Raw genomic sequence first — 144,179 nt, 5'->3', positions numbered from 1 at the left:
AGCCCTCCTCCCCCTCCTCTTCAGTCCAGTCCCTGACATCCTGGGACTTGTAGCTCACCCCTCACAAAGTTACAGTTCCCAGCACTCTAAGCAAACTACCTACCTTAGGATTCTTTGAGGGGGGGGCGGGACTTTGCCAGCCATTCCAGAACCTGGCCCTTTGCTACATCTCATGACTGTATCAGAACCCAACTGCTGTTTGCTGAGCTGCCATTTTGGAATTTAGCTCGGCTCTGCTTATTGGATCCTGGATGTGAACTTCATCGGTATTTCAGTCCCAGCTGTACCCCATATCTGGGCCAGACCCTTTCCTTATAAAGACTGCTGCCTAAAAAATGTATCAGTTGTGGACTTCCTGAAAACTGTCTTTTTCAAGATGCTCCATGTGGCACCGTTGATCGCTATCAGGGTATACGGTTCATCACAACCTCACTAAGTCTCTGAACAAGCTGATATCTGGCTTTTCATCTGCCGCCTCAAAAAATTGCTCCATATTGAAAATATTATAGGATTTGCAGGGCAACCCTGTGCAGGTTGACTGTTTGGTAAGTCCTATTGGAATTTCATGGAGCTTACTCCTATGAAAGTGTGCAGAGGGCTGCAGCCTTTATGGTACTTTAACAACCACCAAAATATTATTTTAGCTTTGAAGCTCAGTCTGCAAGAAAGATCATTGAATGCAACTGTCTGACTCTGGGGCATGCATCCTGATTTATTTATTTCGGGGCACAAAGTTTGCGTGGAGGTTAGATGACACCAGCTACTTATTGAGCATTCATTCTGATTAGTTTGTGGAGAGGTTTTACAACCTTTCCCATCCTCTCCAGTGCATTTTCTGATTAATCCCTTCTTGCAAAACGTCCAATTTAGCTGGTGGTGTCAGCACTGCAATCACACCTTCTGTGCTGCAAGGTTGTGAGATGTGCCCACCGCGGTTGATATAAAACCAAACCTCAGCTAAAGTGATCTGACCTGCATGGATAAGATTTAAAATACCCCAGTGAAGTTGAATCAGCCAAACCTTTCATTCTAATAGAGTTCTCTTTTCCCCCCCTAGGAAAGTGGTGAACATTTCAATCTCCTGCAATTATCTGTTTCTTTTCCTTATTTGGGCGCCTTGGTTAAGCTAGAAGGGGGAATCATCCATGCGGTGATTGTTTTAATCCAGTTTGAAGTCGTTTTTGGAAGGCAACCCCAGCCTACCTTCCTCTCCGTGCCCACATTATTACATTCCCCTCTTTTTACTCTTCCTTTCTCCCTTGCATCCTTTGAAATCCCAGGACAATTACGCAAGCCACTTTGGTGCTTCATCCTGCTGTCTTTTGATTCCCTTGTCTTCACTCAGTTCCTATGGGAAAATCACAGCGTGTCAGTGTGCAACCACCACTGTTAGAAACTGCGATATGAAAGCTAGAAGCTGAATGGCACCTTCAACCTAGGTTATGGGCGCAACAATGGAATGTCTAGGCATGCTTTTGTATAACAAGAATACAAAGCTGAAAATGAATGAACTGCAGCTAAAATACTAGGTTCATTTTTCACATGGTCTCCTTCCCCTGCCCACCCCCCTAATAATCTTAAGAGGGTCTCTTCTCCAGTCTTCAGAGAGTAGCTGGAAGTGGGGAGGCAGAAAAAGCTCCTCCTTTCCTTCCACTCTGCAGTTTTAAGCTGAAATCTTAGGCACAGTACTGCGCCCAGAGCTCAGAAACTGCTGGCGCTCATGAAATTTCCTGTTGCAAAATGCGTCTAGAACAATGGATTGGAACGATACAGCTTTGTTGTTGTTGTTTAGTCGTTTAGTCGTGTCCGACTCTTTGTGACCCCCTGGACCAGAGCACGCCAGGCACTTCTGTCTTCCACTGCCTCCAACAGTTTGGTCAAACTCATGCTGGTAGCTTCGAGAACACTGTCCAACCATCTCGTCCTCTGTCGTCCCCTTCTCCTTGTGCCCTCCATCTTTCCCAACATCAGGGTCTTTTTCAGAGAGTCTTTTCTTCTCATGAGGTGGCCAAAGTATTGGAGCCTCAGCTTCAGCATCTGTCCTTCCAGTGAGCACTCAGGGCTGATTTCCTTAAGAATGGATAGGTTTGATCTTCTTGCATTCCATGGGACTCTCAAGAGTCTCCTCCAGCACCATAATTCAAAAGCATCAATTCTTCGGCGATCAGCCTTCTTTATGGTCCAGCTCTCTCTTTATGATACAACTTTGTTGTTGTTGTTTAGTTGTTTAGTCGTGTCCGACTATTCATGACCCCATGGACCAGAGCCCGCCAGGCACTTCTGTCTTCCACTGCCTCCCGCAGTTTAGTCAAACTCAGGCTGGTAGCTTCAAGAACACTATCCAACCATCTCGGCCTCTGTCACCCCCTTCTCCTTGTGCCCTCCATCTTTCCCAACATCAAGGTCTTTTCCAAGGAGTCTTCTCTTCTCATGAGGTGGCCAAAGTATTGGAGTCTCAGCTTCAGGATCTGTCCTTCCAGTGAGCACTCAGAGCTGATTTCCTTAAGAATGGATAGGTTGGTCTAAACCTGTCTCCTTTTTGAAGAATTGTTCTTTCAAATTTCTGACATGTGGACACAGCACACTATTCATCTGCAAGAGCAGAAGCACTGTATTCCTGCATCATAAGGCCTGTAAATAACTTGGGAGATCAGCTAGCTCTGATGTTACTACCATCCACCCCCAAAGCAGGTTGTTGCAGTCACTGAATGACCTCACCGGGGATCTTCTTTCATCTTAATGCATCTTTAAGTACATGCGTCCTTATTTGCAGACCAACAAAAAAAGATACAAAGATGCATGAAGCAAAGATGCTCAGAGCTGCAAGGTAAAACACAGACACGGCCAAATAATACACACCAAGTATGTGTGCACACGCACCCATGTAGACTTGTTTAAACAATCCTTTAGCTAGAGAATAACCCCTTGACTCGGAACTGTTTTTCCACATTTAGACGGAGTCCTCTGAGCTGAAAGCAACTCAATAACCCCTGACCCAACCAGGAGTTCTTGAGTCTCCTCTACATCATCCTGGGATAATGAGCAGCAAAAAGAAAAACAATGGCAGTGTGGCTATCGCAGGTCAGAGCTTGCAGTCTGACAAAGCAACATGTAATGATCTGTAAAAGACCAGGAACATGACACATAGGATCCATGCAAAAAACCAATGCGGTTGCCATCACCCATGTGATTGCTTAATTTGCACATGCTCCCGGTAGCATTGCACTATGGAGGAACAGTTTCCAGGCTGCTGCGTGCTGCAATAATAATTTAATAATAATAATAATTTATTATTTATACCCCACCCATCTGGCTGGGTTTCCCCAGCCACTCTGGGCGGCTCCCAACTGAATATTAAAAACATGATAAAACATCAAACATAAAAAATTTCCCTAAACAGGGTTGCCTTCAGATGTCTTCTAAAAGTCAGACATCTGATGGGAGGGCGTTCCACAGGGCGGGCGCCACTTCCGAGAAAGCCCTCTGCCAGGTTCCCTGTAACCTCACTTCTCACAGGGAGGGCTGAATGATGGGGGTGGAGGCGCTCCTTCAGGTATACTGGGCCGAGGGCGTTTAGGGCTTTAAGGTCAGCACCAACACTTTGAAGTGTGCTCGGAAACATACTGGGAGCCAATGTAGGTCTCTCAGTAGCGGTGTTATGTGGTCTCGACGGCCACTCCCAGTCACCAGTCTAGATGCCACATTCTGGATTAGTTGCAGTTTCCTGGTCACCTTCAAAGGTTGCCCCATGTAGAAAGCATTGCAGTAGTCCAAGTGGGAGATAACTAGAGCAGTTATCTGTTGGCAGGTAGGGTCTCAGCCTGTGTACCAGATGGAGCTGGTAGACAGCTGTTCTGGACAGAGAATTGACCTGCACCTCCCTAGACAGCTGTGAGTCCAAAATCACTCCCAGGTTGCACATCTGTTAGCCACCATCCATCCTCCAACAGCCTCCAGACACTCACACAGGACATTCACTACTGTAACCGGAGGCCAGATGCGACTAAGTCATTGCGCTAGCAGAAGCCAGTGCAACAAATTCCTACTAGTGCAGGGGGCCTTTCCCTCTCCCTCCTCCCCCACGCCCTCCCCATATCTGCTCAAGAGGGGTGGCAGGGCCCTCGGTATAGTGCATGAGAGGAGGGGATCTTGTTCCGTTTGGCAAGCAGAAACACTTGTGACCATCTCTGATAGATGGTCACGGAGAGATGGACTGCTGAATGATGCGGGTGGCGCTGTGGTCTAAACCACTGAGCCTCTTGGGCGTGCCGATCAGAAGGTTGGCGGTTCAAATCCCCACAGCAGAGTGAGCTCCTATTGCTCTGTCCCAGCTCCTGCCAACCTAGCAGTTCAAAAGCATGCCAGTGCAAGTAGATAAATAGGCACTGCTGCAGCGGGAAGGTAAACAGCGTTTCTGTGCGCTCTGGTTTCCATCATGGTGCCCCGTTGCACCAGAAGCGGTTTAGTCATGCTGGCCACATGACCCAGAAAAGCTGTCTGTGGACAAATGGCGGCTCCCTCGGTCTGAAAGCGAGATGAGCGCCGCAACCCCATAGTCGCCTTTTTAGATCCTGTTTGTTTGTAGCGTGATGAGAGGGCTGTGATGTCTTGTTCTATTTTGCTAATTTTTGAGGAGGTTTGTTTTTGAAGGAATGCTTTCTCTTTTATGCAAGCTCCTCTGGTGACCGCTTTCATTGTGTCCCATAGGAGGGGGGTTGTTATATTGTCTACATCGTTTTCCTTGAAGTAGTTTTGGAGAGTTTTTGTGAGACTCTCTCTAATTTGTTTGCTTGCAGTTAGGATGGGACTGAAGGACCATGATGGGGTGGTTTGTGTTCCTTCTCCTATTTTAACAGTGACTTCTACTGGGGCGTGATCTGTGATTTTAATGTTACCTATGGTGGCGATCACACAGGGTTCCTGGACGTTTGGCGGTCTATTGACCCTGTGCCACCACTGTGATTGCTTTCTTCGCTGCCACCAACCCGTTTCTCACGGGTACACACGGAGTCCAGTCAGTTGTTAACATTAACAAATAATCAAGTTTATTTTATAGGGATGAACAAGCTTATGGTTTCAGTTAATTTTTCTTGTCAGTTTCTTAATCTTAGTTCCTTAACTGTCCTATTCGTTCCTAACAACTTCAAACTGATTATCCCAACTAAACTATCTGACTCCACCTAACAATTCCTCTCACTCTCTCACCACACAACTCGACCAACCCACAAACTATTCCTCCCTCTTCCTTCTCCAACTCCCCACTCTCAACTGACTTCCAAACAACACCAACTCTCACTCTAACTCCTCCCCTTGGTTCCCACTGGTCAATCACTTCACGCTCACTTAACCCTTTCCTTATGACCCACCTAGGAGGCAAACGCCACACCTATGTTCGGTGATTCCACTGAGGGGATCAGACCCTGTGTGAGCAGAATGCTGTCCAGTCAGGACACTGTACCATGGCGTCTGGATTGGAATGTATGGCTGGTGTCTCCCGGGTTTTGCTCACCCCAAATGTCATAGAGACCCCTGTTTTTTAGCATTTTTTGTAACTTGTAGGAGTCCCTAGTTGTTGGGGGTTTCCTTCGGAGGAAGGTTGCCCATGGCCTATAGTCGCCTTTGACTGGACTTAACCGTCCAGGGGTCCTTTACCTTTTACCTTACCACTACATTATGGTGACCGCACACAACACAAACCCATGCTCACATTTGCACATGGCAGCACACTCTTTCCTGCATGCGTGCTTTGCCCTGCTCGCCCCTGCAGCCGTGTTTCTCAGGAGGCTGAGTGGTTTAAGCACAACCAGGGAGGCGGATTGCGGGGCCAAACTTTGAGCCAGGGAGATGCTGCCTAGTGAATTATGCATGAGGCCAGAAAGCTTTTATCTCTGCGGACAAAGACCTGTAGCCAGCCAGCTGGGCTTTCTGCCGTACCTGTAGCTTCCTCCCGCTTGCACTTTATCTCCATTCCCAGCTTGTAATTCAGCCCAAATATCAGAGAAGGCCGGGAGATTAATTTTCTCGGTTTGCAAGGCAAAGAGGTAGAGTTGATGTGTGTGTATGCAGGCACTACGCTCACTCTGGACTCCCAACCGCTTAATCTGCAGATGAGGCCTGCAGAATGTGTTGGGGATATATATATATATACATATATACATATACATATACATATACATATACATATATATATATATATATATATATATATATATATATATCCGAGTCAATGAGGGGGGAAATCAAAGACAATTTCTTGGTTCGGGAGGCGGCTATTATGATGTGTGTATATGTGTAACTGCACATGAATAAATGCACAGAGCGTAACGAAACTGACATGTGAATTAGTGCATGTATGCACATAGATATAATGCATATGCATTTTTGGTTATTAATGAAATTGCAATGGCTTTCTGCTTACTCTTTTTCTCTCTGGGTAATTGGGCAGCCAAGTGCACTGGGTGCCTGCTCATGCCAATTTCATATTAGAACTGCCCAACCCACTGTTAGGATTACCAGCTTTTAATTAGTCTCTGCTTCTGCGCATTTCATGGTAGCTTGTTATGCAGATATTGGCAGGTAAATCAGGGGCGAATGAAGGCGTTGTGACACCCAGAGCGGGGCGTCGCTACATAGGGTGCATGTGCCGTACGTAGTGACGCCGCACATGTGCTGTACATAGTGTTTTGCCACTGCTGGCGCTCCAGTGCCATACGGACAGTGCTGGGACCCTCTGCTCGCAGCTGCAGCCACAAATGGAGGATCCTCTGTTTGCGGCTGTAGCGGCAACGGAGGGATCCCACCGTCATCCGTACGGTGCTTGAGCGGCACTGGTGGCAAACTGCAACAGCGTGCGACGCTGCACATGCGCTGTACATAGTGGTTTGCCACCGTTGCCGGGATCCTCAGCTTGTGGTTGCAGTCATGAACGGAGGACCCTCCACATGCGGTTGCGGCGGCGCAATGGCTGCTTGCGCTGCCGCGAGCCCCAGCGGGGTGCCTTCTTGTCACCCCCCCAAGACATGGCACCCACGGCGACCTGCCCCCCCCCGTTGTGATGCCTCTGAGGTAAACTCCATTCTAGTACAGTCATACCTCGTGTTACGTTTGCTTCATGTTACATTCTTTCAGGTTACGTCCCGCGGTGACCCGGAAGTACCAGAAAGGGTTACTTCCGGGTTTCGCTGCTCGCGCATGCGCAGAAGTGCTAAATTGCGCTTTGCGCAGAAGACCAAATCACACCGCACACCTGTGCAGATACAGCGCTTCAGGTTGCGCTCTTTTCACGTTGCAAACGGGCCTCCGGAACAGATCCCGTTCGCAACCAGAGGTACCACTGTACGTGCAACACCTGCTGATTTCTGCAGATTAAACAGTTGAGGGATAGGGACCATAGAATGGAGAGTGGTTGAATGGGCGCCTGTCATATATGCTTTAGCTGAGATTCTTGCATTGCAGAGGGTTGAAATAGATGAGCCTCAGTGGACTCCTTCCAAATCTTCGATTCTATGATTCCATGTTTCTAAGGCACAGGAACAAACCAGGCAGTTTTATTCTCTGCCAGTTGGCAACCTTATTTAAAACCTTTGCCTTTTGCAGTAACCCTTGTCAATTCGTGGTCATATCCTCCTTTCTGAGGCCCTGGCAATTCCACATGTAAACATCTGCAATAACCACACTCAGCTGCCGTAAACATACAGGTTACAGACGCTTCAGGTTACAGACTCCACTAACCCAGAAATAGTACCTTGGGTTAGGAACTTTGCTTCAGGACGAGAACAGAAATCGTGCGGCGGTGACGTGGCAGCAGCAGGAGGCCCCATTAGCTAAAGTGGTGCTTCAGGTTAAGAACAGTTCCAGGTTAAGAACGGACCTCCAGAACGAATTAAGTTCTTAACCCGAGGTACCACTGCACATCTATACTCAGAGATCAGCGGTTGCACTAGCGAGATATGGAAGAGCCTAAGCTAATGTGGTCAATTGGCAGCAGCACCTATCCATGCTGCCTTTCGTGGAGACTTCACACTGGTGTGTGTGCGCGCGCATGCACACACCACAGGCTGTCCTTGTTCATTAGCACTGATATAACTGTGTATCAGGCTCATACCTTTCCCAGCTGAGCCCGATCTGTTTCAGAAACATTTGCAACATCGAAAGCTCCAAGTCATAATTAGTAATTTATGCAGCTTCTAATCAATGTGGAATGTGAATTTCTAATCCTTCTGGCTTTGTGTCAAGAGAAGGCAGGCTTCTTTTGGAGCCCAGCTTCCCAGGAACGGCGGTGCAGGCTTCAGCGGCGGGACAGTGCGCATGGCTGCAGGCACTAGGAATCCGTTGGGGGTGTGCGAGTGGAGCCAGGCATGTGCCAAGCTGCAGGCTGGCACACAGACATGCAGAAGGGGCATGTGGCTGGGGATTTGAATGCCAGATATGCCAGCTGAGGAGATTCAAGCATTCAGGAGACCTACATGCACGAGACCTGGTTCCTCCAGAGCTCTTAAGCGCTTTGGGGTTGTTGTTGTTTTAAACCCATGGCAGGAAGTTGGAATTGTGTACGGTTGTCCACATGGCACCATCTCTTGCAAGCACAATGCAGTATAATGTTGGAGACTCAAATGTATGGACTCATAGCATCCACTGCCTCCCAGGGCCTATCAAAGAACTTTGAGGCAGAATAGTCAAATGAGACCTACTCTGCCCACCAAGGTTTGGTGTATATCTGGTTTTCCCTGTGTCTGGCAGCGGGTGTGCAAATCCAACATTGCTGATGTCACAGCAAAGCATAACTGTTGCAGTCATTCATGTTTTGCTGCCTCGGCGAACCAAATTATTTACGAAGCGTGACAACGACAACAACACTCTGCCATGGAAGGCTTAGGGCCAAATGAGTTGTGGCATTTATCACAAAGCTGCACACACACTGCACATTTAAAGTGTGTCCCACTCTGCAGGAATTCTGGGAATTGTGGTGTGTTAAGACTGCTGGGATATGCAGATGACACAACATTGATGGCAGAAAGTGAGGAGGAATTAAAGAATCTCTTAATGAGGGTGAAAGAGGAGAGCGCAATATATGGTTTGAAGCTCAACATCAAAAAAACGAAGATCATGGCCACTGGTCCCATCACCTCCTGGCAAATAGTAAAGGTAAAGGTACCCTTGCCCGTACTGGCCAGTCTTGGCAGACTCTAGGGTTGTGCGCCCATCTCACTTAAGAGGCCGGGGGCCAGCGCTGTCCGGAGACACTTCCAGGTCACGTGGCCAGCGTGACAAAGCTGCATCTGGCGAGCCAGCGCAGCACACGGAAACGCCATTTACCTTCCTGCTGGTAAGCGGTCCCTATTTATCTACTTGCACCCGCGGGGTGCTTTCGAACTGCTAGGTTGGCAGGCGCTGGGACGGAGCAACGGGAGCGCACCCCGCCGCGGGGATTCGAACTGCCGACCTTTCGATCGGCAAGCCCTAGGCGCTGAGGCTTTTACCCACAGCGCCACCCGCGTCCCACACTCCTGGCAAATTGAAGGGGAAGAAATGGAGGCAGTGAGAGATTTTACTTTCTTGGGCTCCATGATCACTGCAGATGGTGAGAGCAGCCACGAAATTAAAAGACAACTACTTCTTGGGAGAAAAGCAATGACAAACCTAGACAGCATCTTAAAAAGCAGAGACATCACCTTGCCAACAAAGGTCCGTACAGTTAAAGCTATGGTTTTCCCAGTAGTGATGTATGGAAGTGAGAGCTGGACCATAAAGAAGGCTGATCGCTGAAGAATTGATGCTTTTGAATTATGGCGCTGGAGGAGACTCTTGAGAGTCCCATGGACTGCAAGAAGATCAAACCTCTCCATTCTTAAGGAAATCAGCCCTGAGTGCTCACTAGAAGGACAGAAGCTGAGGCTCCAATACTTTGGCCACCTCATGAGAAGAGAAGACTCCCTGGAAAAGACCCTGATGTTGGGAAAGATGGAGGGCACAAGGAGAAGGGGACGACAGAGGACGAGGTGGTTGGACAGTGTTCTCGAAGCTACCAGCATGAGTTTGACCAAACTGCAGGAGGCAGTGGAAGACAGGAGTGCCTGGCGTGCTCTGGTCCATGGGGGTCACAAAGAGTCGGACACGACTAAACGACTAAACAACAACAAAAGACCGCTGGGACTTTAAGCTAAACTACAGGTCCTGGGAATCTTGGCTGTGTTGCAGGAGATTATACGATGTTGTTAAACGTGCTTTGAGTGGGCTTTCAATGTATGGTGTTTACGGAGCCATTGTTTGGTCTTGCGTGGTTCTTTTTTCTTTCCCAAACAGGCGTTGCAGGCGGAGCGTGTAAACCGGATAGGGACCACAGCATGGAGCTTTAATCCATTGTTTCACTCCCACCTGCTTTGTGGTCCCGATCCGAGTCCACGCTTGCACTTCTCCTCTCTTCAATGGGAAGAAACCTTGACCAACAATCAGTTCTTCCCATCCGCTTAATTGTCTCTTGTGCAAACCTTATCACAGGACGTCATAACGACAAGTTCCCTTTTTTTGAAAAGTTTTACTGAAATTTTTCACAACACAATAAAAATGACAAACTAATCTACAAAGAATAGTAATGAGAGAGATATTAGGAGAAAAGAGAGGAGACAGAAAAATAAAAAATCCTCTCTCACCGCTATATTTTAATTTTTATCCCATACAGAAAAAAGTGACCCTTCCCAGAATTCCTCATTTCTCATAGCATCTCACCCTGTGAGATCCCCTCTTCCCCAGCTCTCACACAGGGTCCTAACCTTCACTTTCAACTGCTTGCAGTTCTTACCCAAATTTCTATTCCATACCCTCCAACATTTCTCCAATGAAGATAGGGACACCGTATCCAATAATAATTTTACTATTTATATTCCACCCATCCAATAGGGTTGCCCCAACCGCTCTGGGCGGCTTCCAACATATATAAAAGCATAATAAAGGTAAAGGGACCCCTGACCATTAGGTCCAGTCATGGCCAACTCTGGGGTTGTGGTGCTCATCTCGCTTTATTGGCCGAGGCAGCCAGCGTACAGCTTCCAGGCCATGTGACCAGCATGACTAAGCAGCTGCTGGCGAACCAGAGCAGCGCACGGAAACGCCGTTTACCTTCCCGCCAGAGAGGTGCCTATTTATCTACTTGTACTTTGATGTGCTTTTGAACTGCTAGGTTGGCAGGAGAAGGGACCGAGCAACGGGAGCTCACCCCATCATGGGGATTAGAACCGCCGACCTTCTGATCGGCAAGTCCTAGGCTCTGTGGTTTAACCCACAGCGCCACCCGCGTCCCCTAAAAGCATAATAAAACATAATAAAAAAAACCTTCCCTATACAGGGCTGCCTTCAAACGGCTCGGGGGTTGGATAACTCCACACCCTCCAACATTTCTCTGATGAAAATAGGGACGTCCTAAGGAAAAGTGGGACATTCCAGGATCAAATCAGAAACTGGTACAGCTTCTGCAAATCCCAGACTGTCCCTGGAAAATAGGGACACTTGGAAGGTCAGCTATTCTCAATTGGAAGAAACCTTGACCACAATCAATTCTGCCCCTGCTTAAGCCTCTCGCCCAAACCAAGGCTCTGTCACAGGACGTCATAACAACATGTTGTCCAGGTTGCCAAAAGACCCAGAACAGCTAGCCCTGAATCGGACCAACGCACACAAACTGTTGCATTAATCTACCCTGTTAAAGAAGGGGTTACTTGGAATGTAGGTCTGGTTTGCAATTTTCCTCTGAGGATAAGATTGTTTTGTGCAATGAAACCCCACCCCAAGTTTCCTCTTGCCTTCTGATGAGCTCTTCCATTCCCCGCCCCCACCAGGCTCAGACTTGCCATGCCTACATAATGGCAGCAGAATCTAAACACCCTCTCTGTACAGGTATATAAATCAGCGCAGCAAGACAACTGGGAACCAACCCTCAGGGTACCTCTGATAAGCCCAATTGCTAAAACTTCCCACAGATGAGAAGGAGCCTTTGATCTCTCTGAAGTTACCTCATCCCTTACGCAGGCTGTTTGTCAGGAGGCAAAGGAAAAGATAATGGAATGGATGCAAACGGACAAAGAGCGCAGGAGACACAGCATCCCCTGAATAAAGAAACACTCTGCAATTTACCTGTGGCCGGACCTGGCTGTTGCTGCTGCTGTGACCTGATTAAACCTAACACAACACAGATGGGCACAGGGTCATAGCCCCATTGGGGTCAACGGGTTCTTCCCTAGGACAGGGAATGGGGACCCTGGGACCCTTCAGATGCCCCTGGATTACAGATCTCATAATGCCTGACCATTAGCCCTGCAGTCTGGGGGTGATGGGAGTTGAGAGCAAAGCAGCAGGGTCCCAACTTTTGCTCTATGGGAGCCTCTATGGGCCAAAACGCAGCCAGGTGCAAATCAACTTCACTGGGGAGGTGGAAAGGTAAAGGACCCCTGGACAGTTAAGTCCAGTCAGAGGCGACTATGGGGTTGCGGCGCTCATCACCGCTTTCAGGCAGAGGGTGCCGGCATCATGTGGCCAGCAGGACTAAACTGGTTCTGGTGCAACGGGACACCATGATGGAAACCTAAAAAGGTAAAGGTAAAGGGACCCCTGACCATTAGGTCCAGTCGTAGCCAACTCTGGTGTTGCGGTGCTCATCTCGCTTCATTGGCTGAGGGAGCCGACGTACAGCTTCTGGGTCATGTGGTTAGTATGACTAAGCCACTTCTGGTGAACCAGAGCAGCACACGGAAACGCCATTTACCTTCCCGCCAGAGCAGTACCTATTTATCTACTTGCACTTTGAGGTGCTTTTGAACTGCTAGGTTGGCAGGGACCGGGCAACGGGAGCTCACCCCGTCACAGGGATTCGAACCACCGACCTTCTGATCAGCAAGTCCTGGGCTCTGTGGTTTAACCCACAGTGCCACCCACGTCCCTATGGAAACCTAAGCGCATGAAAATGTCGTTTACCTTCCCACTGCAGCGGTGCCTATTTATCTACTTGCACTGGCGTGCTGTCAAAATGCTAGGTTGGAAGAAGCTGGGATAGAGCAACAGGAGCTCACCCCTTCACAGGGATTCGAACCGCCGACCTTCTGATTGGCAAGTCCAAGAGGCTCAGTGGTTTAGACCACAGCGCCACCCGCGTCCCACTTATGAGGCTCAAAGGGCCAGAGCCCCAAGTTCATATATCCAATTGTGAGGGGGGAAATTGAGAGGTTACACAGAGAGAAAGTAGCTGGCCCCGGGTCAGTCAGTGAGCTTCATAACAGGTGGGATTTTGAACCCGAAACCCTAGACCAGGCACAGGGAACCTTTAGCTCACCTGATGTGGCTGGACTACAACTCCCATCAGCCATGGCTATTGACCATGCTGGCCAGGGCTGATTGGAGATGTAGTTCAGTAATATCTGGAAGCCCAAAGGTTCCTAACCCTGGTTTATTCCAGCAACTCACCAAGGTCTTGTCTTTCCCAGTCCTGTCAGCTGCAACCTGTTTAACTGGAGATGTTGAATGAACTTTTGGATACAAACAATGTGCTCTATCACTAATCTATGGCTCCTCCTAGCCGGAGGTAAAATTTGGTCAATGGGCCACCCAAGGCTTGCCACTGAAGATCTGGCCCAAATTTGAACTTTTGCAACCTGGTTGGTAAAAGGGACGCGGGTGGCGCTGTGGGTTAAACCACAGAGCCTAGGACTTGCCGATCAGAAGGTCGGCAGTTCAAATCCCCGTGACGGGGTGAGCTCCCATTGCTCGGTCCCTGCTCCTGCCAACCTAGCAGTTCGAAAGCACGTCAAAGTGCAAGTAGATAAATAGGAACCACTCCGGTGGGAAGGTAAACGGCCAGTGTGGTGTAGTGGTTAAGAGCAGTAGACTCGTAATCTGGGGAACCGGGTTCACGTCTCCGCTCCTCCACATGCAGCTGCTGGGTGACCTTGGGCCAGTCACACTTCTTTGAAGTCTCTCAGCCCCACTCACCTCACAGAGTGTTTGTTGTGGCGGAGGAAGGGAAAGGAGAATGTTAGCCGCTTTGAGACTCCTTAAAGGGAGTGAAAGGCAGGATATCAAATCCAAACTCTTCTTCTCTTCTTCTGCTCTGGTTTGTCATGCTGGCCACATGACCTGGAAGCTGTACACCGGCTCCCTCGGCCAATAAAGCGAGATGAGCACCGCAATCCCAGAGTGGACCGCGACTGGACCTAATGGTCAGGGGTCCCTTTACCTTTAACCTGGTTGGCTCCAGTGAAGCCTATGGCCTTATCAATGAGTGTAAGAAAGCCAGCCCCCGACTATAGTAATTTCCATTTCTAATTTATTTCTGGCCCCCACTGAATTGCCCGTACCACACAATTTACCATGTGGAGGTGGGAGGGTGTCAGAAGAAGCATCTAGGAAGAACTAATTAGCAAATATAAATGGGTGATGTAAGGTGGAGCAAATCAAGCATTATGGGGATGTTGGACTAATGAGGAGGAGGAGGGTTTTCTCTGACAGATAATATTTAATGCTGTAAAGGAAAACATAATCCTCAGCCACCCAGGTGGTGATTCATTTAAAAAAAAAAACAGAGAGAGAGAGAGACTAAAAATAAGTTTGATACAACAGCAGCTCATCTGTTCTCCAGTTGGCTAGAGCACGTGATCAAAAAACAGATAGTGTCAGTGTCTGTTACAATCTGAATTGCACATGGGATACCATTGATTTAGCTCGCATGATTGAGAACCAAGTTCAGTGTGAATAATGTACAAATGATGCAGACAAGTAGTCGGGGGATTGGCATGTTGGATTCTGTGGCTTGAAAACAAGAATCTCTGAAGATGGAAGATGTCGTTGCCAATCACAAGCTATCTGCTTTTCCCTTGCACCGAAAGCACAGAATGTGCTCAGTTTCTAGTGTTGAGCCAAAGCTAAGAGGGACGCGGGTGGCGCTGTGGGTTAACCACAGAGCCTAGGACTTGCCGATCAGAAGGTCGGCGGTGCGAATCCCCGTGACGGGGTGAGCTCCCGTTGCTCGGTCCTTGCTCCTGCCAACCTAGCAGTTCGAAAGCACGTCAAAAGTGCAAGTAGATAAATAGGTACCTCTCTGGCGGGAAGGTAAACGGCGTTTCCGTGCGCTGCTCTGGTTCGCCAGAAGCGGCTTAGTCATGCTGACCACATGACCCAGAAGCTGTACGCTGGCTCCCTCGGCCAATAAAGCGAGATGAGCACCGCAACCCCAGAGTAGGTCACAACTAGACCTAATGGTCAGGGGTCCCTTTACCTTTAATGGGAAGACTAGCTCAGTGGCAAAGCATCCCTGCCATCTCCAGGTAAGGCTGAATCTGAAAACGTTGGGCCTGCCTTTTTAGAAGACCTATCCCCATGCTTGACAGATATTACCTCTTTCCGCTTTTGTCAAGGAGGTCTGCACAGACAAGTCCACCACCTCTCGTGGGAGTCTGTTCCTTGGTTGAACAGCTCTTGCTGCCAGAAAGCTCTTCCTGATGTTTTGTTGGAATCTCCTTTCTTGTAATTCGAATCCACTGGTTTGAGGCCTACCCTCTGGTGCAGGAGAAAGGAAGCCTGTTCCATCTTCCAGCCCTTTAGATATTTGAAGACAGGTATCATATCTCCTCTTAGGGTGTATCTACACACAGGAAAATCCCCACTATAAATAAGTCAGAAATTAGATCATTAGAACAAATGGAGGGGAAAAACCCCTATGTAAAATCGCCTAGAAAAGTTTTCTGCTCTGCAGCGCCATCTGGTGTCACACTGTTATAACGCATATAAAACGTTTTTTCTTTACTAATGTAGCTGAGTCCCCAGTCTCCTTTTCTCCAGGCTAACATACCCAACTCCCTCAACCGTTCCTCATAAGGCTTGGTTTCCAGAGGATGTCCTTGCATATGTATAGTATTCTACGTTTGGCTCGTTTGGTTTCCAGTGGGCTTCAGAAGTAGGCTTGCCAGCTCTTCCAATTTGGCAGAGAGATACTAGCTGTTAAGGCTAATGACCTTCCCTTCTGCTTTCACTGTTGTTTCCTAAGCAATGTTATTGCCAATTAAGCTAAATTGCCCCCAAGGTTGAGCTAGGCTTACTAGATCAAAGCAAAAAAAAAAGAGACAAAAAACACCCAGTCCAGTTTGCTAACAAGCACTTCAGCTAGTTCTCATTTTAAGATTCCTAAAAACCAATTTTTTAGGGGAAGAGTCGTGACTCAGCAACAGAGCAAATGCTTTGCATGCAGAAGATCCCGGGTATAATCCTGCATTTCCAGTCAGAAGAAACAGGCTATGTGAATATACTGTACAGGTGCTGGATCATTGCAGCCCGTCAAAGTAGACAATACTATTCAAATTTGGCCACTTTCCTGACCTGGGATGTTTCCACACCATGGGCGTAGCCAAGGAGGGGGGGCAGGGAGGGGCAACCCCCCCAAAATCATCATCATCAACAACAAAAAACATAGCTAACTGAGGTTCTGGCCCCCCAACAAAAGGCCTGCCCCCCCCCGACAAAAATCCTGGCTACACCCATGTTCCAGGTGTACCAACTCTAGGAGGGAGAGGGGTCATCAGCCCCTTCAACACTCCTTAGCAGGGGGATCAGCCCCCTAAATATTGAGGGGGCAGAGGAGGCCGAACACCAAGCCAAGAGCAGCTCAACATCGATGGCACGCTCCTTCTGGGCACGCGAGAGGAGGAGCCACAGCCATTGATGCTGGCCAGTGCTGGGCAAGGCCTCCTCCCGAGACACGCCTCCTCCCAATGACACATGTGTGTGATGTCATAGGTGTGTGACACACATTGCACATGTGACTTCACTCGGATGCTGTGCATCTGGACCTCCACCCATCTTTGGTCCAAGGCAGGGCCTCTGTACGTTTCTGTTTCCCATATCTTTGAGCTCTTAGCTGACACTCTCAAGCTCTTCAGGTTTAGCAAAGCTTCTTTAGGAATCTGCTTTATACTGGGTCAGCTCACTAGTCCATCTTGATCTGACTGCCATTGGCTCTCCAGGTTTCCAGACCAACGACATTCCTAGCCTTACCTGGAGATGTCGGGGATTGGACTAGGAACCTTCTGCATGCAAGGGAGTGGGTGGCGCTGTGGTCTAAACCATGGAGCCTCTTGGGCCTGCCAATCAGAAGGTCGGCGGTTCAAATCCCCGTAACAGAGTGAGCTCCCGTTGCTGTGTCCCAGCTCCTGCCAACCTAGGAGTTCGGAAGCACGCCAGTGCAATTAGATAAATAGGTACTGCTGTGGCGGGAAAGTAAACAGTGTTTCCGTCACGGGTTCTGTTGCGTCAGAAGCAGTTTAGTTCCGCTGGCCACATGACCTAGAAAGCGGTCTGTAGACAAACGCCAGCTCCCTCAGCCTAAAAGCAAGAAATAATAATAATAATAATAATAATAATAATAATAATAATAATTTATTATTTGTACCCTGCCCATCTGGCTGGGTCTCCCCAGCCACTCTGGGCGGCTTCCAAGAAAGATTAAAAATACATTAAAATGTCACACATTAAAAACTTCCCTGAACAGTGCTGCCTTCAGATGTCTTCTAAATGTCAGGTAGTTGTTTATCTCTTTGACATCTGATGGGAGGATGTTCCACAGGACGGGTGCCACTACCGAGAAGGCCCTCTGCCTGGTTCCCTGTAGCTTTGCTTCTTGCAGTGAGGGAACCGCCAGAAGGTCCTCAGCGCTGGACCTCAGCTTCCGGGCAGAACGATGGGGGTGGAGACGCTCCTTCAGGTATACTGGGTGGAGGCCGTTTAGGGCTTTAAAGGTCAACACCAACACTTTGAATTGTGCCTGGAAACGTACTGGGAGCCAGTGTAGGTCTTTCAAGAACGGTGTTATGTGGTCTTGGTGGCTGCTCCCAGTCACCAGTCTAGCTGCAACCCCATAGTCACCTTTGACTGGACTTAACCGTCCAGGGGCCCTTTATCTTTACTTTTACCTTGCAAGCAAGGCAGCTGTTCTACTGCTAAGCTATGGCCCTTTCTTAACGAGCTGCTCCTATTAAGACTTAATAAAGTTGCAAGCACCAAGAGAACTAGCTCTAGTTTTTATGTTTATTGTTCTAGCCCAGGGCCATGACAAACCCTCAGCAACAGTATCAACAAAACAATGGATGTTGGCATCCAAAACAATATAGAACATCCATACAAGCTAACACCCATTATGTGAAAGAAAATACCAGAGGCACCAGCAAGCTTAAATCTGGCTTGGTTTCAAATTAAACCTCCAAATTTATAGTGATGTTACTTAACTTCTTTTTCCTGACCTTCTTCCCACCTCTTTCTTTCTTTCTTTCTTTCTTTCTTTCTTTCTTTCTTTCTTTCTTTTTTGCAGCCAGTGTATAGAGGGCCCCTCCATGCGTTCCAAAGCTATCATTGTCATTCAGAAGAAACCGAGCCATTTATGCCTGCTTGCTTGTGTGAACAAGGGTTTCAGAAAGTGATGTCTGGGGTCTTTATCTGAGGGGCAGGCTAACAGATAATGAGTGATGTTTTCCATCTGGAACTGCTCATATTGCTCCTCTACCTTATCAAAGAGTGAACCTAGGAATTACAGCGCAGAACAATACAGTGGTACCTCAGGTTAAGTACTTAATTTGTTCCGGAGGTCTGTTCTTAACCTGAAACTGTTCTTAACCTGAAGCACCACTTTGGTTAATGGGGCCTCCCGCTGCTGCCGCGCCACCGGAGCACGATTTCTGTTCTCATCCTGAAGCAAAGTTCTTAACCCGAGGTACTATTTCTGGGTTAGAGGAGTCTGTAACCTGAAGCATATGTAACCTGAAGCGTATGTAACCTGAGGTACCACTGTATTTTGGGCCACAGTTCAGTGCTGAAACATGGAGCATCTTACTTTCCAATTTTAGGAAAATATGTTCATTTATCTACAAAAATGCATGGAATAAACATGCAAATAATAAAAATTTCTGCCCTGATTTTACTGGCTTTGTAGTCATTATAGATGTGGTGGGGAAAGGGTTTGGGAACTGTGCGATTGGAAAGGGGTGCCAAATCTTCTGAAGATTTTCATGGGTTGGCATATCTATAGACTTTGGTTGATCGTCCCACCGAAAAACCTGCCTGCCCACCAAACTTGCAGTCCTGACATCCGTTGTTTTTTTTAACCTAGGTGCCGTTGCCCAACACCAAGACCAACGTGTCACCCCCAATATCGTATGGACCGGTGATGGCCTGTTGCCATGGCAATTGCTGTCAAGAACCTGAACTGGCCAGAAGGCTAACCGCTCTGTTTGAAGCATCATTCAGAGGCCCAGTGGATTCAGTTCTTGCGCTAAGTGAGACGGGCTCTGGGAAAGCATTATCGAGAGAGGGAGGCGAGAAGCTCCCAGCCCTTTGGGGACTGGAAACAAGCAGGCTCTGCAGCTTTACTCCCGCTTTGTTTTTTTGATCTTGCAAGTAACATTTCAGCCTCTCGATGTTCAGCTCGCTGGAGCCGGCACGGGGCTGTGGGGCCCCCAGGAGGGCCGCGAATCAAATATTCCTTCTCTACTCTGGCAGCGATATTGCCAATGACAGCAAATGCATTGCTCTAATCTTTTCCCATTTTACTCATCTGCTACAGGATCTGACCTCCCTTAACAGCTTTGAAGGCTGTGCCAAGCAGAGGCGGCAGTAGGGCTGGCTGAGAACAGAGGCCCAGGAACAGCTGCCACCGCATGGAGGAGACGAAGGATTCCCTCAGCAACAGCCTCACACACCCCAGCCCTATGGCTCTAGGTTTTCTGCTCAGTCAACGAGTTAAATTTGTGCTCATTGAAATGGCTGAACTCAGAGATAGCCGTTTGGCCACTGGTGAGCTCCATCTCGCCGCAATATTTTTTTCCTTTTTTGTCTACTCCATAAAAGTCTGGAGTTTTGCGGGATGTCTGACTCCGTATCGTGGCAGCCATGTCTTCCTTTTATTAGGAGCCTCCTTCCCCAAACCTAGCCTCTAGAGACTCTGTAAGGAAAAGGTAAAGAGACCCCTGACCATTAGGTCCAGTTGCGGACGACTCTGGGGTTGCGGCGCTCATCTCGCTTTATTGGCCGAGGGAGCTGGCGTACAGCTTCTGGGTCATGTGGCCAACATGACTAAGCCGCTTCTGACGAACCAGAGCAGCGCACGGAAACGCCGTTTACCTTCCTGCCAGAGAGGTACCTATTTATCTACTTGCACTTTGATGTGCTTTCAAACTGCTAGGTTGGCAGGAGCAGGGACTGAGCAATGGGAGCTCACCCCGTTGCAGGGATTTGAACCGCCGACCTTCTGATCAGCAAGCCCTAGGCTCTGTGGTTTAACCCATAGCGCCACTCTGTACTAGATGCTAAAAGAGGAGATGATTCCCCTTGGATGAAGGTATAGTCTTCTTCTGCAGGAAGTGCTGGCAACCCCACACTATGCCACTGCGGGCAGTCACTGAAGACCAGTTCCCCCCAAAGTGGGCGATACTGCCCCCTGGGGAGCTCTGGAACGATCCAGGGGGCGGTAATAGCCTTGAATGCAATTGGGGGGCACTGAATAAAAATAAGGGGATGGTGGGAACATAAAGAAAGAAGAGAAGAGAGTTTTGAAAAACTGTTCATACATGTTTCATCCTCTGTGTAATGACGCTTACCGCCAGGTTGAGCGCTGTTGTGGGATGGCGACACCTCTACTAGATCCGGCAGTCGTGCTGGAGGTGAGGGTTTTGTTCCGGCCTTGGGTGAACTCTTTTCAGCTTCACCCATCCTGTGGCTGCAGTGCTGGTCCCACCCCTGGGGCAGATCAGACTGATATGGCAGGCTTCACTCTGGTCCACTCCATGGGTTTTTAAGTCTGGGGCCTAGTAGATCTCCAGGGGGGCAATTGAGTCATATTTTTTTCTGAAAAGGGAGCAGTAGGCCAAATAGTTTTGGGAAGCTCTGGTGTAGACTATATGTAGGTAAAGGTAAAGGACCCCTGGACAGCTAAGTCCAGTCAAAGGCAACTATGGGGTTGTGGTGCTCATTTCGCTTTCAGGCTGAGGGAGCCGGCGTTTGCTCACAGACAGCTTTCTGGGTCATGACTAAACCGCTTCTGGCATAATGGGATACCATGATGGAAACCAGAGCGCACAGAAATGCCGTTTACCTTCCTGCTGCAGCGGTACCTATTTATCTACTTGCACTGGCGTGCTTTCGAACGGCTAGGTTGGCAGAAGCTGGCACAGATCAACGGCAGCTCACCCCGTTATGGGGATTTGAACCGCCAACCTTCTGATCAGCAAGCCCAAGAAGCTCAGTGGTTTAGACCACAGCGCCACCCATGTCCCCTGTCTGTATAGTGAAGAAACTATGCATAGCTAGACAAACCAATGACCTTATTCAGTGTAAGGCAGCTTCCTAAATTCCCATGTATGATGAACCGTGCTGCCCAAGTTCCTGCTGCCCCCCCCATTAGATGCCCCCTAAATGTCACCTTGTGGCAGCTTTAGATCATTAGTTCTCAGCCACATATATAACGGGGGGCATCATATAATGGTTATGTGAACCTTCCCTAAGTGGCAGTGGATGTATGTCTCTCCCACACGCAGCCCAGTGACCCCGCCCCCACTGGTTAAGAGCCCATTGAAAGCAGACTGAGCAGATCGACGCAATGTACTGAAGAAGAATTGTGATGTTTTTCCCATATGTCTTCCTTGCAACTCAGTCTATATATACACACACAAACACACACAGAGAGAACAAGTAGACCCTAGAGCTTATAAGAGCACTGTCAAATGCTAAGTAATTATATATGAAAAATAAGTGAATGACAAAACAGAGAGAGATGTAAAACCATGTAGCTAAACGTTTGGGCTTCTGCCTTCTTTGTGTTACTGAGAAAGGCAGAAGCCAAAATGTTTCAACTAAGCATTTTTTAAAAAGAAATTTCTGTTTCGTGATTATATCTATATTCACGCTAGGAAACAGGTCTCTTCAGGGACAGATGGGCAAATGAATGCATATGGAAATATGAGAGGTGGGATACCATATTGAATGGAGCTTTTTGGAAAGGCAGAGCATATTGGAAGTGGTAGCTGTTACCAGTTGCCACTTTCCATGACATCATGCATTCAGGTTTTCTCCCTTCGCGCTCCTGTTCTAATGGGTAATCTCTCTCGCGCAGCCCAGAAAGCAACAGCAGTCTTATGCGCTGATTTCAGAAAGCCTAGATTAATTCATTGAATACAAGCATGTGGCAGCATTCTGGCTGGGGTTGCCAACTGTTTCCTGGCAGGGCTCCCGAGCCTATAACTGCTGCCTAATAAGCACAGATTCAGCAGATGAAGCATGCTGCCTATCGTTTCATCTCTGTACTAGCTTCACCTGCTAAATTTGTGCCTGGCAGGCACCTCTGATGTACAAACACTCTTGCGAGAGAACTTATGAATTGCATGAAGTAAATATTCGACAAAAGCTCCCCACTGAGGAAACTCAGGTCTACCTTTCAGACATGCACAGGGGAAGAAGAGTTTGGATTTGATATCCCGCTTTATACCTGAAGAAGTCTCAAAGCAGCTCACATTCTCCTTTCCCTTCCTCCCCCACAACAAACACTCTGTGAGGTGAGTGAGGCTGAGAGACTTCAGAGAAATGTGACTGGCCCAAGGTCACCCAGCAGCTGCATGTGGAGGAGCGGAGACGTGAACCCGGTTCCCCAGATTACGAGACTACCGCTCTTAACCACTACACCACACTGGCTGTGTGGGAGAGAGAGAGACCTGGAGGTAAGGTGATATCTGAAGACTGAATGAAGAACAATAGTATTCATCCCACTTCCTGCTTAAGTAGGGACGCTTGGAGGGTCTGTGTCTCCTTTGATAAGCCATAGTAGACCAAAAGCAATCGTGAGTAGGTTTTGCTCTAGAATTCTTCAGCATATTTGTCAAAAGAAAGGAGGACGCTGTCTATTCTTTTCTCTTTTTTATTTTTTTTATTCAAAATTATAACAAGACATATTATCCCAAAACACATCATCCTTGTCCCTCCCCCCATTTTTCCTCCCTCCCCCCCACCCGCACAAAACCACCCCACCCCCCGACTTCCCTCAGTTCCAGTCTTTGGTTTCTCTAAGAATGCTGTTTACTGCATGTGACAAAGTTGTATAGATCCTCAAACTATTTAGCTGATTATTATCAATAAAAAGTTTGTGAATGTTTATTCAATACCTGCCAAGGAGTCCAGTTCGCTTTGTTGCGTCTTCAGATACTTTGTAAAGGGTTCCCATTCATCCTTAAAGTCACAGTTATCCTTGTCCCGTAGTTTATATGTCAGTTTTGGCAGTTCTGCATAGTCCATCAATTTTTCTTGCCATGATTCTTTAGTTGGGGTTTCTTCAGTCTTCCATCCTTGTGCTACCAGAACTCTCGCGGCCGTTGTCGCATACATGAAGATGTTTTTCAACTTTTTTTGCAGGTCTTTCCCTACAATCCCCAACAAAAATGCCTCGGGTTTTTTAACAAATGTTAAATGGAACATTTTCTTCATTTCGTTATAAATCATTTCCCAAAATCTTTTAATTACCTTACAATCCCACCACATATGATAAAATGTCTATTTTTTTCTCAGTCCAAAGCAGGCCCTGTCAGGGTTCTGGAGAGTCCCCAGCCACTTGAGCTTTTGAGGCCCCAAATCAGTGGGGGCTGGTGCCCTCTGGAGCCATAGGGATTTCCAGGAGGCCATGGGGCCATTGCCAATGAGATCACAGGGATGTGGCCAAATTCTGGTTTTCTCTCCGTCCTCCTCCCTTGCAAAGATACCTAAGCAAATCATCACAACTTGTAAGGTTGCGGTTAGGCATTGGTTATCAATTTGGTTGGAGGAGGGGTTAGGATTGGCTGGCCTGCCCCTCCAAGGTTGCGGCGGAAAGGGAATTCCATTAAAGGAATCCCGGGGCTTGCCATCTTTTCATCCGAATCCCTGGAAGGGGGCTAGGGCTGGCAAGCCTCGGGGAGCATGCAGGGAGAGGTGAGGGCCTGTGGCTCAGCTCCATTTCTCCCCGATATTGTTTTCCCTTACTGGCTTTCGGTGGTGCCCAGATGTCAGTTCTGTCCCCAGGCGGGGGGACAGATAGTCTTAACCAATGCCTAAACAACCACTCACATTTATGTATTTCAATAAAGTTGTGGCCAAAATTATGCCAAAAACCTTAAACAAAAATTATGTGTGTGTTGTGAGTTATTTGAGGGGTGGCTTGGGGACTTCGACAGGCAAATACTTTGGACCTACTTACAACCCTTCATGCTCTGCCCAATGAGGATTTAAGAGGTGTGGGGAAAATGAGTGGCACACTTGTCATCTTACCATCTTACATTGCATCTGCTGTTTACCAAGCACCGTGCCATAAAGCAAGGATACAGAACCTGTTGCCCTCCAGCTCCCATCAGCTCCAGTCAGCAATGCCAATCTGGACACCACGCAGAGTGGCCATGTTTGGTCCAAGTCTGCTTTCAGTACAAATAAACCGAAGAAGGGAGAGCAGGGACACCTGGTCACAGTCTTCCCCTCGGCGAGAGATGTATTGAATTTCTATTTAAATCACAGCAGTCATTTCTAAATGTGCCTCTTTACATATCCATTTGCACATGCTAATTTTGTGAAAATTGGTGCCGTCTCTTAACTCCTTTCCAGTGATGTACTCCCGTTTTGTTTTGTTGTTGGCCACTCTAGGGCCACTGAATAAATGGACTCCATGAATTATCTTTTCGTCCTGCCTTCTTGCCCATAGGTCAGGACTCAGGGGCAGAGAACACAGGAGCCAAACCCTAGGGGCCGAGGCGTCTTCATCCCCCCTAAATAAAATATTTGAAGGGTTCGGGGGGGGGGGCAAAGTTGAAGGGCATTGCCAGTAAGATGTGTGGGGTATAAATAGTAAAATTATCATTATGCAATGGGACGTCCTATTTTCATCGGAGAAATGTTGGAGGGTATGTTAGTCGGTCAAGGGAGCCGTGGACTCAAAAAGGTTGAAAACCTCTGTTCTAGAGTACCAGACTGGTGAATAACACCTGCGTGTAAGTACAGTGGTACCTCAGATTAAGAACTTAATTCGTTCTGGAGGTCCATTCTTAACCTGAAACTGTTCTTAACCTGAAGCACCACTTTAGATAATGGGGCCTCCTGCTGCCACTGCACCACCGGAGCACGATTTCTGTTCTCATGCTGAAGCAAAGTTCTTAACCCGAGGTATTATTTCTGGGTTAGCAGAGTCTGTAACCTGAAGCATCTGTAAGCTGAAGCGTCTGTAACCCGAGGTACCACTGTAATGGATGTGGCGAATTAGGTACGGCTATGGTTGTAGTTCAACAGTGGCAGCACCATCCTGACTTGGCCCTCCTGACTGTGGAAGAAAGGCTGGATAATTTTTTATAAATGAAATCTTCATCGCGGAATTCAGTTAATAAGCTGCCATTATGCCACATTTCAATAAATTATGGATACAGTTTGTATGTGGCTTAAGAGCTATGTTAATCAGCTAGATAATGATCTCCCATTTATACAGCTCCTTTCGTGAATAAGGAACCCAAAGTGCTTAAGACAGGATATAGATAGGCATCTCTTCACCTGACTCTGAAATCCAAGTCCCTGTGGGATGAGAGGAAGCAGCTATTCTCCAGAGGAAGGATGAAAGCATCGCCTTGCATTGGCAGAAGGGACTCCCAGGCCTGACCAAAACACATTTCCTAAACTGGAACGGGGCCAGGACACGGCTGCCAGCACCCTTGCTCTTTTGCAGAGAGGCTGGGTGGCCGTGAGTGGTTTAGTGACCCTGCAAAATGGGTGTCCTGGTTTGACATTTTTTGCAGTTGAGAAGGCATTGCCTCTGGTGGTGCCAAGTCCTCCTTGTAGGGATGTTGGGGCACTGGAGTGACTTCTGACACGGAATCATCCAAAGCTGGTAAAACAGTGGTCCCTTAGCACTGCTTTAGGACACAGGGAGCCAGCAACGAATGAACTGGAAGAGAGCTTCCTCGTTCCTCCCAAAGGCAGCTTTTTAAAGGCACAGGTTCACACGCAAATGTCTACGGTTTTGTTCAGCAGAGGCCGATCCACCCGGGCAGATTGGGCGCTGCTCCACCAGCCTCCTGCCAGCCCATGCTTGCATAGCTGTCAACTTACAGATTTGAAAATAAGGGACCAGCAGCCTCGAAAATAAGGGATCAGCAGCCAAAATAAGGGATTTTCTGGGTACAGGTATGTTCAACTTCTGAGCCACTCCGAGCCAAAGGCAGAAAGCCCAGCCAGCAGCCAAACGAAGCTCCAAGCCGTGGTTCCCACAGCGCAGCAACCCAGCAAAGGGGATGCAGCAAGGAAAACCACCGTCACCTCTCCGCTGGGAAGCGCTGAGCAAAGGCAAGTCCCCAGGCAACGTGGCCGATTTGATTGGCACAAGGCATGCAAGCTCCACCCCCCAGTCGTTCTTAGACTCCTTATTGGGTGAGCAACGCAGCCAAGCAACACAGTTGGAGCCTCCCTTCTCCCTGGCCTGCAGGGAGGGAGGGAGAAGAGCTGCTTCCTTTGAAACCCGGGAAATTTAAGGGACATCATCAATAAGGGACAGCAGTGGGACACGGCACTGGGATAAGGGAGTTTCCCGCCAAATAAGGGACGGTTGACAGCTATGCATGCTTCTCTGACCTTCCTATTCATTCATTCATTCATTCATTCATTCATTCCACACCTTTTCCTTCAAGGAGCTCAAGGTGGCATACATTTAATCCCCACAACAACCATGTGAGGACGGCTAGGCTGAGAGACAGTGACTGCAGGACACCCAGTGAGCTTCACAGCTTAGCAGGGATTCGAACCCTGCTCCTGGTCTGATGCTCCAACCATTTTTTTAAAAAACACAATAATTTTCCTTTTCTTTTAAAAATAATTTTCTTTTCCCCTTCCAGATGTTGTAACCATTACACCACACTGGCTTCCTCATATCCTGCCCTCCTTAGCCACAGTGTTTATGAAAAATATTATTTATGGGCCTCCCCCCACTTCTGTATTGATACCAACACTTGCTTGCGGCCCCGGGAAGGTTCACTCTGGAAGGGTTCCTACAACAGCAAGGAGATGCGGGTGGCGCTGTGGTCTAAGCCGCTGAGTCTCTTGGCCTTGCCGATCGTAAGGTCAGCAGTTTGAATCCCTGCGGTGGAGTGAGCTCCTGTTGCTCTGTCCTGCCAACCTAGCCATTCGAAAGCATACTAGTGTGAGTAGATAAATAGGTACTGCTGCGGTGGGAAGGTAAAAGGTGTTTTCCTGTGCTCTGGCTTCCATCACGGTGATCTGTTGTGCCAGAAGCAGTTTAGTCCTGCTGGCCACATGACCCGGAAAGCTGTCTCTGGACAAACGCCAGCTCCCTCGGCCTGAAAGCGGAGATGAGCGCCGCAACCCCATACAGTGGTACCTCGGGTTACAGACGCTTCAGGTTACATACGCTTCAGATTACAGACTCCGCTAACCCAGAAATATTACCTCGGGTTAAGAACTTTGCTTCAGGATGAGAACAGAAATCGTGCTCTGGCAGCACGGCAGCAGCAGGAGGCCCCATTAGCTAAAGTGGTGCTTCAGGTTAAGAACAGTTTCAGGTTAAGTACGGACCTCTGGAACGAATTAAGTACTTAACCTGAGGTACCACTGTAGTTGAATTTGACTGGACTAAACCATCTATCCTACAATGGCTTTATGGTGTGGTTCACCCTGGTATCAATACAGAGGAAGGATGGGCTATAATAAACATTTTAAATTAAACACACACACACACACGCACACAAATAAGTCACTTGGGCACACAAATAAGTCGCTGAGGCACACCCACCATTGTGAGGCTTCCCGAGCTCTTATCATTGGTTACGAAGTACCGGTGATGTCACAAAAGCACTTGGCAACTGAGTGAGTCTAAAGGTGGGCCAACAGATTGCAACAATAATAATAATTCAGCATGGCCCAGTTTTCCTCCACCTGCAGGAGCCAAATTGGCAGATGGACCTGGGCGGCCATCCAGCTGTGGGATGCTGTGGAGCATTAATAAGGCAAGTTCCTTTGCTGAGCAGGACTGTGGCTTGAAGGCATCTGATATCACGGACAGAAGCTGGCTACGTCGAGCAATGGAACTAGCAGGTTGGTCGGTGGGCGCTTGTGGGTTCTGCATTTGGAAACCGGCGGATGTCGCAAGGCTGAAGCAGGCTGATGTTTGCGGGTGTAAGCTGGTTGAAATTCACCTTCAGGAGCTGGTTGGCAGAAGTCGGTGGATATTTGTGGGTTGAAGCCAAGGCGCAAATGTGAATGAGTGGAGAGTGAATGACGATGTGGTGGACCTGTAAAAGGGTAAAAGAGTATTGGGAAATAATCCATAATGAACTGAAAAAAATGTTTAAAAGTACTTTCCCCAAAAAACACAACAGAGTCCTTTTCGTTGGGGATAATTCAGACTGAAATTCCCAGGTGTCAAAAAAGGTTATTTATGGCTGCTACTACTGTGGCCCGTGTTTGATGGAAAACAAGCAAGGTCCTAACTAAAGAAGAATGGCAATTTAAGCTGACAGAATATGCGCAGCATGCAGACTTAACATATAGAATACGGTAACAAGAAGAACATAAATTTAGAGAAGATTGGAAAATGTTTATTGAATATATGGGAGGGGATTGTGTACACATGAAAATGTTGGCAGCATTAAGATAAACTCAACAGTGTAAATACCGGTAAGTTTTGAAAGACATAGTAATGGAATACTGAATGGTTTAGCTTTTGTAAAATATGCAGGGATATATGATGTGCAAAATGTACCATGGAAAGAGAAGGGAAGTCATTGATATTTTAAGGTTGTTTTAAATGAGTATTTTAAATTGTGAAACAGAAAATTTAATTAAGATTATATATATAAAGAGAGTGAATGATGATGTTGGTGTTCTTTATGGATGTTGGCTAGTGTATGCTTGTGTGGCGTACCCTTGCGGCAGCTAGGCTGGTCACTGGGAGCAGCCACAGGGACCACATAACACTGGTCCTGAAAGACCTACATTAGCTCTCAGTATGTTTCCGAGCACAATTCAAAGTGTTGGTGCTGACTTTTAAAGCCCTGATGGCCTCGGCCCAGTATACCTGAAGGAGCGTTCAGCTCAGAAACTGAGGTCCACCTCCAAGGGCCTTCTGGCAGTTCCCTCACTGCGAGAATTGAAGTTACAGAGAACGAGGCAGAGGGCCTTCTCGGTAGTGGCACCCACCCTGTGGAACACCCTCCCATCAGATGAGCAACTATATAACTTTTGGAAGGCATCTGAAGGCATCCCTGTATGGGGAAGCTTTTAAATGTGCAATGTTTTATTATGTTTTTATATATGTTGGAAGCCACCCAGTCAGGCTTGGGGAGTCTGTGCTGATGGCTCTCCAGCTGTTGCCGCGGGCTGCCGGCTGCCAGTGATGTCACAAAAGGACGTGGTGGCTGCAAAGAAAAAGGCCCTCCCCTTGTGATGTCACTGAAATCTCCAGATCTGGGATGCTCCTGACTCAGCATCCCTAACTTTTGTTAGTGTCAATGTGGGACTGAAACGTCCCTCTTATGAGGCAAGAGGAAGAGGCAGCAGAAACAGGGTGGCGTTAAGGTAAGGTTACCAGACGTCCCCGTTTCCCAGGGACAGTCCCCAGATTTACAAATCAGTCCCCTGACAAAATCCATCTATTTAGTAGGAAGTTAAAAAGTGTCCCTGGATTCATTGAAAAAAATCTGGTAACCTTAAGGGCAGCAGACTGGGCAGATGTGGCCCAGAAGCACATCTGGGGTTATCTCCTGTGCATGCCCACCTGAAATGAATGAGAAAACAGCCCTTCCATTCCTATTTGTTGGTATTGGCAGAGAATGACCCAGGGATTTGCACCCCATGCTAATTCATGGAACGTGTGTGCATGAATTCGTGTGTGTGTGTGCATGCGTGTGCACACCCCATTGAATTCTCAAGTCATTCCCACACAATACAAATTAAAGTTACTTGCGTGCACAGAATACCTCTAAAGCACCTTTAGGTAAAGGACCCCTGGATGGTTAAGTCCAGTCAAGGGCAGCTATGGGGTTGCAGCGTTCATCTTGCTTTCAGGCCGAGGGACCTGAGGTTTGTCCACAGACAGCTTTCCGGGTCATGTGGCCAGCATAACTAAACCGCTTCTGGCACAACAGATCACCGTGATGGAAGCCAGAGCACAGGAAAACGCCTTTTACCTTCCCGTCACACCTATTTATCTACTTGCACTTTGATGCTAGGTTGGCAGGAGCTGGGACAGAGCAACGGGAGCTCACCCCATCACGGGGATTCGAACCACCAACCTTCCAATCGGCAAGCCCAAGGGGCTCAGTGGTTTAGACCACAGAGCCACCCGCGTCCTGCACATTTAAAGCACCCACCCACAGCCAAGAATCATGGGAACTGCGTTTCTTGGCGGCTCCAGAGGCTGTCAGGCAGGAGACCATAAAGAAGATGACAGACTTGCATGGGAGTATATGTTCTGCTTCTACGGAGCCAAATACTCGCCCTGCTCCACCCAAAAAGAAAAAAGGGCTGAAAAAAAATTGATTTGGAGGAAGAAGAGGAGGACCCAGCAGTGGTAGATGATGAATCACAAGCAGAAAAACAGCTAAAGGAGTACAGTGGTACCTCGGGTTAAGTACTTAATTCGTTCCGGAGGTCTGTTCTTAACCTGAAACTGTTCTTAACCTGAGGTACCACTTTAGCTAATGGGGCCTCCCGCTGCCGCTGCACGATTTCTGTTCTCATCCTGAAGCAAAGTTCTTAACCTGAGGTACTATTTCTGGGTTAGCAGAGTCTGTAACCTAAAGCGTCTGTAACCTGAAGTGTCTGTAACCTGAGGTACCACTGTATAAAGGTAAAGGGACCCCTGACCATTAGGTCCAGTTGTGACTGACTCTGGGGTTGCGGCGCTCATCTCGCTTTATTGGCCGAGGGAGCCGGCGTTCAGCTTCCGAGTCATGTGGCCAGCATGACTAAGCCGCCGTTTACCTTCCCGCGGGAGCGGTACCTATTTATCTACTTGCACTTTGACGTGCTTTCGAACTGCTAGGTTGGCAGGAGCAGGGACCGAGTAATGGGAGCTCACTCCGTTGCGGGGATTCGAACCGCCGACCTTCTGATTGGCAAGTCCTAGGCTCTGTGGTTTAACTCACAGCGCCACCCATGTCCCACTGTATATGACTATGCCAAGAGTGGACATTGATGGATGTCGTGGTAGAAGGCTCACGAGGCTTCCCTTCCAGTGTGAAGGTGCTGTTCCAGGACTGCAAGGGGAGAGCTACAGTTTCCAGGATTCTTGGTGGAGGGGAAGCTTTAAATGTGTTTTGAAGATACGATGTCTCCGCAACATTCATACCACTTGAACGGTCATGGCTTCCCCCAGATAATTCTAGTTTGTTAAGGGTTCTGGGAATTGCAAATCTGCAGAGGCTCTCTCGACACAAATTTCAATTCCTAGGATTCTTGTGGGGGTGGACTGGGGGAGCGGAGCCATGGCTGTTAAAAGTGGCGTAAGCGTGCTTTGGGTATATGGTGCGGATGCGGCCCAAGTCTTAAGCACCGACACAGCCTATTGCAGCAGCAAGGAAGCAACTTGCTCCCATTGCTGCATGAAAATAATTATCTGCACAGTCTGAGTCACCAGCAATTTTCTCTGGAGCACCATCACTGCCCTGGGCTTTAAGATTTTCAATATCTTGTATGGAAGAACTGCTCCCCGATGCATTCTCCTGCATCGTGGCAGCACTTCTTCTTTCGCTGAATGTCTCCCTCTCCCAAACGCAGGCTTTGCCCGACTTACATAAGCTAGATCCTCAGTGGCTGTAAAACTCCAAAATAGCTGGCACAGGGACTGGAAAGGGATTGGGGGAGGACGGGAGGACTAGGGACTCACTATTAAACAGATTATTTGCCCAATAATAGTTTGGTTTCAAATGCAGATAGATCTGTGGACTCGGTTTGATTTTAAAGCCACACATTTTAAATGGCAAGAAGTCCCACTATTGCTTCGTTTGCCAATTCAGAAATAAAAAGCGCAGAACTGTCTGTCAAAAGGCTTGTTTTGAGATCAATGGGGGGGAGGAAACCTCCCATTGTCTTCTTTGCAGAAAGCTTCCCTTCCCTCCTGGCTCAAAATCTCTCCTCTCCACTGTTGATAAATCCTTTTGCTCTTTGAAATGAGACACCAGATTTCACATTTCATGCTCCCCGCCACCCCCCACCCCCCCGGTTTCCCTCGCAGAGTGCGCACACCAGCTTAGCGCCACAGGAGCGATTCCAGATTCCGAGCTCAGAATAAGGCTGTGAGTTCTTTAAACAGCAAAATTCCCTCCTTGGGCAGGATTGTTTAATGCTAGGCTGGTCAAGACCCTAACAAAACACGCTGCGGGGTACAGTCCTGGCAGAGAGACGATGCCCGCACGATCTCTACTCCAGAAACGCTCCGTGATTCATCGCAAAGGCTTACAGCGCCACCTGATGGAGTACAGTGGAATGAGCGAATACTCACAAGAAAAAGACTAGGAAAACTCTAAAGCTCATATGGACTGAATGCAGGATATTTCTTCAAAGCTGACGAGGCTCTCTTGAATCACTATGTACAGCTTTCTTTTAAAATACTGCACTAAGAAAGAGTTGCAGGCCCTCAGTCTTGTTTCTTCATGATTAAACTCCTCAGGCATGTGTAGCTACTTCCTAAAATTTATGATAACTGAACAGACGCATGTTCATAGAATCATAGAATTGTAGTCAGGGCCGTCTTAACCATAGGTGCCAGGGGTGCGGGGCACCCGGGTGCCAGGCTTTCAGGGGTGCCAGGCCGTGAGTCTGGGGCCCAAGAGTTGGAGTCCCAGGAAGAGCCCGTCCATCGGTTGGGGCGCTGCGGCGGTCTATTCTTCGCTCAGTCGCTGATGCCTCGGGCTGTTTTCTTGCACTGGGCTCCTTATATTACCTGTTTTCTTTTCCTGAGCAGATCTTTTCTTTTCCGGGCACATCTTTGCACCCTGGCACTGCATATGCTTAAGACGCCCCTGATTGTAGTGTTAGAGGGGACCACAAGGGTCATCTAGTCCAACCCCTTGCAATGTGGGAATATTTTGCCCAACATGGGGCTTAAACCAAAGACCCTGAGGTTAAGAGTCTTATGCTCTACCCACTGAGCTAAAGGTATCTGCTTGAGCTTCCAACTTATTACTTTGCCCCCTAGTTCACTTCCGGCGTGAAGAGGCAACCCATCTATATTTGGCTTCAATGACAGATGGTCCCCCTCTGCTCAGACCCCACCTTCTCCCTTAAAACAACTCGCCATCGCCAGATAAAGGGAAAGATTTCCCCCTACAAAGCTCCTCCTTTATAAATAACCTTCCCAGGATGTCTGGAAGCTCCCCAAGACAGTGCAAGCTTTTGGGCGTGAGGGTGCTAAAATAAGAGAAACGACACCAAGTTTTTGAAACAAGTTCTAGAGAGTGGAATTTGACATAGTGCTAAGCAGGGTATGAATAATAATAATAATAATAATAATAATAATAATAATAATAATAATAATAATAATAATTATTATTTATTATTTATACCCCGCCCATCTGGCTGAGTTTCCCAGCCACTCTGGGCAGCTCCCAATCAAGTGTTAAAAACAATACAGCGCTAAATATTAAAAACTTCCCTGAACAGGGCCGCCTTCAGATGTCTTTTAAAGATAGGATAGCTACTTATTTCCTTCACATCTGAAGGGAGGGTGTTCCACAGGGTGGGCGCCACTACCGAGAAGGCCCTCTGCCTGGTTCCCTGTAACTTGGCTTCTCACAGTGAGGGAACCGCCAGAAGGCCCTCGGCGCTGGATCTCAGTGTCCGGGCTGAACGATGGGGGTGGAGACGCTCCTTCAGGTATACTGGGCCGAGGCCGTTTAGGGCTTTAAAGGTCAGCAACAACACTTTGAATTGTGCTCGGAAACGTACTGGGAGCCAATGCAGATCTCCATGAATGCATGGAATGAGGGTCCACTCTTGTAGTGAGACGTTCCCCTCCCCCTGTACCCCCTAAACCTGTTTGGGGGCTCCCCCACCATCCAGAGCAGATTTAAGGTTGATGTATTATTGAAGGGACACAGGTGGCACTGTGGTCTAAACCACTGAGCCTCTTGGGCTTGCCAATCGGAAGGTCGGCAGTTCGAATCGCGCGACGGGGTGAGCCCCCGTTACTCGGTCCCTGCTCCTGCCCATCTAGCAGTTCGAAAGCACATCAAAGTGTAAGTAGATAAATAGGTACCGCTCCAGCGGGAAGGTAAACGGCATTGCTGTGCGCTGCTCTGGTTCGCCAGAAGCGGCTTAGTCATGCTGGCCACATGACCCGAAAGCTGTACCCCGGCTCCCTCGGCCAATAAAGCGAGATGAGCGCCGCAACCCCAGAGTCGGCCATGACTGGACCTAACGGTCAGGGGTCCCTTTACCTTTACCTATGATTGAAGGGACACGAGTGGCACTGTCGGTTAAACCACTGAGCCTCTTGGGTGTGCCAATCGGAAGGTCGGCAGTTCGAATCCCCGTGACGGGTGAGCTCCCGTTGCTCGGTCCCTGCGCCTGCCAACCTACCAGTTCAAAAGCACACCAAAAATTGCAAGTAGATAAATAGGTACCGCTCCAGCGGGAAGGTAAACGGCGTTTCTGTGCGCTGCTCTGGTTTCACCAGAAGCGGCTCAGTCATGCTGGCCATGTGACCTGGAAAAACTGTCTGCGGACAAACACTGGCTCCCTCGGCCTGTAAAGTGAGATGAGCACCGCAACCCCAGAGTCATCTGCAACTGGACTTAACTGTCAGGGGTACCTTTACCTTTACCTTATGGTTCAGATCTCAGATTTCTGCCTGACACCACACTTTTTCTATGACATACCTGCAATGTCTTGATGCTGCTGTGTGAAATGTATTGTGGGAAGTCACGGGAACTTTTAAAAATACACATAAGCCTTGTTCTGGGCTTTTTCTTTGTTTTTCGTGGAGGTTGTTGCAACAAGGATAAACAATCAGGCTTCCTAGCTGCTGTTTCGCTTCAGTTTTCTTGGCTGCGGTCTCTTGCTTGCACCTAACTGATCCTTGAACCCGAAGGGCTAGAGTCGCTGGCGAATTTGGGAAACGCTTTAAGTAGTGTACCCCAAGATTTTGTCCTTAACAGCGGAGACATGAGGGGAGGAGATAGGAGAAAGTCCGGTAGCACGAGCAAACTTCATTCCATGTGCGCAACAACTTAATTGACTCTCACTTTCAGTTTACTAAAAAGAGAAAGAATGGAGTTTGAGAACAATATGTGCAAAAAAACCCAACACCCTTTATATTCCATGTGGAACAAAACTGAGAAAACAAAATAAATTAAAATGCATCCACTGTTCCTGGACTACCTCTTGATAGAAATTCTCTTTGTCATTAATACGATTCTACCGTCAGGTTACAGGTTCAAGTCTGTTTGGAGCATTTAATTTTCCCATCCTGAGAGGAGGGATTTGCCCTACAGCACATACCTATGAAATCTTAAATATTTGAGCCTCAGGTTACAGCTAGTTAACCCTATAATCCCCAGTGAACAAACTGGTCAAAATATGTATCCCGAATAATACAAGCAGTCCATTTAAACAAAGCCTGAAAAGATATGTACAGTCGTACCTTGGTTTTTGAACAGCTTAGTTCTCGAATGTTTTGGCTCCCGAATGCCGCAAACCTGGAAGTGAGTGTTCCGGTTTGCAAACGTTCTTTGGAACCCAAATGTACGACGGGGCTTCCACAGCTTCCAATTAAGTACAGGAAGCTCCTGCAGCCAATCAGAAGCCACGCCTTGGTTTTCAAATGTTTTCAGAAGTCGAATGGACTTCCGGAACGGATTCCGTTCAAGAACCAAGATGCGACTGTATTACCATAAAATACATGAGCCATCCAGGACAGTCCAGTCGAATTCCTTCACAAAGTTCCATTCCGAGTCTTTACCCTTCCTTCTTCTTCCCAGCACATCTTGCCCAAGGCTCTTCTTCCTGTCACCTCACACCCAGGTACACTGGCAACCTTCCAAACTCCCCCCCCCCCAATCTCTGTACACACATCAAGGCAAGGGGGGAGGCCAGTTCTCTTGCACTGCCAATGGCTCTCAATGGCCCTGTATTATTTCTTCATGGCCCTAGCCTGGCCAGGTCCTTTTGCATAATTGTTGTTGTTGTTTAGTCGTGTCCGACACTTCGTGACCCCCTGGTCCAGAGCACACCAGGCACTCCTGTCTTCCACTGCCCCCCACAGTTTGGTCAAACTCATGCTAGTAGCTTCAAGAACACTATCCAACCATCTCGTCCTCTGTCGTCCCCTTCTCCTTGTGCCCTCCATCTTTCCCAACATCAGGGTCTTTTCCAGGGAGTCTTCTCTCCTCATGAGGTGGCCAAAGTATTGGAGCCTCAGCTTCACGAACTGTCCTTCCAGTGAGCACTCAGGGCTGATTTCCTTCAGAATGGAGAGGTTTGATCTTCTTGCAGTCCATGGGACTCTCAAGAGTCTCCTCCAGCACCATAATTCAAAAGCACTTCCATACATCACTACTGGGAAAACCATAGCTTTAACTATACGGACCTTTGTTGGCAAGTTGATCTCTCTGCTTTTTAAGATGCTGTCTAGGTTTGTCATTGCTTTTCTCCCAAGAAGCAGGCGTACTGTTTATTAATTTCTAGGGTTGAGGAAGCTTCCTCCCAAATCTATAACACCGTGGTTTTAAAGAAAGGGCGATATTGTGACAACTGGTGTCAAGATGACGCCAGGCCTGTTTGCTTACGTGCTGGCCTTCCTCATCATCATCCGCTCCATGGCAGTCCTTCGAGTCTCCTCTCAGGCTACAGGTTACAGATCAAGCCCCAAGATCCAGCTCTGTGTGTGCCATCGGCCATTGTCTTCCTGCAACTCAGTCTGCCTTTAGTGTTCAGGCCTTCCTGGGTAAAAGGGAGAGCTTTTGGAGGGGAAAAGGCTGTAGCTCAGGGGCAAAGCATCTGCTTTGCATGCAGAATGCCCCAGGTTCTGTCCCCAGCATCTTCCAGTGGGGTTGGGGGAGAACCCTGTCAATAATAATAATAATAATAATTTTTATTTATACCCCGCCTCCCCAGCCAAGGCCAGGCTCAGGGCGGCTAACAAGCAATAATAAAAACAAGTTGAATGAATACAAATTAAAAACAAGATTAAAATACGTCAAAATATTGAAACATTAAAATGCAGCCTCATCACAGGAGGAGAAAGGAAAAAGAAAGAGGAGGAGGGAATCAAACTGGCTCCAAGCCAAAGGCCAGGCGGAACAACTCTGTCTTACAGGCCCTGCGGAAAGAAATCAGATCCTGCAGGGCCCTGGTCTCATGAGGCAGAGCGTTCCACCAGGGGCCAGTGTTGAAAAGGCCCTGGCTCTGGTTGAAGCTAATCTAACTTCCTTAGGGCCCGGGACTACTAGGGTGTTGCTATTTATGGACCTTGAGGCTCTCCATGGGGCATACCGGGAGAGGTGGTCCTGTAGGTACGAGGGTCCTAAGCCGTGAAGAAAGGTCAAAACCAGCACTGAGCAAGACAGGCCGATGGACCTGACTCATTGCTTCCTTGAATGCTTATGAAGCGAGGTTTTGGAGACCATTCAAAATGGCAGGGGTAGATACTTCCTCGACACCCAGTGGCGTAGCGTGGGGGGTGCAGAGGGGGCCGCCGCACCGGGCGCAACATCTGGGGGGGGGTGCTCGCACTCGCAGCTCTCTGCCCCTACCTGGCTCACTCACTCTAGGGGGCACAAATTACTTGCCTTGCCCCGGGTGCTGACAACCCACTGTACGCCACTGTCGACACCCTCCGAGAATGGGCACAGAAGCAGCCGTGGGTGTTGGATGAAGCCAGCAATTGGCCTTTAATGGGGCTGCGGAGATGCAGTCAAACATTTTACGGCTTGCAAAATATGAGCAAGGCACTCCCTCTGGTAATCGCCGGAATCATCAAATTAGCATAAATTCTATTAACAGTTTCCCAGACGAGACTTTCGGAGGCCTGGTCCCCTTGACGCAAACAAAAGGGAAGATAATTGCTTTACAATAAAAGGAATGGCAAAAGGGCCAGTGATCTGAACTTGCTGTTTAATTCTTTCCTTCTTTGAAATCACATTGTGCATGAAAGGACCTTCTGATTCCCTCTGTTCTTGTCGTGTGAAATCAATTGTGCTGCCGCCGGCCATTAGACGGCAAGGCCCCCTTTTTTATTATTATTTTAACAAAGCCTTTGTGGAGCAGTGGGAGGAAATGTGCGTTGAGGGAAACAGAGTAATAGGAACAGAAACAGCCCAGGGAGAACCCTTGATCCCTGCTTACCGCGCTAGAGGACAGGAAGATGTTCTGGGAGGATATATTTTGCAGGATTTCTCCCTTTCCTAGCATGAATCCTAAAAGACCTAGGTTAAACCGTCATTAGCAAATGAATGCCTATTTCCATCCCTGCATGGTTGCAGAGATATGGTTGAAGACGGATTCACAACGTTTTCTGTGGCTCTCGGTGCTGAACAAATTCCCTGTTCTTTTTCGAAGCTGCGAGCAGCTCATCATTCATTGCTATCTTTCTGTGAAGTGACCTTTGATCACTATCGAAAGCTTTTGGTGCCATTTGACAAATGTCTTTTTCTCTCTCCTTTTGTTCCTTTTTTTTTTTTACCTTGTACCCTAACTCTGGTACTTTATGTGGACCAAGAGGGCTTCTTTTAAGTCAAGGTCACGACCCTTTGCATCCCTCAAGTTCTTCCTGAGAGCAGTGGAGGAGAGAGAGGCAGGGATGAAGAAGGACCACTTGTTACAAAGCTGGGGCAAAGACATCATCTCCTGGGGTGCTACTGGCCAGTCTCTCCTTGCCACAGAGTTGTTGATGTTTAGTCGTTTAGTCGTGTCTGACTCTTCGTGACCCCATGCACCAGAGCACGCCAGGCACTCCTGTCTTCCACTGCCTCCCGCAGTTTGGTCAAACTCATGCTGGTAGCTTCGCAAACACTATCCAACCATCTTGTCTTCTGTCGTCCCCTTCTCCTTGTGCCCTCCATCTTTCCCAACATCAGGGTCTTTTCCTGGGAATCTTCTCTTCTCATGAGGTGGCCAAAGTATTGGAGCCTCAGCTTCAGGATCTGTCCTTCCAGTGAATACACAGGGCTGATTTCCTTAAGAATGGAGAGGTTTGATCTTCTTGCAGTCCATGGGACTCTCAAGAGTCTCCTCCAGCACCATAATTCAAAAGCATCAATTCTTCGGCGATCGGCCTTCTTTATGGTCCAGCTCTCACTTCCATACATCACTACTGAGAAAACCATAGCTTTAACTATACGGACCTTTGTTGGCAAGGTGATGTCTCTGCTTTTTAAGATGCTGTCTAGGTTTGTCATTGCTTTTCTCCCAAGAAGCAGGCGTCTCTTAATTTCGTGGCTGCTCTCACCATCTGCAGTGATCATGGAGCCCAAGAAAGTAAAATCTCTCACTGCCTCCATTTCTTCCCCTTCTATTTGCCAGGAGGTGATGGGACCAGTGGCCATGATCTTTGTTTTTTTGATGTTGAGCTTCAAACCATATTTTGCGCTCTCATCTTTCACCCTCATTAAAAGGTTCTTTAATTCCTCCTCAGTGTTGTGTCATCTGCATATCTTCTGTTTTTTATATTTCTTCCGGCAATCTTAATTCCGGCTAGGGATTCATCCAGCCCAGCCTTTTGCATGATGAATTCTGCATGTAAGCTAAGTAAGCAGGGAGACAATATACAGTCTTGTCGTAGACCCACCCAAATCGGCTAAGCAGAGGAAGAGACAGATTACTTTAGTATGGTTGAGAATGCTAAAGGTTAAAATAATAGAATAAGTGTGCATGCACACGAAAGCTTATGCCAATAACAAGCTTAGTTGGTCTCTAAGATGCTACTGGAAAGGTTTTTTTTATTTTGTTTAGAATAATAGAGGGTCATCAAGTCCAGTCCCCTGAAATCCAGGAATCCCAACAAACGGTCTCCCATCCAACCATATTGGACCCTGCTTAGCTTTGCAAATGTGCTAGCAGTTTTATTGCCGTACCACTCGGAGGGACTCCTTTTATTTTGAACAATTCCAGAGGGATCGACCCATAATGTCACAAAATTGTGAGCAATCCACTGGGGGAGGAGGGAATGGACCAAATGTTTCAAAAGTCCATCTTTCATGATTATGGGGGCATGTCACAAACAGCACCTTCACTTCGGAATTTACCTCCATACCACTGCTTTATAGTGCTAAGGGGTCACTTCAAATGCTTTAACATCTCCATCCTGCATCTTCAGGCTCCCCTCATACATCTGCCAGCCTGCTTCTATTTTCCCCTGGTTTCCTTCGCATTGCTGCTACCTATGCACAACAGCAATTTGGAAGCAGAATCATTTCAGAACCACGCTGGTAAAATGCTCTGCTTAGGCAGCTGCCTGGATATTGTTCTGGAATGTTATTATGGTAATAAGTCAAAGTGCTTCTCGGGTGGGGAGAGGGGAGTGAAAAATACCTAAAATGATTGGCATCCATACTCGAAACGGAAATTTCCTTTGAAAAGGAAGGTTCCTGGAGAACCATATTGCATGGACTGGCCGGCTGTCTTTGTCCCAGGCACCCTTCCCATAGGTTCTTTGGGAAATGATCAGTAAGGTAAAGGTAAAGGTAAACCATTAGGTCCAGTTGTGACCAACTCTGGGGTTGCGGCGCTCATCTCGCTTTATTGGCCGAGGGAGCCGGTGTACACCTTCCGGGTCATGTGGCCAGCATGACTAAGCCGCTTCTGGCGAACCAGAGCAGCGCACGGAAACGCTGTTTACCTTCCCGCCGGAGTGGTACCTATTTATCTACTTGCACTTTGACGTGCTTTTGAACTGCTAGGTTGGCAGGAGCAGGGACCGAGCAATGGGAGCTCACCCTGTTGCGGGGATTTGAACCGCCGACCTTCAAGTCCTAGGCTCTGTGGTTTAACCCACAGCGCCACCCGCGTCCCTATGTAGGAATAGAATAGCACATTATCATTGCTTGATCAGGACTAGTTCACTAGCGTGAGCATCATCAGGCAAAAATGCTATATGGGATTTAAAAAATTAATCTGGGAAGGCTTCTAGGCATTCCGCCTAACCCATTAAAAATAGTACCACACTAAATGGTAGGAAAATACAGGGGGGAACTGCCATTTTGATGGGCAAATCCAGCACTTTCCAGCATGGCACAACTAACTGTGAGGCTGAAGAGATGACCTTGTGATTTAAGATTCATGTGCTTTATTTTCTGTAAAGCAAAATTGCACTGAAGTCCAGTGGACATTTCTTCCTCCTCTTTGTCTAAACGCCTCTAATCAAAATGAAATTAACTGGTTCCAAGAGCTGCTGGATCACACAAGAATCCTTTGTTGCGTCTGTACTTTCTCCATCCGGTGACTATGCCATTCAAAAGCCCTTTGCTGTGATCAACAATTGACAAAATACCGTTCTATTTTCTGAGCTAGGGCACTTGAGGGGGGTCAGCTATGAAGAGGCGGAATCTTTGAGAGACAAAGAAAGCTTTATAAAATGGGGAGAAATGTAAGTAGGAGATATGCAACCAATCTACTTGTAAGGACCTTGAGCCAAATATGTAACTGCACATGTTCTCTATTCTTATGGACAGCATCCACCTCTCAAACTGCTGCAAAATTTCTCAGCAAGAAATTACTGAAGGTGAAACCAGGAAACTATTAGTATGCTTCCAGACATGAAGAATTAGCAACAGCCACTCATTGTTGTTTTTGAACTATGGTGCTGGAGGAGACTCTTGAGAGCCCCATGGACTGCAAGAAGATCAAACCTATCCATTCTTAAGGAAATCAGCCCTGAGTGCTCACTGGAAGGACAGATCCTGAAGCTGAGGCTCCAATACTTTGGCCACCTCATGAGAAGAGAAGACTCCCTGGAAAAGACCCTGATGTTGGGAAAGATGGAGGACACAAGGAGAAGGGGACGACAGAGGACGAGATGGTTGGACAGTGTTCTCGAAGCTACCAGCATGAGTTTGACCAAACTGCGGGAGGCAGTGAAAGACAGGAGTGCCTGGCGTGCTCTGGTCCATGGGGTCACGAAGAGTCAGACACAACTAAATGACTAAACAACAACAACTCATTGTTGTAAGCTGGAAGGAGAATAGCAACTCTGCTTCCCAACTTCTGGAATTCAAATGCCATTCTGCAGCCAAGGAGATAGTCCCCTTTTCTTGTCCCATATACTGTTGGAGACAATTTTCACTGGGACCATGGTATGCAAGGATAGCATTAAATATATCCTCCTCCCCCCCCTGCCACCGGGGAAAGACAGAAATTGATTTAAGGCAATGTTATTTGAAATTTATCACGTTAATTCCTACAGTGGCGTGAAGGACCATAGAGAAGGAGATGGTGCAAACCCGAGAGAACAGTTGCACAATGAGTCATCCACACCCAGTAGCGTAGCATGGGTTGGCAGTGCCCGGGACCATGCAGAGGGGTGTGGTGGGAGAGAGGGGCATGGACAGAGTACGCATGCACACTCAAAACAGCATCTGTGCCACCCAGGAGATCGAAGCCACAGAGATAAGAAAAGAAGAGACATTCTGTTGTCTGGAGAGGTCACTTCCTGGTTTACATGGAGAAGCCGTTTTCAGCGGAGCCCAGTGACAGAAACGCACAGCTGTATTGAGGCAGCACCAGGTGTTGAAATTTTGCGCCCCTAACAATTTTGTGCCCGGGGCAACTGTCCCGTGCCACCCCCACCCCCCGCTATGCCACTGTCCACAACAGAGGTGATTGTTCCACTGTGTCAAAAAAGTTAGATTTTCTGAGCTCTGAAAAATGGAAAACAAAAAGCAAACAGGCAGAAGCTGAACAGGGAAAACATGGGAAGAAGATATTTTAATCATGATGTTATGCAGATGCCTTGAAGGAGTGAGCAAACCAGTGTGTGGCTGTTCCTCTGTAAATGCTCTGAGTAGCAGCAGCCCTGAGCCAGTTGGATGCTGACAAAGTAACTATATGAAATCCCTTTTGCACATATTTTGCCCCTTTAGCCAGTCTTTCCCCCCATTCACTTAACATGGAGCATCCAGACAGTGTCACCAGCCCATTGCATTCCAGTGTTCTGTATAACACCCTCTGTGACTTTTCGAACCTAATTGGTGATGGTTTTTTCCTTAATAAAATGCAGCTGCAGCACTGATATGAACAGGGAAAGTGCTATTGAGGTTTTTAAGGGCTGCTGATCATTAAAGACTTTCTGTTTACAGGGACAATCCATGTTATTGCTCGATAAGCACGGGGGGCGGGGGAAGGACTTGTAAGAAATTAATTGACCCTTGAATAGACTCTCTTAGTTGCTCCAATTTCAGTTCCTGTTTCACAGGAGGAGGTTTTATTTACTGGTTTTACTCTCATTTTTTTAAAAATAAAAGTAAAATTGCACTATTTTACTATAAAAACGAAAAAAAGTGAGGAAATCAGTATTTAAAAGCCCCTTCACAATAGGAAGCGATACTGATATTCAGGCCTGTTCAGGGGACAACCAATAGGCTATTAATCACAAATCACCTACCGTACCCACATTTCTCAAGAAGCAATAAAGCTAAGTGAAACTGCAAGTAGGAAATTCTCAGCTATCACTGCTGAGAGCCTTCACTGAACAGGATTTACATGTGAATAAATATTATAAGAGGATCGTGATAACGGGAAAAGGCATTGATGGATAGTGCTGTATAAGTGATGGTCTAAAATCTCTATTTTCATTCTGTTTCCCACTGGTTGAAGAAAAGCAAGGTCTCTGTCGTGGTAAAGAAACAATTGTGTTGGGGCAACTAAATCCTATGCTCGCTTACCTGCGAGGAGGCCCCATTGACCACAGTGGAAATTGCACGTAAATCTGCTCCAATTTCCAGTGGGAAGGAGTTGCGGTGGACCGCGTGGCCACCCATTCCCCACCGGGGGCGGGGGACTTTGTCCCCCGTTGCCTGGGGGATCCTGGCCACATCAGAGCCCAGCCTGCCAATCCGCTGGCCGGGGCCGTTTAAACTGAGGAGCAAGCCAGAGGACTTTCACTTTGGCTCGCTTCCTCAATCACCCGTCCTCCCTCCCTATTTGGCAGGTTAGGCAATGGCCTTGCTATGGACCTCGGTTGGTCGCCTTGGTTGTCCGAGGGGCCTGGTAGGAATTTTTCCACTTGGCAAACTGGCACTGGCCACTTGGTTTTCGCCTACCTCGTAGCAATCGTCACAACTTTGTTAGGGTTGCGGTTAGGCATTGTCACCTGCCCCTCCATGCTTAAGGGTATTCCGTTAAAGGAATCCGGAGGTGTTGATCTAGTCTGAAGCCCGGGTTGGGGACTAGGGCCATGACACAACCCTGGCGGGAACACCAGAGGAAGCTTGAGTTGGTTCGCATCGACAGGGCTCCCCCTACGGTGGCTTACCCTTACCGGACTTCCTGCACAATGGGCAGGAGTCAGATATAGGTAAAGGTAAAGGTACCCCTGCCCGTACGGGCCAGTCTTGCCAGACTCTAGGGTTGTGCGCTCATCTCACTCTATAGGCCGGGAGCCAGCGCTCTCCGCAGACACTTCCGGGTCACGTGGCCAGCGTGACAAAGCTGCATCTGGCGAGCCAGCGCAGCACACGGAACGCCCTTTACCTTCCCGCTGGTAAGCAGTCCCTATTTATCTACTTGCACCTGAAGGTGCTTTCGAACTGCTAGGTTGGCAGGCGCTGGGACCGAACGATGGGAGCGCACCCCGCCGCGGGGATTCGAACCGCCGACCTTTCGATCGGCAAGTCCTAGGCGCTGAGGCTTTAACCCACAGCGCCACCCGTGTCAGATATAGTCAGGTCCAATCATTGCCTAAGCCAGTACCGCTCACATTCTGTAATTTCAATAAAATTGTGGCCAAAATTTGCCCAATAACATCAACCTAATATCCGTGTCCTGGTGTGAGTTATTTCCAACGAGGGGGTGGCTGCAACACGCAAACGACTTGACTTAGTCATTCAAGCGTTGCTCTCCCCTTTATGGTTGGCAATGTCTATCCTTCAATTTGTGCTCCACACTTAATAGATTAAAACACATCCTCATTTTTACGGTTATGTGAGCCTTCTTGGAGTATTTCTTGGAATGTTTGTTTTATTGGCATTGTACTCACTGAGACTGTTCCACGCCTCTGACGGGAACCCCTAAACAGAGGAGGGCGCCCTAGATTTGGGATTTAATAATGGAATGGATGGGGCATTTATTCAAAATTGCGCCCCACCCAAATCAAAGGGTGTGGGGCAGGGAAAAAGGAAACCCCAGGAAGAATCTTTCTTCTGAAGTGCATCTCTTTAATAAATGGTTTCATTTACATTCTAAAGGGTTCCCAGGGAGCCGTTTTATTGAGTGGATAAAATAACAGTATATAGTGATGGAAAATAATGCATCAGATTATCCAGCTGTTTCCTCATTTTCCTTCTCTCTCCCCCCATCCTCTTTCGAAAAGCCCCCCGAGCTTTGAGCTTCTGTGCCTCAGTTGTTGACTTAGTCTGTGTCCCTTTCTAATTAGTTTTCTCCCAATAAAGTTGCTTTTAAGACAAAGACGTAGAATGTGTCCATAAAGAAAAACCTATAAACTAATCAAGCTGTTTCCTTTACAAACTACAAAGAGGTATTTGCATATTTATTTCTGGTTTAAAGTGTTGGCAAGGAGCGCCAATACCGCAGAGGAGGGAAATCATAAACGTTACCTAAATATCCACCCCCGCAATGCCTGTAAAAGCGTGGAGTTTTGGACTAACCAACAGATTGGCTGACTGACCTTTCGCAAGTGGCTTTATCCGTATCTCTCTCCCTGTCGCTCTGACAGCTCCCATCTGCAACATGGCGCTAATCCACTCCGTCCTAATCTAAATGTCTGCCAGTCTGTCTATTCTAATCCTTTTTAACCTGGATTAATCAATCAGTTTTGCTGGGGCTATTTGTTCCACGTGGCATTTTCCTCGTTCTGTCCAAGTAATGATTAGGGACGCTTAGGTTCTTTGCACGTGTTTCGGACAGTCCTCTAAAGCCAAAGAATATAAAGGCATGCCCTTTAGCAGCAGTACAGTGGTACCTCAGGTTACATACGCTTCAGGTTACATACGCTTCAGGTTACAGACTCCGCTAACCCAGAAATAGTGCTTCAGGTTAAGAACTTTGCTTCAGGTTAAGAACTTTGCTTCAGGATAAGAACAGAAATCGTGCTCCGGCGGCGCAGCAGCAGCAGGAGGCCCCATTAGCTAAAATGGTGCTTCAGGTTAAGAACAGTTTCAGGTTAAGAACAGACCTCCGGAACGAATTAAGTACTTAACCCGAGGTACCACTGTACATAAGGTGAAGGGTAAAGGGACCCCTGACCATTAGATCCAGTCGCGGATGACTCTGGGGTTGCGGCGCTCATCTCGCTTTATTGGCCGAGGGAGCCTGCGTACAGCTTCCGGGTCAAGTGGCCAGCAGGACTTAAGCTGCTTTTGGCGAACCAGAGCAGCACGCAGAAACGCCGTTTACCTTCCCGCCGGAGCGGTACCTATTTATCTATTTGCACTTTGACGTGCTTTCGAACTGCTAGGTTGGCAGGAGCAGGGACCGAACAACGGAAGCTCACCCTGTTACAGGGATTCAAACCGCCGTCGGCAAGTCCTAGGCTCTGTGGTTTAACCCTCAGCGCCACCCACGTCCCTCCACTGTACATATATATATATATAATTAAAAATACAGTAAAATGGCTACATACCAATTCAATAAAACAGAACACAAATCACAAAGCAATATGTAGCGTAACAACTGCTATCGTGCATACAGTGGTACCTTGGTTCTCAAACGCCTTGGTACTCAAACACCTTGTTTCCCAAACGCCGAAAATCCGTAAGTAAGTGTTGTGGTTTTCGAACGTTTTTCGGAAGCCAAACGTCTGATTCGGCTGTCGGCTATTGTTTCCGGGGCGCCTGCATCAATCAGAGGCTGTGCCTTGGTTTTTGAACATTTCAGAAGTCAAATGGACTTCTGGAATGGATTAAGTTTGGTGCTTTTGTTTTTGCTATTTATTTGGCATTTTTGTGGCATTTTTGGTTAATTTGTTTTTGTGACTGTGTGGAACCTAGTTCAGCTACTGATTGACTGTGTGACTGTGGAAATGGATAAGAGCCCCCCATACAAACAATGACTATCATCAGTGCAGGTAAGGGGGAAAAATAATTTTAATTTTTATCATCTACAATACAGTACATTGATTATTGCTTTCATTTTATGGATCAATGGGCTTGTTAGATAGTAAAATTCATGTTAAATTGCTTTTTTAGGGGTTGTTTTTAAAAGTCTGGAACGGATTAATCCGTTTAGCATTGCTTTCTTTGGGAAAGCGCACCTGGGTTTTGGAACGGACTTCCGGAACGGATTAAGTTTGAGAACCAAGGTACCACTGTATTTGAAAACCGCACTGCAAAGGCGCTCAGATATTCATTTGAGTTAAACTGCAGTGCTAAACAAAAGAAGCTTCAGAGATCTTTTTTTTTTAAAAAAAAAAGAAGAATGAATGAATGAATAAGTTTATTACGGTCATAGACCAGAGGAAAAAAAAACCAACATAAAGACAACAGTAGTTTACGAGGGAATGATGGTGTCAATTAAAAGTTGTAAAATTATACATAAAAACAATGCACATATGCACACACACCCACACACACGCACATATATACTCATATATGCACTACCATATATGTGTAGACTTAAAAAGAAAGGGGGGGGGCTTGTCCAAGAGTCAGATCTTTTACTTTTTTACAACTAATGCCCTCCGCTTGATCGCGGCCGCAGAAAACTTGGCCACTTTCAGTGTTACTTCTGGGTTTTTATCTCCTAGTAGGATTTTCAGCCGCTGGGATTCAGATCGACCTGGAAATTTCTGGACGATAGGAGAGATAAACAGTGACCTGATATCCCCGTAAAGGTCGCAGTGTAACAACACATGTGAAGCCGTTTCCACCTCCTTCAGACCACATGGGCAAACTCGTTCGGCATAGGGTGTGCCCTCGTATCTGCCCTTTAGTAAGGCAGATGGCAGTACATCAAATCTGGTAAGGGTAAACGCCCGCCTATATTTTACGATTTGTAGATCCAGCAAATATGGGGTTAAATTAAACCCTTTTTCATAATCTTGGATAGCTGGATATTTATCTATCTTGCTCATATGGTCCTGAAGCTCTACATCTCCTATTCGCTGGCTCACCATCATTTTTGCCTTTTCAAAGCCTGCGGCTATAAGTTCTTGTGGGGAAAGCCCCAGGCCCTTCAATTTTTCATAAAGCGACAATCTCCATTTAGACTGGAACGGGTCTAATAAAGTCAATGGAGCCACTCCCACTGGGAAAAATATGAGTTTTAGCCAGAAGTGAATCTTCAGGATCCATATCCTGGCATTAATAGGGAGTTGACCTACCTCCAGCCTAATGGCAGTGTTGGAGACACAGGTAGGTAACCCTAGTAGGGAGCGGTAAAATTTAGTTTGTACAGATTCCAGGGACTTGAGTTTTTGACAATTAAATATCTGGGTGCCATACATCAGTTGTGGAAGTATTTTTGCAACAAAGACCTGGGAGGCGGCAGGAACATATTGACCTCCTTTTCTGTAAAAGAATCTTATGATAGCTCTAAAAGATCTTTGCGCATTGACAATGGAATTCTTAATCTGATGGCACCAAGATCCCTTCTCATCAAAAATTATTCCAAGATATCTAAAAGATGTTACTTGCTCAATAGGTTGGTTATTAATTTTCCATTTATGTCGGAGTTTTCTCTTGGGGAACACCATAATTTTTGATTTAGTATAATTTATTATTAGGTGTTCAGCTTCGCAATACTCTGTAAGAGCTCGTAGAAGTTTTCTTAGACCCACACAAGAGAAGGAAATAAGTGCCGCATCATCTGCGTACAAAAGGACTGGTATTGGTATATTGTTTAGGTTTGGGGAATGAGTACTTGCTTCCTCCATCTTTCCGACTAAGGAGTTTATATAGAAGTTGAATAGAATGGGGGCAAGAACGCAGCCTTGCTTGACACCATGGAAACTTTGGATTTCCTTTGATAGGTTCCCATAACGGTCACATCTAACACGGATCCGAGTATTTTCATGTAGTCTACGGATAAGAAGCAAAAGACGTCTATCGATGTTTGTGGCATTTAATTTTTCCCAAAGTCTATGCCGGGGTATCGAATCGAAAGCTGATTTGAAATCTAAAAAGGCTACATAGAGAGAGCCTCCTTTCTTTGAGGTGTATTTCTCCACTAGATGTTGCAATACCAGTCCTTGGTCTAGAGTTGATCTATGTGCCCTGAAACCAGCCTGGGCTTCCTTTAGGATGTGCTCCTGTTCCAGCCAGTCCGCAAACTTTTCACGTAAGTGAGTTGCATAAAGTTTGCTAATGATGCTTAAGAGACTGATTGGTCTGTAATTGGCTGGATCAAGTTTACAGCCTTTCTTGAATATGGGAACGATGATTGCCAATCCCCAGTCCTCTGGTATTATTGCTGTTTGATCTATGCTGGTGAAAAGGGTGGCAAGGACTGGGGCCCACCAGTCAATATTGGCTTTGAGAAGCTCAGGAGAAATATTATCTGCTCCCGGGGCTTTTCTATGTTTGAGTGCCTGAATAAGCCTCCTAATCTCCGCAACCGACACCGGAGGCCACTCATCACCTGCCGCACACTGTATTAGTGGCTGTGTCAAAGGCAGAGCTGAATATAAAGATTGGAAAAATGCCTCCCAAGTCCCTGCAGGTATAGTAAACTCCACTTCTGAGGAAGTAGATCGCACTCCATTTGCTACCAGTCTCCAGAAGGTGGCCGAATCTCTCTCTCTGGATGCATCTATTAGGCATTTCCATTCTCTTTTCTGTGCCAGGAGTTTTTTGTTTTTGATCAAAATTTTATAGTTTCGTTTATCTTCAAACCAGCCCGTGGGGAGTTGGGGTAAATTGGCAGATCTATAATTCTTGTATTTTTTCAGTAAGTTTAGCTTCATGTCCTGACATTCTTGATCAAACCAGGGTTTGGAGTTTTTATATACTGAAGATTGCCTACTTGGCCTGTTCCTTTTTTCCTTCAGGGAATCTTGAAGGAGTGAAATTAACTCCTGAAATAAATTTATCTTTAGTTCATGGCTAGAGGAAGTTATAAGGTTTTCTCTCTTAGTGAGGAATTCCTTTGAGCATAGCCTGCTTGAAATTTCCTTATGCAGTTCATCTGTCCATCTGATACGCGAATATCTAAGCTCCAGAGCTGTAGGGCTCGAATGCTCGATTTTCTCAGCGCAGGATAAATCCTTTCCCGCAGCTACGAGTGCACTTAATGGCAGATGGTCACTGTCTAAGCGCTCCTCCACTTTGCATTCCAGAACTTTGTTTTGAAGATCATACGACACGATTATATAGTCAATTGTGGAGGCGCCATTGTTAGATATAAATGTGAATTCTCCGACCTTCTCCCCCTCTGTACGGCCATTTAGTATAACCAAGTCCAACTTGTTGACCAAGCGTAGTAGGCATAAGCCGGCATAATTGCAGCCTTTATCCTTTGAGACTCTAGCTGGTATTGGGTGGGTTTCCTCTATAATGGGGACTGTTTCGTGGAAATGGGCATACAAAGCCTCATCAGATTGTCCAGTTCTGGCATTTAGGTCGCCTGCCACCACTACAGAGGCATCAGGAAATTGATTTGATAGTTTGTCAAGATACTGTTCTAACTGAGCCCAAGTGTTTCTTATCAATCTTTTCTCTCTTTGTGGGGGTAGGTATACGTTAATCAGCAGCAAGCTGTGGGTTCTCCACTGTACTTGCACAGCTGTGGCCAGATGGTCTAGTGGGTCTAGTTCTTTAAATATGGCCCTTAGCCTTGTTGAGATTAAGGTAACTAACCCACCTTTAACTCGCCCCCCTCTAGTACTTAAAAGACCTGGGAGGGAGAACGCAGAAAAACCATTTAGCTCCACTTCACTTGTGCTCCAGGTCTCCTGGAGGAACACAATGTCATGTCTCTGGATATATTTAGCAAAGGATTGGTCAGAAGCCCTCTTTTGCCAACCTGCAATATTCCAAGTTAGCAAGGCAAGGTTGCACGTTGTCTTGCCAAACATTGATCTTAGTCAATTTGCCTTTAAAAGATTTTTTGGGCCTATCTTTTTATCCGTTAGTTGGATTTCATTCATTTTGGCAATGTCCATAGATGTATTGTCGCCCAGGTACTCAATGGAATCAATTGAAGGGTGCAGCGTGCTAACATTAGTGATCAATACTCCTTTTTTTGGCGAATCTACCTTGAGGTGTTCTATTTGACTGGTACCAAGTTCATCCTCATCCAGGTATCTCATGCTGGTCCAAGAGCGCGTTGTGGTTGTCAAGCCTTTTTTTGAAACGCGTGAAGTTTGAAGAAATGCATGCTGTTATATTTTAATGAGGTATTTGCACTAGTAATGTCAAGGCTGGACGCTGCCATTAGGCTGGAGGATGCAGGATGCCTGAGGCTACAGCAATAGTGAGGTACCATTCAAGCACAGCCAGCTGTCAATTATTTAATTATTACATTCTCTACCTTGGGTGGGAGACCCCATGTGGATTTTCTGCCTTAGGCACCAACATTTCTTGGTCTGATTGTGAAGTTGTTGTTGTTGTTGATTCTTTTTTTTTAAAGAAAAGGCTGACAGCCAGTTATATTTTCCGCCCTGAGCATGAGAGAAAAGGGGAAGTCAAGGCAGCCCGAGTTGCTAAATATGTACTTATTTCTAAAAGTGGGCTCAACCCATGACTGGGTGTGCGTGTGCTCTGAACTCTCTCTAAAGCAGCAGCAACAACAACTTTTTTACATCTCTCTTCACTCTGTGAGTCCTCAAGATCAAATCCCTTCGCAAAGCGTAGATGCTGTTACGAGTGGTTCTGAACCAACTCAGCACAACGATGCCAGCTCCCAGGGCTGAAATTTCACAACGAGAAAAACTCTGTAGATTTCAAGGGCTTTTAAAATACGTATATTACTCACACAGCAGTCCAATGATAGAGAAATAGTTGCCCACTTTCTGCCCTAGGCAATCGGAAGGCGTATTTAAACTGCACTGGCCATCGTTACTTTGAGTCAGAGATGGATGCATTCGTTTGTTATATATATAAAAAGGTAAAGGGACCCCTGACCATTAGGCCCAGTCATGGCTGACTCTGGGGTTGCGGCGCTCATCTCGCTTTATTGGCCGAGGGAGCCAGCGTACAGCTTTTGGGTCACATGGCCAACATGACTAAGCCGCTTCTGGCGAACTAGAGCAGCGCACGGAAATGCCGTTTACCTTCCCGCCGGAGCGGTACCTATTTATCTACTTGCACTTTGTGCTTTCGAACTGCTAGGTGGGCAGGAGCAGGGACCAAGCAATGGGAGCTCACCCCGTCATGGGGATTCGAACTGCCTTCTGATCAGCAAGTCCTAGGCTCTGTGGTTTAACCCACAGCGCCACCCGCATATATATATATATATATATATATATATATATATATATATATATATATATGTTCCAACAATCATTTAACATAACTTCTTATCTTATACAATATTTTAGACTTCCGTCAACAACCTCTGAAGATTTTCCGTTCTTTATCACTTGTTCTGCATTTCTTAATTTCTCTATCACTTTTAATTGCCCTTAACTAATCATTCTTTTCAAAGTCTTCCTTGCAATATTTCACAAAGGCCTCCTTACAGAACTTCTTGCACTCCTACTAGAATAATCCGGTTTATCACAATTGCTTTTCAAATAGTTCAAATATTTACTCCAGTCCTCTAAGAATCTCTGAGCCCGCAGGTTTCGAATCCTTCCTGTTAGTTTATCTAATTCTGCATAGTCCATTAATTTCATTTGCCATTCTTCTTTCGTCGGTAATCCTTTCTTGCTTCCATTTTTGTGCCGCATTCGTTTGTTTAATTAGGTCATTAGGTCAGCACTGTTGTCCCTAGTTGCTTTCTTTCAAAACTGCGCGATCCAGGGTTCTAACTCATAGGGTAGGGACACAGCCTGTAAGTACAGAGCAGTCTCTCGACATATGGGTGGTTCGGGAGGTACAGGCCCTCTAGGATTGTGTCATCAGGCATGCCTTGATCTCTTCCTTCACAGGATGATGGTGGCATGGAGGACAATACTTGCAGGCAGCTAATAAGAAGCAGAGAAACATAGAATTCTATAGTTGGAAGGGACCCCAAGGTTCATCTAGTCCAACCCCCTGAAATGCAGGAATATGCAGTTGTCCCATATACGGAGATTGAACCTGCGACCTTGGCATTATTAGCACCACACTCAAATCAGCTGAGCTAAAGAAAGGGCTATCCTGGCCAGGGCCAGATTTAGGTTTGATGAGGCCCTAAGCTACTGAAGGGAATGGGGCCCTTTATATGTCCAGCTGTCCTTTGTCAGCAACAAATTGTCCCTGTTTTCTGTGTTGAATATATGCTATATGGTAATTTATGGACTTAATAGGTATCTAAAGCCATATGCACATGCAGAATGTAGGCACCCTATATATAGAAATGAGCAAACCAGTGATATTTTAGGGAGCAGGCTAGCTGGCGGGGCCCATTACTTACATCATAGGAGCCTACACAACACAAAACACTGTTGCTGTATGTAGGTTTTAATTTTATTTGTTTTTTATCTTATATTTTGGAAATGTACACCCAGTTTTTTTCCTTTAAATTTTTAAAATTAATATAAGCTTGTTTAGCTTATACTGTAACTAAATGAGTCATAACACTGGTTGGTCTCTGTGAGAACGGAATGCCAGTCAAATGTACCACTAGCCTCATCCAGCAAGTTCTTCTTAGGTTCTTTCTGTCTTAAGACCCATGTGATTGCCAGTTTTGAGTAATTATATGCAGGCCAGTATTTGTCAGTCTTACGAGATTTCATTTTTATTGGCATTGTAACTTTTCATTAGCTTCCCTGGGAATCTGTAGAAAGGTGGACTTAAAAGTAATAAACTTCCTTAAAAAAATAATTAAAGGTTTGAGCAAGCCCTGGGGCCTCATTTGGCAGTGGGGCTTGTCTGTCTTGTACATTCAGCTTTGTAGACTAATATTAACTTAGTTTAAGATTCCCACTGCACCCCCAGCTAGGTAACTGTGGTTTTGCACAATGTCTTTAGCCTTACATCTTGCACTCACACCTAGACTGTACATTTCAGGCTGCTGCTGATGGAGGATTGACTGCTACATCACATTTCATTGCTTGTTCAAATACATCCTGCTTCATGCTGTGACTTCTCCTCCCAAGCCCTGTATGGTATGGAAATAAGCGTCTTCCTTTATGCTAACTCCTGGATGCAATCTCCATGTGGGTTGTACGTGCTAGAGCACTTCAGCACCCTCCACAATCCACAAACTGTCTCAGTGTTGTTCTGCCAACTCATAATTTAAGTGCCAGCATATATGGAACAACTGATTGGTTCAAAATTGGAAAAGGAGTACGACAAGGCTGTATTTTGTCTCCCTGCTTATTTAACTTATATGCAGAATTCATCATGCGAAAGGCTGGGCTGGATGAATCCCTAGCCGGAATTAAGATTGCCGGAAGAAATATCAAAAACGGAAGATATGCAGATGACACAACACTGAGGAGGAATTAAAGAACCTTTTAATGAGGGTGAAAGAGGAGAGCGCAAAATATGGTTTGAAGCTCAACATCAAAAAAACGAAGATCATGGCCACTGGTCCCATCACCTCCTGGCAAATAGAAGGGGAAGAAATGGAGGCAGTGAGAGATTTTACTTTCTTGGGCTCCATGATCACTGCAGATGGTGACAGCAGTCATGAAATTAAAAGACGCCTGCTTCTTGGGAGAAGGGCAATGACAGGCCTAGACAGCATCTTGAGAAGTAGAGACATCACCTTGCCAACAAAGGTCCGTATAGTTAAAGCTATGGTTTTCCCAGTAGTGATGTATGGAAGTGAGAGCTGGACCATAAAGAAGGCTGATCGCCGAAGAATTGATGCTTTTGAATTATGGTGCTGGAGAAGACTCTTGAGAGTCCCATGGACTGCAAGAAGATCAAACCTCTCCATTCTGAAGGAAATCAGCCCTGAGTGCTCACTGGAAGGACAGATTGTGAAGCTGAGGCTCCAGTACTTTGGCCACCTCATGAGAAGAGAAGACTCCCTGGAAAAGACCCTGATGTTGGGAAAGATGGAGGGCACAAGGAGAAGGGGGCGACAGAGGACGAGATGGTTGGATAGTGTTTTCGAGGTTACCAGCATGAGTTTGACCAAACTGCGGGAGGCAGTGGAGGACAGAGGTGCCTGGCGTTCTCTGGTCCAGGGGGTCACGAAGAGTCGGACACGACTAAACGACTAAACAACAAATATATTTTAGAATTAAGCCCTCAAAGCTCACGGCTCTGTTTCTATTTTCCTGCTATGCTTCTTGTGATATCTGTAAGACACTTGCATATATGAGCTTAGTTAAAAAGTGCGAAACATATCTCAAGGCTCTGGAGAAAAATAGTGGAAAACTGCATAAAGGTGGGGGGTTTTCTCTAGAAAAGGGAGCAAGACACTGTTCTCTGACTATAGTGGTGCAATCCAAATAACATCTTGTTGCAACAGGAAGGTCACATTCATGTGGACAGCAGACACGTGGCTATCCTAAACTTGCAACCCAAGGATTGTGGAGTACGTAGGTAAGGTGGAGCTGGGGAAATCCTTTGTTGCGAAGAATGCCTACCGTATTTTTCGCTCTATAGGATGCACCAGACGATAAGACTGGGGGGGGGGGGGAGGAAACAAGAAAAAAATTCTGAATCCCAGAAGCCAGAACAGCAAGAGGGATCTGGGATATCCTCTTGCTGTTCTGGCTTCTGGGATAGCCGCTGAAGTCTCTCCCGGGCAGCGGGATGAAGGCTCCCCCTGCCCAGAAGAGGCTGCACGCGGGTAAACTGCCCTCTGTACCTTCCCCCATCTCCTGCAACAACCGCACACTCTTTAAAGGGAGCGCGGTTCTTGGGGGCTTTTCTGGGAGGTGGGGGAAGGGACAGAGTCACGCACTCTGTCCCTTCCCCCCACTTCCCACAAGAGCCGCGCGAAGCCTCCGCAGGACAGCGGGGAGCCTTTGTCTCGCTGCCCTACAGAGACTTTGCGGGGGCTATCCAAAAGCCAGAATAGCTCCCTCTAGCTGGCCTAGCTTTGCGCAAAGCCTCCGCAGGGCATGGGGAGCCTTCATCCCTGTGCCCTGCGGAGGCTTCTGGGACAGCCCACGAAGCCTCCGGAGGGCAGCGGGATGAAGACACCCCGCTGCCCTGCGGGGGGTTTGTGTAGCTAAGCCCAAAGCTAGAACAGCGAGCTGGAGCGCTGCGCAGCACTCCCTCTCCCTGTTCTGGCTTAGCCGCACAGCCTACATTCGCTCCATAAGACGCACACACATTTCCCCTTACTTTTTAGGAGGGAAAAAGTGTGTCATACAGAGCAAAAAATACGGTACTTTATCCGCTCAGCACCCCCCCCCCCATCTCCCTACATTGAAAGGATGGTGGAAACTTGTTTTCCATCATTCAGTCTTCATCCTATCTTTTACCCTGGAAGGCCTGACAAAGAGTGTAGCTGGAATATTGATGGCATGCTATCACAATACAATTCCCGCCCCGCCCCCCCACTCTTCAGTGATTGTACTTGGCTAGAAAGATGCAATAGAGAAAAGTGGCCTTGACACCAATCTCCATCAATTGTCATCTCTGACGTCATGACACAGACCTGGAGATGCTCTACAATGAGGGCTACAGGGCAAAAGCACTAGTAGTGAAACTTAAAATAGAACTAGGATCTATTCAATCCTTGCTTTTTTCTATTCGGGAACAAGATGGCTTTCTGGATTTAATGCAAACCCAAAGTGCTTTCTTTTACATTGCTGTTTTGTGACATGCTTATTGGGGTGTTCTCCTTATAGCATCGTGCAAGAAACCAGAGCAACTGCTGAAATAAGCTTTAACGGTCCAATTTCTAGTAGCAGTGATTAGCCTTGAACACAATGGGCAAAATAAATGGTTCCAATGCCCCGCAGCTCCAGGGCCAGAGTTATTTCTAGGTTCTCATTGGCAATTTTCTCATTGGTTTAGCTATTACATGTGCCTGATCATACACAAGTGATAGGTAAGGAAGTAAAATACATATGCAAAGCATGAGTTGCTACTTTGGGGTGGATCAAGAATGCTCGTGTTCCTTTAATGGTAATGCTGCAGAATTTGAATTTATCATTGTTCTGTAGCAAGGGTTGTTTCAGATGGTGGTGCTATCTCACAAATGTGTCATCTGGATCTGGCTTTTCTGTGTATGCAGATTAAATCTAATGTTTTTCATAGCTATACCACTGATTCTCACCCATATCTCAGTCCTTTGTGACATGTTTCGGTGCTGTGTGTTCTAGACCTTCCCCCAGCCTCTACTACCCAATTAGCTACTGGACCCAATTCAAAGTGTTGGTTTTGACCCATAATGCCTTAAAAGGCTCAGGACCGCAATAACTCAAGGACTGGCTCTCCCTGTATAAACCTTCCCCAACTCTGCATTCATCCTCTGAGGCCCTTCTCTGTGTGTCTCCTCCGGAGGGTGGCAGCACGAAAACGGGCCTTTTCTGTAGTGGCTCCCCGTTTGTGGAATGCTCTCCCCAGGGAGGTTCTGCTGGTGCCTTCTTTATGTATTTTTAGGCGCCAAGCAAAACTGTTCCTCTTCAACCAGGCCTTGGGCTTACAGTGGTACCTCGGGTTAAGTACTTAATTCGTTCCGGAGGTCCGTACTTAACCTGAAACTGTTTTTAACCTGAAGCACCACTTTAGCTAATGGGGCTTCCTGCTGCCGCCGCGCCGCTGGAGCACAATTTCTGTTCTCATCTTGAAGCAAAGTTCTTAACCTGAAGCACTATTTCTGGGTTAGCGGAGTCTGTAACCTGAAGTGTATGTAACCTGAAGCGTATGTAACCTGAGGTACCACTGTATTAAGATTCTACGTTTTTTAAATGTGTCTGTGGAAAGGGGGGCATTGTTTTGCTGTTTTGTTTTAATTATTTACAGTACTTGTTTCTAGCTTGTATTTTATTCTTTGAAATGCCCTGATGGTAGTATGTGTGTGTGTGTGTGTGTGTGTGTGTGTGTGTGTGTGTATAAAATAAAAAACCTCTTCCTACTCGGAGCAGATGCATAGGTATTTATACACATTTAACATTTAAAAAATCCTACATATAGTATAATAATAATAATATTTAAGGTCAGCAAATGTTAGCTGTCCTTAGTTATGAAGTTTCACAACAGGTCCAATGGAGACTTATGCTTTGGGGGTGGGGGAGAGGGAGGCAACATCCATTTCCATTTGTTTTTTAATACTAATACAGAGTTCTTTTGCAATACTGATTTATATTTTTAAGATACTGAAATTATCAGAGAACTTGCACAAGACCCATATAAAGTTCCAAAGTATGTACTCTGCATGCGTTGAGGCATTGAATGAATGGCTCCTCTCACCTGAAATTGCACCGTGTGCATACAAATAACACACATGGCAAACTGTTCACCCCCAAAAATAAAACAAAAGTGCTAACAAGTTTCCACTGCAGATGCATAAAGGATTATGTTCACTTAATGGATTTTCCAGGGTAAGAGAAAATCCGGATTTAATGTAAAAAGCAGAGGCTCGCATTTTGATGACGACAGCCTCCTGCAGATGGTGCAAAAACGTGTGCAAGAGCAGCACCAATTCCATAATAAACCTCCATCTGGAAGCACCTTAATTCAGCTCAGAGGCTATGGTACAAAACCCCTGCAGGGTGCTGTTAGTCTATCACAAAATGCTTACCAATGCCATTTGCCTCTGATTCTCCCCTTCCCCTACCAAAACCGCTTGGCCTCTTGCGCTCACTAAGTTTTCCTAAGCAACCGTTATGTCTGGACTTCTACCTACAACTCTGAAAACATATGTAATATAATATTATTGTACTACATATATAATATTATTGTAATAATTCCTATACGAGACAAAGAATGTTTGCATCCCTGACCCTGTCCGTGTAGTACCTTCATAAGAAAAGGCCCAAGGGCTGGGTGCAAATTTCAGGCCCCTCTTTTCTTCTCAGTTGGAGTGTACTGCTTGTCATTGGCAATGTGACCCCATCCATGTGTCACGGGGGGGGGGGCGTGCCCATTATAAATCTTGGGTATATACTCATTCATAGCTGTCAACTGTCCCTTATTTGGCGGGAAACTCCCTTATCCCAGCACCGTGTCCTGCTGCTGTCCCTTATTGATGATGTCCCTTAAATTTCCCAGGTCACCCAGCTCAGGAGGGAAGCAGCGGCTCGGGGTCCTCCGCCGCGAGAGAGGGCGCGCGCTGGCGCCGTCATCCTGGCGCGAGGAGTTCCCCACCCAAGGCGGGGGGAGGGAGCGAGACTCTCGCCCACGCTGCCTGCGAGCCCGGAGTCAGCAGCAATGGTGACAGCTGAGGAGGCGGCCTGAGGGAGGAGGAAGAGGAGGGGATGGGATGGGGAGGGACATAGAAGGGCGGTGCTTCAGCAGCGCAACCGCCTCATGCCGGATTGACAGCATCTGTCAATCCTACCAATGTATGTAACTCTTTACAACAGCAAAATCCCTTATTTTGGCTGCTGATCCCTTATTTTTGAGGCTGCTGGTCCCTTATTTTCAAATCTGTAAGTTGACAGCTATGTACTCATTCCATCTTTGCCCCAGTTATGCTACTACAAAGCCTTTTCCCACTCCTATTGCTTATTAAACACCAATTATTGCCGTTAACATCCCCCTTATTTATTTTTATGCACCTGGTGTTTGTGAGCATATCTGCAATGAATGCCAGACATGTTTAACCGGAATATTTTGGGACTATACATAGGTTTGCGTGGGGTCATGTGTGTAGTAAGGAGGTGCTGCGCGCTGCAGTTTCAACTACGCAAAACATTTCGAAATTTCAATGGATTAAGAAATGAATGAAAGCAGATGGGTAGAACAAAAGGTAAAATTAAAGCAGGCAGTTTTACAGACACTAACATTACTGAGCTCTAGGACTATGATTAGCTCATTACTGTGAGCAGTAGGGAGTGGGAAAAAGCTGTCATAACCACTCTTTTCTTGATAAGGAACTTACATCTTTCTTTCTTTCCTTTCTTTTTAAATCATGGAACTGTGGACTAATAAAAATAATATCTCCTCTCAGTCTGCTTTCTTCCAGGCTAAACATACCCAGCTCCTTCAACTGCTTCTCATAAGGCTTGGTTTCCAGACCCTTGATCATCTTGGTTGCCCTCCTCTGCACACGTTCCAGAAGTACAAAAACTCTTGCAGGTGGGTGGGAATTCAAACACATCCCAATGAGGTGCTGAGTAGCCACAAAATGAGGACTCACTGTTGAGAAGATTGAAACAAAAGGGGTAATGAGAACCATCTCACTATTTGGATAGGCCATTTTTTAAACTCACACTGAGAAGCTCTTCCTCAGTCCTGTTGCTGTGCTGCTGGCTAAGTGTGTTATCCAAATCCCGGCTTGTGAGTTGTCTCTGCCAGACAAACCGTGAGCCCTAAACCCAAGAACAAACCTTGGGTACAACCACGAGCCCAGGTTCGGATGGCATGCTAAGCCCCAACCATGTGTGCTTTGTTTGTATGTGCTATATTTTGCTTTTAAAAAAGAATTATGGGTTGTTTTTGAAAATGAAAATCTATATATGGATAGTTCATTTTCTATTAGTTTGCACTAGAATTCCACATCCCTATAAGTTGCTCAAATTGTTAGGCAATTGGGCATCTTTTATTTTTTTATACCCCACATTGATCAACAAAATTATTATTTTCTTGTGAACCACCCTGAGATCTTTAGAGCAGGCATGTCCAACCCGTCGATTGCGATCTACCAGTCGATTGCGGGGTGTCCCTGGTTGATTAAAAGAAAAGCAAGAAGCAAAAAAAAGCTCAACTACTTTGGGTCTTCCTTCCCAGTGGTGGAGGAACCCATACTGGCACCCAGGGCGGCGCAGACTGTACAGACTGCCGCGCAAGTGGCAGCCTGTATGCATGCATGTATGGACGCCACGTGAGTGGTGCCCATACAGACTGCGGGCACCCTCAGCCACTCTACAGCTGGGGGGAGGCAGGGGCCATCCTGTCACCCCTCACAGAGTGCCACCCGGGGCGGCCCGCCCCCTCCGCCCCCCCTTCCTACGCCACTGTTCCTCCCCAAAACTTTGGTCAATCCAATGGGTAGACCACTGCCAGTTTTTTTTTATAGTGGAAGTAGATTGCAGTCTCTTGGGAGTTGGACATGCCTGCTTTAGAGGAAGGGCAGTATATAAATATAATAATAATAATAATAATAATAATAATAATAATAATAATAAAAAAATGGCTTAGCTCACAGCAGTGCAGCAGGAGTGCCGTGTCCACTGTAAATGTTTGGCTTACCATTACTTGTGAACCGGGTTTATGCAGCTTCAACATTAAACCACCCTGCCCCATTTTGATTAACATCCAGTATGATGAAGAGTTCTGGAGCTTGCTCACTATTTGGGGACATTTTGGCTGGCCCTCTAAAGGTAATGTGGATTTTGAAACACACACACAGAGAGCTTTTTTTTCTTAAAAAACATTTAGGGGTACTCACATTTTCCTACTCATATTGAAATACTGCTCCTCAATGAGGCAGTGATATTCACAAAATGTTTAGGGGTCTGAGTACCCCTGCATCCCCCCCAGAAAAAAGCACTGTGTGTGTGTATATAATATATTGTTAATCCACGCCCCCCCCCGCAGTTATTAAATGCACACGAGTCCAAGCTGGGAAAACCTATTTTTCTTTTAATTTAGGAGTGGGGGGGGGAATAGGTCGTCGTCCCTGCCCTCCTCTAATACAGTATAGAAGAGAAAACTCAGCCTTTTCAGCAATGAGGAATTTAAAAAATGTCCACCAGAAGCAAATATAAAAGCAGTGCTATGCAAACCACAAGAAAGAGATTCCTTGTCGCTTGCCTTTAATGTTAACCTCCTACCCTTTTCCCGCCTCATGGGCTTGATTTGTCCTGCATGAATGGAATAGGAACTACAGAAGGTGGGAATTGGCCTGAGGTGAGACGGCTATCACAAGAACACCGCCTACCTAATTGGGCCGCGTGGGCACTTAATAGAGGTGAGCAGGGCGGGGCCGGGAGGAAAGAAGCCCTTGCCCTTGAGAAAGAAGGCGCCGCGAGCGTCCCGCTCCGGGCTGATAGGCCGAACGTGCGGCGCGTCAGGGAGCGGGCGCGGTGTCGTCACGCTCAGCTTCGCGGTGCCAGTACGGCGCAGCCAATCGGGATCTGGAGAGGCGTCAGGCTGGCGCGATTCAAACTGGGAGGCGGTTGCCAACGGCCGTGCGAAGCCGTTGGGTGAGTGGAGAGCGCCTGTCTCTGCGGGCTGAGGGAACAACGGTTCCGCGACGGCAGAAGGGCATTTCCTCTCACGCCGACGCCGGTAGGTAACGGGGGTGGGTGGGTCGGTGGGGGTCTCTCTGGTCCCAGGCCGTCGGGGCTCTTAGAGGACGCTTGGCGTGGAGCGAACATCTGACAGAAAAGGAGTGAAGTGGTTGGAAAGAGCAGGGCGGGCGTCCTGTAAATAATTGAAATAGCATTATTATTATTATTATTATTATTATTATTATTATCTATTAATAATAATAAAAAATCTGCGTAGTTACGAAGATAACTAGCTATTGTGGGGCGAGAATGTGGAAGTTTCCAAATTTCTCCCTTCAAGTGTACTTGTGTCATATATTTTACTTACTCATTTATTTTATTTATTCTGCCCCCCACTCCATGAAACCTTCCCGCCGCAGAAAGTATTGCCAAAGGCTTGTTTTTGGAATATATATATATATATATATATATATTCACTTCTGAGGAACGGTGATGGGAGGCGAGGCTTGATGAAGGTTTCTAGCTTGGTGATTTCTAAAGCGCCTGAAAGCTTGCGCATCTTGATCTAAATCCCCAAAATTTATTTTATATAGTTATGTTTTTACCTTTCTCTTCTGTACATTTTATTTTATTGGCTGGTGGCTGATGCAAATAACGTTTATTTTGATTCTTGGAAGCACGAACACCCCTGTGTTATCCATCTTGAGTTCCATGATGAAACAAAGGAAAGAAATGTACGAAATAAACATTAATAAGATATTATGGGAGGAATCTGCAGGCGTTGGGAACAGATAGGGAGAAAGGGCAGAATCCATATAGGAAACAGAACACATTCAGTACCTTCAGAGTGTGGCAATGGATGAGCAAAGATCACAGGCAGGTATGTTTTAGGACCTGAAAGCAGAAAGATAGCGTGGGCAGGCCACCCATAGGTTTTTGAATGTCTTATGTAGATTTTTTTTAATTTTGTTGTCCTGTATGGGACAATGACAATAAAGATTATCGTATCAAAGGTATAGATAGACAAGTGAGTATTTGCTGGATACAAGAGTAAACAGGAGGTCTGTGTAAGGAGAGGCATCATGTGAATCTTGAGTAATGGGAGAGGTGGATTTGGTTCCAGAGTGAGAATGGGCATTCAAAGAGGAGATTGTTATAGCCACAGCTGACAGTGGAGGGCCGGATTTTTGCAAAATTGTCTTTGGAGAAATGACCTTGATAGAAAGAATAGCTGAGGGCAGAGAACAAAATTTCTGATGGACCCCAGTGGAGTAGAGGAAAGCTGAGGAAGAACTTCCCTCTGTGAAAAGGTTGAGTGAGCAATAAGGTCAGGACAGAGTTGCAAGAACCAAGAGCATAAAGGTTATCGAGAAAGATCAACTATATAAAATGTAGCAGTGCACTCTAGGACAAAGAGAAGTACTGTAGAATCATTTTTATTTGGCAGCAGAATAATCACTGGCCATTTTGGTGAGGGCAGAAGTCAGATTGTATGTGTTAAAATAAGAGTAGGGAGGCTGAGTCAGCAGGAATAAGTGGTGCGCTTTCAGGAGTTCTGAGGAAAGCACAGAAGAGAAACCAGGCACTGGTTGGGGATGGCAACATGGGTCAAGGGATTCTTTACCACAAGATGTACGAATGGCTGCCAGGTTGGATGACTTTAAAAGACGATTAGATAAATTCATGAAGCATAAGGCTGTCTGTCAGTGGCTACTAGCTGCACTGGCAATGTTCTTCCTCCACTAATAGAGACATTATGGCTTGGAATACCAATTTCTAGCTGGTCCTTTGGCCTGATCCAGCTGAGCTCTCTTTTTTTGTTGTTTCTTTCTTTCCCCCCAGAAAATAGTGGCAGGTTTGAATGCAGTACAGAAGGAGCCAGTGGAGAATTATAAGTTGATTAGATGGTGGAGAGGAGGGATAATGACAAGGCAGTGACAACCAGAAGTTGAAATGGGATAGGATCAAGGCTAGTCAATTTGCCAAATATGGGCTGGAATGCATCTCGTTCCTGCATGATAAGAACTTCTCCTCCCCTTCCTCTTTTTGCTAAAGTCCTTGCCCTGAGGACAGCAGTCCTGCTTGCAATTATTCCTTCAATAATCTGATAACACCTGCTTCTTTACTGCGTCTTAGGAAATTCATTCTTTAAGGCCTTCTCATGCTGCTGTCTGAGCCTCCAGGGTGCAGGAATCGAGGAGCGCGGGTATCATATTGCCTTCTAATAGGTGCCTCTTGTATGATTGTGAAACTTTATGACAGTGTCCACGCTTAGACTTAAGCTTAAGTATGGTTTATAGCTAGTGTTATTAGTTTGTGCACGAGCTCCCTGTTGGTGAAAGCAGATTGAGCAATTTCTCCCCAGTCCAGGAGCAGCAAACTATGAAGTATTGGCTTAACGTTTGCATCCAAACTAGCACTAGTGGCTGTTTTCCCCACACATATCACATTTGGGAACTTAGGTGTGTTCTTTGGTTCCTGATCATGGTCAATTAAGCTGATTTGCTTATGTTGCATCTGAAACTGGCCATTGTAATGTTACTGTTATGTTGCTGTTTATATGCCACCTTTCAGCCAAAAGATACCTACAAAGACAATAATGCAAATACAAACAATAAAATAGTACAAATTCAAAACATTTCAACAGTGTTAAAAAGCAAACACATCCATGTTTCTGCCCAAAAGGCAAATAACATTCCTTACAAACATGTTAAGAGCAGGCAAAAATACTTAAGCAGCATCTTTGCTTTATGGGGGTCCCCGGGTGGGGTGGGGCAAGCCACTGTGTCCCCTGTAGTAATGCCTGCCATACAGCATTTCTTTGCTATATGGGTATCTATATTACTGTCTGGAATAGATCTTATTGATACTCAACTGACAACATTTGGCTACTGGCTAATGAATTAAAATAATTTATAGGCAGTTTCATATTAAAAAAACTGATGTGGTTTACCAACTAAAATTCTGTTATTATTATTAAATTGAACCACTCTTCAGCAGCGGGTCCTAGGGTGGTTTACAACCTAAAATTCAGAATACTCTCCTTCGCAATACTCTACGGTGTTCCCCCTCCCACCTGTCTCCACCCCTACCCCACCAATGGTCTTTCAGGATTCCATGGCCACTGAGCATGCTTAGCTTCCACTGGGTTATCTTAGTGCCCCCCCCCCCCGCCCCCGTTTAGGGGGTGTTAAGAGATTTTCTCCCTTATTTCTGCAGAACTCAGATTGTTGTCTGTTTATGACCAAATTCTAATTTAAACTCATTGGTCTATGTGACCTCACTGAGCTGTAGAATTTCTGAATCTGGGCATTCCTGAAGATGCCTGTGACTTGGAAGAGGTTGAAATGGAGTCAGCCACTCAACATATGGGAATTGCCTATAACTAATCCTGTACAAGACTGAGCAGCTAGCTTTGACCCACGGTGAGAAGAACACCTATGATTTGCTGCTTTTTCTTGTGCCTTATCTGTGACCTTTCTGAAAACATGGCATTTACAAAGCTTTCATGGGTTTGCAGAAGAAAGATGTTCTGTTGAGTAACCTTGGCTAACACATATGTATGGTGCCTGTCAAAAATGCCTTTCCATTCTCATTTCTCTGCAAAAGTTTTTATCCCTGGTTTTTCTAAATTTGCGGTATTTAAAATAGGTTTCTTCCTTCATTGTATTAATAATTTTAAAAAGGAAATAACTCTATAGGCCCACAGTGTTTCCTATGTGGATGAAATAGTGACTATAATTGGATTGAAAATGACAGTACTACTTTGCTGCTATCCAGTATGTATTTACTTAGGAGTTAGACCCATGAGTTGAGCAAATCTTACTTCTGAATAGACAGGTATATGATTGTGTTGTTGGTAATATTTTAACGTAAGTATTTGGGGCAGGGGAAAAGAATTGTTTTGTGCTTCCCCAAGCGCAAGTAGTAGCCTTTTGCAGAATATTCAGACATGGCACTTTCTGCAGTATCTATTTGTATTAAAATATACAAGTAGATACTGGCAAGTTTTGATTGTTAAAGCAGCTTGCATTTACCCCAAGGCAACAGCTATGGTTCCTTGTCAGCAGGGCTTATTGCAAGAATTTTGTTTACATTCCTGCTATTTCCACACCAGTCCTCATCCAAGCTAGTAGCCATCAAATACCACAAATACTCATTTGAGCAAACCTCTTGTAGTCATCAGTGCCCATTTAAATGAATATCTTTAGCTATTGCCTTTACTCTGGGCTTTCATACAACTAATTTCTCACTTGACACAATAATCACATGTTTGTTCCTGTTTGCGTGCTGTAATACTGAAAGCTTCAGCCAGTTGTACAAATGCATTTCTCTCTCTCGTATCCCACCCTCGTCGCCAAAAAAAAAAAAAATGCATTTCTCTCATTGGCCCAGATTTATAGCTGGGAGAGAGAAGGTCATATCTGGATTTTCTTGGTCTGGCGTTTTGAGTAGTTCTTTATCAGCATTACATCCACCATAGTCAGACTTACAATGATATAAGGAGTGCAGGGTTACTTCAGCCTGCAGATTTGGAGAGCCATTAATGGTGGTAATTTTGTCTGGAGTGGCAGAAATGGAAGAGGGAAAGGAATAAGGTGATAAAAAGACAACAGGCAATTTCTTCCATGGAAAAAAATGTGACATGGGCATAGAGATTGCCAGCCTTTTTGGCCCATGATCACATACTCATGCTAGTTGTTTCTTTTTGCCCCTCTCCTGGATCAATCTCCCCTTCTGTCTTGGAAAGACCAAATAAAGGGAGTGAGGCAGAAAGCACCCATCTAAGGGATCTGGGTAAAAGTCAGTTTTCAGCAGAATTAGAATAAATATGCTTGAATTTGCATCATGTGAAGTGTAGTTTGTTAAGGGTGCTCAGAATTGTAGCTCTGAGAGGGGTAAACTAGGAGACAAGTGGCAAGAAGGTCTACTTGCCACTGTGGGGGGGAGGGGTCAGCAACACTTTTTATTTATTATTTTGAAAAGCATGAACTAATACGCAATTCACATGACACATTGTTAACATCGCATTGTTAACAGAAATTGTTAATACATGTTTAATTTGGTGTTTATAATAAAAATATTGGTACCAAACTTCATTTTTCAAAACACTGTACTCCAGAGCTTTCTAAACATTTCATGTTGGTGACACTTTTTAGACATGCAACACTTTGTGACACAGTGATTCAGTTTTACTAGCAAACCGGAGGCTAAACTAACCCCTTTCCAGCCCCTTGGGGAGCATTTGTGCGACACGCCGACACATTAACGTATTGCGACACACAGTTTGGAAAGCTCTGCTCTACTCTTTATTGTTAAACTCCTTAACGTATTGTCCTTCCTTAACATATACTTCAAGGCTTCTAAGCACATACATTTCTGTAATCCTTGAGTGTCAACCAGGTGCAGAAAATGGCACCCAGACCTCTTGAGGTGCTTGCAAATGGAGAATCTTTAGGCACAAAATGCGCCTAGAGCCCTGCTAATTTCGAACCCTGGGATGTGCCCTCTCTGATTCCTGTGACATCCCCCTTTCTTCAATCTACCTGGTCATTCCATGTTCATCCTTCCAGTCTTCCAAATCACACCCCTTTCTCTTCTTCCTTCTTAGTTACTCAGTTTTCTGTTCAGCTACTTAGCTGCTAAGCTGAGTCTCAAAAGCACAAAGAGCTGAAACGAAATGAGAAGGAACGCTGCTTCTCCAACTTGCATCAATTCTATGTATTTTTCGAGGGTTGGGGTGTGGGGAAGATAGCCACCCTTCCACCTCTTGCTGAACTGTGCAGCAAGCAAGGTTGGAATTACTTGGGTTTTGCCCTCAAGGTGACCCCAGAATTAAGTTCTCGAGACACCTTAAAACCCCCATCTAATCCTTGGGCAGATCTTAGAATTTATTTCCTAATGGTGAGGTATATAGAAGGGTAATGTATAGGCATCAACTGTAAGTCTGAGAGTTTTTCTTATTGCATAGCACTAGCTATGTGGTATGTGATTAGAGACTTGGAAGCATTCATCTATAATGGAAAAAAATAATTGTGGCATTTTGTTTGAGTGGGGCAGAGAGGCAACATTCTTTCAAAAACCTGTTCTTCCTGCAGAGATGAAAACAGGGCTGTTTCTACTTTCCTTTTTGTGCTTTCCATAATTTATATTTCAGCTGCTGGCATAAATTGCTAAGATACCAATATTTAGACTCTTGATAAAATAGTTGGCATTCCTGTATGCAGCCTACTAGAGAGGCTAGCCTTTTCTGATGGTTCAAGAGGCTGAAGTGGAATTTGTTACATGTGATTTTGAATAACAGACTTAAACTTTTCCCCATTGTAACAGTTGAAAGGTTCTTGGGCCTGGTTCATATGTGCTAAAATACTCCATGTGGGGTGGCTGCAGCTACATTGAGAAATAAGTGATACATGAACCAGTACAGTCATACCTCGGGTTAAAGTTGCTTCACATTGAACGTTTTCAGGTTGCGCTCCACGGCGACCCAGAAGTAATGGAACGCATTACTTATGGGTTTCGCTGCAGACACTCAAAATGATGTCATGCGCAGAAGCGGCAAATCGCGAGAGGCGCTGACGCGAGTTGCGTTCTGCTCAGAATGCAAACGGGACTCCGGAACGGATCCCGTTCGCATCCAGAGGTACCACTGTACCTGTAGTATTATGTTGTTGCACATCACCCCAGTCTCCACGCAGTAAAAGATTCCAGCTGCTAGTGCTAAATATCCCAAGTTTGTAGCTTGAAGTTTTACTTTTATTAAGTTGAAACAGAAGCTCTTTGGTTAGGTGTGGCCGTTGATTCTGACCATCATGCAGAGAAGTTAACGTAACGTGTTAAGTAGTAGAGTATTCTGAAATTCGCTTGTTTCAACAAACCCTAGTTAAGATTAAGTACAGATTGTCTAGGTTTGGGTGATGCAGCAAGTTGTGGTTAATAAATAATGGAAGCAAAGGCTTTGGCATTTCTTGTGGCTCTGTCAGAGAGAGAGCATGTAAACCCAGAGGGATACTAGGCTCGTTTTTATAACAGTAAACTGCGATGTGACCTTATGTCCAGGGTGGATTTGATTTAAATCAAATCAATTTAAATCAGTAGTCAGTAAGACTTGATTTAAATCCCTTTTTTACAGAAAGGTTCAACCTTGCTGGCATCCTCTTAATATTGACAACCGGAGGAAGGTTTCATTTTTGGAATAATAAATTTTTACAGTTATATCAAAAATTACTGATTTGGTTATACTATTTGAAATACATAGACAGATAATTATGAAATTATTGTGAGGTTTAATAAGTTAACTGTTTATATTTGGACAACTTTTCTGCTATACTTTATTGGAAGGAGAAAAATAACCATTTTCTTAATAAAAATTTAAACAATTTGTTTCACTAAATCAATAACATTATAGCATATGGATCCAAGTTTGTTAACTAATGTGGTTAAACGATTTTTTAAATAAAAAAACACACCATAGACTGAGTTTTAGCACACATAAAAACTTAAAACAAATCCTTATTTCCTGATGAATAGCCTTTGGCTAGAATGCAACTTAAATAGGAAATTATCTTTAGAAAGATTTTTCCTCCAAAAGCATTTTATTTTAAAAATCCGATTTAAATTTTTTAAAAATCTGATTTTTTTGAGATATATATATATATATATATATATATATTCATTGATTTTTATCTGTCCTGATTATGTCTGAACCTAGTGCAGTGACTGACCCAAGTTCAGCTAGTTAGCTTCATAGCTGAGATCTGGATCTCCTCAATTCTAGTCTAACACCCACTGCACTGGCTTATTTATTGAACTCTGGAGCTGTCAGAAATCACAACTTGTTCTGCAGTCTAACAGTCTACAGTATATACAGTGGTATCTCGGTTTACGAACATAATCCGTTCCAGAAGTCTTAAACCGAAACATGCTTTCCCTAATGAGGCCTCCCACCACCCTTCCACCGTTCGGATTCCATTCTTAGACCTGAGTAAAGTTCGCAAACCGGGACACTACTTCCTGTTTTGCGGAGTTCATAAACCAAATCATTCTTAAACCAGACTGTTCGTAAACAGAGTTACCACTGTACTGTAAATTCAATGGTTTTCTTTTAAGCAGTGTTAGAAATTAGCCAGGTGCGTTTTGCTACTGGCATAGGTCCAATTGTGACTACGTGGAGATTTCTGAGTGCCAGGTTGGCGACCACAATTTTAAAACCTCTGTCATAGTTCATAATTACAGTGGTACCTCGAGTTACAGACGCTTCAAGTTACGGACTCCGCTAACCCAGAAATAGTACCTCGGGTTAAGAACTTTGCTTCAGGATGAGAACAGAAATTGTGTGGCGGCAGCGGGAGGCCCCATTAGCTAAAGTGGTACCTCAGGTTAAGAACAGTTTCAGGTTAGGAACAGATCTCCGGAACAAATTAAGTTCTTAACCCGAGGTACCACTGTAATACCATTTCCCCTGTGCGTGTTTCTTCTTCTTGCATACAGGGACAAGTGAGTTGTTGTAAGAGCAAGCTACAGTCAAGCAATGTAGTTGAGATCGTAGAATTGTAGCATTGGATCTGGCCCTCAAGGGTCATCTAATCTGACCCCCTGGCGAATAGATATTTTGTTGAGCCGAATGTAACCTAGATTTAAGGTGTCATCTGGCACCCAGCTTATATATCTGAGTTTTTAACTCTGCTTTTAAGAGTATTGCTTGAAGCATGTGGGGAGTGAAAGTGTGGGGGCAGGGGCATGGCCAGAAATTTCTATAGAAACCTCATTCCATTCAGCCTTTTAGAACATCTAAAATCTTATAAGCTGAACAGCTACTGTAGCATGCTTGCTCAGTCAGGATGCTTTTTGTAATTTGCACTTAAAACATTTTTCTGTGGCCTTCTTGCTGTGAAGGTGGTGTTTTGTCTGCAGCAGATGCCAGCAGTATGGTACAATGCATGTGTTGGCCTCTACTTGGTGATAATTTATTAGCCATAGTTCCCATACACATTTCCAGCAGCTACATGGATTGAAGTAGCAATTTCCGCACTGCTGAACTAGCAATTTCTCCTTTAATCACTGCTATGATGTCACAGGCTCTGCTGCTTGAAAAATGAGCTGACCATGTCATGGATTTTAAAAGCAACTTGAAACAGGAACAGTAGCTTGCAAAAATAATTTTTTAACCCCAAGCCTCTTCAGAGATCTCACCAAAATACACCTTTTATATTTGTTAAACATTGCACTAATTTTAGGCTTCACTTGAAACATTTCTAATCCTCCAGATGGTTTTGACAGAAATATCCTGATTTGTATTCCAGCCCATTGTGAATTTCGAAGCATCCAGTTTAAATTATTAATTTAAGTCAGATTTTCTATTTTCTAATTCATATATTTTTCTGAACAAGCACTTTTGTTAACTAGTTGTTTGGACAGTGCAAACATTGCACTTCAGCTAAGCAGTCATTTAATACTAGCTAGGAATATACTTGGAAAAATATGGATACGCAGCAAAAATGCATTTTGCATATAGACTCAGCTGCTTTCACAATTATCCCATTTCTCTTAGCAGTGAATTTCTGTTTATTTATTTATTTTTTTATAATATTTTTATTAAGCAGTTTTTATAATCACACAAACGATACATAACAACAACAAATACATAAACAAACAATAACAAAAACAAAACAACAAAAAAAACCACAAGTACCATTTCATATCCTAATTTCTTAAACCTTTCTTCCTCGACTTCCTCATGCCTCCCTTTTCTGTATTCCAGATTCTAATCAATTACTCAGCAAATCTTCCCTTATTTTACTTTGAATTTAAACTAATCTTCCTTATTCTCCTTGTCTTAACCGTTGCTAATAGTAACCATTTACTTTCCAGTCCAACATCATTCTAACTTTCATTAATTTTGTAATATTTCTTTAAATAGTCCTTAAACTTTTTCCATTCTTCTTCCGCCGCTTCTCTTCCCTGGTTTCGGATTCTGCTCGTCATTTCTGCCAGGCCCATGTAGTCCATCACCTTCATCTGCCATTCTTCCAGTGTGGGTAGATCCTGTGTCTTCCAGTACTTTGCAATGAGTATTCTAGCTGCTGTTGTAGCGTACATAAAGAAAGTTGTATCCGTCTTTAACACCCCTTGGCCGACAATGCCCAAGAGAAAGGCCTCTGGTTTCTTAGGAAAGGTATATTTAAATACCTTTTTAAGTTCATTATAGATCATTTCCCAGAATGCCTTAATCTTCGGGCACGTCCACCAAAGGTGAAAAAATGTACCTTCCTTTTCTTTACATTTCCAACATTTATTATCAGGCAAATGGTAAATCTTTGCAAGCTTGACTGGGGTTATGTACCACCTATAAATCATTTTCATAATGTTTTCTCTTAAGGCATTACATGCCGTAAATTTCATCCCGGTAGTCCACAACTTTTCCCAGTCAGCAAACAAAATATTATGACCAATGTCCTGAGCCCATTTAATCATAGTTGACTTGACCGTTTCATCTTGTGTATTCCATTTCAGCAGCAAATTATACATTTTTGACAAATTCTTAGTACTGGATTCTAACAATTCAGTCTCCAATTTTGATTTTTCCACCTGGAAGCCAACTTTACTGTCCAATTTAAACACTTCATTTATTTGGTGATAATGCAACCAATCTCTCACCTTCTCTTTTAATTTCTCAAAACTCTGCAATCTCAGTTTGTCCCCTTCCTTTTCTAAAATTTCCCAATATCTTGGCCACTTCGACTCCATATTTAACTTTTTAACTGCCTTAGCTTCCATTGGCGACAACCACCTTGGGGTTTTGTTTTCCAGCAAATCTTTATATCTGACCCAGACATTTAATAGTGCTTTTCTGACAATATGGTTTTTAAAACTTTTATGTGCTTTAACCTTGTCATACCACAAATATGCATGCCACCCAAAAATATTGTTAAAACCTTCCAAGTCCAAAATGTCTGTGTTTTCAAGAAGCAGCCAATCTTTTAGCCAGCAGAAAGCTGCCGCTTCATAGTACAGTTTAAAGTCTGGCAGGGCAAACCCCCCTCTTTCCTTTGAATCCGTTAGTATCTTAAATTTTATTCTGGGCTTCTTGCCCTGCCAGACAAATTTAGATATGTCTTTCTGCCACTTCTTGAAACAGTCCATTTTATCCATTATTTGTAATGCTTGAAACAAAAACAACATTCTTGGCAATACATTCATTTTTATAACTGCGATTCGACCTAACAAGGAAAGCTTCAAGTTTGACCAAATCTCCAAATCTTTTTTCACCTCTGTCCAAGTTTTTTCATAATTGTCTTTAAATAAGTTCACATTCTTAGCTGTCATATTTATACCCAAATATTTCACTTTTTTAACCACAGTCAACCCCGTCTCATTCTGAAACCTTTCTTTTTCAACCTGTGTTAAATTTTTCTCCAATACCTTAGTCTTTAACTTATTCAATTTAAATCCTGCCATTTGACCAAACTCTTGAATTATTTCCAAAACTCTTTTCGTGCTAGCTTCTGGCTCTTGTAATGTTAGTACTAGGTCATCTGCAAATGCTCTCAGTTTGTATTGTTTAGCTCCGACCTGAATCCCTTTAACCAACTGGTCCCTCCTAATCATATTAAGCAAAACCTCCAGGACCGATATAAAAAGTAGTGGGGAGATAGGACACCCCTGACGTGTCCCTTTTTCAATCTTGAACTCTTCTGTAACCACATTATTTACAATTAATTTTGCTTTCTGTTCAGAGTATATTGCACCTATACCATTTTCAAACCCTTGGCCTACCCCCATCCCCCGGAGGTTCTTCAACATGAAACTCCAAGATATATTGTCAAAGGCTTTCTCAGCGTCCACAAATATCAAAACAGCCTTGGTATTTATATTCACTTCCAGCTTCTCCAAAATGTCAATTATATTCCTTACGTTGTCCGACAAATGCCTTTTCGGGAGAAAGCCCGCTTGGTCCCCATGAATCTCCTCCATCTGGACTCATGCCAACCAGCTATTTAAAGATTAAGGCCAGGATCCTGTGGTAAAGCACATTTTCTATACTGTGTAGATTTGTAAAAGTAATATATATTTGTAGCTTTCCATAAGATTAACACACATAATTTGTTGTCATGCTTAATTTACCGTATTTTTCCATGTATAAGATGCCCCCTATTTTTGGGGACTCAAAATTAAGAAAATGGGGGGAGATTGCCCTCGTGTATAAGACTACCTCCCCTTTTAAAAAACAACAACAACCCTAGTTTTATATACAGAAAAATATGGCAATTTCGGATATTATCTCCAATGTTAAATTAAAGACTGTTTTTAATGTGACTCTTAGAGGGTCGTGAATTCACTTATAAGATATTAGGTTGGGGTTCCGCTGGTGTAATGGGACTTTCATTTTATCTCTTCACCCTGCAAGCACCCCCAAATCTGCTCCAGGGGGTACCTCAATCCCCTGGAGCTGATTGTGAAATTCCTTGCATGCATGGAAGCCTGTAGTGCCAGCAGAGCTGCAGTGCTGGATATGGCCCATTGAAAGTTAAACTTCCTTAAATGTTTGTATTTGTGTTCCACTTTAAACCAGTGATACTTAATTTTTAAAAACTGTGCCCAAACACAAGTTCTCTTCCTTCAGATCCTTCCTCTAAACTTACATTTTTTTGATGCCTTTGACTTGGTTATTAAACAAAGAGCGATATTCAGCTAAATTGTTGAGTACACAGAATGAGGTCTGCTTGTGCAATGGAACACCCCCTCTCCTAAATGTGCTGTAGAGGGTTGGGGGAATCCAAAGAGCAAGTTTGGGGGGCATTGTCAGAGGGAGGCATGTTTCTTGAGTGGACCTCACTTTGTACATGCAGACCCCATTTAGCCCAACCTTGAATTATACTATTAATTTCCAACTAACACAATCAAAGTACAGAATCTCCAACATTTCTCTGAATAAAATTAACACATCCTAAGGAAAAGCTGGACTTCCTGGGATTAAATCAGAAACTGGGGTGGCTTCTATAAATCTGGTTCTATCCCTGGAAAATAGGGACATTCAGAGGGTCTGAAAGTATGCATCTTTGTGCCTTCCTTATTGTCTGTTCTACAGTGTAAATACGTTGTGCTCCAGGACCTATTTTGTGCCTATAAAGTTTTGTAAAGCACTTTATTCATTGTGTTAATAAAACAGCGCTGCATGGTGTCTCACATTGAGGTTGCAGATGAGAAGGGATGTTGATGTCTTTCAGCAAAAGACAGCATCTATAATGTGTTGATTCTTAAATTGCAGACTTAACCTTGCTGGTAAGAATTGCTATGTCTGGCAGAAGAAAAGGGAATAACAACCCAATTTCTGAATTATTTCAGTTTCTAGGCACAAAGATGGAGACCCCAATGCTGAATTTACGGAATATCTTTGACCAACTGATACGCCAAGCAGAAATCCTAAGTGAAGGCAATGAATTACGTAAGTTGTCATCTTTGTAGATGTTGTGTAAGTGCAGAAATCTATAACCTATTCGTAGGCTTTTTCCTGCCCTCTTATTCAAGGAGTCTCTTAGATGACTTGGTTGGAGTGAGATTTTTTAAATTTCTTAGAGCAGCCAGTTAATATGTTAAATTACACTGGAAGCTTGATGATTGGGATAATGCCTTGCTTCTGTAGAAAACTGATCTGCATACCAGCTAGTGGGTTTTGTAGAATGTGGTTTCTAGGCAACCAGGCAGAACATGTGGTCAAAACATTACAGTTCCAGTAGTTACCTTATTTTATCTGTTGCCTTAGGGATGTGATGTTACATTGCCATGTACTATTGCAGGTCTCAAAGAGCCCAAGGGAAGTCTAGTGCTGTGTCACAGAGCAACGACATCCGTAAATAATAGTGGTGGAGGGGGCATTGACTGGAGGCAGGTTTGTCCAATCTTCTATAGAAGATTGTAGCTTTGCAGGATGGAACGTTTATATTCCCCTCAAGGCAGTGTTAAGCAGCTAAAGGAAATTGGCTTTTTCCTTTTAAATCAATATTTGTATAATTATCTAGCTGAATAGAGTTTCTGGCCCAGACATCTATAATACCAATCTACATCTACTGAAGCATATTACAGCAGTTACATTTAAATTTTGCTTTTGAACGTCTTTCTGGTGTGCTAATCTGTGACCATAAAATAATCTGTTCTCAAGTTAATTATAGCTGCAGTTCTATCCTTGGGTATGACAACCGTCAGCAAGTTCATATATTTATTTAAGTTGCCTTAGCCACATGTATCTTCTAAGACACTATGTCTTCAGTTGTTCTTAACAAGTTATCTGACTGAGTAGCCCAATATAAATCTTTTTATCTTGATAAAGGGGGAAACTGGCTTGATTTGTGATTATAACTCTTGTGGCACCATAATTTGGATGTTTACTCAAAAGGAAGTCTCAGTGTGTGTAAGTTGTGAGATCCTGTGCCTACAGTCTCTCTGTTCCGAATAATACCAGCACCTCTGTATTGTAAAATAGAAATGATAAGACTTCTGTTGCAGGGATATTTGAGGAAATGCAAGAAAATAGTCCTTTATAAATGAATTCCAATGTGTATGCCCTTCACAGAGTTTATCCAGCTAGCCAAGAACTTTGAAGAGCACAGAAGAAAGTGGCAGAAAATGGATCTTGAGTTGGCCAGGTACAAAGATCTGCTGATGAAAACAGAAACTGAACGTAGTGCCCTGGATGTGAAGCTGAAACACGCCCGAAATCAAGTGGATGTGGAGATTAAGCGAAGACAGCGAGCTGAAGCCGAATGTGAAAAACTGGTGCATATAACATTTCCTCATTTAGTCTTAATGAAGTAGAGTGACAGGCTTAGAGTGCAATCCTATCCAAGTCTACTTAGAAGTAAGTCCTAGGGAATTCAGTGGGGCTTCCCCCCAGGTGAGCAAGATTAGGATTGTAACCATCGAACAAAACATAAAAGCCATGACTGGGGGGTCATCTAGTCCAGCATCCTGTTTTCAATAGTGACTAACGGATTACCTCTGAAAAAACTATCAGTACATAAAGAAGACAGCAGCCCTCCCTTTTTATGTGTTCCAAGCACAGAGTGTTCAGATACATACTTCCACTGAACATGAATTTATTTCCGGGAGAAAAGCATAGGAGTTTTCTAGACACGGTGTATAGTGCAACAAATGCCCAGTTGCTGGTCACCTCTGTGATAGCTTGTTCCAAGGAAGTGCTTCTGCTTCCAGGATATTGCAGGTTTTTTCCAACATGCCAACACAGCTTGTGAAAATACGATTGTGTTCTCTGCTTGTCATTCAGTTTGGAGTGATGGGGTGGCTTGGGTACTACAGGTTGCTATTTGTTAGAACTCCAAATATTACAGATGACAAATGATGCAACTTCCTATTGTATATGCCATATTGTGATCCAGTGCTCAGCCTGTAAAGAGTGGACTACGTAGGTGGTACTGAAACTTGAGTGTCACTTGTGGATGGGCTCTCATCCATACGGTCTTTGGATTGGGGCTTGTAAAACTAGACAGCAACAGCAAACATATGATAGGGCAGACAGGCGAGTCATTACTTGGATGTGGTCACTTGCAACTCCCTGTCGCTCCATGTTTTCAGTCCTCTGTGCACTTGGCTAAACACTGTCTTGTATTAGGCAAAATTTAGCCAAGCCTGCACATGGCTCAGGCAGGAAGGAAGAAGCCAATTCCCCATGAATTCTAGTGCTACCTAAGTACCTAACCCAAGTCAGCAGTTTTTTAACCTTCTGTTAAATCCATCATGGTGAGTTTAGGACTGTCTCGCAAGAGTGGTGCATGCTCTGGTTATCTCCCACTTGGACTACTGCTCTACATGGGGCTACCTTTGAAGGTGACCCGGAAACTACAAATCCAGAATGTGGCAGCTAGACTGGTGACTGGGAGTGGCCGCCAAGACCACATAACACAGTCTTGAAAGACATACATTGGCTCCCAGTATGTTTCTGAGCACAATTCAAAGTGTTATTGCTGGCTTTTGAAGCCCTAAACGGCCTTGGCCCAGTATACCTGAAGGAGCGTCTCCACCCCCATCGTTCTGTCAGGACACTGAGGTCCAGTGCCGAGGGCCTTCTGGCGGTTCCCTCGCTGTGAGAAGCCAAGTTACAAGGAACCAGGCAGAGGGCCTTCTCAGTAGTGGCACCTGCCCTGTGGAACACCCACCAGATGTCAAAGAGAAAAACAACTACCAGACTTTTAGAAGACATCTAAAGGCAGCCCTGTTTGGGAAGTTTTTAATGACTGATATTTTAATGTATTTTTAATATTTTGTTGGAAGCCGCCCAGAGTGGCTTGGGAAACCACTGGGGAAATTGTTGTTAGTATTATTATTATTATTATTATTATTATTATTATTATTATTATTATTTATTACCCCGCCCATTTGGCTAGGTTTCCCCAGCCACTCAGGGCGGCTTCCAACAAAATCTTAATATAAAGTAGTCTGTTAAACATTAAAAACCTCCCTAAACAGGGCTGCCTTCAGATGTCTTCTAAAATCTGGTAGTTGTTTTTCTCTTTGACATCTGGTGGGAGGGCGTACGGAAACGTACTAGGAGCCAGTGTAGGTCTTTCAAGACTGGTGTTATGTGGTCTCGGCAGCCACTCCCATTCACCAGTCTAGCTGCCGCATTCTGGATTAGTTGTAGTTTCCGGGTCACCTTCAAAGGTAGCCCCACATAGAGCACATTGCAGTAGTCCCAGCAAGAGATAACCAGAGCATGCACCACTCTGGCGAGACAGTCCATGGGCAGGTAGGGTCTCAGCCTCCGTACCAGATGGAGCTGGTAAACAGCTGCCCTGGACACAGAATTGACCTCTATGGACAGCTGTGAGTCCAAAATGACTCCCAGGCTGCGCACCTGGTCCTTCAGGGGCACAGTTACCCCATTCAGGAGTGCTCCACACCTGCCCGCCTCCTGTCCCCCCCAAAACAGTAATAAAATAATTTATTATTATTATTATTATTATTCTTGTTATTATGAAAAAGATTATTTACTCCATCCCTTGGCAGATCAGAATTGTTCATTCTTGGCCTCTTGCAGAAGTCCCTTCCTCTGCTTGCAAAAAGAAGCTCAATATGGTAGAAACTATTGTTATTTGCAAATAGAATTGGGCAAATTGCTTTATGGCTCAAAGAAATCTATTTGGAGTACCTTATCTTTTTACACTGGGTAGCAATTTGATCTAGCTAAATCTTTGTGCTGCTGCTTTAAACTAAGCTGATTTGAGAGACAGGTGCAGATCTCTTTATAGATATTAATATGTTGGTAGTGTAGCAGCCTTCTTCAGGAGGCTTTGTGTATTATGGACTGTCATGTAAATGCAAAGCAAGACTATTTTTGGTGTTTCCTAACTTGCAGGAGCGACAGATCCAGCTGATCAAAGAGCTGCTTATGTGTGATTCATCGGGGAGTATTCAGCTGAGTGAAGAACAGAAATCAGCACTGGCCTTCCTAAACAAGCCTCATACTTCTATGGGAGGGAATAAAAGGTCAGCTGCTGAGATATTACCTTTGCTGGAGGGTGCCCCTTTGGTGGGCTGGGTTGTAAAGAAGGTAGATGTGACAACCTGATTTTATTTCGCTGGGGCTAGGAACATGTTTTCCAGACCCCTGGAAACTTTGTATGGGGCCAGAAAATGTACAGAACAATCCAAACCCCCGACCCCTCAAGGGAACTTGGATGGAGTGGAAGTGTTTCTCTGCAAGCCCCACGGGAGCTCCACTGTTAGCAGGAAAACCGCGCCAGAATAGAGCAACTCAATGTGTGCCCACCCAAACATTGGTTGGAAGCCACCATCTCTTCCAACAGCAGGCAGAGGAAATCCCAGTAGTGGCAGTGCTGGCACAGGAATTGCTTGATCCTGCGTAGACCCCGCTGCCGTCACATGGCAGTAGTGGCTCTCGTCCAAGCCTCATTGTGCCGGCCTGGGAGTAGGCACAGTAAAGAGCCATTCCTTTTGCTGTGGCCTTTGTGGGCAGTGGAACTGGGAGTGTGGCTCTGGCTGCCAGCTGGGAGTTAGGATTTGGCCTTAGACTTGTTCACACAGAAGAAAATAATTTTAAGACCTCCCTTGTTTAGTCCTAACACAATTTGTTCAGTGCACCCACAAATTGTGTTAGGAGGACTAAACAGATGTTATCTTAAAATGACCATCTTCTGTCTAAACAAGTCTAAAGCCAAATCCTAACTTAATTGCATCTAAAACATCTGTATAGAAGTCTCTGAAAAGGTAAGAACCACACCTGTTGTTTCATCCACTTTTGCCTCTTGTCTCGGCTACCACTGGCATGTGGCCCTCGGTAGGTTGCCGAAAAAGGAATTCGGCCCTTAACTTAAAGTGTTTCCCCATCCTTGGCTTAGAAGCTACTCTTTAGAATACCAGGGCTCTGCAAATTGTTCCAGGAAACACTGTTTCTTGGCAGAGAATATGGGGGTGGGGCACGTGTAGTATTGTTTCAGGTTGTAGCTATAATCCTACTTCTTGTTTAAAGGTTTTTTCTGTGATGTAGCAATGCTAAGCTGAATGTCAATAATTCTGTCTCTACATAAGTAATTAACCTAAAGGTAGGGACAGTTCAGCAATACTTCTTTCAGCAACTGACCTAGTTCTAAACAGCAGTCATATTTCTTGTCTGGCAAAGGTTATTTATCCGAATCCAGTAGATATTGAAAGGGTTCTTATTTCTTTTTGGTACTATTAAGCATATATTTCTGCTCTGTGCATCAGTAAATGAAATTTAATACTTCAGAACTGCAAGGAATTGCAGAGGAAGACTCTGATTTATAACAGTACTTGAACCAATATTTATATATTAAAGTTGTATGATTTTGCTGAGAATGTTGAGATGCAGCCAATTAGGCCCTCATGTCTAAACAGAAAAGGACTATATAGGAAAAGGTAGAAGACATCAGACATACTTACCTTAATTATAGAATGATCAAATAATGTAATGTAATTTGAACATTCCTCATTACGCAGACTCAAACGATAGTCTAGATTAGAAAAAATCCTGAATGTCGATACTACTTGTATTAAGCTTCCCTACTTATCTATTCTTCGATAGATGCCACCGTTACTATTAGTCTTCTGCAGCAGATAAAGACACATTTCTGACCAGAGCAAATGATGCCTTGAAGATACAGGTTTTTAAATAACTTGTTCTTCTGGTCAAGGGTTGGAGTGATAGGGGTCATAAACGAAGCAGAATGGTGAAGAGGGAAAGGCATAAGCATGGAAAAACAGGCAAGGGAATGAGTAATACCAATAATTGGCAGCCATGTAGAACATCAATATAACCATTCCAAAGCTCTGGTTTAATTTCTGATCTTTCAGTAGAGATCCACAAGTTGCTAAGAGAATTTATCTCTGATTTATAAGGGTGGGCGAATTAGAATCATATTTTCTTTTCCTTTTTTAACTGTAAGCTGGCATTCTCAGAATTGAAAATTATGCACCAGATGCATCAGTTTCATGTATGAGCATGGGTTGCATAGCTCTGCATGCTAAAAGAATCCAAATTCTTCAAATAGAACGGATTACACCAATAACCACATTCCTCTTACTATTGCAATCTCCTTTCAGGAGCCTGTTTTTATTTATTTATTATTATTCTTTCGCAAAGATTACGGGACTGGAGGGGAAGAAAGGATATGGCAATTAGAGACCCCTGTGCTGTTAAGCACTTCTAAGCCCCACTGATTGTACAGGAGAGTATTAGGAGACAAGCTTAACTTTCTCCATTGAAACCAATGAGATTTAGATGTGCTTAACTCTAGCTGTTTATATTAAATAAAAAAATGTGCAACTCTTAGTATACTAATTTCTTATATACCAGATATTATACCCTATGTTTGTATTATATAGGGATGCAGGTGGCGTTGTGGTCTAAACCACTGAGCCTCTTGGGCTTGCTGATCGGAAGATCGGTGATTCAAAACCACGTTGCTCTGTCCCAGCACCTGCCAACCTAGCAGTTCGAAAGCATGCCAGTGCAAGTAAATAAATAGGTACTGATGTGGCAGGAAGGTAAACTGCGTTTCTGTGCGCTCTGGCTTCCATCACAATGTCCGTTGCACAAGAAGTGGTTTAGTCATGATGGCCACATGACTCGGAAAGCTGTCTGTGGACAAACACCAGCTCCCCCGGCCTGAAAAGCGAGATGAGCGCCACAACCCCATAGTCACCTTTGCCTGGACTTAACTGTCCAGGGGGTCCTTTACCCTTTACCTGTGTCTGTGTAGCGAAGTTGCATATGTATTGATTACATATAATTAGGAATGTGCCGAGCTAGACTTCTTTCAGATTCTGCCTGCCTTCAAATACTAAGTAATTGAGCTAGTAATCATAAGGCCTTGACAAGGGTGTTATCTGGAAGAATGTTACATGCATATGTGTGATTTTTACATTTTTTTCCTTCTTGTATTTAGATTATCTACAATAGATGAATCTGGTTCAATTTTATCAGACATCAGTTTTGACAAGACCGATGAATCGCTGGTAATGTTACCATGATCTTCCTTTCTTGTGCTCTCCTTGAATGATGTAGAAATAGGACCGTGTGTAGAGAGAAGTGTGCTGATCATGTGAACTGTCTTTGTCTGTACTTCTGTATTAACCTTTTGCTCCTAGATTCCATTCAGTGCTATACCAAATAGTTTTGCAGTCTAGCAGGTCATAAGAGTCATAGATTTAGTAACATAAATTGAGGATAAAACCAAACAAACAACACATAGAAATTTGCTGCCTTCATAATGCCAATCAGATTTTTCTTGTATCTTCAGGAATGGGATTCCACAGTGGTAAAGACTGTCAAACTGAAGAAAAGAGAGAAAAGGGTATGTACTTTTCCCTTTACTGACTTGTAATGGTCTAATGCAAAAATGAGTTGTGTGTGTGTGTTCGTTCACACAGGTTTCAATTCTCCATTGGTATCCATATGCATATTCACTACTTCACTTAGGTGTCTTGTTATCAAGTGGCAATAGTTACAAATGGTCAAACTGGCAAATATTTTCTAAACTCCTTGAGTGTGAACTTTTAAAGTGTACATCAATATACATATGCAATAATTTGTCCTCTTTTTTTAACGCACATGATGGATAGATTTCCTAGTCAAGTGTGTGCTTCCCTTATGTCAGCAATACAAACACCCTTTCCAGGCTGGCATAATCTAGAGAGCCACTTAAATTTCAAGATGTATTCCTCTGAGCTGCTTGTTTCAAACCTGGAATTTTCTTTTGAAATGCTTTAATGCCTTGTACAAGGGCTTTGAGATCAAGTAGGACAGATCTGAAGACAGTTTCATGACATCAAAGATAGAAGTTACAATTTCCGTCTCATTTTGGCTTGCAGGATAGCACAGCTGAAACTTTGAGTTCTGTTTCATATATACTAGTGGGGGTGGAATCCTAAAGCAGAGTGTGTCTTTTCTTCCTCCCTTCCCATTCAATTCTCTTCACTTTCGTCTGGTTACTAGGTGAGAAGTGTATCTTCTCGGCATATCTCAAGCGGGAAAGGGCACTTCAGAAAGGTTTACTTAAAATTCTACGCAGATCATTTCAAGAATATCGCATCTCTTGTAAATACAGATATGTAACATCATTTAGTGTCTTGAGCATTCCAATAGAATGCATTTTCTGCTTTCTCAAAAATTCTGTAGTGTTTTGACCCAAACATGGTATTGCAATTTTTTCTTTACAGCGCTCATCTAGACAGTTTATAGAAGGCCCACCAGGTTGTTTAAAGAAAACTCGTTCCATTGGTTCTACCGTGGACCAGGTATGCAACTTTGCATAGTTTATACAACCTTCCTTTTGACAGAAGTGCCTGTGGATTTTGGAATAGGTGGAGCGGTGCTTAGTATTATACATTACTTTACGACATAACATGTACCACCCAGAGTGCAATATAGATGATATGACTGCTTCTCCATACCCAAAATGAAAGGTGGAGAAATGCTGTTGACCCTGATCAGGTGGCAAATCTCCAACTCTGTGCTATCGTACAAATTCATTGCACAGTGGGAATGATCAGCACAATTGGCACCTCAACATCTATACAGAGTGTATCAAATATTGTGTGGGTCAACATCTACTTTTTATGAACTCACGGTTCAAGTCTTAATATAGAGCCCTATCTGATATTGCAGCCATTTGGCTATTTACATTGTCATTTATTGTATTGTATTGTGTTTTCCCTGCAGAAAAGCTCTGAGTGGCTTATGTGGTGCTCTGAATAGTTTCCCAGACAATAGTCCACATTCGCTTAACATCAGAATAGTGCTGCATTGTGTGCTCCCAGATACATCATTCAGTGGATCTACCTTTCGATGGCACACTTTGTGAATGACTAATAATAATAATAATAATAATAATAATAATAATTTTTTATTTATACCCCGCCCTCCCCAGCCAAAGCCGGGCTTAGAGCGGCTTACAAGCAATAATAAAAACATATGAATGATTACAACTTAAAAACAAAAATAAAATACAACATTAAAATAGTGGAACATTAAAATATTAAAATGTAGCCTCATCGCAGGAGGAGAAGGAAAAGAAAAAAGAAAGAGAGGGAGGGAGGGAATCAAATTGGCTCCAAGCCAAAGGCCAGGCGGAACAACTCTGTCTTACAGGCCCTGCGGAAAGAAATCAGATCCTGCAGGGCCCTGGTCTCATGAGGCAGGGCGTTCCACCAGGCCGGAGCCAGAGTTGAAAAGGCCCTGGCTCTGGTTGAGGCCAATCTAACTTCCTTAGGGCCTGGGACCTATGTATTCTGTTCTTAGAAAATCTTGTAAATGATAAAACATCAGATGTAAGAAGGTTGCTCATCAAGATGCCAGTCATATGTAGGAGTCATCCATGCACTACCATGCCTGGGCATATTTTCATTTTATCTGGTTGGAGCAGGATATAGCAGTAATATAAAGTGTCCAACTACAACCTAGCGGCCAGCTCCTCTCTTTCACTGTGGATGCCTTTATTTTGAAGCCAAGATTTTCATATGCTGAGTAGGTGCTCAAGGCTGCACCATTAACATGGATAACAGGTTGCATATGCTCGGGCAGAGAGAGACTCTTATATATGACCCTTAGGTACATCTTGCACCTGTTAATCTCTTGGCTGTCTCATTTCAGGGAAATGAATCAATAGTTGCAAAAACGACTCTCACAGTGCCTAATGATGGAGGCCCAATTGAAGCAATCTCCACTATTGAAACTGTACCTTGCTATATTGCAGACCGTAGAAAGGCAGGTAAGTGCCTGCTTTCAGATTATTACTTGCATTTCAAATTTAATACTGTGACTTCTCTGTAACCACAGCCGTTAATCCATTTTGCAGCCAGGAGGTTGCTGATACAAGTGAGAGTCATTTTCTGTGACTAAGCACTGCAGAGGATACTGTTGGCTGCCGAAGTTCAACAGGAAATGGCAGCACATATTTGAATTATGTTTCAAATCTGTTATGGATAAACTAAGAGCATACTTTCCTCTGTCACTCTTATACTGCATAGTTTTATTCCATTTCGTATTTTATAATATAGAGGAGGGGAAAACACTCCTGAAACATTTTATCTGTTCTGCTTAAATCCATCCCACACATCTGTTTCTATTTCTACTGTAAGAAGGATTAAGGAGGTACACTGAAAGCTGACCGCCAAATATCCCTCCCTCTCAAGTCTGAGCTGCTGTGATGGGAAAAGGATCTAAATGTAACCCTTGTGTGTGTTTAAAGTGAAATTGTCATTATTTTAATACGAAAAATAGGAAAGATGAGACAAAATTGGGTATCTTGAAGCTTCTTTCTAGTTGCATTAGCTTGCAACTAGAGTAGTGGTAGCTTTTGTGAGAAATGGTATATTCACTCGCTTCTAAATTGGGGGTCCCTATTCTCCCCCTGAAACCTATTTCGAAGGCAGAATCTGCAAAATGACTGTGACTTGTCTCTTCCCAAGCCATTCTACAACCTTGGAGCAGTGATTCAAGCCTGGGAAGCAGGAAGCAAGAAAACAAATCTGAAACAGATGGATCTAGCACTCCTGGGAACACTGGGATGAGGCTACATGAATTTGTATCAAAAACGGTGAGCAAGCAGGCAATGAGCAGCCTGTGTGAATTCCTCTTTTGTTATTTTGAGCAGGTTTATTAGTGCTGGGCAGGGTACCAGTTTGTGGACCCTTTTCAAAGTGTTGGCTTTGTCTTTTCCAAAGCCCTAAATATTTTGAGCCCAGAATACTTGACAAAACACCTCTTTAGATGTGAACCTCTCCCCTTCTCCCTGGGGTTCCTTGGAACCTGACCTGAGTACCATCATCTTTTGAGGTAAGCAGGACATCTGCGTTGGTACCCTTTAGCACAATGCAAATATATTTAATCAATTGTTGCTGTAATCTTTTAAGATACCAAGCATACAATGAAATCATGGCTTAGCTTACTGAGCCCAGCCCAGGGATGCATGTTTAGGGAGACATTAGCAAATTCTGTCTGACATCTTGTAAGCAGAGTGGAGAAACTGTTTTAAATCTGGCTTGCCCACGAAGCCTGCAATTGCAATGAGACTATTGTGTTGTGCAAAGTAGCTCCCTAGCTGCTGCATCATAACTGCCAGTGTACCCACTTACCTGCCCAGAGTGGCTCATATGTCAAGCTCATTGAGTCAGAAGTTGCATTCAAAGCCTTCTTGCTCATGAAGGCATTTGACTGACTGACTCACGTTGCTGCTGTGGTTTGCACTTGCTGTTCTTAACCAGAATGATATTATGTTTTTCTAGATTGACTTTTATGTCAGTTTTGGTGATTAGCAGTTTTGAGAGCCTCTCTAGCTGACTGGTGGGATGAAAATATTCAAATGAATAAACTACTGATTTGGATAAGGGTCCTTATCTGGACTAAATATATTTCAGTGCTTATTTCAGATCAAGCTGTTCCTTACACATGTAGTCTCTCTCCAGGTTATTAAACCCGAGTCGTGTGTTCCATGTGGCAAGCGGATAAAGTTTGGGAAAGTGGCCTTGAAGTGCCGAGACTGTCGGGTAGTGACACACCCAGAATGTCGAGATCGCTGCCCCTTGCCCTGCATCCCTACCTTGGCAGGAACCCCTGTCAGAATTGGAGAGGTATGCTTCCGTACATGCAGTGTCTTCAGTGGCCTACAACTGAAAAGTTTTCTGTTGGATCTAAAGAACAAAATGGTTTTTTAAAAAAATTATACTTATTTGTCACTTCTTACACAAAGAGTATCCCAAAGTGACTTGCAGCATATTAAAGCAAAATACTTAAACATGCTTCTCCAGGAACATTTTTAAACTTACAAATCTTACTCAACCTATTGAAAGAATACATACCGTATTTTTCGCACCTGACCATTAGACGCACCTAGTTTTTAGAGGGGGAATGCAAGAAAAAAAATATTTAAAGGGAGCGCTGAGCAGAGCCTGTATGCATCCCAGGCTCTGCTCAGCACTCCCTTTCATGAGCCGCGAGGAGCTTGTGTGCAGCGCTTGCAGGCTTTTCCCCAAGAGCCGCACACGCTCCACACGGCTCTTTAAAGGGAGCGTGGCCTTTGGGGGTTTTTCTGGGAGGTGGGGAAAGGGACAGAGCTGTGCCCCACCTCCCGCAAAAGCCAGGGGTAGCCCCGCGAAGCCTTTGCTGTGCCCTGCGGAGGCTTCACATGAAGCTAGAACAGCTAGAGGGCCAGTAATTTAAAGAAAGTCTTAAGCTGTATGCTTCCTATTAGTAACTTTAGGATTATGTACAAACATAAGGTTTCCATGCTGCTTAGGGGTGCTTGTACCTAGCCAGATGTAAAGTGAAAGATGAGCAGAACAAAATAACTGCTAACAATGTCTGCCACCTTTTCCCTAAGGGAACCAGGAGTTAACAGCTGCTCAGTTAGATCTTATCATTTTTTGTCCATGCCTAAGGTTTTTCAGAAAGGTCTTGGGGATGTTATCTTTAGATTATGCAGTTTTAAGTAATGTGGAAAAAAGAATGTGATGTCTCTGTGGTAGAATCTTTGTTACACCTGTGCTATTAACAAGCACACATCCTTCACACCAGCCAGAAAATGTATGATGTTTCTCCAAACATTTCTAGTGTCTCCACCACTAACAATTTCACAGGTTTATACTCATATTTCTTCATATTTGTACTATGATCTATAACAGAATTCAATAGTAGGATTTGCACTTGAGATTTTTATTGTGGCACTTGGTTGCAAAAATCAGTTTAAAGCAATTTTGCTCCCTATTTTCCTGGAGTGCAGTTATGAGCTGTTTTCCATCAAGGATTCTGTAGGTAGGTTATGGTCAAGTTGTCTGTTGGAAGACCTGAAACCTGTGCCTTTGTCCTCTTAAAGAACCTTTCTTCTGTGAGACTTCTAGGGAGTTGGGTATGGATGGAAAATCACTGTGTTCCTCTTTTTCAGGGAGTGCTAATGGATTTTGTATCTCTGACGCCTCCCATGATCCCCTCTATCATAGTTCACTGTGTGAATGAGATTGAGCAGCGAGGGCTGCATGAGGTAAGAACTTGAAAAGTGTGCATCATCTTGTTTATGCTATTTGGAATGAAGAGAATTATATACTGTCTACCTTCTGGGGCCCTATGAGAGTTTGCAGCCATGGAAATAAAAAAAATGTTTGTGCTGTTATTAAGATCATACCCTTATGCACTGGGAGATGGGGTCCACCAAAGCTAAAAACTTTGAACATAGGTTAACATACTGTTCTTTCAACAGACAGGCCTCTACCGAATTTCTGGTTGTGATCGTACAGTGAAAGATTTGAAGGAAAAGTTCCTTCGAGGGAAGACTGTGCCCCTGCTTAGCAAGGTGGAAGATATCCATGCTGTGTGTGGTCTCCTTAAAGACTTCCTCCGCAACCTGAAGGAGCCTCTCCTTACCTTCCGTCTCAACAGGGCTTTTATGGAGGCAGCTGGTAAGAATTATGGCTGTCCCAAGTGATATGGGCATTTCTTCAATGCGCAAGCTTACAAAACACTGGCTCCCTGTCTTTCATCATATGGAGTCATCCCCTATCACAAGGAAGATAACAATTTGATTCTCTGTTGCTGTTGCACCAGGGACAAACAGAAATATATTTTATAGCTGATATTGATGGTTGGAAGTGGAACTCTTAGAACTGGCTTTTTGAGAGTGAGTAACAGGCACAAGGGACGTGGGTGGCACTGTGGGTTAAACCACAGAGCCTAGGACTTGCTAATCAAAAGGTTGGCGGTTCGAATTTCCGCGACGGGGTGAGCTCCCGTTGCTTGGTCCCTGCTCCTGCCAACCTAGCAGTTCGAAAGCACGTCAAAGTGCAAGTAGACAAATAGGTACCGCTCCGAAGGGAAGGTAAATGGCGTTTCCGTGAGCTGCTCTGGTTCGCCAGAAGCGGCTTAGTCCTGCTGGCCACATGACCCTGAAGCTGTACGCCGGCTCCCTCGGCCAAGAAAGTGAGATGAGCGCCGCAACCCCAGAGTCGGTCACAACTGGACCTAATGGTCAGGGGTCCCTTTACCTTTACTAACAGGCACAAATGAATTATTTGCCTAAATGTAATGCCATTCTGGACTTACTTGATTACAATATTTCCCCCAAACAGCAACTGCTATGACCTGGTACTTTTCACTCCTAGCCTAGCTGACACAAACATCCTCCTACACACCACTTTCCCTCTCTTGTTTCACTTGCCTTCTGTTTTTTGATAACCTCCTACTTGTCTGACTGAAAATCCAGTAAGAAAACCTCCTACTTGTCTGACTGAAAATCTATTTTAAATAACAGGCCCTTAAGACTATAACAATAAGGACATAATTACATTATTAGAAGCCTCTTTTCTTACCAACAGTGTTATGTCACCCAAAGGGATGATACCCATTTTTCAATGAAGCTCTTCCCTCTCATTTTAGTGTGCTAATTCTTCTCCATTTGTTTCACTCTTTATTGTGTGTAATGAAAAACCTTAATACAATACTAATAGGAAAGCAATAGACTATGTTGCAAGGAGCACTTTTATATCTGCTCTGTTGCAAACTACCTTTTTAAAAAATCCCCCAACAGAAACCCTGGTATTGCAGCAAGTCTTCAAATATAAGTTGATGGGTTCATTTGGCTCCTAGCACAGTTCAGCACACATAAACTAGGCTGGACCTATGCGTGCTGCCCTCGTTGGGATAGTGTCATAGAGTAGTTTGACTCCCCTAATAATTTTCCCATGCATCATGTTGAGCGCTAGGCGACACATAGCAGATAGGTTTTTCTGTCTCATTTGTCTTTGTTCTGTAGATGTTACAGTAGTTGGGAAAATTCCAATTGAGTTGCCTATTTCAATAAATCTTCCCTTTCCCAATATTGAGATGGGACATTCTACTGATTTGATAGTAATGCTAACTCCTGTTGCTTTGTATTTAATAATACATGAGACACAACACAACTTGTGTCCTGTCTCTTAATGAAACCCTATTGATATGTTGAAACAGTCATAGAAATGCTATTTGTTTTGTTTTGTTTAAAGAAATAGTTGATGAAGACAATAGTGTGGCAGCCATGTATCAGACAGTTGGGGAGCTCCCGCAGGCTAACCGAGACACTCTGGCTTTCCTTATGATACACCTCCAGAGGTGAGTCCAGTTGGGATATAGATTCTGGAAGAGTTAGTGTGGAAAAAATGATATAATTCTGTTGGCATGGGGGAATGATCAATGGGCTTATGAACCAAGAAGAATGGCAGGCTTGCTTTATACAAATGCTCTGTCTCTTTGTCCAGAGTGGCCCAAAGTCCAGATACAAAAATGGATGTCTCCAACTTGTCAAAGGTCTTTGGACCTACAATTGTTGGTCATGCTGTGCCAGATCCTGAACCCATGACACTACTCCAGGATACAAAAAGGCAACCCAAGGTAGGCCAGCAGTGTAAATTGAGGCAGAATGTGAACTTTTGGCAGCCAAAATGTATCGATTGCATTGCTGGTATTTGTCTATGGTGTTCTGAAAGAGGAGTGAGTCACATGCCAGTGTGCTCCTGTAGGTGGTGGAGCGGCTGATCTGCTTGCCTGTGGAATATTGGAGTCAGTTCATGATGGTGGAACAGGAAAACATTGAACCATCACATATCATTGAAAACACAAATGCCTACTCCACACCCTGCACACCAGATGTTAAAGGTAATCATACCCTATTTATTGGCTACCTAATGGGAATTAAAAGAAAAGTGGTCCTTTCAACAAACAACCTAGCCTTTTCATTTCTTAGTGCCAGATATTGGTTTTAATAATTATTCAGGCTGTTGCGCTAATGTTACCTTTTGTCCATTTAACTCCTGCTGACAATCCCTTTTCTTCAATTCATTCTTGGTCATCCCTGCAGTGCTAAAACTTGAGGCTGCATCATCCTAAATGCATATTCCTGGAGCAAAAAGCTACAGTGTGTGATTAGATATGCCTCAGAAGGTGGTGCTCCTGCCAGAAATGGCAACTTCCTCTTGAATTCACTCTCCTCTTGCCTGCAACATTCTGTAAGGGAAAACGGCATTTCTGTGCATTCTGGCTTCCATCACAGTGTCCTGTTGCGCCAGAAGCAGTTTAGTCCTGCTGGCCACATGATGCAGAAAGCTAGCTGTGGACATACGCCGTCTCCCTTGGCCTGAAAAGCGAGATAAGCGCCGCACCCCATAGTTGCCTTTAACTGGACTTAACTGTCCAGGAGTCCTTTACCTTGCCTTTTATACCTTACTGTAAGGGAAATTCATAGCAGCATCATATTGCACTTTTCCCTGTCTGCTTGCAGCCAGTGCTGAGAAGCAGATCCCAACACTATCACATTATGCATTTCTGTTGCAGTGCATTGTAGGGGTGGCCAACATGGTGCTTTCCAGATGTTGTTTGGCTACAATTCTCATCCCAGACAGTTGGCCGTACGGATGTGAGTTGGAGTCCAATATATGAAAGATTGGCCGTGCATTAAACAGAGCAGGGTTTGACATGGGGTTGCCATTTCCAGAGACAACACTCTTTTTTTACATTCTGGGACTGTGCTTGATTAGGAGAACCGGTTACGCTACTTGAATCTGCATAAACTGTGCTTCGTTGTTGCAAGAGCTGAAATTCTTCGGCAGAAAAACACATAGCATTGGTGGGCTGTTGGGAACGTACAGTATTCCTTAGTGGCAGCCTGAACAGTAGGATGTGTATACTTGTGCCTCATTCTTTTCAACCCTAAAGAGGGTGACTTCACCCCCTAATGAACTGGGCAATAGCAACCAGAATGAGAAATGCTGCCTCTTAAAATTGTTTATTATTAGTTCCTTCAGAATGTTCACAAGTACGTCTCTTAGGCTGAAACTACTTTATCTGATATAAGATATTGCTGATTAAGAATGCTAACTACGGTGCTATGCTTGTGTCTTCTTGCTTCAAAGTGAGCATGTTGGGACCACTCACCACTCCAGAGCAACAAATGGTTAAGACCCCTTCAAGCAGTTCGCTCTCCCAGAGGGTCAGGTCTACATTCAGCAAAAACACACCCAAGTAAGTTGGGCCGTTGCTTCCTTGACCTAGCAGACAGCATTTTCCTCCCACGTTAGAAAGGGCTCCAGGACTCTAGCAGCGTCACTGTAGCCGTCAGTTTAGCTCGGCAATAGGCAGAAAGTATTGCTGAGGAGTTCTGTGGCTTGTTTCAAGCGGATGACGGGGTGGTCTGGAATCAGGCAAAACAAGCTGGCAATGAGTCAAACAAAGTGAACAGTTGATCCATGTCTAGAGTGTAATGTTCTGAAAGAACCACCACTTGCCTTCAAGCAAAGTTGACTGCAATGCTTGAGGCTGCTCATAAGGGAGCGGTGGTATTTGGCTTGGGTACGGGTCTTGAACATGAGGCGGGGTACCACAGCTGCTCTCCCGTGCATCTGCCTCTAGCTAGTTTTGCTGTAGCTAGGAAAAGGGAAAATAGCTCAGTTGCTAGGGAACTGCAATTCACAATCCCATTTGTTCCAACTTCATCAAAGTGGCCAGCCTGGAGGTAATCATGACTCCTGGAGACTGCTGCATACCCTGAAATGTTGGCAACATCACTTGGATGGGGTTGGGGCGAGAAAGCAATATATGTAAAGAAGATTTTTACTTGTACTAATCTTGTCTTGGGCTGTATCTGCTCAAGTACTTTGAAAATCTGCGGAATTTCCATTGGGCATTTTCAGCCTTAATGGCATATGGGTTATTTGTTAAGTGCTCAACAAAAGTGAAAATGTGGGTGCAGAAACAGTCATTGTTTGCTCAAACATGTTCATCCACCAAAGCAAATGCTAGGACACTGAAAACCATTTCATGCCGAGTCTCTCCCTTTCTTTTTCCCTAGATTTGCCAGCAAAAGCAAATCTGCAACCAGCATTGGACGCCAGGGTAATTTCTTTGCCTCTCCAATGCTGAAATGAAGCATGGTTTCATACTGAACATCATCCTGCAGTCCGCTTATGAACAGCTGCAATAAAATCTGAAATTGTTCCTTCGCTTGTTGCCAGCAACATTGCGTACTAGGATCAACTGTATACCATTTTCAGTTAAGAGACTTTATTTTTATTCTGCAGTGTATAGTATCTATTGCCATATTACATTTATGAGAAATAACTGGCAAACCCCTATATAGCGAAACTGCAAAAACTTTTTAAAAATGTTTTCTGTAGCTCAGATATTATCTCCACCTGTTCAAAGCACCCCATTCTTGTTTCATTTGTGCATTGTTGTTGGAAATGATACATTTTTGCACCAGCAGTAATCTTCCTTGTTTCAAAGGACTGTGCATGTTGAACTTTCCTGGTTAGTCTTTTTAAGTGACTTTTAAGTACTCAGAAGTTGGTTATGTGAAAAATGGAAACCCAGTGTTCCATAGTGCATTCTTGAGCTTCTTCCTTGTGCACCAGAGGAGGGCACAGAGTAAACAATAGGATACTGAATTGAGCATCTTAATCTTCAACTGCAACCTTTCAGAAACCTGGCTTGGGTTATTTTAACTGCCTAGATTGCTGATAAAAGCATGTGTTAAGTGTGGAAACGTTTTAGTCATGTTGTAGCCATAGCAGTTTGGTTTTACCCTTGTATTTATTTTCTGTAAAATCCTGGGCTTTTAGCAGGATACTTAATGGATAGAAGATGAACATGTTGTTTGTTTGTGAGATGCAATGGAAGACTCAACCAGTTTAGTTTTCCCCACAAAGGTTTGTCTTACCAACACTTGTAAACACACCACTGATTTTGCAAGAGTGTCTTATTTTGTGTTGTGGCCCATCAAAAAAAAGTTTAATTGTATCTTAACATGACCCATATTATTTTGTGGAGTATTGAATTGTATTTCCATAAAGTGTGTCAGTTTTCAGGTTAATGTTTGCAATGCTCAGTGTCTCCCCCAAATGCAGCAGCGTTGCCAGTCCATCAGATTAATAGTTTTGTACTTCCCTGTTTGCGCATAACATTTTAACCATGGTTTAGCACAAGCAAAGTGCCCAAGAAAAACTGGGCTCCTCCTCCTGGGTGGGCGGAAGAAAGACTTCACTCGCATTTACTTTCATTTTCCAGAATCATGGCTTATTGCATATGAACCAGAGATTGTAGCAGAAAACAAACTGTTCAGTTTCTAAACAAATAAACTTCAAGCCATGGGTTTTGAAGCTGGCTAGTTTAACTAACCAGTTTGTTTTGAACCACAATCTCTGCCTTGTATGTAACAAGCCATGGTTCTTTAAAAGTAAATGTAAACACCATCAAAGTCCTTCTGGTTTTATGACATAAGCACTAAACTAAACCATGGTTTAGAATTATGTCAACCAACCCAAAGATTTTCAGTGGCCATTGTCGCCGTACCATGCTCAGAGCAGTGGAAGATGGGAATAAATGGAAAGAACACCTGCAATTCCTGTATCTCATTGAAAAAGGCTTGATTAGGAAAACCACATTTTTCCAGCCTATGTTTGTTGCTGTTCAGTGCAAACTGTCCTTTATCATTAAAACAACTGTAGACAAGTCACTTGAGTTAATGCAGTTATTTTTTGTTATATGGAACCTTCTCAATAACTTTTTAACGACAACTAAAAATATTAAAACTCTTAGATCATCTTGCTCTGTTTCTGGAATGACATGTTGAACTAAGGTTAACTTATAAGCTACATTCCCCTATCTTTACTTCGAAGTGTTCTCTGCTTCCTATAACAGATGGATATCTGCTGTGTTCTGTTGCTCAGAATGTTAATGGAAGTGGAACCCGTTTTTAAGTCCTCGACATTTACACCAAAGAACAAGGATCAACAGGAAGCTTGGCAGAAATAAATGGCCTGTTTTTGCAATGAAAATGGGGGGGGGGGAATAGTCCCCATAGGATCTGCTGTAGGACACTTACTAATTTGCTCAAATATTGCCTAGAGTTTGGGTGGGTGAGAGATCCAAGTTTGCAGGTTAACTCCAAATTAGACTAAAGAACCGCCAAAATTGATCCCTTGAAACGAGGCACAAGGGCAACAGAAGGGGAGATCACATTCGGTAGAAGTGCAAAGTAATACATGTACGGCCAGAAACCTTGAAATTCTCATACAAATGCATTCTCCTTGGTAGTTATAGTTATTTTGAGGTTAACCGTAGAAAACGTAGCACGAAAAAGGTGATAGGAAAAAAAGTAAAGAAATAGCATGTTGCAACCACGGTTAAAAATAACTAGGAGTATTCTTCTCCCACACAAACACTGTATCCTGGGAGGTAGAAAAGTGCAACTAAAATGACTTTGGGGTTCAAGCCACTTTTGCAATGAAGCTCAGATCTCTTGAGTATAAAAAGATAGAAGAGACAGCAAAGAGTTATCTGTTAAATAAGAACTTCTGGCACTTCAAATGGGCTTGAATTACAGTTTCAGGTCAATCATAGTTTACTTCATAGATGTAGCTTATGGAATTTATTGCCACAAAATATGGAGATAGCCAGTAACTTTTTAAAAATAGGTTTGTGAAGGGAAGAATTATCAAGTGCTGTAAGTTCCTATTGATAAATTCAGTCTTGATCAGAGGAAATAAACTGCCCATGCTTATCATGTCGCTGCTTGAATTTCACAGTCTTATATGGCTATGGTTGGAGACTTAATGATGCTAGACTCAATAGAAATTTGGTCTGGTCTAAATTTTTATTGCTGGTGGTCCGGCTTTCTAACTCCACCTTGTGTGCAATAAGAGCAGATAGCATATTTCGGGAAGAATGTTACACAGAACCAAAACCCCGCAGCAATGAAAACAAATCCAGTTTCTTTCAATCCTACTTCCTCAGAATGTATTTTGCCCTCACAGCTGAAGATTCCTTCTTCAGTTAATCACACTACTTTACAGCCCTTTTAAAATGTGTGTGGGGTTTTTTCGGGGGGGGGGGGAGTATTGGGTAGTTGTTTTTATTTTGATTATATATTTTGTGGTTTTGTATTTTTATTTTGTTCTGTGAACTGCCTCGAGACCTCAAGTTATAGGGCGGTATATAAATCCACTAAATAATAATACAGTAAGGAATGTATACTAAAATGTAGCAAGGCTGACTGAGAAGCAACAAGTCTTTACTTAAAATTTTCAGTCTAAAGAGACTGCTGCAAAAGAATCTCCCTCTAAAAGCATGCCCTGCCTGTCAGAATACAGATTTCAAGGGGTAGAGGGCAATACCTAATACACTGTAGTTGCTGGAACAAACTCTAATTACCAGCAGTACAGCTTTATCAAAGCCAGAGGTTTTATAAGGGTGGCTTTAAATAAAAATACAAAAGGGAATGTTGACTTTTCTACAAAGTTGGACACAGGCAGAATGGCTCTGCCATAGCTGGTGTGTTATCTGCTGCTAACCCAGCTTTGGCAGGTTATATTCATACTACTTTCTACAAAAGGTGAACTTACTGGCTATGATCTCCTCTTTTCTCCGTACACTGGATTATTGGGATTAACGCCTCAGGCAGCTAGGCAAGGGGCACCCACTTACCAAGAAGAGAGCAAAGCCTTCCAGCTACTTTATGTAATTGAAGCTAAAAGACCAGCACTGCCTTCTAATCTCAGATTAAGTGTTTTATGCCAGACATTGCTGTTCCAGGGCAACGAGGGAAATGCTACTGATGTAACGATAACTAACAGACTACTCTGCGTGCTGAAACACTGGCACTTGTTCCCTGAGGAAGGGCGCATATGAAATAACTGCTCCAAGGGGTAGCGTTCACAGTGCCCCCCGTAGCAATTTGGGCCCTCTAAATTATTGGATTACAGTTCCCATCATCCCCGACTACAGACCATGCTGGTGGGAACTGGGACTCCAACATCTGGAAGGCCAGATGTTAAGCCACCCAGGTCAGTGGCTGCCTCTGCATGACAAGCGATTTGCGTATACCACCTTACAGCACAAGTTGTGGAGCTTTCACCACATAAAACACAGGCTTTTGTTAAGCCGGTGGTTTTCAACCAGTATGCCGTGGCATCCTGGGGTGTCTAGAATGATAGTCGTGGGCAACGTGGGCCTTTGTTCCTCTTTCCCTCCCTCCTCTGATGCCCTCTTGCATCTTTGCCTCCCAAAGGCTTGCATGGCCTATCAGTTAATATCTTGACCCTGCTCCATTGAATTGACATTTCAGCCTTCACGACACAGGGAAACGGCCAAATAAACAGCTATTTTCGTTTATTATTTTGTTTATATTAACTGATATGCATGAAATACCAGATATAGGTATATAACCCCTAGTGAGGCATTTTTCCAAAAAAAAAGTTTTTTATGAACTGCCCTACTGAACACCCAATGCTTTTCAGTGGAGCAGGGTCAAGATATTAACTGATATGCATGAAATTTCAGATATAGCTATTTAATCCCTAGGTAAAGGTAAAGGGACCCCTGACGACTGGGGTTGCGGTGCTCATCTCGCTTTATTGGCTGAGGGAGCCGGCGTGCAGCTTCCGGGTCATGTGGCCAGCATGACTAAGTCGCTTCTGGCAAACCAGAGCAGCGCATGGAAATGCCGTTTACCTTCCCACCGGAGTGGTACCTATTTATCTACTTGCACTTTGACGTGCTTTCGAACTGCTAGGTTGGCAAGAGCAGGGACCGAGCAACTGGAGCTCACCCTGTTGCGGGGATTCGAACAGCCAACCTTCTGATCGGCAAGCCCTAGGCTCTGTGGTTTAACCCACAGTGCCACCCGTGTCCCTAGTGTGGTAAAATAAGACCTTTGGAGCAGGCATTTTTAAAAAAATAGTTTTTTAATGAACCACCCTAGTGTGCAATGCCTGCCTGGGAGCCAAGTGCCCAGCACCGAAGGGGAGCCTTTCCTCCATGCAGGCCTGGTACTGCCCACGGCTGCCTCTCAAGGTGAGTTAAGTTGTCTGCCTCATGTTCACCTTTGGCAAGTCTCTCAGGCTGCTAAGGCTGGAAGCATCCGCTTCCCAGGCCCCTGGGCATGAGGAGACACCTCTCTTTGGGGCGGCTCAGAGACCAGGAGTGGCTGAGGGAACACTTCAGAAGGGAGAGTGTTTGAAAAGGGGTGAGGGGCTGCCGCTTGGAGCACGTTTCCCCACAGGGGAGCCTTAGAAAGAACGCAGTTTGTCAAGGGAGCCGTGGACTCAGAAAGCTTGAAAACTTGTGGTTTAAGCCGTTGCATGAGAACAGCCTGGGAGCTAAACGCAAACGCCACGGCTGTGTACAATTTAAAATGGTCCCCGTGCTACAGCTTTTTTGTGTTCAATGTCCCAAAGAGCGTTTCTCTGATCACTTCAAGCTGATAGGCCACAGCACGGGAGTCTTCTGCAAGTAAGCCTGAAACGCCGCCTCTTTTCCCCATCTCTTCATGGCTGCTTTTTCGAGGATTGGAATCCCACTGATAAAATTGAGCAAGAACCACACCAGCAGCGGTGAGGTGACGCTGAAGTATTGCCAGCCACGTAGTACTGGGGTGGCTGACACAAAAAGTCCTGTCCACAGCAAGATCTCGCCCAGGTAGTTGGGGTGACGGCTGTAAGCCCATAGGCCACTCTGGATAAACTTCCCCTAGGGAGATTTTAAAATAAAAAGTGTCAGTTTTATTGTGCAGCGCAACTCCATGGCTGGTTCCAATTACGAAAGAAATTCACTAGTTGAATATATGTGCAGAATTCGGTCGGCTTATCCAAATCAATACCGGTGAATACCCACATACTAAGCAGGATCTCTTTTCCTGCCTAGCTACCTTCAGCAACGAATATGCATTGCCAATTCCAAAGCTAGCATCCCTATTAACAGGATTGCTGTTATCACAAAGAGCCAATCTCCCCATGCTTGATTGGCTAAGATTTCCAAAGCAAGATTCTGCCTAATGAAGTGTCCCTTTTTTTGTGAGAACATAGCTTTTCCTAATTGGACTCTTAGACATCCTACATTAAGGAAAAGGTATTTCAGTACAGAGATGAGAGTATGTTGTCTCTTAGCCCAAGCTTTATTTGGGTGGCTCTGCAAGCTATTATTAATGTAAGAACAGTAAAGAAGTTGGAACCATGTCTACCTTTAGATTTATTTTCCTCTTGTTTGGTCTGTGTCTTTGATTCTTGCTTTGCCAGAAAGGCTAGCTTTTGATTGGTTTAAATGCTTCAAATGGATAAAACCATGTTACATCTAGGTAAACTAGCAAATCATGTTAAATCACCAGTTGAGTTGCACATCTGGTCTCTGTTATGCATGTGAGGTCAATTCCTCCATCCGCAATCAAGTCATGGATGGCAGCGGTCTTACGAGTCATTGACCTGGCATTGCACAACAGCACCTTAAGGTCATGTGGGGCACCCTTGTTGAGACCTGTATCCTTCTGGTCAGGACCAGAGTAGCAGACAGGGATAATCTTCAGAGAACGACTAAACATGCCTCCTTGGTAATGACATGGTCTGGTCCTAGTGTACAAACTCCTCCTGCCTATGAGCACCGAGATCCTGTGTCCTATTGCATCTCCCCCTATAGCCAAGGGCTCCCTAAGGCCAACTATCATGTAGCAGAGAACCTCACAGCCATTACTCACAACGTTGTCAGGGTTGCTTCTGAAATGCCACTTCTGTTGGTCAGCTATAGCCTCTGTAACGAACCCCACGGCCCAAATGCTCCATCCAAAATAGTCCCAGAATCCAAGGGGCTTCTGGTGTTTCTCCAGGTTCAGCAACAGAGTGGGAAGCAATGTTACAAACACCCATATACCTGTCAAAATATGAAGCCAGGATAGATTAGGCTGCATACATTTGCAAAAACAACAGGACAGACAAGACTGCGCACTTACTTGGGAGCAAGTCCCGTCTTACTCCTGAGTAGAACTGTGCTGTAGGCCTGTAACTTAGCAGCTGCGCCCAGAAATATTATTATTTATTGAATTTATATACCATCCTATACCCGGAGTTCTCAGGGCAGTTCACAAAACAAAATCAAAATATAAAACTGCTAAATATATAATCAAAATAAAAACAACAACCCAATAACCCCCCCCAAAAAAACCCCCACATTTAAAAGGGCATAGGATGTCAATCAAATCAACCAAAGGGCTGGTTAAAAAGGAACGTTTTTGCCCGGCACCTAAAAATGTATAATCTTTTCTTCCTCTTAAAATGTCATCACATTCCACCAAAGTCCAAAGTCCCATTAGCAAAGTCCTGGTTTGTATATGTTCAAGTGCATCCTATGTCTTCTGATATGTTCTGTAAGCTAAATTCTGTGATCTGAATAAATGTGACTGCTTGGGCACAGGTTCCCCCCACCCCTCTTCTGCTAACCAACTGGAAGGTGCTCCCCAGAACATTAAGGCACACTAGACCCATTGATTGACGCAAGTCCTGCTCAGTTCTGGCTTCTGATTGTTAAAGACAAGCACCACTAAGAGAAACAACAACTAGGGTGAAGCTAAAAGATGTGAAGCACTGAAAGCCAGCAGCAGGGGAACGAAAAGACATTGTACATTAAAAGCCCATCAAAGCAACAGTGACTTCCACTGCTTAAGGAAAAGGCACAGAGGGAGCCTGATGGATCTTGATGAGAAGAGCATTCCAGAGCTAAATAAAAACCATCTTGCATTCACCCAGTGGCTATCCTGAGTTGGCCTCGGAATTTGATCTGAATTCCCAGAAAGGTCCATATTACAGCAGGCAGCTCCTAACAAGGGTTACTGGACCTAACCCATTCATAGTAATAATAATAATTAATAATAATAATAATTTATTATTTACATACTGCCCATCTGCCTGGGTTGCCCCAGCCACTTTGGGTGGCTTCCAACGAATTAAAAACATTAAGCACAGTAAAACGTCAAGCATTAAAAACTTCCCTATACAAGGCTGCCTTCAGACGACTTCTAAAAGTCAGATACAGTCATACCTTGGGTTACAGACGCTTCAGGTTGCATTTTTTCGGGTTGCGGACCGCCAAAACCCGGAAGTACCGGAACAGGTTACTTCCGGGTTTTGGCAGTCGCGCATGCGCAGAAGCGCTGAATTGCAACCCGCATGTGCGCAGACGCGCCACTGTGGGTTGCGGATGCTGCGGGTTGCGAACGTGCATCCTGCACGGATCACGGTCACAACCCGAGCGTCCACTGTAGTTGTTTATTTCCTTGACATCTGATGGGAGGGTTTCCATAAGGTGGGTGTGACTATTGAAAAGGCCCTCTGCCTGGTTCCCTGTAACCTCACTTCTCGCAATGAGGTTAACAGCCAGAAGGTCTTCAGAGCTAGTTCTGCGTCCGGGCTGAAAGATGGAGGTGGAGAAACTCCCTCGGGTATATTGGACAGCGCCAACTCTTTGAATTGTGCTCAGAAACGTTCTGGGAGCCAATGTAGATCCTTTAGGACCCGTGTTTTATGGTCCTGGCAGTCGCTCCCAGTCACCAGTCTGGCAGCAACATTCTGGATTAGTTGTAGTTTCTGACTCACCTTCAAAGGTAGCCCCACGTAGAGCACATTGCTCTAGTCTTTAGGGCTTTCAAGGTTAGTAGAACCATCTCTTTGAGCCCAGAAATAAATCACATGGCACACTAAGCATGTGTAAGTTAACTTGTTCAATGCTTCTGGCCAAATTTCACTGGTGAGGGGATATAGGTTTCAGTTCCAAACTATCTACACCTTCACCTTGCATTGTCCAGTATAGGAAGAAAGTGCCTGAGTGTTCTCTGACGCCGTTGAATCGCCTGTCATGTCCCTCCTTCAGGATCCGTAGGAAGAGGAAAAGCCCCAACCTGAGAATAGCAGAGATAATTGAACATATTTGAAATGGTGTTCATTGATTACGTGGAATCAACCAGAGCCTTCCTAGGCCTCAGATAATAGCTGGCAGTGCCTGCAGCTTTGTGATTGCCACATTTTGGTGACTCTGGTCTTCTGTTTCAACAGAAGCCTAATAAAACACAAATATAGGAGAAAAAGCCATTTCTGGCATGGAAATAAAGTCATGGGGAAAGCTATGTGCAATGCATTTAAAAATCAAAAACCTGTACAGTACTAAACTGCAACCTGAACAAACTAAGCAAATCCATCTGATTGTGCGTAATTATTCGGCATTTTTACTGTTACAAATAATATGTTGCTTCTGGGAGGGATAAGAACCTTTGAAGAAAACTCGAGCCCTGCCACCGCCACTGAAAATTGCACTGAAGAACAACTCTGATTTTAAATAGGCGTTGTCCACACACTGTCAAACGTATCTTGACAACTATAAGGGCTAGAAATTTGTTCCTTTTTTGTCATTTAAAAAAAGCAACACAGCATGATAGCTAAGATTCTCGGGAAACCCAACCCCCTATTTGTATTTCTGTGCTTGTGCAAAATCACAGCATAAATGCAGCCCACTAGTGTGGGATCGTAGCTGGAGCTGCAGCCATAGGCTGAAGAGGAAATCAATTGGTAAGAAGTGACTGGATTTTAAAAGCCTTTGTGCTTTGATTTTTACATTCAGTTCCATCAACACTGTTAACCCCAGAATAGCATTCATTGGCAATTCCATCAGGCTCTCCTGGCTGCAGGCACACGAGTCGAGGTGATGCATCGTGGAATTGGCTCAAACTCATCGCTGCCTCTGAAACAAATACACAGCTCATTGGAAACTCACCTGAGGCCCCAAATAGTCACCAGCCCTGTCTGGACCTGCTGCCGAAGATGCTGTGCGTTGCCCCATCTGAGGCTCAGGTGTGCCAGCAAGATGAATGTCCCGCTTCCTAGAGAGGCAGAAAGAGCAACATCAGAAGCTAAAACAGGCAAAAGTCATCACAGGGGCTCTTGAATGCTGCACTGGTGTGATACAGGCCTTGCATTTTATAGAATCATAGAATTGTAGAGTTGGAAGGGACCGTGAGGGCCTAGTCCAACCTGCTGCAATGCAGGTAGAGTTCACCTGACATGGGACTCCAACCCACAATCCTGATATTAACAGTCCCATACTCTACCGATTCTCCATCCTTGTACTGAGCTATCCTCAAGGTCTGTAGCAGGGAAACATTAATAAACTCCTTTAGTGCAGGCGTCAGCCAACTTTTTCAGACCTTGCAAGGGGCCGGACTATATTTTGGAAAAAACAACAATGAGTTCCTATGCCCCACAAATATATTTTTTTAAATAATATTTATTAAGGGTTTAAAGATTACAGGGAAAAAAAAGAATGAAAAAATGAAAAATTAAATACATAAAAAACAAAAAACAATACAGTAAAACAGAAAAAAGAAAAACAAGTATTTAAAAACACGTCCAATGTTTCCCTATCCTTATCTTTCATTCACTTGTTTCATCGACCTCACGCCTCCCTTTTTTTGTATTCTAGTTCAATTAGCTGTTTCAGCAAATCCTTTCCATCTTACTCAATTTTTGTTCCATAATTTATCTTAACCCAATCTAACCTTAAATTTTCCACTTTGACCCATTAACAATCTATTTTTACTTAATTCTTTATAACCTTTCTGCTAAAGCCATGTAACTTCATTCCAGCATCCTTCTAACATTCCTTAATTTTACAGTATTTCTGTAAATAAACTTTAAATTTTTTCCAATCTTCTTCCAACGACTCTTCTCCCTGGTCTCGGATTCTGCCAGTCATTTCCGCCAGTTCCATGTAGTCCATCAACTTCATCTGCCATTCTTCCCGGGTGAGTAAATCTTGTGTCTTCCAATGCTTTGCAATAAGTATTCTTGCTGCTGTTGTAGCGTACATAAAGAAAGTTCTATCCTTCTTTGGCACCAATTGGCCGACCATGCCCAGGAGAAAGGCCTCTGGTTTCTTCAAGAAGGTATATTTAAATACCTTTTTCATCTCATTATAAATCATCTCCCAGAAAGTCTTAATCCTTGGGCATGTCCACCAAAGGTGGAAGAATGTACCTTCAGTCTCATTACATTTCCAGCATTTATTATCGGGCAAATGATAGATTTTTGCAAGCTTGACTGGTGTTATGTACCACCTGTAGATCATTTTCATTAGATTCTCTTTTAAGGCATTACATGCTGTAAACTTCATACCTGTGGTCCATAACTGTTCCCAGTCAGCCATCATAATGTTGTGTCCAACATCTTGTGCCCCACAAATAACCCAGAGATGCATTTTAAATAAAAGGACACATTCTACTCATGTAAAAGCATGCTGATTCCCGGACCATCTGGGGGCCAGATTTAGAAATTGATTGGGCCGGATCCGGCCCCTGGGCCTTAGTTTGCCTACCCATGAGTAAGAGGATGCTATATTCTCTCTACCCAAGTAGCGGCAACTGAATGCTACTGTTTCATATTCCACTACATCTAATCGCTATATTACAGATATTAGAAATTTGCAGCTTCTACTTGATCTCTGGCGTGCTTGCTCTATAGAGCTGCCGTCTTAGAAACACGGCAGTGCTTTCTCTTTTTGGAATCTGAATGCTACTCTTATATTCCGGCCTGCCTACCCCACCCCACCCCAATAGCTGATTATGATGAAAATAATAATAAGAAATGAACATAATTCAAGTGTTTGGGTACAGAGGTTCTCAGTGTTTCTAAGGAGAGGGCTGCACAGACTTCCCACAACCGTACAATACTATGATCTGGCCTCAGTTACAATAGGCCTCTGACAGAGCTGAACACACTGCGTTTGTGAGCTAAAAGCTTTCCAGTCCTAGGGGGCATCGCCAATCGGTCCACGGGGCGGCTGGGAAGGCAGCTATTTGTGTGCAAGTGGTATACCATACAGATTAGGCAATATTCACCCCCATAAAGGTAAAGGGTAAAGGGACCCCTGACCATTAGGTCCAGTCGTGACCGACTCTGGGGTTGCAGCGCTCATCTCGCTTTATTGGCCAAGGGAGCCGGCGTACAGCTTCCGGGTCATGTGGCCAGCAGGACTAAGCCGCTTCTGGCGAACCAGAGCAGCGCACGGAAACGCCGTTTACCTTCCCGCCGGAGCGGTACCTATTTATCTACTTGCACTTTGACGTGCTTTTGAACTGTTAGGTTGGCAGGAGCAGGGACCGAGCAACGGGAGCTCACCCCGTCGCGGGGATTCGAACCGCCGACCTTCTGATTGGCAAGTCCTAGGCTCTGTGGTTTAACCCACAGCGCCACCCGTGTCCCATATTCACCCCCATACAATGGCTCCAAGTCTGTTAAATCTCCCAACAGCCCTTGCAAGCAGGGCCAGAAATCAAGGATGATGGGACTGTAGTTCGGCAACATGAGGAGGGCGATACGTTCCCGGCGCCGGCTCTAAGGACACCTGCTCATACCTTTTAAAGTCAAAGCTAGAAGGGGGAAACTAGGGCAGGTACCAAGAGCCATCTAGTCCAACCCCCTTGCAATACACCATGTAATTGCACCAACTTCGCCTCTGTGACGTTTACCCCTGGTTATTGGAAGTCTCCCTTCAGGGGCAGACTTTGGTAATACGGTGCGCTGTTTTGGAAAACCGTTTTGGGGAAAAAAATATGGTGCGCTGAGTGAGGACAAAATTTGGCACTGTAAATATTGATTTGGCACCCTCTTGCTAGAAGTGCATGCTCTCAACGCACTACGTCACAGTTGTGGCAACTTAACTGCCTGTCTGACCAGGGTCTAACTTTGAGTAGGTACCCATATAAATATTATTATTATTATTATTATTATTATTATTATTATTATTATTATTCACCCCATCAGCTTGGCACCCTGTACAGAACCACTCACTACCCTAAATCCGGCATTGCTCCCTTCCGCATCAGCTTCCAGCATGCTACCCTATACAGTGGTACCTCGGGTTACAGACACTTCAGGTTACAGACGTTTCAGCTTACAGACTCCGCTAACCCAGAAATAGTGCTTCAGGTTAAGAACTTTGCTTCAGGATGAGAACAGAAATCGTGTGGCAGCTCCATTAGCTAAAGTGGTGCTTCAGGTTAAGAAGAGTTTCAGGTTAAGAACGGACCTCCAGAATGAATTAAGTTCTTAACCCGAAGTACCACTGTATATCATATGCTCTAAAAGCCCAAAGGCAGCTGGGACAAAAGGGATTAATTTCCCCCTTGGCTGAGACAATATTTTCCCTCCCAGCAACCCTACTTATTTTGATCTGTCAGCGAAGGCTTGTTCATGTAGAAACCACTCGGTAGGGCCTGGTGCTTTATAACCTTGGCTAGCAAAATTCTTTGACTTAACCAGGCTTCGAGTCCTTTAAATAGCGCAGGTTTAATCAATGTGAGTCAGTGGGTGCAATTCTCAGCACCCTTCTTTGCTTCTTGGGGGACCCCTGAGAAACTGGGGGTGCTGATGACAGGGAAGAGTTGAGTAAAGAAAAAGTAAAATCCCCCCCCCCCCCCGAAGAGCTTGCTAACTATTTGGTGCCATTTGGGCTGGCCTGAATAAAGGCAGCTGTGGACTTTATTAACAACCTTTCCCCCTTTTGCTTTTTTAAACTGTGCCTGTGTTACTTGCCATCCCAAACGGGTCTTCTTGGTAGTGGCGCCCGCCCCGTGGAACGCCCTCCCACCAGATGTCAAGGAAATGAGCAACTATCTGACTTTTAGAAGACACCTGAAGGCAGCCCTGTTTAGGGAAGTTCTTAATGTTTGATTTCTTGCTGTGGATGGCATATAAATTAATTATAATTATTATTAGCTACACAGCCTTGATTCCGAAAAAGGAAGGGGGGAGGGAATGAGCGGGATCTGGCAGTTTAATTCTATTTATTTCATTTATTTCATTAATCGCATCCCGAGGGAGGTTAATGCGCATTTACATGGACTGGAAAGCAAGGTTTCTCGCAGAAGAAACCTGCAGATGCGAGAGTCGGGCAGAGCAGCGAAAGGGGCGCTGCAACAGGTCCAAAAACACGGGGAAGCGCGGCCGCACGAGCCGCCCTGCAGCGCCCACGAGGACCCCACGAGGTCCGCCAGCAGATCCCGCGCCGTGATCCATCCCAGGTCGGACCCAGAGCCCCGAAATCCCCGCTCACCCGCCAGGTCGAAGAACTTCTCGGTGCGCAGCGCGGCGGCGGCCGCCCACAGGCCCCACTGGAGCGCCAAGTCCACGGACGCCAGCCAGGCGAGAGGGACCAGCGCCATGGCGAGCGGATGTCCTGGAACGCGGCGCGGATAGAACCCTCCGAAGTATCCTAACTGGACGCCGCCAATCGCCGGAGGGCGGCTCCGCGTCGTATCCAATCGGCAGTCGAGCGCCGCCCCCATGGGGAGGAGCACGTGGGCGACTGAGATTGCTGTACTCTAGCTGTTGACCGGAGGGTTTTATGAGATTAGCAGCAGTGTTCTCCAGACGCATTTGTGGCTAGGGTAACTTTTAGTATTTGCAGGAGATCAAGGCAGTGGGTCGATCCCAGGGCCGGATTTAGGTTTGATGAGGCCCTAAGCTACTGAAGGGAATGGGGCCCTTTCTATGTCCAGCTGCCCTTTGTCAACAACAAATTGTCACTGTTTTTGTGTGTTGAATATATGCCATATGGTAATTTATGGACCTAATAGGTATCTAAAGCCATTTGCACTTGCAGAATGTAAGCACCCTATATATAGAAATGAGCCAACCAGTGATATTTTAGGGAGCAGGCAGCAGGGCCCATGACTTACATTATAGGTCCCTACACAACACAAAACACTGCTGCTGTATGTTGGTTTTATTTTATTTGTTTTTTTATCTTATATTTCGGAAATGTTTTTTTCTTTATTTTTTTGCCCCCCCCCCGAGTGGGGCCCTAAGCTATAGCTTGTTTACTTATACGTAAACCTGGCACTGTTAGGCTGTATCTACAGAAGTCCATCATTCCCCGATCAAGGGAAGTAATAATATCAATCGATCATTTCTTGTATTTGACTAAAAGCTGCCTCAAATCCAGCCACAAAACCAGCAAATCCAACTAAGAAAGACCCTGAAATAAGCAACCATTTACTATAAATCAAATTAATGAATCCCCTGCACAGTTTTTTATGTGACTTGCACAAATACTTTTAGCGGCTTTTGCAAATAAGGCTCTTTTTATACCGTATGTGACAAGCGGGTGACAGTCGGATAATTGTACCACTCTATTAAGCCTTGGTCAAACCACACCTGGAATACTGTGTCCAGTTCTGGGTGCAACAGTTTAAGAAGAAATTAAGTACATTTCTGAGCACAGTACAAAGTGTTGGTACTACCTTTTAAAGCCCTAAGCAGACTTGTCCTTGAATACCTGAAGGAGTGTCCTCATGCCCATCGTTCAGCCCGGACACTGAGGTCCAGCTCCGAGGGTCTTCTGGCAGTTCCCTCACTGCGAGAAGTGAAGTTACAGGGAATCAGGCAGCGGGTCTTGTTGGTAGTGGCGCCCATCCTGTGGAACGCCCTCCCATCAGATGCCAAGGAAATAAACAACTATCTGACTTTTAGAAGACGTCTGAAGGCAGCCCTGTTCAGAAAAGTTTTTAATGGTTGATGTTTTATTATGTTTTTAATATTTTGTGAGGAGCTGCCCAGAGGGGGAGGCATATAAAGATTATTATTATTATTATTATTATTATTAAATTGATAAGCTGGAATATGTGCCGAGGAAGGTGGCCAAGATGATCAAGGGTCTAGAAAGCAAGCCTCAAGAAAAACGGTTGAAAGAGCTGGGTATGTTTATCCTGGAAAAGTGGAGACTGAAGAGAGATGATGGCCATCTTCAAATAGCTTAAGATTTGTCACATGGCTAGGATTCGAACCAATGGCTTCAAGTTACAAGAAAGCAGATTCCGACTAAACGTCAAGAAGAACTTTCTGACGGTAAGAGCTGTTGGACAGTGGAACAGACTGCCACAAGAGGTTGTGGACTCTCCTTCCTTGCAAGTTTTAAAGCAGATATCGGATGACCATTTGTCATGGATTCTTTAGCTGAGATTCCAGTGTTGCAGGGGCTTGGATTAGATGACCCAACTCTACAGTTCTATAGAAGAAATGGCTCTCTTTGTGTGTGATGCAGTACATGTGAACTGAACGATGAGCTAGATTATCTGGTGACCTGAAGCAGTCACCCCACCGACAAATTTGGTTGGGCCTTTTAAAGCTCCTTTAAAACAGGAGCAAGTTCAACAGTCCTTCATCTGATGCAATGATCGGCTGGGGAGGGGGGGCCGGGAAGCAGCTGGCAAGGTAGCCTTGGAAAAACCGGACCCGTCTGTCAATATGAGCAGTGACGCCTCTATTCGAGCCACTGGTAGCTCAGCACTTTAGACACTGTGTGAGTGTCTGGAGGCGGTTGGAGGATGAATGGCGGCTAACAGATTGAGGTTGAATCCTGACAAGGCAGAAGTGCTGTTTTGGGGGGACAGGGGGTGAGCAGGTGTGGAAGACTTCCTGGTCCTGAATGGGGTAACTGTGCCCCTGAAGGACCAGGTGCGCAGCCTGGGAGTCACTTTGGACTCACAGCTGACCATGGAGGCGCAGGTTAATTCTGTGTCCAGGGCGGCTGTCTACCAGCTCCATCTGGTACGCAGGCTAAGACCCTACCTGCCCGCAGACTGTCTTGCCATAGTGGTGCATGCTCTGGTTATCTCTTGCTTGGACCACTGCAATGCGCTCTATGTGGGGCTACCTTTGAAGGTGACCCGGAAACTACGACTAATCCAGAATGCGGCAGCTAGACTGGTGACTGGGAGTGGCCGCCGAGACCATATAACACCAGTCTTGAAAGACCTACATTGGTTCCCAGTACGTTTCTGAGCACAATTCAAAGTGTTGGTGCTGACCTTTAAAGCCCTAAACAACCTCGGTCCAGTATATCTGAAGGAGCGTCTCCATCGTTCTGCCCGGACACTGAGGTCCAGCGCCGAGGGCCTTCTGGTGCTTCCCTCGCTGCGAGAAGTTACAGGGAACCAGGCAGAGGGCCTTCTCAGTAGTGGCGCCCGCCCTGTGGAACGCCCTCCCACCAGATGTCAAAAAGAAAAATAACTATCAAATTTTTAGAAGACATCTGAAGGCAGCCCTCTTTAGGGAAGCTTTTAATGTTTAATAGGTTATTGTATTTTAGTGTTTTGTTGGAAGCCGCCCTGAGTGGCTGGGGAGACCCAGCCAGATGGGCGGGGTATAAATAATAATAATAAATAATAATAATAATAAGTCCAGATGTGGTTAGCTGCAGTTATTCATTGATGACTGCAATACGCTCTGTACATGGCAAGAGGCTTGCTCCTTGATTATCGCACCACTTTTTCCAGGACTGAGTCCTGGCATTGAAAAGACGTTTGGGGATAAAGGCTTTGACTCAAATGGAGATGTGGAATCCATCAATGCCAGGGGCTGTGCTGTCAGTGGTACAGCAATTTCTCCTCTCTTTATAATTGCCTCAACAATCTCTGTTTAATCTCCGCAGCTCATCCATCAGTGGAATGAGATCTGGGAATAAAGCAAGGATATGCACCACCAAATTCGAGCCATTTGTAATAAACCCTCTGCTTGCACTCCAGCCCGGTGTACATAAATCTCTGGGTTTGTGGTGGTTGTTGTTTTTAAAAAGCCCACAAAGACACACAGAGGCATGCAGGCTTTCTCGCAAATATCAGGCTTTTAATAAAATCTTGCCCATTAGCTCTGAACAGAAGGGATTTTTGCCATCTGTTGAGCCGCAGACACCAAGATTGACAAGGTTATTATTGCTGAGACAGAAATATTCGCTCTCTGTCCTTTATCTTTTCTGTATCTTCTAGCCGAGGGGAAAAAAAAAATACAAGGGGTCTGTTATTGCTGAAATACATCTTATTTAATGCTGCTTGCCTCAAATCAGCGGCAATCATGAGAAATTGCAAGGTCAGGAAGAGTGGAAAGCGAGATGAAAAGAGGAATTTATGGCAATGGAAGCTTGTGTTGAAGAGGCGAGAGACTAGACTGTTTGGGCGAGATGTTTATTAAGAGCCCGGCACCTCCAGTGCCCTCAGGATACAAAGGGGAACAGATTTCTCCTGCTTAGAAAGAGAGAAGGCAATAAGATTCCAGCAACTGAAGCAGCTATGGGCTATTTAAAAGTCCACCATCAAGATATACAGAAGCAACAACAAAGGGACAAAGAGAAATTACCCACAGGATGCAGAGAAAGGGGGAGCAGAAAAGCATGCCGAGGATGCCGTAATTAGAATTAATCAGACACATTAAAGGTAAAGGGACCCCTGACCATTAGGTCCAGTCGTGGCCGACTCTGGCGTTGCGGCGCTCATCTCACTTTATTGGCCGAGGGAGCCGGCATACAGCTTCCAGGTCATGTGGCCAGCAGGACTAAGCTGCTTCTGGCGAACCAGAGCAGCGCACGGAAACGTCGTTTACCTTTCTGCCGGAGCGGTACCTATTTATTTACTTGCACTTTGACGTGCTTTCGAACTGCTAGGTTGGCAGGAGCAGGGACCGAGCAACGGGAGCTCACCCCGTCGCGGGGATTCGAACCGCCGACCTTCTGATCAGCAAGTCCTAGGCTCTGTGGTTTAACCCACAGCGCCACCCGCATATTAATTTCATACAAATGATATTAGTAAATTACTGGGCGCCTGAAGAGCACAACTAGAATACTGTGTCCAGTTCTGGGCGCCACAGTTTAAGAAGGATTTTGACAAGCTGGAACGTGGGCAGAGGAGGGCAGGCAAGATGATCATTCCCAGAATTTGCTGATGAAAACCGCAACAATTTGAAAAATGAATTCAAAACCACAATAAAGTTTTTAGTGTGGGTGTGCCCAGGGGCGTACAAAGCGGGGTGCCGGGGGGTTGTGGCCCACCCCGGTGTCGTCCCTGAGCGGGTGACAAAATGTCACACCGTGGGGGGCGGCACTAACTGGAGGGGCCTTGTCTGCAGCGAGCCCGAGCCACGCGTCCCTCCTGGGAGGGACGCAGTGGCTTGGGGCCCCACGCTGCCCAAAATGGCAGCGTGGGGCTTGCATCCACCAGGCGGACTCCATGGCCTGCTTGCCGTGCTGCCCCCCTGGGTGGATTGCCATGGCACCCCCCTGGGCGGCTCGCCCCGCCCCCGCTGCTCCGGGTCCTGGAGCAGCTAGCTACCCCCCTGGGTATGCCCTCCTGAGATCATGATTTTCCTATGCTAGTGTCGGGGACCGTGCTGAGGAGGGCTGCACTGAGGATAGTTCGGAGCCCCCCTCCCTCCGATCCTGAATCTTCCCTGGAGCAGGAGGACAGTATAGATTTGGAACAGTGGTTTGCAGAGGGGCATAGTTCAGAAGGCAGAAGCTGGGAAATCCTGGATGGGGAACAGCTAAGAGAAGATGCGCCAGGAGAGAGAGAGAGAGTGAACAGATTCACTGTCTCTGGTAAGCATCCATCCGCTCAGCCCAAGGTCAAGAAGAGCAGATAAGGTGGCAGCACAGAAAGCACAGTGGTTATGAGCTCAGGTTACAAGACACTGTGGTGATGTGGTTGAGTAGGGAGGAAGTGGGTTTAACCCTTAATTGGGAGCACCGTCATTCCTAGGAATTCTTTGTTCTCTCGTTGTGATCATTAAAGTTCTAACTGGTAAGAAGACTCCTTTTCCTTTGTTCTGCTTATCTACTGCCAAGGGGTGGGGAGTGGGGGGGGGGCAATTCCCTGAAGCCTGACAGCTAGAGCCTGTCAGCAAGCAGCGTTTTGAAAAGTCACATGGGCAAGGAAGGTGCTTTCTCCCACCCAATCCTCTGTTTGGAGGTGAGACAAAGGCGAGGCATTCCTAGTCCACAGAACTGGATCCTGAGCGTAAGGTTAGCTGCAGCGTCCATCCCACTGCGTAAACAAGAAGGCTGAGCCTGTCCCCTTTAAGAGACCAACCCACAAGCCTTATCATCAGTGTCGATGAGCTTGGGAAGGGTGTGAACAGAGTAGGTCTTCAAGGACTGCTTCTTCTGACGTCCATGCTCTGCTTCTTTCTCAGGATCACGGTCTCCTCTGAGGATGGCAATTCGGTCTGCCGTGCTCCTGGGTCGTGGGCACAAAAGATAGTCGTATAGCATCATGGCTACGATGGCACCAGCTAGCGGCCCGATCCAGAAAATCTGTGCAGAGAGAAGGAAAGGATGCTTTGGTCAAAGCTAGGGCTAGGACTTTGCCAGCAGCTGCTGTGTGGGTCTAGCTGCAAGAGCCTCGCTTTGAGAGATGCTCCTCATCCCATCTCTTTCAGAACAGAGGCAGAGTCTTCTCTTACCCAGTGGTTAGCAAAGTTCCCCATGACCAGAGCTGGGCCAAAGGATCTAGCCGGGTTCATTGAGCAGCCAGTGTAGTAGATCTAGGGAAACATAAAGTGGTGGTTGAGAGGAGGGAAGGAAACCAAATATATGCCCTCCAACATTTCTCCAATGAAAATAGGGACGTCCTCTTCAATAATATTAATAATAATGGCAATTTTATTATTTATACCCCACCCCTCTGACTGGGCTGCCCCAGCTGCTCTGGGTGGCTTCCAACATGTATAAAAACATAATAAAACATTTTTTAAATCCCTATACAGTGGTACCTCAGGATGCAAACGGGATCCGTTCTGGAGCCCCGTTCACATCCTGAATGGAACGTAAGACGCGAGGGCACGTCTGCGCGGGTCGTGTTTTGGCACTTCCGCGAATGCGCGTGATGTCATTTTGAGTGTCTGTGCATGCATGAGTGGCGAAACCTGGAAGTAACGCACTCCATTACTTCCAGGTTGCCATGGAGTGCAACCCGAAAGCGCTCAACCCGAAGCACATTCAACCCGAGGTATGACTGTACAGGGCTGCCTTCAGATGTCTTCTAAAGGTTGTGCAGTGGTACCTTGGAAGATGAACAGAATCTGTTCTGGAAGTCCGTTCGACTTCCAAAACATTTGGAAACCAAAGCGCGGCTTCTGATTGGCTGCAGGAAGCACCTACAGCCAATCGGAAGCCGCGGAAGCCCCGTCAGACGTTCGGGTTCCAAAATAACGTTCAAAAACCAGAAACTCCCTTCCAGGTTTCGATCTGGAGCCGATTTGTTCGGGAGCCAAGGCGTTTGAGATAGTTATTTATCTCCTTGGCTCGGACATCCCATAACTCCATACCCTCCAGCATTTTTCGGATGAAAAATGGGGTGATGTCCTAAGGGAAGGCAGGACATTCAGGGATTCAATCATAAACCAGGACAGCTTCTGTAAATCTGGGACTGATTCTGGAAAATAAGGACACTTGGAGGGTCTGCAAGCAGTTTTCACTGCATGTGAGGAGTTGCATTTTGTGTTTGTGAACAGCCCAATTTCCTATTGTTCATGACCTCATGAAATATCCTCCAGCACCCAATACCCATTGCAGCCTAACACTGCCCCCCCCAAAGCAGGCTTGGAGCTTGCCAGAACATCCTCCCGACTGTAATATTGTCATTTGATTTCATTTCACTTTTAATTTGTACACCGCCTTTCTATATTGCTATACACAACGTGGTATACGGCAACAAAATACACAACAAAGAACGCACACCTTATATAGTCTGATCCAATACAAAAAGTCATAATAAAACATAACTACTAAAGCATGGACTACTGCAATGTGCTCTAGGTGGGGCTACCTTTGAAGGTAGCCTGGATAATACAACTAATACAGAATGCAGCAGCTAGACTGGTGACCGGGAGCGGCTGCCAAGACCATATAACACCAGTCCTGAAAGACCTATATTGGCTCCTAGTACGTTTCCGAGCACAATTCAAAGTGTTGGTGCTGACCTTTAAAGCCCGAAACGGCCTCGGCACAGTATATCTGAAGGAGCGTCTCCACCCCCATCGTTCAGCCCAGACACTGAGATCCAGCTCCGAGGGCTTTCTGGCGGTTCCCTCACTGTGAGAAGAGAGGTTACAGGGAACCAGGCAGAGGGCCTTCTCAGTAGTGGCGCCTGCCCTTTGGAACGCCCTCCCATCAGATGTCAAGGAAATAAATAACTATCTGACTTTTAGAAGACGCCTGAAGGCAGCCCTGTATCAGGAAGTTTCTAATGCTTGTTTTATCATGTTTTTAATATTCTGTTGGGAGCCGCCCAGAGTGGCTGGGGAAACCCAGCCAGATGGGCGGGGTATAAATAATATATTATTATTGTTACTACTACTATTATTATTATTACTTCAAAAATCCATGTAAAATTACATAATTCATGTCGTGTTTTCTCTGACGCCTGCCATAGCTAAGGCTTTCCTGTTCACTCAGTTTCCCTGATAAGCATGATGATAACCCACCTGGGGTGGAGTCTGTGGCACCATTCACACACACACACACACACACACACACCACACACATATATGAATGACCCTGTTCCACGCCAAGGTCAGCGTTGATAAGACCCTGGACTGGAGTTGCCACAAAACACAGCCTAAAATGTGAGATCAAATTGCAAGTTTACAACTGAGGATCTTTGAGGGAAGAGCTAAGTGTTTTGATATAAGCGGTTGATTTTCGCAAGAGGGACCTGTGCGTCTCTCTCTCTCCCCGATACCCACCCCTATCAGGTGTCCTGCAGTGACTGACAATCCAATGGACAATGCCGGGAAGCCAACATCCGTCCTGCGGCTGTCGGTGGACGCAAAGACGCAGAGGACCAGCTGGAGTGTGAGGAACATCTCAATGGTCACAGCCTGTCCTGCCGACGTGGTGTTCTGGGGCTGGAAAAGAAGGGCACGTTGGTGAGAAATGTCCCTAACTGCACTTTTGGAGGCTGAAGGTCTACTCGACTGTCCGGGTGGACTTTTGAGTGGGTCCAACCAGCTGCATCAGTTGCGAGGGGCTGACAAGGTGAACCGCTTCCACAACGTAGCACCATCGGCTGCAGTGAGGACATGGGGTACGGCAGAGGTGTCCAGCTTCCAAGAGACTGCGATCTACTCCCACTATAAATAAACTGGCAGTGACCTACCCATTGGATTGACCAAAGAATTATGGCAAGAGAAACTGATGGACTATGCAGAATTGGCAAAACTGACACATAAACTACGGGACAAGGGTAACTGTGACTTTAGAGATGAAGGGGAACCTTTTACAAAGTACTTAAAGAAGCAACTAAGTGAACTGGACTCCTTGGCAGGTTTTGAATAAACACTCACAAACTTTTTATTGATAATAACCAGTTAGATAAATTAAGGATTTATACAATTTTGTAACATGCAGAGAATAGCATCTACAGAGAAACCAGAGATGGGAACTGAGGGAATTCAGGGTTGGGGGGAGGGAGGGGGGTTGTTTTATGGGAGGGGGGAGAGGGGAAATGAGGGGAAAAATTAAGGATGATATGTTGTAAGATAATATGCTTTGTTCAAATTCCTAATAATTTTTTTTTTTAAAAAAATTGGATTGACCAAAGTTGTTGAGCTTTTTTTAGAGAAAGATTTTGGAAATCCAAGAAAACTAGTTTTAGTTTAGATTAAATAATAATAATACAGTGGTACCTCAGGGGGTTGAGTACTTAATTCGTTCCAGAGGTCCACCCCTACTGGGACCTCCTGTGGAGCACGATTCCATCCTGAAGCAAAGTTCTTAACCCGAGGTACTATTTCTGGGTTAGCGGAGTCTGTAACCTGAAGCGTATGTAACCTGAAGCGTATGTAACACGAGGTACCACTGTCATCTTAATGAAAAAAGGTGTGTTCTTTGTAATTTTGCAAAATATACTCGTTAACCGCACAAAAAGTACTCCCTGGTGTTTTTTATTTAACGTCCTAGTTTTCAAATGACTGGAGATTTTGACCAATTTTTCTGAGCACTTGGGGTCAAAAGAAAGCAATTCAAAACCACTGTTGTCGAGACCTTTCATTCTGAATCTGCTAGACAGAGCCAGACAGAGATTATGGTGGCAGGTGGGTCTCCTGTCCTGCCCCCCCCCCCAAATCCTGGCTACGCCCATGGTCACAGGGTAGTTCTCAGCAAAGTGAATCTTGAGTTGAAGTGAATGGAAATTGAACAGGAGAGGAAAAATCAAGGATCCAGTTCAGGGCAGGGGAGGGGCCCGGCTTGCCTTGCATAACTGGGCAAAAGGACAAGAGGCGACGTCTGCTCTGCAAAAGCTGGTATTAGCGAGAGCCGAGACAAAAATATACCAAAGATTTCGGGGTCAGAGATCACTGGCGGTGAAGAACAGAGAGAAGCAACCTTCGGACTGGGCCCTCTGTGACTTCTCTGCAAAACAACAAAGCCGAGGCGAGAGAGTTCTGTTTCATTTTAACTTCGCCCAGCATTTGGAATTGCTTCCTCCAGGCAGATTCTGCCGACCGACTGATAATTCAGTCTCATAACACACTTCCAGAAAAAACAAGCCAGCGGCTGGGGTTAACCGAAGGGATTTTAAAGAGAGAGAGAGAGAGAGAGAGAAGGCCATAATTTGAAATATTTAAAAGTTCTGCTGTTTGATCAGATTGGTTGCAAAGGCTTAAGTCTGAGGCACAGTTTATTATTATGATCAATTAATTAAATTTGTATACAGCCCTATCTCAGGGCAATTCACAACATAAAATCACAATATAGTATGACCACATGATATCAAATAACAACAACAAATGTAGAAAGCTGAACTTAAAACAGGAAAACGAGAAACTGAGAAAACTGGACGTGGCGTAGTATTTTAATATTGTATTTTAATATTCTGTTGGAAGCTGCCCAGAGTAGCTGGGGAAGCCCAGCCAGATGGGCGGGGTATAAATAATAAATTATTATTATTATTTATATCCGGCCTTTTTCCTTGACAGGGATTCAAGGTGGCTTACAGGTAAAATAAGAACAGCTAAAAACATAGGGAAACCATTAAAAAAAATTGCTAGAATTAAAACTATCGATCTATGATCCATTAAGAACATAAAGATAATTACAATAAAAACTGTAAAGAACCAGCCCTTTTGTTAAAAGTTGTCAGTTCCCAAAAGCTGGCTGGAATAAGAAAGTCTTCAGCTGCCAGTGGAAGGACAACAAGGAGGGAGCTAGTCTAACTTCTCTAGGGTGTTCCAGAGTCTGGGAGCTGCCACCGAGAAGGCCCTGTCCTGCTTCTCTACCAATCGTGCCTGTGAGGGTGGCAGGACCGAGAGAAGAAGAAGAAGAGGAGGAGGAGGAGGAGGAGTTTGGATTTGATATCCCGCTTTATCACTACCCGAAGGAGTCTCAAAGCGGCTAGCATTCTCCTTTCCCTTCCTCCCCCACAACAAACACTCTGTGAGGTGAGTGGGGCTGAGAGACTTCAGAGAAGTGTGACTGGCCCAAGGTCACCCAGCAGCTGCACGTGGAGGAGCGGAGACGCGAACCCGGTTCCCCAGATTACGAGTCCACCGCTCTTAACCACTACACCACACTGGCCCTCTCAGAGAAGGGCCTGCTCTGAAGATCTCACAACCAGGGCAGCTTCGGATGAGGGAATGTGGTCTATCAGATTTTACCAGGGCTCTCTGCCCGCCCCCCCAAACCTGCGTTTAATGCAAGGATGCAGTCCCAGAACACACAAAGCAATGGTAAAAGGAGTGTCTCTGAACATGTGCAAAGCACATTTCTCTTGCCATTCAGCAATGTCACCCCCACTACACTGCGCATTTCACAGGGGCAGAGACAGCAGGTTGCAGGAGAGGCTATCTTTTAGTAGATCTTTCAACTTCCAGATTCTGACACCAGATCTTTCAGGTGCCCCTGCTTTCTAGGGACAGTCCCGAATTTGGAATGTCCTGCTTTTCCTTAGGACATCCCTATTTTTGTCGGAGAAATGTTGGAGAGCATGATAACCCTATTTTCATCGGAGAAAAGTTGGAGGGTATGGAGTTATGTGACCCTCGAGCCAAGGAGACTATACAACCTTTAGAAGACACCTGAAGGCAGCCCTATATAGGGATGTTTTTAAAGAAATGTTTAATGTTTTATTATGTTTGTATATACAGTGGTACCTCAGGTTAAGTACTTAATTCGTTCCGGAGGTTCGTTCTTAACCTGAAACTGTTCTTAACCTGAAGCACCACTTTAGCTAATGGGGCCTCCCGCTGCCGCTGCGTGATTTCTGTTCTCACCCTGAAGCAAAGTTCTTATCCTGAAGCAATATTTCTGGGTTAGCAGAGTCTGTAACCTGAAGCGTATGTAACCCGAGGTACCACTGTATGTTGGAAACAACCCTGAGTGACTGGGGCAACAGTCAGATGGGTGGGGTATAAATAGTATAATAATAATAATAATAATAATAATAATAATAATAATAATAATAATAGTTGTTGTTGAATAGTGTATAAATAATAAAACAATAACTATTATTATTATTATTATTGAATAGGACTGTCCTTATTTTCATTGGAGAAATCTTGGAGGGAATGTGACACTAACCATATACCTGGTAAAAACAAAAAAAATTTTTCCTTCCAGTAGCACCTTAAAGACCAACTAAGTTAGTTCTTGGTATGAGCTTTCGTGTGCATGCACACTTCTTCAGATACACTGAAACAGAAGTTGCCAGATCCTTCTATATAGTGAGAAGGTGGGGAGGGGTATTACTCAGAAGGGTGGTGGGAATGGGTGATTGGCAGATAGCTGTGATATACCTGGTACACACACATCACCATCAACCCCAATCGTAGGAGAATCAGATGTCCAAAAATCTCCCGTCGTTCCTAAGCATATTAATAAATGCACATGCATGAGCTCTTCATCACTCTAGATTACTGAAACAGACCAACAGAGTCTCAAACTACTGTGCAGGCAATGAGAGACAGTCAATGAAGGCAGCTGCTTCTGTTGCTACCAAGGGGAAAGGATTCTGGGAAAGCAGTAATAGCAAAGAAGACACACAGCTCCTTTCTCCATGGATATGGCTGCTCCAAGGCACCCAAAGCCCTGCTTGGATGCGCACATCCTTACAGTGACCCATCAAGAGTCTCCAAAATCTGCAGAAGAAAATGCGCATTTCTTTTATTTTAAAATCACAGCAGGATTGAATGGGCCTGGGCTTGTGCAGGAATGCCAGAATTCGGTGAAGTTTTCAATTAGATGGACGAAATTCAAATTCAAGCCCATATGAATAACTGCAAAACTTAAAAGATGTTGCTGTGGCAACATCTCAAAAAAGACCGGAGAAGGTAAGTAAGATGGAAAATTTGGGGCAGCCAAATAAATCCAGAGGTCCTTTGGACTCCAGGGTTATATAGCGGTACCTTGGGTTTTTGAGCGTCTCTGAAGCCAAATGTTTTGGAACCTAAACACTGAAAACCCGGAAGTAAATGATTCTGTTTTCAAACGCACCTCGGAAGTCAAACGGCATCCACTGCGTGTTTTTCAATTTTCTCCATTGAACTTTAAACCAGCCCTTTGTGCCTCGGTTTTTGAACGTTGCGAAACTCAAACGTTCTTTTGGAACGGATTACGTTCAAGAACCGAGGTACTGTATGTTGTCATTCATCCTACAAAGCACATTTCCTTTGTGCACTGTCTGGCAATCTCCTTTTGTGGCCTATTCATCATCATCATCATCAACAACAACAAATTATTATTATTATTATTATTATTATTATTATTATTATTATTATACTATTTATACCCCACCCATCTGACGGGATTGCCCCAGCCACTCTGGACAGCTTCCAACATGTATAAAAACATAATAAAACATTAAACTTGTTTAAAAAAACTTTCCTATACAGAACTGCCTTCAGATGTCTTCTAAAAGTTGTAGAATTACTCATCTCCTTGGCTCAGAGGTCCCATAACTCCGTACCCTCCAACATTTCTCTGATGAAAATAGGGACGTCCTAAGGAAAAGCGGGACATTCCGGGATCAGATCAAAAACCGGGACGGTGTCTGTAAATCCGGGGCTGTCCCTGGAAAATAGGGGCACTTGGAAGGTCTGACCTCCCCATCAGTGATCATTCTCAGACTCACCCCATTGACCCCCAGGCTTCCGTGGACCTCACGGGGGGTCAACTCATAGAGAAGAGCGGCTCCCACCACTGCTCCGAGGAGCTGAGCGAGGACGTAGGAAGCAGCTTTGCAAAGGGAGATGCGAGAGCCCAGCAGGAACGCAGCGGTGACTGCAGGGTTGAGATGGGCGCCGCTGACGTGGCCCAAGCATTGGGCCAAGGTGCCGATAGCCAGGCCAAAGGCGAGAGCGACTTGCAGGACCGAAGGGGAGGCCAGGGGCCAGGGCAGGGCAGAGCCCAGGCCTACGAACACAAAGACCGTCGTGCCAATTAATTCAGCCAGGAAGGCGCGAGTCAAGGCCCTCGAACACAGTTCCCGCTTCATCGTGGCAGATGCGCCGAAGGCCGCAGGGATCCACGCTTGCCTCTGCGGCCGCTCTGAGCCCGCAGGCAGGAGAGAGAGCCCGGCAAGCCTTTATATGTGTCCTTGCCCCAGGCTGGAACGAACCTGGCCCAGCCTTGTAAGAACCGGAGCTTCAGGTGGGAAATTTTTGGAGTGTCTCCCCATGAGTCAGGTGGAGGCCTGTCTGAGCCTGTGATGGAACCTCCCATCCACAGGGATTTTATAAAACATGGGCTGTCAGCTTCTGAACTGATGTTCCCTACCAAGGGAAGCCGCTATCCAAAACCCGAAGGGAGTAATTGTGCCGCGCCCGAGTCCCATTTGTCATTTTTTAATGCAATTATATCCCATCCACCCTCTAAGGAAGCCAGAACATTATAGAGGGAGTTATCCCATTTCCCTCCTTCACAACAACCTTGTGAAATACAGTGGTACCTCGGGTTACATATGCTTCAGGTTACAGACTCCGCTAACCCAGAGATAGTGCTTCAGGTTAAGAACTTTGCTTCAGGATGAAACCCAAGAATTACCAATGATAGAAGAATGGCAAATGAAGATGATGGATTTTTCAGAGCTAGACGACCTAACCGGAAGAGTCTGTGACCAGAAGGAGGAGGAGTATCAGGAAGAGTGGATTAAATTTAATGATTACTTAGTTAAATATGTTAAGTTAAATGAACTGAAAACAGCTTGCAGATACTTAATTGGCTTAGGATTTTATTTATGTTAAGTGATGAATTAATATGTTTAATTTCATAATGTGAAAATCTAAGGTTGTTAATGTTTAAGTTAAATTTTATAAGAACTGTGATTTGGAAAACCGTTAAAAGGATATCCAATGAAATTCAACTAAGAGGAAGCGAGGAAGTCACTTAACAACGTTAATAAGTGTAATTTTCAATAAGGCTATGATTTATGTTTGTTTGTCTTATGTGTTTGTTTGTTTATAATGTTGTGAAAACCAATAAAAAAAATTTTGGGGAAAAAAAGAACTTTGCTTCAGGATGAGAACAGAAATCATGCTCCAGCGGCAGTGGCAGCAGGAGGCCCCATTAGCTAAACTGGTGCTTCAGGTTAAGAACAGTTTCAGGTTAAGAACAGACCTCTGGAACGAATTAAGTACTTAACCCAAGGTACCACTGTAGGCTGGGTTGAGAAATTCACAATTTGCCTCTGGTCATCATCAGTGAGATTTGCGGCTGAGATCCTACGACCATGATCCTGTGCTCACTTACGTAATAAGGGAAAAAACTGCTCCTTTTCCCTTACGGGGTATCCAAGAGCCCATATAGACTCCTTAAGTGGGTTACCTATTGGTAGGAGAAAATAACAGAGGCCGACCAGAGTATATTGAGAAGCAAAGCAGCTAGTAAACCTGGTCTTTATTGCAATAGAAAAGTACTGTTGCCACAGGGTCCCCACTCCCCACACGCAGGAGGGAGGAGAACCCTGAACAATGGTGTAAAAGGTAAAGGTAAAGGGACCCCTGACCATTAGGTCCAGTCGCGGACGACTCTGGGGTTACGGCGCTCATCTCGCTTTACTGGCCGAGGGAGCCGGCGTACAGCTTCCGGGTCATGTGGCTAGCATGACTAAGCCGCTTCTGGCAAACCAGAGCAGCACACAGAAACGCCGTTTACCTTCTCGCCAAGTGGTACCTATTTATCTATTTGTACTTTGACGTGCTTTTGAACTGCTAGGTTGGCAGGAGCAGGGACCGAGCAACGGGAGCTCACCCCGTCGCGGGGATTCAAACCGCCGAATTTCAGGTCGGCAAGTCCCTTATATCAGGAGTCAGCAAAGTGTTTGTGGCTTGGGCAGGTTTATGATCCCACAGATACTGCTGTGGGCCAGAGTGTGTGTGTGTGCGTGCGCATGTGCAAATGCTCTTTCCGGCGCTCTTTCTGGTATGGAGGAGATGTGCGCAGCTTCCCATTGGCTGCAGGAGCTTCCTGCAGCCAATGGGAAGCCAGCCTGCGTCACAGAAAGCGGTCTCTGCTCAGCTCCGCGCCGGTTTAGCGCGGCGCATGGGAGCCGACCATCCGAGCGGCAGGGTTCCCCAAGCAGGTGGTGGGCGTCCATGGGCCGGTTAAACAACCCCCACAGGCCACTTGTGGCCCATGGGCCTTAGGTTGTTGACCCCTGCCTTATATAGACTTTCTGAAATTGCCCACTCTGTAGTCCACGACCACCCCCCAAAACATCATACAGTGGTACCTCGAGTTACAAACGCCTCAGGTTACAAACTCCACTAACCTGGAAGAGTTACCTCGAGTGGAGAACTTTGCCCCAGGATGAGAACGGAAATCGTGTAGTGGTGGCACAGTGGCAGCAAGAGGCCCCTTTAGTGAAAGCACGCCTCTAGTTAGAACAGTTTCAGGTTTAGAACAGTTTCGGGTTAAGACCTCCGGAACGAATTAAGTTCATAACTAGAGGTTGTTGTTGAGTCGTTTAGTCGTGTCCGACTCTTTGTGACCCCCTGGACCAGAGCAAGCCAGGCACTCGTGTCTTCCACTGCCTCCCGCAGTTTGGTCAAACTCATGCTGACGTTGGCGGGGAAACTGAAGCAGAAGAAAGCGTGAAAGTAACATGACGCTTTTTAGTAGGTGGGAGGTCTGAATCAGCTCTGCCTAGGGAGTAGTTGGTAAGGGACGCGGGTGGCGCTGTAGGTTAAACCACAGAGCCTAGGACTTGCCGATCAGAAGGTCGGCGGTTCGAATCCCCGTGACACGGTGAGCTCCCGTTGCTCGGTCCCTGCTCCTGCCAACCTAGCAGTTCAAAAGCACGTCAAAGTGCAAGTAGATAAATAGGTACCACTCCGGCGGGAAGGTAAATGGCGTTTCCGTGTCCTGCTCTGGTTCGCCAGAAGCGGCTTAGTCATGCTGGCCACATGACCCGGAAGCTGTACGCCAGCTCCTTCGGCCAGTAAAGCGAGATGAGCGCTGCAACCCCAGAGTCGGCCATGACTGGACCTAATGGTCAGGGGTCCCTTTATCTTTACCTTTAGGGAGGTCCCTTTATCTTTACCTTTAGGGAGTAGTTGGGATAACACCTAGGGATCTGAAATGTTTTAAGGACATTCCCTCCCATCCCAAGCATAAGGGCTATTGGTCCTGTTTCCTTTTAGGTAACCACAGGATTCTTCACAATGGGAAGAAGTATGGCGCCACCTATTGGCAAATGCACAGCATAGTCCAGTGCTCCTCGCTGTATGTGCCGCTGATGAGCTGGGAGAAGATTGATGGCAGAAGATCTCCCCGTGTGTGTGTGTGTGTGTGTGTGTGTGTGTGTGTGTGTGTTTGCAGTGGGGCTGTTGATATTGATCAGAGAAGCAGCCCTGGGGAGAGAAGGCATTTACCTTCCCCCACGCTTCCTATGAGGCAAATGTAAACAGCAATTGCTAAAGCTGCTTATTATCTAAAAATGTGTGTGTGTTTCTTTTTCGGAAGCATTGTGTGAGAGAAGGGGGGGTGCTTCTTTGAAGAGGGTGGTATTTATCCACAGGTTTCTTTAAAAAAATAAAATAAATTTTATTCAGGTTTATAGAGAAAAATACAAACCTTGATACACCCCCCCTTTTTTTCCAAACCGGGACAGTTATCTAGATACAGTGGAACCTTGGTTTTTGAACGTAATCCATTCCGGAAGACCGTTCGACTTTATTTTGTTTACAACAACTTACAAAATGTTTGAAAACCGAGATGCAAAGGGCGGTCTGCAATTTCTTTCTTTCTTTTATTAATCTTTATTAGTTTCCCACATAAACATATATACATAGATAACAAGTCATACAAAGTAAAGCAATAAAAGTAAAGAGAAAAAGGAAAGGAAAATACATTATAATTAGATAACAAGTTAAAATGTAAAACTTCCAATCATTCTCATTATACTGCTTATATTGCCTATGTTTTAGACATTTTTTAGATATCTTATTGGACTATATAAAAATAATATGAAATAATATAAATCTGTGCGAGTAAACATGCAATTTCAATGGATAAAATTGAAAAAACCTCAGTGGAAACTTCTGAGGCACATTCGAAAAGCGAAAAGTTCAGCTTCCAAGATGCTCGAAAACCGAGGTTCCACTGTGCAATTAAAAAGAGAAAGAGAAAGAGAGAAAGAAAGAGAGAAAGAAAGAAAGAAAGAAAGAAAGAAAGAAAGAAAGAAAAGAGGTTAAAAGAAAAAGATAGAAAAATAAGATTCAGAAATTAAAGAACTTTCTGAAGTATTGACCCACAATTTCGGAGTGTTAAGATAATTACATTTTTAAAACTTAAAAAAAAAATCTGCTCCCTGATTAACTGGGGACTTTTTTAGTAAATCAAAAGTGCATAAATTGATTTATCAACTGAACACAGTCCCAGTGTATGCATCCATGAATCAACCCATAGCAGTTTGCTGTTGGGTATATCCATCATCATCTGCTTATTTGTATCTACAGCATAGCAGCCTGCCCTTTTCATTCCGTGCAAGTATATCCACTTTGTAAACAGCCACGATGGACTGAACAAAGCCTCTACCCAAAGGGAACTTATTGCATTTCTCTTCTGTACACCAGAGCCGTTTGTTTCCACTTGAGCCTGGGGGCAATAGCACAGCCAAGTTGGAGCAAAGCCAGTTCCAGGTGGTTTTTGGCCCTGGGGCCAGAGACACCAGATTACTCCCAGATTGCCTGGCACATTTTGTGGGCGTGTGACGTCACACAATGTTGTGACATCTGGAGGAGGTCAATCGTTCTGGAGGAGCCGGCCACTGAAGCTGCGATGCCCAATGCGTGTGCCGTGCATGTCAGGCCTGTTAAGTTGTGGCTGAACATATCAGACGACACAGCGATTCTTCAAACAGCTCTTGTTTATTCACAAGCCAGAACTGAACTGTACCAGCTCCATCTGGTACGCAGGCTGAGGCCCACAGACTGTCTCGCATGCTCTAGTTATCTCTCACTTAAAAGGTAAAGGTAAAGGGACCCCTGACCATTAGGTCCAGTCGTGACCGACTCTGGGGTTGCGGCGCTGATCTTGCTTTATTGGCTGAGGGAGCCAGCATACAGCCGGCATACATGTGGCCAGCATGACTAAGCCACTTCTGGTGAACCAGAGCAGTGCCCGGAAACGCTGTTTACCTTCCCGCTGGAGCGGTACCTATTTATCTACTTGCACTTTGACATGGGGATTCGAACCGCCAACCTTCTGATTGGCAAGTCCTAGGCTCTGTGGTTTAACCCACAGCGCCACCCGTGTCCCGTTAGCCTGCATATTGAAGTCCAAATACACATCAGAGTTACTAGAGATCAAGGAGCCTAACACAAAACTGGCCGGACCTGCATAAAGACCATCAAGAAACTGGCAAATCGGGTCCTCCCTTAAAGAGGGCACGTATTGTGGTGAGACCTGGAAAACCGACACCCTGTGTTGTGGGTGGGTATGATTGGTCAGCCACAACACCCAATTGGTAGGTCCCTCGTAGCTGGGAGCAATCTGGCCAATGGGATGCAGTATAAACTGTTAAGTTGTGGGTGAACATATCAGACGACACAGCAATTCTTCAAACAGCTCTTGTTTATTTACAAGACAGAACTGAACTGAAGGGTTCAGCCAGCCTGCTTATATAGAGTTCCACTACAACGCAACAGTAACAACTTTCTGTAACTCTCCAATCACTGAACTTCACTTTCAATCCCTTATTTGCATATGTGGACCTGAGTGAAAACTATCTACAGTATCCCCCGGCTGGCCCAGGGTGAGAACTTCACTACATAACAAGGCCCCCTCAACATGGAAGGGGCACGGTCCCCTTCTGACAAATATTGAGGGGGCTGAAGACACCTCAGGCCCCTAGAGTTGGTGTGCCTGCCTAGTGCAGTTCCCAAAATAGGGACCCCCTTCTCCAAAAAAGAAATGCATGATATAAGAGACCAGATAATATATACTGAGGTGTTTTGAAGACCAACCAATTTAACTTCCATGCACTACAAAATAATAATAATAATACTTTGAGCACATGCGGTTTTGCAACGCTCAGCAAAACACAACCAAAAAACATTTCGGCAACCCTAATAAACAAAATGGTTGGCTTATTTTACAGAAATAATTTAGAAGGGTGTCTGCACATTTTGCTTTATATCAATCAATCAATCTTTATTACAGTCCAGAGACCCAACAAATCATTACAAAGCAATGCACAATTCAGACAGCCTACCTCCAGGTTAAACAAGCATTTTGTTCAGACTTAAAAATAGGGATCATTGGTTCTTGCAACCACCAATAGAAACTTTGCCACTGCTATGTTCTAGTGTTTGTCCGGTCTTCCAATAGGAACCTGACATAGTGAGCCTCTGATTTTCCCGGGAAAGGTACCAGCAAGGGTAATATCAGTCCAGCCCTGGCTTGCTCATATTTCGCACAGTGCAGCAAAATATATTTTATAGAATTGATGTCTTGAGCACATGAGCTTTATACCTTTCCTTCTACCAGGACTAGATGCTTACTATTTTTTTATTAAGAAAGCTTAGAGCTTGGTCTCTTGCAGGCATGGTTCCTGCTGCAATTGCTCCCAAGAGAGGTTTCAGGCAAAGTGTCCTTCTCTAGCTTTGGAGATGAGACAGGAGGGTAGCTACCCAGTGCAGTGGATTCACTGGTGAAAGCCCCAGCAGAAATGTGTGTCAAAGTGAGGTTGGTGTATCATAGCTTTCAGCGCAAACTTGAACCCCTTTAAAGTAGCTCAAGGTTGCATGGAAACCTGTACCTGGTGGGACCTTGTCCCTTCTTAGGTTTTGTGAAGAGGGGAGGGGCTATTATTTGAGACCTGCCCATCTGGAGCCGAGGCACAAAGAGGATGGTACTCCAATTTCAACATTATAATCTGGGGCTGAGTAGAAGCATAATAATAATAGTAATAGTAATAATAATAGTAGTAATAATAATAATAGTAATAATAATACTTCTTTATTATTTATTTATTATTATTTATTATTTATTGAGGACACAGGTGGCGCTGTGAGGACGCGGGTGGCGCTGTGAGGACGCGGGTGGCGCTGTGGGTTAAAGCCTCAGCGCCTAGGACTTGCCGATCGAAAGGTCGGCGGTTCGAATCCCCGCGGCGGGGTGCGCTCCCGTCGTTCGGTCCCAGCGCCTGCCAACCTAGCAGTTCGAAAGCACCTTCAGGTGCAAGTAGATAAATAGGGACCGCTTTCCAGCGGGAAGGTAAACGGCGTTCCGTGTGCTGCGCTGGCTCACCAGATGCAGCTTGTCACGCTGGCCACGTGACCCGGAAGTGTCTGCGGACAGCGCTGGCCCCCGGCCTATAGAGTGAGATGAGCGCACAACCCTAGAGTCTGGCAAGACTGGCCCGTACGGGCAGGGGTACCTTTACCTTTATTATTTATACACCATCCATCAGCCACTCTGGACGGCTCCCAACAGAATACTAAAAACACGATAAAAGATCAAACATTAAAAACTTCCCTAAACAGGGCTGCTTTCAAATGTCTTCTAAAAGTCAGATAGTTGTTTATTTCCTTAACATATGATGGGAGGGTGTTCCACAGGGTAGGTGCAACTACCAAGAAGGCCCTCTGCCTGGTTCCCTGTAACTTCATTTCTCGCAGTGAGGGAACTGCCAGAAGGCCTTCAGAGCTGGACCTCAGTTTCCGGGCTGAACGGTGAGGGTGGAGACGCTCCTTCAGGTATACAGGGCTGAGGCCATTTAGGGCTTTAAAGGTCAGCACCAACACTTTGAATTGTGCTCAGAAATGTACTGGGAGCCAATGTAGGTCTTTCAAGACTGGTGTTATATGGTCTCGGCGGCCACTCCCAGTCACCAGTCTAGCTGCAGCATTCTGGATTAGTCGTAGTTTCTGGGTCACCTTCAAAGGTAGCCCCACATAGAGCGCATTGCAGTAATCCAAGTGAAAGATAACTAGAGCATGCACCACTCTGGCGAGACAGTCTGCGGGCAGGTAGGGTCTCAGTCTGCATACCAGATGGAGCTGGTAGACAGCTGCCCTGGACACAGAATTGACCTCTATGGACAGCTGTGAATCCAAAATGACTCCCAGGCTACGCACCTGGTCCTTCAGGTGCACAGTTACCCCATTCAGGACCAAGGAGTCCACCACACCTGCCCGCCTCCTGTCCCCCAAAAACAGTACTTCTGTCTTGTCAGGATTCAACCTCAATCTGTTAGCCGCCATCCATCCTCCAACCGCTTCCAGGCACTCACACAGGACCTTCACCGCCTTCACTGGTTCTGATTTAAAAGAGATGTAGAGCTGGGTATCATCTATAAGCAGAAGCCCCTGATGCCATGGCAAATGATGCAGAAGATTAGACCAGTGTCGCTGACCATCCTTGGACCAGGCTATTTCCAAACCCTATAGCCCCTTCAGGATGCGGGTGGCGCTGTGGGTTAAACCACAGAGCCAGGACTTGCCGATCAGAAGGTCAGTGGTTCGAATCCCTGTGACGGGGTGAGCTCCCGTTGCTCAGTCCCTGCTCCTGCCAACCTAGCAGTTCGAAAGCACGTCAAAGTGCAAGTAGATAAATAGGTACCGCTCCAGCGGGAAGATAAACGGCGTTTCCGTGAGCTGCACTGGTTCGCCAGAAGCGGCTTAGTCCTGCTGGCCACATGATCCGGAAGCTGTATGCCGGCTCTCTCGGCCAATAAAGCGAGATGAGCTCCGCAACCCCAGAGTTGGTCACAACTGGACCTAATGGTCAGGGGTCCCTTTACCTTTATATATTTTTTATTTTTTTTTATTAAAGGTTTTTTTTATAACAACAAAAACAAAACAAGACAATACAATAAACACAACAAACAAACAAAACCCGAGTACAATTTCAGATCTTATTTTCTTATACCTTACTTCCCCGACTTCCTCATGCCTCCCTTTTCTGTATTCCAATTTCTAATCAGTCATTCCGCAAAACTTCCCTTATTTTAACTTAGTTTGATCTTATTTATTCTCCTTATCTTATCCATTACCAGTAATAACCATTTATTTTCTAATCCAACATCATTTTAACTTTCATTAATTTTGTAATATTTCTTTAAATAGTCCTTAATTTTTTTCCATTCTTCTTCCGCTGCTTCTCTTCCCTGGTTTCAGATTCTGCTCGTCATCTCTGCCAGGCCCATGTAGTCAATCACCTTCATCTGCCATTCTTCCAAGGTGGGTAGATCTTGTGTCTTCCAGTACTTTGCAATGAGTATTCTTGCTGCTGTTGTAGCATACATGAAAAAAGTTATATCCTTCTTTAACACCCCTTGGCCAACAATACCCAAGAGAAAGGCCTCTGGTTTCTTAGGGAAGGTATATTTAAATACCTTTTTCAGTTCATTATAGATCATTTCCCAGAATGCCTTAATCTTCGGGCACGTCCACCAGAGGTGAAAGAATGTGCCTTCATTTTCCTTACATTTCCAACATTTATTGTCAGGCAAATGGTAAATCTTTGCAAGCTTGACTGGGGTCATGTACCTTTACCTTTATAGCCCCTTCACTGGAAAACAGGCACACAAAAGAAAGTTGTAATGCCGGTTAAAGGGATAGGATGTTGCAGGTTAATTAGGTCCAGGAGGATGTACATTTGACCTTTGCTTAACATCCTGGACAGGTGTGCCCTCCTGGGAAAACAATGGGACTGGCTTTCCTCCGCATCAGAGCTCTGATCCAGGATTCCTCCCCTGACCTCTCGCAATCCATTCACTCCTATTCTTGGCCTTTGTTCCCCAGAGCCCATCCCAGGGAGGAACGGTAGCTTCTGGAGTTCAGATCGGTGCAAATCACTGCCTGTCACTCATCCATTCAGCCCATCCCCTGCGAGGAATTTGTTGCCCATGAGGCAGACAGAAGAGTTCACAGCGGGGGCAGTGGATCGGGCAGAGGCAAAGCTGGCGGGCATCCACACTCTGTTTGCCTGGGTACTTGTCCAACTTGCTTGATATAATGCACAGCCACAGCAAGTGCTCTGTGGTGTTCTGTTCCCTTTCAAACTGTAGATTCCCAATGCCTCCATGTGATTGCGGATCAATGTGATCCATTGCTACAGCCAGCATGTGCAGGTAAGGTTGTCCCAGAGCAATTATTCAGTGCCTGTGTCGTGTGTTGTTCGGCTCTGTGATAATAGGGGAACATGTTCCAAATCAGGGATGAATCTTTGGCCACCCAGATGTCGCTGAACTATCCTTTTTGACAAAAAGTGGAAAGATTTTATTTATTTATTGAGTTTACATACCACCCTATGGGACACGGGTGGCACTGTGGGTTAAACCACAGAGCTTAGGGCTTGCCGATCAGAAGGTTGGCTGTTTGAATCCCTGTGACGGGGTGAGCTCCCGTTGATCGGTCCCTGCTCCTGCCAACCTAGCAGTTCGAAAGCACATCAAAGTGCAAGTAGATAAATAGGTACCACTCCGGCGGAAAGATAAACGGTGTTTCCGTGCGCTGCTCTGGTTCGCCAGAAGTGGCTTAGTCATGCTGGTCACATGACTCGGATGCTGTATGCGGACAAACGCTGGCTCCCTCAGCCTACAGTGCAAAATTAGCGCTGCAACCCCAGAGTTGTCCGCGACTGGAACTAATGGTCAGGGGTCCCTTTACCTTTTTACTGCCCTATACCCGCAGGCCTCAGGGCGGTTCACAGAAAAGATCACAACATATATAATCAGAATAAAAACAACAACCCAATAACATACACACAGACCCAGAAAAGAACCACATTTTAAAAGGAAACAGGACAGTGGTGTCCAAACTTTTTTCAAAGAGGGCCAGATTTGATGAAGTGAAGGGCCATGAGGGCTGACCAAAGGGTCAACCAAAGTTGTTGAGCTGAAGTTGTTGAAGGTTTTTTAGGATTTTACCCCAGGAAGTAAACTGCCACAGGGGCCAGATTAAACTAACCGGTGGGCCAGATTAGGCCCCTGAAATGAACGGAATTTGGACATGCCTGGTATAGGATGCCAAACAGATCAACCGAAGGCCTGGTTAAAAAGGAACGTTTTTGCCTGCCACTTAAAGGTGTATAATGAAGGCACTAGGCGAACGTCCCTGGGGAGAGCAGTCCACAGACAGAGAGCCACTGCAGAGAAGACAGAGCGATCCCACAGTTCTTTCCCACTCTCCCTAGCTCTTCCCAAGATTGCTTGACCCTCAAAAAGAAACAGATATACTCAAAGACACACAACCTGCTCATGCCATTGGGCTCAAAGTTTTACATCTCATACAGGTGGCTGCAGCACACTGTGGGTCTGTCCACATTTCTCCCACAACTTTAGGTTTGCGTAATCAAAGGGCTCTGCCATCCACAATGATTCCACTATATATATATTAAAAAGCTGCCTCCACAATCAGACTTTTTGCAGTTTGGAATTGACAGGGAAATGCATTTTAAAATTGGGGAAGGAACAAATGAACTAACTGGAAGCTGCGTAACCACCCAGCAAACAGGATGAATGTTCATTGCCATATAACTGCTATGTAAATGAATCGGAACGAAAGCTCAATGACCGGACATAATCTCATAATAATCATAATCCCTGTGTCAATTTTGTGCAAGGTAATCAGAGTGAATTCTTTACAAACAGGTCGTCTAACCTCAGGAACTGCTGAGGCACAACTATTCTTTTACGCTGGCAATCTCTGTAAAGGTAAAGGTAAAGGGACGCCAACATTAGGTCCAGTCTTGGCCGACTCTGGGGTTGCAGCGCTCATCTCGCTTTATTGGCCGAGGGAGCCGGCGTACAGCTTCCGGGTCATGTGGCCAGCATGACTAAGCCACTTCTGGCGAACCAGAGCAGCGCACAGAAACGCCGTTTACCTTCCCGCCAGAGTGGTACCTACTTATCTACTTGCGCTTTGACGTGCTTTCGAAATGCTAGGTTGGCAGGAGCAGGGACCGAGCAACGGGAGCTCACCCCGTCGTGGGGATTCGAACCACCGACCTTCTGATTGGCAAGTCCTAGGCTCTGTTGTTTAACCCACAGCGCTGCCCGTGTCCCTCGGCAATCTCGGTACTTCCCTGTAAATTTAAAGAGAAGCGGGCAGCTGCAGAACTGCTTTATCCCTCTTGCTTTCATAAGGCCAGATTAGATATTCATAAAGTGCTTTGGCGATGATCTGCAAGGGGCATTATCATCAACGCAGATCCCCTGCCATGAGAATGAGCCGGGAGGCTGAATGGGGCCAGCTTTTCTCGCAGAGAATCATGCCACATTGATTCTCCAAGGAGGCCATCCCCGGAATATCACGTCCTTAATACAAGGTCTACTGCTGGCCTTCTTATCTCCCCATAAGCTGCGATGTTATTGCTACTTTCTTTGTCATGAATCCCCGCAATTAACACCGACGGCCTTGTAATGTGCCGTTTAGCCCAGTTTCGCTTTAGTGCTGAACAATGATTTCCACAGTAATTATGCCTTTGAAAGAATGGCAATAATTAAAAAGTATAAATGCAACCAGGCTAGCACGCTGCGATGAGAGGAGAAGGCCAGGAGGGGAGAATGGCGGGAGAAGTTATTGAAATGAGAACTGCTCGTGTCGCCGCTGTTTAGGCTGAGAGACGGCCCAAAACGCAGGGGTCATGGCAGGCGCAAGAGAGAAGACAGGTCTATATATTAATTAAAGTCAGTCTGTGGGTGAGCCTTGCAACACAAGCCGCATGCATGGAACTCACAGGCTCCTAGAGTTGGAAAGGACCCTGAGTCATCTAATCCAACCCCCTGAGATGCAGGAGTCTCAACACATTGTCCCCCATCCAATTTGAAACCAGACCAGACCCTGCTTAGCTTTGCAATTGTGCTAGCACATGCCCTCCCACAGAGGAAAATCAGGCTGCGCTTCTTTGGGGGCTGCACACTTATGGGAGACAGGTGACTCTTGTGAGAGCACAACCTCCTCCCCCAAATGGGCATCTTTTTGAGCCGTGTTTTCGCGGGACACCCTAGGATCCGATCAGAAGCCAGGGAAGGTTTCTGTAATTCCGGGGTGTCCCTCTCGAAACGGGACAGTTGAGAGGTATGCTAGCAGTTTTATTGCTGCACCACTAGGAGGACTCCCCCCCCGCACAGGCTCTGTCCTGCCCCCATACCTGTACCCCAGCTACTCAGTCCACCAAGGGGGAGCAACACTTGCCACGCCCTGGGCACCGGCAACCCACGCTATGCCATTGGCATGCCAGTATATCAGTCAAAAAGCCACATTTCCATAGTGCAAGAAGTACTGCATCAGTTTCCATAACGCAAGCGGTAGCGTGAAAGGTACTTTAGAAAACAGGGCAGAAGTGCTAGCATTTCAATCAGGGGGGGAAACCACAACATTCTCCATGACTGAATGTGCTCGCCCTATGGGCTCCTCCACACTTCCACTTGTTCCATGCCCAGAAGGCATGGGTCTCAGTGGTTTCTGGGCACAGGTCTGAACAGCTTTCTGTCTGTCTCAACACTTCCCCGGGAAAACCCACTCTTTAGTGCTCAATCAGAGCAAACATCAGTCTGTGAAAACACAATTGACATTTGTTCCAATGAAGATCAGGGTTTCCTGGGGAAAACGGTTGGAAGTCTGAATGAGCCCTATGTTGTGCCTGGCAGAAGAGGACACAATTCCTCTAATGCTAATCAAGCTTTTTATGATTGGACCGACATTATGAAAAGCAGCTGTAGTCACAGTTCTGCTTATAAGGCTGGACTGTGGAGGAGGAGGAGCATTTTAATAGTAGTATTTTCCTTCCAGAGAAGCAAAAGAACTATCAGATTTAGGGACCCTGATGTTGGGAAAGATGGAGGGCACAAGGAGAAGGGGACGACAGAGGACGAGATGGTTGGACAGTGTTCTCGAAGCTACCAGCATGAGTGTGACCAAACTGCGGGAGGCAGTGGAAGACAGGAGTGCCTGGCGTGCTCTGGTCCAGGGGTCACGAAGAGTCGGACACGACTAAACGACTAAACAACAAAGCAAGGGGGAGGCAGTGCCTTCTCTTTTCCATAAATTCCTGCATCTGTTATGCAAAAAGGGTGTAGCAGCTACACCAAAAACCAACAAGACAAAAGTGCACCAGCCAAAACCCACAGCCGAAAGAAGGATGAAGTGTACACACTTGACCATGTTCACACTGCATTTTCTCCACTTCTTACTGCAGTTGCTCACCTCAAGTGACTTGGAAATACATGCCTAATAGACCCGTCTCTCGTTTTCTGCACTCCTTGTTTTGTTTTGCTTTGCTTTCCCTTCTCTCAAAACGTAGCTCATCGGATGTTTGCGATAAGGACCTGTCTTTCTCACCGTCTCGCTCTGCAAAGCACCAAAGTTTGGGAGTCACTCTTTGGAGCCATCACCATCCCTTTGAACCAAATAGTTCCTCAGGGGAAATGGCATTGCACGGGCGCACGATGGCTGTCACATCAAGAGAGGCTGACCAGATCTCTTGAATTGACATTTGCGCACCAAACCATGCTGGTTGGCCCGAGGCGATATCCTGCCCCCTCAAGACTGGGGGGGGGTGCTGAGCCCCATCCAGCAAACATTGTGAGGCTGTAGAGGCCTCAGCCCCATAGGGTTGGAACGCCTGTCCTGGCATCTCCAGGGAGGACTGGGAAGATTTTCTGCCTGAAGCCCTGGACAGCCATTGCTAGTCAGTGTAGACCAGGCATCTTCTGTTAGAATTCCTGCTCCATGATTGCAGTCATGGGATTGTTGTCTATCACATGATGGTATATGTTTTGACTCCACAGAATGGGAAGTGACGGAGATGTTTGTGTTACTGTGTTCTGTGAAGTGGGACTATTGTCCTTTTTTCTTTTACTCTTTGCTGTCTGATGCTAGAAAGAGAGGGAGCCATGTTGCAGTGCTCCGTGTGTGTTTATATGCAAATAAAGTAGATTAGCCAAAATGCTGAGTTGCTGAGCTCTGTAACACGAACTGCGAAGACTCTTCGGATCCCTAAGTGTGCCGATGTCTGTTGGCATCGGTCGCTGTGATGTTCGGGCTGAAGAAAGCTTTTGAAGCTCCAGAACGATCGACCAGGAGGGAGAGAACATGCCAGTCGGGTGTGTGTCTCTGCCAGGGTCCTACTAAAGTGTAGGACGAGCTCCTGACATCTTCAACCTTTTTGAACCCAGGACCTACTTTTAACCTAAACATGCATTTGGGGACCATTTCTTAATTTCCCCCATTATATTTGCATGGTGTTAGTGTTCCTATTGCAACCCACCTTAGATCAGGCTGCGGCCTACTAGCAGGTCCCATCTCACCAGCTGAAGACCAGTGGTATAGACAATACTGACGGAGAATTATAGAACCATAGACTTGGAAGGGACCCCAAGGGTTATCCAGTCCTACCCCCTGCAATGCAGGAATCTCAGCTAAAGCATCAAATGGCCATCCAATCTCTGCTTAAAAGCCTCCAAAGAAGAAGAGTCCACTACCTCCAGACGGAGATCATTCCACTCTCAAACAGCTCTTACTGTCAGAAAGTCCTTCCTGTTATTTAGTAGGAATCTCTTTTCTTGAACTTGAAGCCATTGGTTCAAGTCCTGCCCTCCAGAGCTGGAGAAAACAAACTTGTTCCCTCTTCCACGTGACAGCTCTTGAGATATTGGAAGATGGCTATCATGTCTCTTCTCGGTCTCCTCTTTTCCAGGCCAAACATACCCAGCTCCAGTGTGGTGTAGTGGTTAAGATGGACTCGTAATCTGGTGAACCAGGTTCGATTCCCCGCTCCACATGCAGCTGCTGGGTGACCTTGGGCCAGTCACACTTCTTTGAAGTCTCTCAGCCCCACTCACCTCACAGAGTGTTTGTTGTGGGGGAGGAAGGGAAAGGAGATTGTTAGCCGCTTTGAGACTCCTTGGGGTAGTGATAAAGCAGGATATCAAATCCAAACTACTACTACTACTACTACTACTACTACTACTACTACTCTTCTTCTTCTTCTTCCTTCAACTGTTCCCCATAAGGCTTGGTTTCCAGACCCTTGATCATCTTGGTTGGCCTCCTCTGACACTTTCTAGTTTGTCAACACCCTTCTTAATTTGTGGTGCCCAGAATTGGACACAGTATTCCAGCTGGATAGGCCAATTGTCTGACCCAGTGTAAGGCAGTTTCCTGAGTTCCTATTCCACGTATGAGAACTAACCAGATGGGCCCTTGAATCTGACTTTGGTGCTGGCAACAATGGGACAGTGTCCTTTGCTGTGTCTGAGGGCAGCAGGCCAGCTTCAGGGGCACAGACCAGGCCATGTGGTGCAAACTGTTAGGATATTTCCGTTCCACCTTAAAAGGGAGCAGGATGTTTGTGTCACAGCCTGCGTATTTCCTGTCTCACAGGATGTTTCTGTTGTCTGTGCCTTTCGTTTCCTTCTTGTTGTCTGAGCAGACCGAAGCAGACGGTCATGGTTTCTTAGTTCTGACCAACGCTGAATAAACTGTAAATATGCTCTCCTGCTGTGCATCTTTTGCTGTGTGAATTCTGCTGATAGAGTGTGCACAAGTCCAAGAATGTGGCTATCTTTTCTTGAGGCTTCGTGCCGCTGATTGCTGATATTGCCTGACTACGGGAGGTCGATGGATCGTCCGGCACCGAGCTTGGGGGCTCAGATGGACTTTATCTCCCTGGCAGTATCCCAACAGTACGTGCCGCCTGAGGTGGCTGCCACATTCTGCCTCATGGCCACTGATTCCCCATCCCTAAGCTGAGGCAAAGAAAAAGAACGACTCACGTTTCGTTTAGAATCCATTCAAGAAGCTATGTACACTATACCTTTAAAACACACACACCCATCCAAGAATTCTGGGAACTGTACTTCATCACACGTGCAGAAGGGTTTCACAGCACCCTTAAACTACAGTTCTGAGGCCAGGAGTTTTTTGGGCGCGGGGGGGGGGGGGAGATGCATAGCTGTCAACTTACAGATTTGAAAATAAGGGACCAGCAGCCTCGAAAATAAGGGATCAGCAGCCAAAATAAGGGATTTTCCAAGCACAGGTATGTTCAACTTCTGAGCCCCTCCGAGCCAAAGGCAGAAAGCCCAGCCAGCAGCCAAACGAAGCCTCAAGCGGTGGTTCCCACAGCGCAGCAACCCGGCAAAAGGGATGCAGCAAGGAAAACCACCGTCACCTGTCCGCTGGGAAGCGCTGAGCAAAGGCGAGTCCCCAGGCAACGCGGCCGATTTGATCGGCACAAGGCATGCAAGCTCCACCCCCCAGTCCTTCTTAGACTCCTTATTGGGTAAGCAACGCAGCCAAGCAACACAGTTGGAGCCTCCCTCCTCCCTGGCCGGCAGGGAGGGAGGGAGAGGAGCTGCTTCCTTTGAAACCCGGGAAATTTAAGGGACATCATCAATAAGGGACAGCAGCGGGACACGGCGCTGGGATAAGGGAGTTTCCCACCAAATAAGGGACAGTTGACAGCTATGGAAAGATGCACTTTAATGTATGGTGCAAAGACATCCTTGGCTGTAGCAGCCCAATGTTTTTCTCTTGAAGGCCAACCACAATTACCTCAGTAGTCAAGTAAATTATGAGCAAGCATTATATTCAAAGCCACCCATCTGAATGTAAAAGCAGGTTTTGGAAGGGGGGAAATACAACTGAGGTGGGGGGTGGAGAGAAACAATGAGTGAGAAATTGTTTTGTCTCCTGTTCACAGCGGCAAAGAGCGATCCTGCTCCCTTTCTCCCTGGCAACGTCGCAATTGAGGCATGATAGAGATTACGCTGATGTGAAGACCTTTCAGGAGATACTAGTCTTTGTTTAAAAAACCCGAGGGAGGCCTGCAATTTGTAAAGAAGGCAGAGCAGGGAAGAAAGAGAGGCTTGCAAAGATGCGCGAGGTCTCTTCTGGCGTGCGTGATCAATGCCGGCATGGAATTGAAATGCCAATACCATTTATTAGAGGGAAGGGATTTCGATAATTCTGCTTTCTCATTGCGATCCTCAGCTCAGGCTGCTCAGCACCAGGCACGATAGGTTAGCAAACAGGTCTAATCTCTTCTGTGATGATCTAAGAGGACCCTAAAGTCAATGGGGGGGGTGCAATTTGTACTCACATGGGGCAGACTGAAGGATGGTGGCTGTCTTGCGAGAGGAGGGGGATGTGTATGAGAGGAAGCTGCTGGATTTGCATATGCTAATTAATTCACCCACTTGCACACGGTGGCTTCTTATCGATTAAACAAATGGTTTGGAAACCACTCAGGTGACAACTGTTTTAAAGGCAAAAGTTATCTCTCTTCTCCCCACCCAAAGAAACGCTTTAATGAGCTGTTTCGTTGGCTATCGTTTCACCGCACCTTGCATCTTCCCTTCGGTAGCCCACAGAGAGAATTCAAACTATTAACTATTGACAAATCCCTTGCCTCTTAATTAAAGGAAATGTCAGTTATAGATGGCTGGTGTGGTATAATGAAGTAGCCCAGGACGTGAGCGGTGAAATCTCTTGGCTTAAACAATGCTGTCGCCACCGAATCACTAGCGGACCTCTGGCAAGGTAGGATCCAGCAACGAAACTTTTGAAAACTTGTTGTCCCTTCCTCCGGAATGCCACAGAACAGGTGTGGTGAATCCTTGGCCCTCCAAATGTTGCTGGACTACAACCCCCAACATTCTTGATCATTGGCCGCATTGGCTGTTCCTAATGGGAGTTGTAGTTCAGCAACAACTGGCAGGCCAAAGAGCCGACAAGGAGAACAGGTCGTTCACACATCAAAGAAAGAGAGCAACACACTTGGCTAACTTACAGTTAGGCTGGATCTAGACATATAAAAAAAAAAACGTTTCAGAAAAATACATTGTAAACCTCATAGTGGGAAATCACATTGCCGGAAAATGGAACTCTATAACGCCATCTGGTGTCACAGCTTTGTTGTTTAGTCGTTTAGTCGTGTCCGACTCTTCGTGATCTCATGAACCAGAGCACGCCAGGCACTCCTGTCTTCCACTGCCTCCCGCAGTTTGGTCAAACTCATGCTGGTAGCTTCGAGAACACTGTCCAACCATCTTGTCCTCTGTTGTCCCCTTCTCCTTGTGCCCTCCATCTTTCCCAACATCAGGGTCTTTTCCAGACCTCTCATGAGGTGGCCAAAGTCTTGGAGCCTCAGCTTCAGGATCTGTCCTTCCAGTGAGCACTCAGGGCTGATTTCCTTCAGAATTTTGATCTTCTTGCAGTCCATGGGACTCTCAAGAGTCTCCTCCAGCACCATAATTCAAAAGCATTGATTCTTCGGCGATCAGCCTTCTTTATGGTCCAGCTCTCACTTCCATACATCACTACAGTGGTACCTCGGGTTAAGAACTTAATTCGTTCCAGAGGTCTGTTCTTAACCTGAAATTGTTCTTAACCTGAAGCACCACTTTAGCTAATGGGGCCTCCTGCTGCTGCCGCTGCGCCACCGCTGCACGATTTCTGTCCTCATCCTGAAGCAAAGTTCTTAACCTGAGTTATTATTTCTGGGTTAGTGGAGTCTGTAACCTGAAGCGTATGTAACCCGAGGTACCACTGTACTGGGAAAACCATAGCTTTAACTATATGGACCTTTGTTGGCAAGGTGATGTCTCTGCTTTTTAAGATGCTGTCTCGGTTTGTCATTGCTTTTCTCCCAAGAAGCAGGCGTCTTTTAATTTTGTGACTGCTGTCACCACCTGCAGCTTTATAACGCATTTAAAATGCTTTCTTTTCTTTTCTTTTTTTAAAATGTAGCTGATCCCTCTGTTTCTTTATTAAGGAAGCAGAACAGAGAACACACAGAGACATCTAAGGGTTGCTGCTGTCTAGCTGAAGCAGTTGTCCGAACTGGCTTGTAACTGCCCCTTCACTCCCTAGTCCTCTGTGTCAAGCCCCTCCCTCTGTTTACCACAGAAGTTCCCAAACTTATTTGGCCTACTGCCCTCTTTTTAGAAATTTATTTTTACTCAGCACCCCCCTGGAAGTCTACTTTCTTCAAGCAAAGGGGCGTGGCTGGCGCTGCAGCCTACCTGTCAATGGCCAAATAGGCAGGCAAGCTGCCACTCTCTTCCTGGGCCGGGGTGAAGCTGAAAAGGGTTCACGCGAGCCCAGGAAAACCCCTTGCATCCAGCCAGCACAACTGCCAGATCCGGGGGACATGTTGTTGCCCTCCCTTCAACAGCGCCCGACCTGGCGGTAAGCATCATTACACAACAGATGAAACATGTAGAATGGTTTCTCAAATTTTTCTTCTCTTTTCTTCTTTCTTTATGCTTTCACCACCCCCTTATTATTATTCTATGCCCACCAAATGCACCTGATGGCTTCGACTACTGCCATGCACTCTATGTGGGGCTACCTTTGAAGGTGGCTTGGATTACCAGTGTGGTGTAGTGGTTAAGAGCGGTAGACTTGTAATCTGGTGAACCGAGTTTGATTCCCCGCTCCTCCACATGCAGCTGCTAGGTGACCTTGGGCTAGTCACACTTCTTTGAAGTCTCTCAGCCCCAATCACCTCAAAGAGTGTTTGTTGTCAGGGAGGAAGGAAAAGGAGAATGTTAGCCGCTTTGAGACACCTTCAGGTAGTGATAAAGTGGGATATCAAATCCAAACTCCTCCTCCTCCTCCTCTTCTTCTTCTTCTTCTTCTTCTTCTTCCTGCCATGCGCTCTACATGGGGCTACCTTTCAAGGTGACCCGGAAACTATAACTAATCTAGAATGTGGCAGCTAGACCGGTGGCTGGGAGCGGCCGCCGAGACCATATAACACCGGTCCTGAAAAACCTACATTGGCTCACAGTATGTTTCTGAGCACAATTCAAAGTGTTGGCGCTGACCTTGAAAGCCCTAAATGGCCGTCACCCAGTATACCTGAAGGAGCATCTCTACCCCCATCGTTCAGCCCAGAAACTGAGGTCCAGCTCCAAGGGCCTTCTGGCGGTTCCCTCACTGCGAGAAGAGAGGTTACAGGGAACCACTGCCTTACTTGGTCCACTCTCCTGGCTATGCCTCCTCAGTCGCGATTGGTTGTTTGAACTGAGGTTTGGCAGGAACCTCAAGGTTTGTGACTTGGTGAGGCAGTCCAGGAGGGCTCTGACAGGAGTCATGTAGGATGGGGGGGGGGTGCTGCTTGTGGGCACACAAAGGGCGCCCTCCATTTGATGTGGAGAGCGATCATTTTTGGAAGTCACACTCCCCTGTGCTGCTTATGTTGGTATGGAGTTAGGCAGAGTTATTCAGGCTGCCACTCTGTTCAACATTGGTGTGGATCGCTCCTATTTTGAGGAGCTCTGTCTATACTAGGCAGAAAAGCTTATTATAGATGGAACTCACTCACAATCTTTGGCGGCTGCTGCGGCTGCTGCCATCATTTCACAAAAGAAACGAAATCTCCGTGGATAGCAGTAACCTTTTCACCGCTGCGATAAAGCAAATTTGAACGATGTGCTCTGCGCAATCTACATTTCCACCAGTCTCCTGTCACTGTAATAAAACGCTGCCTGATACAGAAATTTATCACTCTCTGTGTGTATACACAGGAGTCCGCTTAAGGCATGGGTCGGCAAACTAAGGCCCGCGGGCCAGATCAGGCCCAATTGCCTTCTGGATCTGACCTGCGGATGGTCTGGGGATTGCCACAGGGATTGCAAGCATGTGGATCGCCAGCATGTGCATTCTTTTCCTCTCCTTCCCTCTCCCTCACATGGCAGTGGCAGTGGCGCCTCCTCCCTCCCTCCTCCTGGCTTCTCCCTGCCCTGCCTAGAGGAGGAAGGGGGCTGGGCTTTGTTGAGCCACAGTTGGCTGAGTGCCCCTCTTGAGTGGCCACCATTTAAATCAGCCCCTTTCCAGAGCCAGCCCTTTCATGCGCCACTCATCGTCTCTCCACCGCCGGCACCACTGCCAGCCCCTGCCGCTCACAAGGCACAGGTAAGCCTGCCTGGTGCTCTCGCATCACCCCCCCCCAAAAAATAAAGTCCAGCCCCACCACAAGGTCTGAGGGATGGTGTACTGGCCCCCTGCAGAAAAAGTTTGCTGACCCCTGGCTTAAGGCAAAACGAGAAATGCTGCC

The 144,179-nt window shown here is 45.4% G+C and overlaps 3 protein-coding genes across 4 annotated transcripts; 1 reads left to right on the top strand and 2 right to left on the bottom strand.

Annotated features, from left to right (window-relative positions):
• Positions 1–62,450: 62,450 nt before the first annotated feature.
• Positions 62,451–95,540, top strand: RACGAP1 (Rac GTPase activating protein 1). 2 transcript variants are annotated; one of them, XM_053375058.1, is made up of 17 exons: positions 62,451–62,582; positions 75,869–75,968; positions 77,094–77,296; positions 79,893–80,023; positions 82,963–83,032; positions 83,317–83,370; positions 84,236–84,313; positions 85,668–85,785; positions 86,486–86,613; positions 87,482–87,646; positions 88,957–89,052; positions 89,269–89,467; positions 91,046–91,151; positions 91,298–91,430; positions 91,559–91,694; positions 92,948–93,056; positions 93,883–95,540. In XM_053375058.1, the coding sequence occupies exons 2-17, from the start codon at positions 75,884–75,886 to the stop codon at positions 93,956–93,958; spliced, it is 1,887 nt and encodes a 628-aa protein (XP_053231033.1). In that variant the 5' UTR covers positions 62,451–62,582; positions 75,869–75,883; the 3' UTR covers positions 93,959–95,540. The 2 variants fall into 2 exon arrangements, with proteins under 2 accessions (XP_053231033.1, XP_053231034.1); XM_053375059.1 differs by lacking the exon at positions 62,451–62,582 and adding an exon at positions 65,821–65,949.
• Positions 95,541–99,138: 3,598 nt separating this feature from the next.
• Positions 99,139–108,219, bottom strand: LOC128407096 (uncharacterized). The gene is made up of 5 exons (XM_053375070.1): positions 107,952–108,219; positions 103,617–103,722; positions 102,641–102,747; positions 100,555–100,727; positions 99,139–99,557 (listed from the first exon to the last, which is right to left on the bottom strand). The coding sequence occupies exons 1-5, from the start codon at positions 108,181–108,183 to the stop codon at positions 99,279–99,281; spliced, it is 897 nt and encodes a 298-aa protein (XP_053231045.1). The 5' UTR covers positions 108,184–108,219; the 3' UTR covers positions 99,139–99,278.
• A 4,751-nt stretch (positions 108,220–112,970) lies between these two features.
• Positions 112,971–122,251, bottom strand: LOC128407098 (aquaporin-5-like). Its single transcript, XM_053375073.1, has 4 exons — positions 121,795–122,251; positions 116,411–116,572; positions 114,128–114,208; positions 112,971–113,978 (listed from the first exon to the last, which is right to left on the bottom strand). The coding sequence occupies exons 1-4, from the start codon at positions 122,155–122,157 to the stop codon at positions 113,742–113,744; spliced, it is 843 nt and encodes a 280-aa protein (XP_053231048.1). The 5' UTR covers positions 122,158–122,251; the 3' UTR covers positions 112,971–113,741.
• Positions 122,252–144,179: the final 21,928 nt, after the last annotated feature.

Source organism: Podarcis raffonei, chromosome 2, assembly GCF_027172205.1.
Source record: "Podarcis raffonei isolate rPodRaf1 chromosome 2, rPodRaf1.pri, whole genome shotgun sequence".
Lineage (NCBI taxonomy): Eukaryota > Metazoa > Chordata > Lepidosauria > Squamata > Lacertidae > Podarcis > Podarcis raffonei.
Note: the sequence above shows the minus strand (reverse complement) of the source record. Positions and strands in the feature narration are given on the sequence as shown.

Coding starts and splice junctions, on each gene's coding strand:
- LOC128407096 (XM_053375070.1), bottom strand. CDS start 108,183: ATGGGGGCGGCGCTCGACTGCCGATTGGATACGACGCGGAGCCGCCCT. Junction 103,723..107,951: donor GAAGTTCTTCGACCTGGCGG/GTGAGCGGGGAT, acceptor CTGCCTCTCTAG/GAAGCGGGACATTCATCTTG. Junction 99,558..100,554: donor GAAGCAACCCTGACAACGTT/GTGAGTAATGGC, acceptor AAATCTCCCTAG/GGGAAGTTTATCCAGAGTGG.
- LOC128407098 (XM_053375073.1), bottom strand. CDS start 122,157: ATGAAGCGGGAACTGTGTTCGAGGGCCTTGACTCGCGCCTTCCTGGCT. Junction 116,573..121,794: donor GAAGCCTGGGGGTCAATGGG/GTGAGTCTGAGA, acceptor CTTCTTTTCCAG/CCCCAGAACACCACGTCGGC. Junction 114,209..116,410: donor CTGCAGGACACCTGATAGGG/GTGGGTATCGGG, acceptor ATGTTTCCCTAG/ATCTACTACACTGGCTGCTC.
- RACGAP1 (XM_053375058.1), top strand. CDS start 75,884: ATGGAGACCCCAATGCTGAATTTACGGAATATCTTTGACCAACTGATA. Junction 83,371..84,235: donor TGAAGAAAAGAGAGAAAAGG/GTATGTACTTTT, acceptor TTTTCTTTACAG/CGCTCATCTAGACAGTTTAT. Junction 91,152..91,297: donor CTTATGATACACCTCCAGAG/GTGAGTCCAGTT, acceptor CTCTTTGTCCAG/AGTGGCCCAAAGTCCAGATA.